The sequence below is a fragment of the Zeus faber genome (assembly GCF_960531495.2).
Source record: "Zeus faber genome assembly, chromosome: 21".
Lineage (NCBI taxonomy): Eukaryota > Metazoa > Chordata > Actinopteri > Zeiformes > Zeidae > Zeus > Zeus faber.
In genome coordinates, this window is record NC_137208.1 from 25,087,216 (window position 1) to 25,231,394 (window position 144,179).

Below are 144,179 nucleotides of genomic sequence, written 5' to 3' on the forward strand. Positions count from 1 at the left end.
GGCCCCTTGCACTGCTTGGAGGCGCCACGACATAATACTGACCTTCTACACCAGTACCAATGGGGATAACTCATGTACACTCACCAGTGGACATCCTACACACACACACCCACGCACGCACGCACGCACGCACACACACACGCATACCTGCTTTCCTCTCCTTTCCTCCCTCATTTACTGCCATAACCTTGACAGGAAGAGGCCATGTGACCAGTTGTAGTTGCAGTTTTCCTGGACCTAATTCAGTTTTTCAATACATGTTGTCGTCTCATGTTCATGTTTTTGTCTAAATGTTGTTTGTTTCTATGTTTATTTGTCCGTGGTGATTCACTCCCTCTTGGAGTAGTGATCAGTTGTTTATAGACCCAAACGTTATAAATCTTTCTCCAAAGAGGGGGGTTGGTGGTGGTTCTCCATAACCAAAACTGTGCTCTTGTCATTCTACAGGTCATCCACAGGACAGAGTTATTGCAGCAGTTCTTGATGATTTGAGAATTAATAAAGAGTTGCATTGCAGGTTGAGAACTTGAACTCCTCTTGCAGACTAACTCTGTCCTGGATGCAAATGGCATACAAATACTCTGTGTTTTATGCCCAGCATGCTGACAGCACAGGTTTAAAAAAAAAAAAAAAAAAAGGAAGGAAGCGGCACAGAAACACTTCAGATATGCTGCCATTTTAATCAATGTGGAAGGTCACACCAACCAGAAGCATCAGAAGTATGCTGCGAGGCTCCTAAACCCCTCGCGTTTTCTCATGCTGTGAGAGAAAAATGCATATGATCAACAATTTGAATGATGCTTTACCTGTTGAATGAGGACAAACGCCTTTTCCTGTTGACGGGGGTTTAAAACATTGCCTCTGGGTTTTTAAGGAGCACCCCCCCAGCGTTTATGTAAAGAGACTTCTTTCTCTATATTCTAATATTGAAGAACCAGATCACATTTCATCCTCATTCAACCTTGTATGAAGATAAAGATAACCCCAGGGGATCTTGAAAGATCATTGTAAGGGATATTAGTCTGCGTCTGCCACCAAACTTTGCAAGTACCTGTGAATTCACTGTTTGAACACCCAGGGAGACAATTGAGGGGCACAGTCTTGTAAATGACTTCTGACCAATGGCCCACAACCTCTCTTTGGTATAAAGCCCTCTTCATCAGGAATAGCCTCAGGCTGGTCAGAACACTGCATTGGAACAGTACTGAATCTCTCTTAATTCTGCAGAATAAATATCTTGAATATTCTCAGTTTTGTTTTCTTGTAGCGGGCAGATTAACCTCGCCGACCATGCAGGAGAATTCCTTTGACAACTCCTCCGCTCTATTTTTGTGGCCGCAAAGCATTCACAAGATGTATTTAGTGAAAATTTTTAATTACCAAGCCTGGTATGCATCAACTACATATACTGTATAAAATCACTGACGGTTCGAATGTGGATAACTGAGTAAAATTAACAAACTAATTCATTTTCCCCCACAACAAATGAAACCTCACTTATGTAAAGAAAATATTATTATTCCAGCAGGAAAACAAATATCACGCCCAGGAGTAGATTGGTCTGGTATAGCATACCTGGCCACAACATGGAAGCAGGACGGACTCCTTGCTGCTTGGAGTCAACTAAGTGTCGGCAATAGCAATAATCAAGAATTAATCAAGCAATAGATTAATGTAGTAGAGAAATCTGTAAATGAATTGATTTAAGGTATTATTACGCTATTAATGTTTTATCCAATCTTCAAGAATAATATCCATTGCATGTTATTCTTAATTTAATAATCAAACCAAAAATAACTGGTGACAAAATATTATCAGAAAACATACTGTATATAGATTGTGGAAATCACCTGCATCCCCTTCTGGTTAATGGGACAAACCCACCGCTGTCGTCACTGGTTTCTCACTTGGACCCAAGGAGAAGAACCGGCACCGCATTCCCTCTGGTAATAGTTGCAATGTATTAAAAGATTATTACTCATTCCAGGTTGTACGCTTTGTATTTCAAGCCGCAGTGTGAAATATAAACAAATGTCAAACTCACAAACGAATCCAATTACGATAATAAACAGTAGGACTTCAGAGAAATTTGACAATTTGATGTTTAAAGTAGTGAGAATGTCGCTATGTCAATTCCTTCTGGGTCAGACCTGGAAGGAATTGATGAACTGTCAAATGATGCAACGCTTTAGTGTTGCTGATGTGTCACTGTAAGCATTCAGTGCCCTTACTGGACATGCTGCGTGAAGAGCCACTAACTTTTGGTAAGCTGGATCAGGGGGGAAAGCCTCTATTTCAATTGCCTGAATCACTGTCTGAGAGCTTACCACATTAGGGAGGATGAGGGAGTTTGGCTACATGGACACTCCCGTGTTCTCAGCTTTCCACCTCAAACACTCTTCACTCACTGACAGTGCATGCAGCTCACTCACCCTCCTGGCAGAACATGCAGGGAGGGATGCAGCTATATGCGAAAAGAGCTTAAGATCTGATTGCTCCAGTGGTTCATATGGGGTTATAACCAAGGACCTCAACATCCGAGGGAGGTCCCAAGATGGAGCCCTTAGACTCCTGTCAGGGCACAGTCGGTTAGCACCCTTCAGAAACTGAGACACCATAGGGTGTTTCCACACAGAAAGACCCCCACTGTCTCATGGAAGACAGAGATAGCAGCGGTGTAAACCCTCAGGGTGCTAGCTGTCCTCCCTAAATCCAGCAGGGACTGGAGGGAGTGAAGCACCGCAGTCACTGGAGCATTGACAGGATCCCACCACCCATCGTGGTACCATGATGAGAACAATTTCCATCTCTGTTTGTAATTGGCACGTGTGGAGGGTGCTCTGGCTTTACTTATGCTTTCCAGGACAGCCTCATTCGGTTCTTGAGAGAGGGACCTAGAAGGGGCCGGGTCCACAACTGCATAGCAGCTGACTTTGGATGCCAAATCTGCCTGAGAAAGGTCTGTCCTGAGCGGCAAGGGCCAGGGTTAGTCATGAACAAGGCGAAGCAGCGCCGGACACCAATGTCTCCTTGGCCACTGTGTGGCCCCTAACAAAACCTTGTAGCTCCATGGGCGATTCTGCACATGGGCAATCAATGCCAGTGGGGGAAAAGCGTATAGTAACTCCAGCCACTCTTGAGACAGAGCATCCAGGCCCAAAGGGCCGCTTGGATGCCTCAGGGAAAACGACATCTGGCAATGAGTTGTCTCCCTGGATGCAAAGAGATCCACCTGGGCTATACCAAAGCGAGTCCACAAGCTCGCCACCACCTCTGGTACAGTCTCCACTCACCCCGGAGAGGCCTGGACATGATGAGAAGGTCTGCCGCCCGGTTCAGAACCCCCAGTTCATATACAGCCTTGAGTGAGGCCAGACGTGCGAAGGCCCAAAACAGAAGCCTCTGTGCCACCTTGAGGCAAGGCAGAGCCTTTTGCCCCCTTGATGATTGACACAAAATAGAATAATTGTCCATCCTCACAAGGACATATCTGTCATGAATGAAATGGAAAAGAGCCCTGAAGGCCAGATACACTGATCCCAGCTCTGGCACATTGATGTCTTTGGTGTCCTATGGAGGGTCCCAGATACACCTCTCACCATTCTGCCCTCCCGGACTGCTCCCCAGCCTGTCCAGGAGGAATCTGTAGACACCAGTGTCCTCCTTGAGGGCAGATTTCCCAAGGGGACTCCCTTTGTGAGCATCTTGCAGTCCCACCATGGGCTCAGAGCTGGCTGACAACTGTGTTATCTGAAGCTTCACCCGTCTGTCCTTCTGTGGATGGAGGTTGAAAGCATTTAGCCACCTCTGTAGGGGCTAAGCAGTAAGAAGACCAAGCAGAATCACCACCACTGCTACCAATATCAACCCCGGTAGTCTCTGGACGTTAACCAGTTCCAGGCGTTAACCAGGGGAGAGCTGCATCAGACCGCCAGAATCCTTGGCAATTTCTGAGGTAGCTTGAGGTTGCTCTTCTTCAAGTTCACCTTGAAGCCAATAATGGACATGATACAAGACCTTCTCTGTGTCCTGCGCAAACTGTTTGCGAGATGGGGCGCAGACCAGCCAGTCTTCCAGGTATGGCAAGATTGTTATGCCTGCCCTCTGGAGGAGCGTCAGACCACCTACCACCTTGGTGAAAACCCTCAGAGAAAGGGAGAGACAACATGGAAGGACCTTGAACGTGTAAATCAGCCGACGAAAGGCGAACCACAGAAACTGCCAATGATGTAGAAATAGGCGTCATTGGGATTGAGAGTGGTGAAACACTCCCCTTCCTCTATCGACTTCAGGACGTGTGTGTGCAACATCTTGAAAGGCTTTTTTTTCTTCTACTGTGTTTCCCTTGCAGATCCTGAACCCTCCCCCATCCCCAGCCACTGTCCGCTCTCAGCATAATCTTTTTCAGGACCCCCTCTCGTGCATCAAGGCTGGTAGCCTTGCTGCTGATGCGGCCTTCCAGCAGCATTGCCAAAGCCTAGGGCCCCTAAGCTCTGGTGCCCGCCATGTGTCCAAGACTCCTGATGACCTCAAGCAGCATGGTATGAATGGTGCTGGCCCGGTGGTCTCTGCCTTGCCATCACAGGGCGGCTGAATGTGCGTTGCACACGCTCACGAGTACGCAGAGACTGTTCAGCTTTGTCCAGCACACTCTTACAGTCAGTGAAACATTCTCCCTGGCACCGCCGGGCATGCTGCTAAGGTCCCTCTTGATATTCTCTAAGGAGGGTTGTCTGCACCAGCCAAACCTGCCTGTGAGTCATAATGGCTGATAACATAGCCGAACCGACGTCACAGGTAAGTTGGGAGTGTGGAAACAGGGCAGCATCAATTAAGCTCCTGGTGTCCTGGTCAACCGTATAAGTGGTCCATCTGAGAGCTGCTAAATGCGCTCTACCCAAACAAGAAGGGCACTCAAAGCAACAAAACTATGATGCCTGGGGAGCCATACTCTGTTGCGAACAGTTGCTAATGGGGATTTACACCGATCAGCCACATTAAAAACCACTGAAATTTTAGGTGAATAACATTGCTCATCTTGTTTAAATGGCATCTGTCAAGGGGTGGGATATATTAGGCAGCAAGTGAAGAGTCAGTTCTTGAAGTTGATGTGTTGGAAGCAGGAAAAATGGATAAGCGTAAGGATCTGAGCGACTTTATACAGCGCAGCAGACAGAAACACATAACATACCTATTTTACTTTTAATATATTTCTTATTTAAATTCTGCTTGTGCTTTTAATAGTGCTCAGGAATCTAATAAAAAATAATTATGTCCCGTGCATGGTATTGTGTTATTTCCGGTGTCTCGACAGGGATTCTTCCTGGTGAACAATCTTGTGATGTGTGACCCCGTCACTGATCAGTCATGTAGTGTGCAAAACACAAGACTGCAAGATTCCTGATCACAAGACAGAACATTATGTAGTGTGAACAGTACAGTGATCTGACGACTTTCAAATACAAATAAATACTGCTCAGTATTTTGGCTATATTTTATACTAGGGGGAATAAATAAACAATCCCACCTACTGTGCACAGAGGTTAAGGGAGATACACTTATCTATCCCAGGGAAAAGAAAAACAAAGGAGGAAACAAGTTACTTGAAATCACCCCTCTTGTACGTGAACGTACAATACAGAAAAACCTTTGACTGCTATAATATTTTTCTTACAGTATTTAACTGTTTCCTTATTGTTCCAAAGGAAAGAGTAACATCAACTTAGGTTACTTACTCAAATTCCAACAGGCTATGGGAACAATCAACAACAGGTGTACCAATTAGCCTACCTGCAAATAAACAAAGTTACATGCAAGCAACACAGCTACGTCAGAGGTGCGCTGCTGTTATTTACGAAAAACACATTCAAGGAATCTCCTCGGATAACGTAAACATCTATTAACTAGCTTTGAATAATTATGTATTATTTGTTATTAATACAATCAAAGTGTGACGTTGCAGCTCATCTTAGACCGTTGGCCCAAAAATACTTAGACTGCATGTTAAAAAATACTTAAAAGTAAAAATAGCTAGAGTATATCAATAGCCCTGCAACATCTGAAATATTTTTCATGACATCTCCCCTAATGTATTATTCCAATAGTAAGCTAATTGACAAAACCAAAACAGCAAAGATGAAAGCTCACTCACTTATATTTTTTTTTAAAAGTCAGTATTTCATTTGTTACAACAGCTTATGGTGGTAGCTGAATGGGCTGTACATGTTCATTTTTTTCTTTTTTTACATCTGTTTTACATGTAAAGCAGTAAATGATTTATTTTATTAAAAAAAAGGTAGCATTAGTGGACAATACAATGAATTTGATTAACCAAATGTTGGTCATATTGAAATACATCCTTGCAAAGCACCGTGATCTCAAAATGGATGGATGGCAGTATTATTTTAAGAAAAAAATAAAATAAAATAAAATAAAAATAAGCTCCCCACAAACAAGAGTCAAAAGTGCCTTTTCATCCTCATGTCATAACCTCAGGAAATCCATCTTGAGTGAAATATTTTTTTCTTAAAAAAACAAAACAAACAACTTTCTTTGACCTTTGGGTAACACTTCCATCATATTCTATACAACATTAGCCCCCACCCACGTTGAAGAAAACGAGCACTCAAACCGAATGAACACTTTCCCCCCGTGAGGAATATACTAGAGTCAATGCAAAGAGCCAGAAAATGAAATGGAATGTTCATAATCGGGCTTTCTGAATTTATTGTCATTTCCATAACCCGCCTTTCTCATCTAACGTCATGCCTCGATATAAAATTCAAATTCAAACAGCGGTTTGAAACACAACACCTTTTCTGACGAGGAAAAAAAAAACAACAAAAAAAACCCCAGTATTTTCTCCATAAGCGTATACCTTCGCTCACACATTCCGACAGATTATCAACAGATTGCCCATCTGCCCCTTGCGTCAAATCCTTATTTCAGATGCGGGAGGAAGAGGCGTGGGTGGCATTATACTGTGAAAAAATTCTAAAAGAAAAAAATAAAAGAAAAATCTGTAAAACTACTGTGTAAAGTGCAGTTCGAGAATGAGAGCCTCTCCAAACAATGTTTTATGATGTGCGTGGAGGCCAAGAGGTCTTCCTGAAAAGATGGGATTGAATGATTGTTCAACTCGTTCATCACACTGACAGAAGAACACTGGCAACAGAGATAAGAAGACACAGAAGCAGCTGAGGGGGGGGACTATTTACAGGTACTGGTCCAAGATAACACACATTCTGACTTTGTGATTGGATTTCAGGAGGGATATATACAGTATATATCGCTCCTCAAACCACTTGAACTTATGGTTATCCCTTATAGTTGGGTGAGATCACTATTTTTTTTAAGTCGGTGACTGAGTTAAATGGTCAGCATCTCTTCTAAAATAAGAGTTTGCCCTTTAAACGCAGAGAGAAAAAAATATATACATCAATTGGATTGTCGGGAGATAAATGCTGGTGTATTTTGTCTCGACTAGAAGAAAAGGAAATTATAAAAGGCAAAAACAGCATATCGATTTCCACAATGCTCCTCGATAACGATTTTTAGAGAAGGAGACACGTAAAAAGTAAGAGTTTCTTCCTGTAAGCTGTCCTACCTCCAGGGTTAAAAAAACCCCAAAAAAAACAACAAAAAAGATTTGGCACAAAACTCCTAAAAAAAACAAAAGTACAGACCGATTTGTGGACAGCCAATTGTACAGATGATTCTTTAGATAAACAACAAAAATATATATATAGGCGTACCTGGATATCTTAGCATATAGTGTTAGCATTAGAGTATTTCACATGTGGTCTGTCTTGAGATTGTCGCCGTACTTTTGGAGTGATTATTTTGTAGAAAAATATATTGAGGCGTATTTAAAAAAAAAAAAAAAAAGGAAAAGAAAAAAACGACGGAATGAAAAGAAAGTACTGCAAGAATTCAATGGATAGATTTACAACGATTCTCTATATAGCTTATAAATACGTTATCTACACAATATGTGGTACAAAAATACTATAGCATTTAGTGGGCACTGGATTTCCTTAGAGTTTGAAAAAAAAAAAAATGTTAAAATACATTAAAAAAATAAACGACGACATGAAGGTATGTTGCTACTCAGGCACGAGAACTTTGTCCATTTGTCCCCAAAAAAAATCCAGTTTATCCAGGGGTATTTGTGTTACAATTGCAGTCAGGCATTGTAATGCAACTTAAAACAAAATCCAGACAAACACGGCGTACATTTAGTTGGCAGACAATTTGTCTGTCTGTGCGACAACTGAGCGCTGCAGGTGTGAGTGACGCTTGCGCCCGAATTTAGAGTCCCCTCGAAAAAATAATCCATCAATATGTGCCTTTAGTGTTATTATTGCTTCCGAAAAATAACTCCACTCTCGAATGTCGGGGTTAAAACAACAAGATCTTACAAAAGCGTTTTGGAAATGAAGTTGTTTGGGAAATTATTATTATTTTTTTTTAATTAACAAAACAAAAATGTAGCAGTACCACAAATGAACCATTGGGTTAACCATTGAAATCACCACTCCGGTGCTGACAAAATGGCTGCCCACTTTGCAGGGTGTATTGTAGTGTAGCGCAGTGCCTGTAAGCAGCCTCCAGGGGGAGGTCTTCTCTTTACCCCAGTCCATCGAGTGTTTTTGTTTTCATATTTGGCATCAGATTGGTTAGGTGTCATGGTCTGTTTTTCTTGTATCTTTCATCCATTTTTTCTTTTATGTCCTTCGGCCTTTATTATTTTTTTTAGGAAGGTAATTTTCTCCTCTCCTGCTTTTAAGGCAACGTATATTTGTGACAATTTCAATCAAACCTTAAAAAAAAATTAAAAAAGTACAAATTTCTTTAACAAACCTCTGGCATCGTCAGTAAACACTTTATAGAAAATATATAAATATGATTTTTTTTTCTTTTAAATGTACAAAGATTCCGTGTCCGCAAGCTCGTTTTTTTTTTTGTTTTTTTTGTAATATACATCCGCTTGACCCCCACCCGAGATCCTCTCCTGGTCATAAAATCAGTCTCTAGTTCCCTATTTAAAAAAAAAACCCTCATATGCACAAATTGGTATTTACAACAGAGTGGGAAGAGCTTCTGGAGAGTGGGAGGGGAGGATAGTGCACTCAGGAAGAGTCTGTGCAAGGGGAGGGGGGCGGGGGGTACAGGTGGTGGGAGTAGCTGCGCTCCGTGTAGGGCGACGGGGGGCAGCTCTCGCAGTTCTCCTCCGCGGACAGGTACTGGCTGCGTGGCGTAGGGGGGGGCGGGAACGGCTCAGAGTCGTAGTTGAGGTCACTGGCGTAGCCACGGGTGGTGGCCCCACCAGCCAAGGGCTTTGGGGGGGCGCGACGGGCCGGCGTGCAGTCGCTGTCGCACACGTCTGTGCTGCAGGGTGTGGTGGGAGGGGCGAAGTGCCGGTAGGTGTATGGCCTGTAGCTGCATGGAGGAGGGAAGAGGAGTTAAGGGGGTAAATGAAGAGCTGTCAACGTAAAACAACATTAAAAATCCCATTTGTGTCCTGACATGATCTCATTTATGGATTACAGTGGCCCAAAACAAAATGCCTACTTTTTTTTTTTCTCAGGTGAAACCATATCCGGCAAAAATTTGACCAGAAGAAACTTTCCAGTGTATCATCACATTAACGCCCCTTTGTTGTTGTTGATAAGTCAATCCCACGATGGAACTGTGAGATTGATGAATGTTATTTTGAACATTTTCTCGAAACAAATCAAGACATCTTGGAGCTGGAGGGCCTTCCATTGAGGTGAGGACCATATATATCGACCAAACATCCATATTTCTCGATCAATCAAATCAATCACATCCCAAACATTTTGTGACAAAAAAGGAAACGATTCATGTCAAATAAAGACAAGGGCTGAGGTTGACAAAGGACCTGAGGAAAAGCTCTACTCTCCCCAGACTCCACCGACGTGTTCTCAAATCAGCAAACTCTGTGCCATTAAAAACAAAAAAGAAGCAGTAAGCAAGAGTGTTAATAAAGACATGGCGTCTCTTTGAAACAAGGCCCCAGTGTATAGCGAGGGGATTGTGTTTAAGCGTTAGCATGTGCGTGAGGAATTTCTCACAGACGGCAGCATGCACGTTCCCAAAATCCAACGAGCGCTTCGCTGGTATTCTTTGGAAAATGTAACGGTATACCGCCGAACCCCAACGCTAACATTGAATGGACTTCAAAGATTCAATGAGCAAATTGACTTGAATACTCTGAGATAGAGACAGCCAGATGATAGAGAAATGGTGATGGACGAGAGAGATGGCAAGAATACTGTTTACCAGAACCTAACGGTCAAAAGAACCAGCGCATGTTACACACCTATAGGAGCGATGTGTGGATGGGCTGTTGGAGGAGTAGCCAAACTCCATGGTGTACTGAGAGCGGACAGTGGCTGGGGATGGGGGAGGGTTCAGGATCTGCAAGGGAAACACAGTAGAAATTAAAATTTATATTCTTAGAATTTATTTTTATTAATCCATCTGAGGAAATTGATTGTCTGCATTTGCCCATCCTGGTATCTTGCGTGTCTAGGAGAAGTGTGGGCTGCCACGGTGTGGCGCCCGGGGGCCCGACTCCAGGACTTGACCGATGCTTTGGAAGGATGTATGTCTTTTTGGGGTGGGTGAAAGCGGAGCACCCGGAGGAAACCCGCGTGAACATGGGGGGAACGTGTGTGCATTGCGTTTCACTTCTCTTCCAATCAAACACTGATATGTCTTCCAACACCACAACACTTAAGGAACCGGTTCACCATTATAATCTCCTTCCTTCCTGTTTTTCCAAGCACTGTGTGCTGTGAGAGTTTGCCATAAATAAATAAATTCTGGAAAAGGAGCATTTGTGTTGCAAGATCAAAATTGCAAGGCTGTACTATTTGGCCAATTCCAGACAGCATAGCAGCTGTGATCATCAGAACAAGCTAAAGTTTCACATGGAAAGTAAGAACTATGAGTAGGTCATAATAATAAGCACTGTTCTGCATGTTTTTGACAATTTTAGTGGTTAACAGGATAGCGGTGTGCTGTGGCAGAAAAAAGGTTGGGAAACAATGTGCAAGATGTTTAATACTGACCCCCCGACACAAGATGAGTTAATTACAATGTATACTTCAAGAAAATGGAAAAAAAAACATTTAAAATATACTCTCAAAAGATCTCAACAAGATATGGCCAAAATAACAGGAATACAGGAAGCGGGTAGGAAATAGGACGCAGGTGTCTCACCGGGGGAAAGTAGGCACCCTTGGCGCTGGAGGAGCTGCTGGATGATGCTCCCGTCACGTGGGCTCGGTCATACGGTGGCCCGCTGCTCCCACCCATGATGCTGAGGGAGCCAATCACAGACTTGCCCCTGGACATGCCTGTCAAGAAGTGGGAGAACGGACTCGGCTTCAAAGGCCAACCAAGCAGTTTGGGACAGAAGTAGCGGAAGGAAAAGCTAAATAGTTTTAAGTATAGCGATATAAATTTTGAACCATTTTTCCTCAGTCTAGTGTGAGAAAAAGTCGACAAAAATAAATTTCAATATCAAATAAGACTTTTGAATAATTGGAAGGTATTGTCATACATTCCTTATGTACTGTTATCTTATCTGATAAAATGCAGTTTTGCGAGGAAGATAAGATTACTTATACCAATTTTGTTTTGTTGCAAAACTGAATTTTATCAGATTTGTATTTTATTAGGACTAGCAATTGAAAAAAGTACTTTTTTTTTTTTTTAATGTAGTTCAAAAATTTCACATTTTATTTAATAAAATGGAATAATTGGAAGGTATTGACATACATTTATCTTATGTTTTTGATCTAATACCATTTTTTTTTTTCTTCGCGGAACTGGATTTTATCAGGTCTCTTGCACTTCCACAGATCATCTCTTATGGCTACATTCCCACGCAAGAGACCAGAAACAGGATGTTGCACTGCTGTACAGTGGCAAATGCAAAAAGTTCTATTTTATGCAGTTCAAAAATATCACATTTTATTTAATAAAATGTGACCACACACACACACACACACACACACACACACACACACACACACACACACACACACACACACACACACACACACACACACACACACACACACACACACACACACACACACACACACACCCTCTTTAATTGCCATTGACGTTACAGGAAGAGGCCATGTGTTGGAATTGTTGTTCCAATTTGTCTTTATTTCATATTTTTTGTTTCACTTGTCCCCCCCCCTTAGAAAAGCAATAACGAATTGTTGTTAGTTAGATGAAAACATGTCATGATGTACACAAATGTATTAAAAATGCATTCGGTGGTCAGGCAAAGGATGGAGTTGTTCTAAGTGGTTATTGATGATTATTAAAGATCGGCTTTGCAGGCTGGGAATGCGAACTCCCATTGCAGCTCGACTCTCTCTTGGATGCAATGGTAGGTTAAAAATAAACGATAACAACGAAAGAAAGAAGAAGAAAATTTGACGTAGATTGGTATTTCGTGTGAGGACTTCCTTACCGGGCAGGGAGCCAGACAGCGAGCTGGGGTGCGGTACGTATCCCAGGGGCACCGAGGAGGGCCCTTGGACCACAAAGTCATTGGTGACCGTCTCACCATCGTCCTTCATTTGCGGACAGAGCACACGCTGACACACAAAGTAGACGGCGCCCACCACAAACAGGGCCATCACCACACCCACAATGGAGCCAATGGTGTTGGAGGGCTGGGTCGAGGGCTCCTCTGTGGGATCTGTGCGGCGGAAAGAAATGAAAGGGGATTTAGTACAATGACAGCAAGAATGATGAGCTTGAAGACACCAGGTGTAGATTGTTTTTGGTCATTGCTTTGTTTATAGAAAAGTCCCTTGCGTCATGAAAAGATTAGGTTCAGTTGCCATGGTGACGGTTAACCGCGCGGTATTGGACCCAGTACCAGTAACTGTGCATCCCTATGAATAAATAAATGAATGAATGACTAATAAAGAGCTCACACAGCACCTCTAGCAGACTGAGATTAAGTGTTTTAAAAATAAAAAGGCAGGAACAAATGGGATTAGAAAATTAAATGTAATTTTTTTTGTGGATGTAGTAATATAATATTTTAAATGTACAAATTCTGAACAGATGGGTTTCATTATTGATGGGTATTGATCAGTGCAAAGTAGGGCTGGACGATATGGCCAAAAATGTTATCACGATATGTTTTTAATATTGATCGATGCCGACAATTATCACAATATTTATTATTATTATTAATAATAATAATAATAATAATAATAATAATAATAATAATGCTCAATTTATAGTTTTAAGTGCATTCTCATGGCTTTAGGTTAAACACTGTATAAATGAAATAATAAATATGTAAAATATATTAATATATGTTATATACATAAAAATATATAATATAATCATCATTGTCATCTGGAAACAGTCAGAAAAGTTCGAGAATCTGCGCTCTGTGATCATATGCAGAGACGTTAAGGATGAACCGTGGGTCGCTCTCCATCTGTGTCGGGTCAGATGTCACTAAAAATCGCGGATTCTTTCTTTAGGCGCTCTCCTTTTGCGAGGATGGAGGCCGCGCCAGGCTTGGGTTGGAAGGAGGGGAGTATGAGTTCAATTTGGTGTTTGAGGAAGACCCAACGCTCAGCTCGGGGGCCTCATTACCACTGCGCGCTGCCTAGTCAGAGAGTGCCGTGGCTAGGGAGAGAGCAGAGGAAGAAAATAAATCTCATGAATGTATCTTTATCGTGAAAGATTTCATCATGAACATGATCTAGATTGTTCGATCGCCCAGCCCTAGTGCAAAATATGATACCTTTTCTTAAAGAAGACCATTGATGAAACAAGGTATTTTTCATGCCAATATTTCTTCTCTTTCCATAATCCATTTCTTTCTAGAAAGGGTTTTAGTCACAATAAGTGCTGATCAAATGGCCGCTGCCGCTTTTAATAACCCAACCCTTCAACCATAAACAGAAGGTATCATGATCAGAATTTCACCACCTTTTTGACTGTTTCCTCACTTAACAGATAGTAGACGCAAAATATGGTAGACTACATCAACTGTTTGGCAGAATGTGAAAGCATAAAGTGTAACTGGATGGGTGGGGCAAAAACAGGCAGAAAAACAGCCTTTTTTTGATTGGAAAACATTTGAGTCTCATTTAGTTGAGGAGAGAATGGTTCATGGGTCAAATTTCAGAAAGGTGCAGTACTTTAATTCAGTGTAGCTGTGCTCGGGTTCATACGTTATTGGAGGCTTGTGAGATACCCCTACCCCCTGTACTTGTAACTGGCATGGCGGTTCAAGCCCTGGTGATAAACCACAGTGCCAGACTTACAGCAGCCGATCTCGTCAGAGTTGTCTGTGCAGTCCGTGTTGTGGTCGCACTTCTTGTGTTTTCCTATACACTGGCCGTTAGAGCAGCTGAACTGGTCCGGAGGGCAGCGATCTGGTTGAGAACAAAGGTGGGGGGGGTTTAATACCTTGTGAAGTCGCTCTTTGACCTGAATCCCTGTTCAATGTAGCATTCTATAAAACTTTGCTGGATGACATGGACATAACATATTATCAATATATTTTGTTATGTTTGATTATGTTTGGATTTTCAAAGACAAATCCAAGTCCAAGGCCCTGGTTGCGGCAGAAATTAAACCAATGGATCCATGCGAGCCTGCCACCCAAAACATTAACAAAACATCTACCTCCTGCATCACGACTCAATGCAAACACTGCGCTTATTGTGTGGGAATTTATATTCCAATGCTCATACTGTGCTTTAATTTCTATTCCAATAAACCAAAATAGCATCAAATATGATTTAGTCTTGCTTAACCAGCGGCCCTCCACTTCAAAGGCCATTACAGCCAAAGCTGTTTTGATATATATATATATATATATATATATATATATTAGATTATATATAGGATTAGAACCAGGAGAGTTCTGTTCCGGAGAGGCCAAGGTAGCCGGATAGACGGTTGGGAGGATAGTGTGAGAGACTGTGTCGAAGGCAGCTGAGAGGTCAATGAGGATGAGGATACTGATGTAGCCTGCGTCAGCAGCAATGAGGAGGTGATTAGTGATTGAAATGAGTGCGGTCTCTGTGCTGTGGTGAGTTCTGAATCCAGATTGAAGGTGTTCGTGAAGCTCATGGTTGGAAATGTGCTGTTGGAGTTGGGCGGCAATTGCTCGTTCCAGGATTTTGCTTAGGAATGGAAGGTTGAAGATCGGGCGGTCGTGGTTGGGGTTGTCAGATGTCACATGTTGTTTGAAGGCCTCAAGGTGGACAGTGAGGCAATATCTTCTGTAGAGCCTCTCCAGCTGACGGTTGCTGGCCTTCATGGTGCGGAGTTCAGAGGTGTAACAGGGGGCAGGGAGAGTGAAGGAGACAGTCCAGGTTTTGAGGGGGCAAGAGAACTGAGGCTGAGGGAGAGGGCAGAATTGTAATGGCCAACCAGGCCATCCACTGTGGTGTCAGGGGTTCTAGGGCCAGGTGGGTCGCGAGGGTGTTGATCAGGGCTGGTGTACTCAATGACTTGAGGTTCCTGAATGTGATGGTGCGTTTAACGCATTACCTGGGCGGGGGGACAGGAACAGTGAACCGGACAGCGTGGTGGTCAGAAACAGCTAGGTACAGGCACTGAAGTTGGGAGGGAGAGGTGCCAGTGGTGCACACCAGATCAAGCATGTGGCCTTTGGTGTGGGTGGGACATTGATCATGCTGTGTAATGTTAAAACAGTCCAACAGGGACAGGAAATCTGTGGCAAATGTACAGCTGGTACTTCACCAGCTGTACATTTGCCACAGATTTCCACGTGGATGTTGAAGTCACCGAGCAGAAGTGTAGATTGGGACATGGAACAGACAGAGGTAAGCAGTTCAGACATGAAGGTGGTAGAGGCTTTTGGGGGGCAATAGATGAGGACAACCTGGAGGTGTGCAGTGAGAGACAATGCAACACATTCGAAAGAGGTGGTGTTTGGCACAGTGTTTTTTGACCAGGATGTCTGCTCGGTGTATTACAGCCAGCCCACCACCATGACCTATGGAGCGGGGCTTCTGTATGTACACATATCTGGGGGAGGGTTGCTTGGTTGAATGTAATAAATTCCTGTTGAACTTGCCAAGATTGTAAACAGAGAAAGTAAATTATCCATTCCATGGTGATGTCGTAAATGAGTAGTGATTTAATGCTGAGAGATTGTGCTTTCTGTAGCATAAAGTTGTAGTTTTAACTATAGAAGACGAGGCAGGCGAGTTGGGAGGAACGAGCCTGTCAACACAGACCAGCGGCTGCAGAACTGAGTGCACATGGGATTTGTTATGATGACGTTGCCTACGCCGATTCGACATCATGGATGGAAAAGTGCGATCCGAGTAAACAGAGTTACAGCTCCCAGCCCTGTGGACATAGCGAGGGCGGCGCAGGAGTCCGATGGATTTAATGTCGGCGAGGCAGTTTGAAGTGGAGTGACAGGAGAGATTCATGGGTTCTAATGCAGAGTATTTTAGGAGCACCATCTCAACAACACGTGAGCACCTATATCGGCTAGCGGCACTAGCGGCACTAGCTAGCAGGGAGGGCTAGCAGCGAGATGACAGGGCTGGGATCTGACAAGACGGCAAGTCGTTGATCCAGTTTCAATGGAAAAACAAAAATAAATAGCCTCAGGTAGCAGTGGGCGAAAACTGAAGTAGCGATAGCCAAAAGTTCGGGGAGACGAGAAACAAACGAAAACAGACACGCAAACACGCAGGTGAGAAGCTGCAACAAAACATGCCAGTGTCCTCTCAACGCAACATCACTAATCTGACTTTTTCCAGGGCTACAAAACGTACATTACCTTCAAACGTTGAAGCCTTAAAATCAGGGAAAACAAGGCTGCATTTCTAGACCGCATTCGGTCTTAAAATGCAGCCTACAAGGATGCAGCCCCTAAAATGGGACACAGCTTGTATGTCCATGTCTGTGCCCTCGTTGTTTTTCTTGAAGCCAGGTGACAGCAGGGCCACTTGCCGCCTGCGCATTTTGGGAGATCTACATACAGATGGATTGAAGCCCCCGCCCCCAAATATTTTCTCATTGGACCTCCATGAATCACGTCGCCGGCCAATTTTGGTTTCAAAACGGCAAATTTCGCCGAAAGGTGACAAGTTCGCATGCCTGCCTAACCTCGGATTTGTTGTTCAATGTGAACATGAACAGCTCTCCGCAATTGGGCGCACATTGGGCGCACGGAGAACCATGTCCGGGTCTACGCGGATGATTCACACATAAAAATATATTTATGATTCACCGTATTTACAATTTCCTCATTGAAATGTTATCCCTGTGCAATTTTGTAAGCTTTCAGTTTTATCCTGTTATTGTAATGCACACTGACTGAGGAAAAGAAGTGCCACCTGGTGACATTATAAATTAGGGTGCAATAATAATATATGAAGTCTCTTCTTGTTCAATTTTTCAGCTTTGTGAAAATGCACTTCCTAAGACAGGAGGATATCTTGACTATGGTACAAAACGGGGGGGGGGGAAGCAGATGAGATCTCCCCTTGCTCGCTCACCATCACACTTGCTCTCGTCCGAGCGGTCCTGGCAGTTGACCTCGCCGTTACAGCGCAGGCTCAGGTCCACACACTGGCGGCTGTCACACTGGAACTCTGTCTCTGAGCACACGGGGCAGTCCTCCTCGTCGCTGCGGTCGTCGCACTCGGGGAAGCCGTCGCAGCGCCACGCCTGAGGGATGCAGTCGACCTCGCCTGACGCGCACGAGAACTGCTCTGGGGAGCATGTTGGTGGCTCTGGAGGGGAATGTGTGTGCGAGTGTGTGTGTTAGACTTATTTAAGAGCAGGTTTGCCTGAGCGGATAAAAAATATGGATTACAATTCCAAAAGCAGAAAGTTTTCTCAGACTTTTAACTCAATGTAAACAACATAAATGGAGCCTTTAAGTTCAGGCAACAGCAGAAAGCAGATGACTACACAAGACAATAAGGTTCTGTCAATGGTCCACTTTCCTTGACAAAAAAGTACAAAAAGGAAAGGAAGAAAAATAAATGCAACCAGTGGTCGATACCTATCAAAATAGAGTAGAAGCTCATTTGTCCCAACCAAACACAAACACACCTCTTCCTCGCAAACATGGTCTACAGTTACAGTAAGTATTATCAGATGTTCTGTTTGTATGTCTGTTTCTGATAAAGTTGAATGTATTGAATTTCTGTTTATGGATGGACTAAGTTTATAACATAAGGTATTCATATGCCCGTTACGGGAACAGTTTTCATGCCTCGTCTTTCAGATTGGGGGGGGATGTCTGGCCCACCTCCACAGGAGAGCTCATCTTGCAGCAGCACCAAGTGGACGGGGCAGGAGCAGCGGGTGGTCCCGTCCCCCTTCACAATGCATATGTGGGAGCAGCCGCCATTGTCCCACGTGCACGGATGTTTACCTAGAGGAAAATTTAAAAGTTTACATTCTTCTTTTTTTTTTTCCAATGCTTTCTGGGATATGGTTGCCAGCACAGAGCGCAGTGTATATTTTGCACTATTTGAGCATACTGTGGTTTTCGGGCATACATACACTAATTGGGCTTTCTAAATAGTATGCTCGTATGCCATTTTTGAAGCAGCATCAAAGTCAAGAAGTGGCGGGAGACAAACTTACTGTACTGCCTCATGTCCAGCTCATGAACGGCGTGGATGTCGCTGAGGTAAGCAATGCGCGCCTGGATCTTGGTGCGGCCCTCACGTGTGGTCTTGTCGATGCGCTCGATCATCTGCTGCTGCCGGTCAATCCAGTAGAGGTGCTTCCCAAAGACTGTCAGGCCCACTGGCTGCAGGATGTTGGAGTCCTCGATCACGATGCGGTTGGCTCCTGAGCGATGGAGGTGAGGGGGTCCGGTTTGAGGTGAGGGTTGGTGGGAGATGGACAAAAAAAAAAAAAAAAGGGTTGCTGGGAGGGGTTTAAGGGCAAAATTAAAAGTCTCAGGAAAACCGAAGGAATCTAAAATTTGCGGAGAACTGAAGGGTGCAGTAGCGGGAGGTTGTGGTAGGAAAAGTGTTGGGACGGTGGAACGGGACACATCGGGGCCCGTGTGAATAATGCTACATTGGGACCGCTGTCACAGAATGTAAGGGTTGTCGTCGGGGTTTTTACTGTGTAATGTGTTAAATGATGGCTAGCAGTATTATCGACTCACAAGCAATTAATACTATTGTCTTCGGCAACCTAATCTATATTACTATAATGCTTTTAACTACTTGATGTACAAATTGAAGTCGCGACAATGATGGTGATTTGCTGTGCGTCATATTTATGTGAAATGTGGGTGGATTAAATTCCTGACATGCCCAACAACATTACGTGGCTTGTGTGTGATTTCTTTTACATTGCTTCCCTCCAAAACGATGTTGTAATTGTTACCAAATTAAACTCCTGGAGGAGAGCGCCTGCATCTGTCACGAGGGAAACAGAGAGGGTGGGGAACTGTCAACGGCTGTGGAGGCCCCCCAGTTAGGTCTAATTTTAGCCAACCTTGTGTTCTTACTCGCTAACACATCAAAGACCAGAGGAAGAAAGGAGGGGAGGGGGTTAGTACCTACCCAACCCCACCAAAAAAACAGAGAGGACCTACACAAAGAGGAATGCCCCCCCCCCAGAGAATTCCAATAATTCTCTGGTGCCTTTCTGCCTGCTTGGGGCACCAAAGAATTGTTGGAATGTGCTGAGCACAAGGCGCAGGGCCAAGCTTGACCTCCGGAGGCACAATGCTCACCCGTATTCCTAAAGACGAGCCCCTCCTCTACCATAGTTCACACATTTGCTCCCTGCCTAAAGTGTCAACCCCTCCCCCACCAACCAAGAGGTTGAGTGAATACAACACTTGACTGAATGTCATGAGAGTCATGATATCTTAACTGCAGACGTGCCAACCTTGGGAAAATATTTTGAGTACCACAATAGTGTAACAGGGATTCTCTGTTGCGTTTGACTTACTGCAACTAAATGACTCCATAAGTTATTCACACTGCACTGTGGTCTGGTAACCAGGCTAATCACATCGTATGTGATCTACTACGGCTAACTATATATACCAATTTAGCTCATTATGATATACCCCTTGAAATGGATCGTCTAGTAAAGTTACCTAACATGTTTACCGATTATAGATGCACCGACTGCAATTGCAACCAATGCCACGGTGAGGAATTTTTCAGACCGATTCAAGATTCAAGATTTTTATTTGTCACATACATACTTTCATACATATATGCAGTGAAATGTAATGCAACGCACCCGGTGATAACACACAATATGTCCTAGGAAAGAAAATTCTTTCTAATAGACCGACTGACTCCTAAAACGTAATACACTAAGTTGAATACTTATAGAATAAAAAAAAATATATATAGAATAAAATAAAACACAATAAAATACAGTAATGTTGCCTGTCAGGATGCTCTCCACTGCTCCAGAGTAGAAGGACTTGAGGATCCTCACCGAGACCCGGAATTTCCTCAGCTGCCTGAGGTGGTAAAACCGCTGCTTCGCCTTTCTCACCAGAGTGTCTGTGTGTACAGTCCATGTTAAGTCCTTTGTGATGTGGACTCCCAGATATTTGAAGCTGCTCACCCTATCGACAGAAGTCCCATTAATCAACAAGGGCGCGTGCATCCTCGATTGTGATCCTCGCCTTTAAGTCCACAATCAGCTCCTTGGTTTTGCTGAAGTTCAGGTGGAGGCTGTTGTCCTGGCACCAGAGTGACAGGTCAGCCATCTCCTCGCGGTAGGCCTTCTCATCGCAGTCGGTGATCAGGCCCACGACCACGGTGTCCTCAGCAAACTTGATGATGGTGTTGGAGCTGGACCTGGCCACACAGTCGTGTGTACAGGGAGTACAGTAGGGGGCTGAGGACGCAGCCCTGGGGGGATCCTGTGTTCAGGGTGAGGGAGCTTGACATGTGCTTCCCCACCCTGACCACCTGGGGGCGGGCTGTGAGGAAGTCCAGGATCCAGGCGCACAGCGGAGCATTCAGTCCGAGCTCCATCAGCTTGACAGCCAGTCTGGTGGGGACTATGGTGTTGAAAGCTGAACTATAATCGATGAACAGCATTCTCACATAGGCCCCCTTCTGGCCATCCAGATGCGTGAGCGTGGTGTGCAGTACCTGGGAGGCCGCGTCATCCGTGGTCTGTTTTGCCGGTACGCGAACTGCAACGGGTCCAAGGTGTGGTGGAGGGAGGCGCAGATGTAATCCTTAATCAGCCTCTCGAAACACTTCATGACCACCGAGGTGAGGGCCAACGGACGGTAGTCATTCAGGCAGGCAGGAGAGGTGATCTTCGGGACAGGAACGACGTAGACCTCTTGAAGCAGGACGGTACCACTGATTCAGCCAGGGAGATATTGAATATTGTAGTGAACACCGGAGCTAGCTGGTTAGCACAGGTCTTCAGTACTCGTCCAGATATGCCATCTGGGCCCGCAGCTTTCCTGGTGTTCACCCGCATCAAAGCCCTCCTGACCTCGTGCACGGACACTGAGAGTGCGCGCTCATCCCCAGCGATGTAACTCCAATTAGCCGGCGAGCTAGCAGTGTTGCTGCCAGACTCGAACCGTGCATAAAAGGTGTTCAGTTGGTTGGCTAGGGAGGCGTCCACACTCGTGGCTGGGGAGGAGCTGCTCTTGTAATTCGTAATCGTCCGCAGCCCCTGTCACAAGCGTCTTGTGTCCCCCCGCTCCATCTGTAGCTCCACAGTCTCCCTGTACGTCCGTTTAGCGTCCCTCACCGCCCTCCGCAGATTGTACGACGCCGCTTTGTAATTGTCCATATTTCCAGATACAAGACCGTCGTAAGCGGCCGTGCGAGCATTCAGAGCGCAGCGGATGGATTTATCAACCCATGGTTTCTGGTTTGGGAATATCCAAACGTTCACCGTGGGAACGATATTATCCGCTAGCGTAGTTACAAAACTTACTACAACCTCCGTAAACTCGCTGACGTTACTTGAACTTGATTGGAACATGTCCCAGTCTACGTCAGTCAGAGCGTCCTGAAGCGCAGCCTCCGATTGGTCCGTCCGTGGCTTCACTTCCCTAGTCACCACCAGATCCCGCGCGATCAGAGGCCTGTAAACAGGAACCAGCGAGATCGTGGCGTGATCTGATTTCCCAAAAGCAGGGAGCGAGACGGTCTTGTATCTGTTCTTGTACGGTGTGTAACAATGGTCCAGAGTTCTATCTCCCCTGGTGGCACACGTGATGTGTTGGTGGAAATTAGGCAGAACTTTTTTAAGGTTGGCCCTGTTAAAGTCCACAGTCACCACCACAGCTGCGTCGGGATGTCTGTTCTGAAATCCGCACAACACATCGTACAGAACCGACAGAGCTGTGTCGGTGTCGGCTTGAGGTGGGATACAAACGGCTGTAATAATGACCGTGCTGAATTCCCGGGGGAGATAAAATGGACGGCATAGGATGGTCAGCTGTTCCAGGTTCGGCGAGCAGGAGTGGGAGAGGAATTTGGTGTTGTTGGCGTTACACCAGCAGTTGTTTACCATTAGGCAGACGCATCCACCTTTGGATTTCCCCGACTCTCCCGTTCTGTCGCCGCGGAACACGGAGAAGGCCTCGGCTGGATGTATGGCTTCATCCGGCACATCAGCCATGTAAAGTTGTTCGTTTAGGGAAATTTTTATATCCATGAGTGCATCGCGGTCGTATGAGGTAACTGTCGATGTTTTTTTGGCGTACATTATGATAAAAAAGGGAAAAAAATACTAAAAAGTGAAAGAGTAACCGGAGCGCCGGCACAGGCGACCGCTAGGGGCGGCGCCACTATCGCCAAGGAATACTGTGAATACTGTGCTGTGCGTGCACAAAGCAGACACTTTAACTTTTGTGGCATGCGACTCAATATTTATAATATACTTAGTATTTTACAAATTCGTTTTTTTTATTATATCAACGTTGGTGTATCAGCGCCAACGTTCATCAAATAAGAAAAAAAATCAATGAACTAAATAGTTTGTTTTCCCTTTTTTGAATAGAAATAAAACCCGACGGTGAGGGCTGTGCGTAAGTAATGTAATCAGTGCATGCCGAACACCGTTTAACACCGGTAACACAGATAACCACGGCAACCCTTCTTGGCAGCTTCCGATTTTTATTCAATTGTTCAGTGCATCCGGAAAGTATTCAAACCCCTTCACTTTCCCCACATTTTGTTATGTTATAGCCTTATTCCAAAATGGATTAAATTCATCTTTCCCCTCATCAATCTACACACAATACGTGGGGTATTGTGTGACAAAGCGAAAAAGTTTTTTTTAATTTTTGCAAATGTATTTAAAGTAAAAAACTGAAATATCGCATGTACATATGTATTCACACCCTTCGGTATGACACTCAAAATTGAGCTAGGTGCATCCTGTTTCCACTCATCATCCTTGGATGTTTCTACAACTTGATTTGAGTCCACCTGTAGTAAATTCAATTTGATTGGACATGATTAGGAAAGGCACACACCTCTCTGTAAGGTCCCACTGTTGACAGCGCATGTCAGAGCAGAAACCAAGCCATGAAGTCAAAGGAATTGTCTGTAGACCTCCAAGACAGGATTGTATCGAGGCACAGATCTGGGGAAGGGTACAAAAAAATTCTGCAGGATTGAAGGTCCCGAGGAGCACAGTGGTCTCCATCATTCGTAAATGGAAGAAGTTTGGAACCACCAGCACTCTTCCTAGAGCTGGCTGCCCAGCCAAACTGAGCAATCGGGGGAGAAGGGCCTTGGGCAGGGAGGTGACCAAGAACCCGATGGTCACTCTGAGAGAGCTCCAGTGTTGTGGAGATGGGAGAACCTTCCAGAAGGACAACCATCTCTGAAGCACTCCACCCATCAAGCCTTTATGGTAGCGTGGCCAGAAGGAAGCCTCTACTCAGTAAAAGGCACGACAGCCCACTTGGAGTTTGCCAGAAGGCACCTAAAGGACTCTCAGACCATGAAAAACAAGATTCTCTGGTCCGATGAAAGCAAGACTGAACTCTTAGGCCTGAATGCCAAGCGCCACTTCTGGAGGAAACCAGGCACCTGTCATCACCTGGCTAATACCATCCCTACGGTGAAGCACGGTGGTGGCAGCATCATGCTGTGGGGATGTTTTTTAGCAGCAGGAACTGGGAAACTAGTCAGGATCAGGGAAAAATGAACGGAGCAAAGTACAGAGAGATCCAGGGATGAGAGATGAAAACCTGCTTCAGAGCGATCAGGACCTTAGACTAGGGCGAAAGCTTACCTTCCAACAGGACAACGACCCTAAGCGCACAGCCAAGACAACAAAGAGTGGCTTCGGGACAAGTCTGTGAATGTCCTTAAGTGGCCCAGCCAGAGCCCAGACATGAACCCTATTGAACATCTCTGGAAAGACCTGAAAATAGCTGTGCAGTGACGCTCCCCATCTAACCTGACAGAGCTTGAGGATCTACAGAGAAGAATGGGAGAAATGCCCCAAATACAGGTGTGCCAAGCTTGTAGCTTGTCACTGAGATTCCAATGAAATACAACATGGAACGGTCACTGAGTTCCAATAACAGAATATGGGACTGTCACCAAGTTTCAGTATAATGCAACCTGTAACTCTCATTGAGTTTTCGTAGGACACAACCTATAACTAACGTTGAAATGTCCAGTTCAACATCAAGCTCTTTCACTTTTAAGTGCAAATATACCATACCATTTATATGGTACGTGCCAATCCAAAATAAACAGCAAAAATTGCGGAAGAAAATGTATAATAATAAATGCCAGACTCTTCTCACTCTGGTTTGCTGGAAATCCCCCTTCTCTCACCGTGCATTAAACCAACTGAATCAAATCAAACAACTTGTTTTACTGAGTGACTTCAAGAACCAAGTCTCTAAAAAGAGTAGAGCAGGCAATAGATGCAGCAGTCAGGGGGAGGTGAGATCAAGGGAGCATGCTGTGATCGCGAGAAAACCGAAGTGAGTAGAGATCCAACATGGCGGCGCCATGCTACACTGACTAACACAGAGGCAGTTCCAACTCAGACAGATAAAGCGAATTGCAAATTACATTTATATATATAAATTGAATAAAGGGAACACTGCGCGAAACCAAAGTGGAGAACTTCGAGGATATTGCGTGAAAAGGAAGAAGACCGACTCAGCAACGGACACAGACGATCTCATCCCGGGTGCTGTAGAGGTTAGTGTCTTGGATGAGATTAACGAGAAGCTGGACATGCTTGGTCCACTTCTCCGAGACATTACCGAAATCAAAGCCAGCCTTGATTTCCTGCACCGCACAGTCGGTGAGATGCTAAAAGACAACGCGGATCTAAAATCCTCCGTGAAGCGTCTCACAGCGGAGATGGAAGTTGTAAAAAAAAAAAAAAAAAATTATGACAGAGACTATCAGGGATATACAATCCAGAAGTATGCGGGACAACCTAATCTTTTCTGGGATCCCAGAGAACAACACAGAATCCCCAGAAAATAATGGTGAAAGACTTTCTCTGCACCGCCCTGAAGCAGATCACCTTCCACCAGGTTCACCGACTGAGACACCGCGTGGGGAACCATCCCCGCTCCATCATTGCCAAGTTTGAACACTTCAAGCACAAGAGCTGGATAAAAGCAAAGGACGGGAGCTGAAAGGAACCACACTGGGTATGAATGATCAATTCCCCCGTGAGATCAACAACCGACAGAAGGTGCTGTACCCCATCCTGAAGGAGAACCGGCAGAAGGGTAAACGTGTATCGATGGTTGTTGATAAACTATTTATAGACGGTCTGTTATTCCGAGACAACTCCTAAACACCCTATCTATGTGAGGATTTAAAATCGCTCACTCATCATCTCACCCTCCTAATCCCCCCTCCCTACTTCTCTCATCATCTCACTTCCCTAATCCCTCTCTACCCACTTCTATCACTCTCACTGTACTCTGTCTCTCACTATATGTATGTGGAATCCTGCAATGTCTGTCTATCTTTGTCTACTTGTCATTTGTTTGTGGAGTTACGTATCCCTACATACTTCCTGCAATACTAGGACAGTAAAAAGGAATGTAAAGGAGGAAATCCCAGACTTATCTATGGGAAACCATGGGAACGGTAGTATAGCTATTGCCTTGGATGCACTGTGCCATCACCCCCTAAATAACTTCAATGACACCCATTAAGTTTGTTAGTTGGAATGTGAGAGGCTTGGGCTCACCTGCTTAACGTAGCAAAATCCTAAGTCACCGCACCAGGATGAACCCCAGCTTCTGTCTACTGCATGAAACCCACCTCACTGCATCTGAGCACCTCAAACTCAAAGTTAAATGGGCTAATCAGAAGCTTTCTGCGTCATACAACTCAAAAAGAGGTGTTTCTATATTGATCAACAAAAGTATCCCATATCAAAATAAAACCACAATATCAGACCCAGAAGGGCATTACATAATGATTAATGGAATATTAGGAAACATCAAATTAACCACAGCCAATATTTATGGCCCAAATGAGGATGACCCAAATTTCTTTCATAATATATTTTCAAATCTCTCAGAATTCTCTGAATCAATTATCATATTGGAAGGAGACTTCAACACAGTACTGGACCCAAGTTTAGACCGTTCTCTAGCCAGAAATATTTACAAATCCTGGCGTTAGTTTGACACTATAAAATAATATGAGTGATCTTACTCTTAGGGATGGTTGCCGATCAAATAACCCACATTCTAGAGAATACACATTATTCACCACCCCACCAAAGTTTCTCTAGAATCTACCTTTTCTTGACAAGTAACTCGGCAATGTCCGTGGGGGGTCGGGTCCGTGGGGAGGGGATCTGCATGGTTGCTCCCCGGCCTGCTAAGCCCCTGCATCGATCTGGTTGCGATTCACCTCTCTCCCCCAGTGCCAAAACTCATACTCAGCACATACACCACACAATAGGCCAAGGGCTTGCGGGATAGGTGGGGTGCAAGCTATGTGGGTGGGGATGCGGCGGACAGCTGCCATCTTGCCTGTCACGCTCCTGCCCCAGCGTGCTTCTTGTCCGTCCGAAATTTTAATCCCACTCATATAAGCTTATAACACATACACTCACACACAAATCCTACTCCGAACAACACTTCACCAGACCAGGGTCTGTGGGGCAGGAGGGGTGCGAGTGATTCAAGTTCGACTTTGCTACTTGCCACACCGCAAATCCCTCAATTTTAACTGCAATAGCCAACAGCACACATTGAGCACTGGGGTTTTCCCGGGTGGCCGGTTGCTGGCGGGTTGGTGTGAGGGCATGGTTGGCGGGGGGCGGCTGGCGGGCCCCCCTGCCGGCTGGGCTGGAGTGGCTGGTGGCTTAAGGTGTGTTGCGACCTGGCGGGGCTGCGGAGAGCGTTGCCGTGTGCCTTCGGGGGCACCTGGGGGGGCTGCTTGCTGTTGTGGGAGTGGGTTGGGGTGTGGGGGACGGCTGTCAGCCTTTTGCTCATGCTGCGCGGCTTCTCTGCGGCGGGCGCCGCCGGGTATATCTGGCTAACATCCAGGTGGCAAGCACTGAGCACACTCTGCTACGTGAATGGGAACTCGGCGCTCACGCCGGATGGTGCGTCTGGTCGGCTGCAGAGGGGCGGGCCTCGCCCTTACGCGGGCATGGGAGTCCCGCCAGCTCACCCGCAGGTCGGGCAGGGTGTCGGTCTGTCGCCATGGGGCCGAGATCCGGGCCCGCAGTGCATGCCTGGCGCCCGCGGCCCGGGTTCTGTGCCTGTGGCTGCGTCTTGTGCCTGCACCTGGGGGTTGGTTGTATGTGTGCGCCCCTGGGGTACGGGGTCTCCGCGTGCTCCCTGGGACTGGGTAATGCTCCTCAGGGCTGGACGTGGCCGCAGGACAGGGTGCTCAGGGCTTCCCTGCAGCTGTAGGGTGTCTACAAGGCTGCAGAGTTCGGGGGGCTTTTTCGGGGCCCTTACCGCTGCTTGGAGGCACCATGACATAATACCGACCTTCTACACCAGTACCAAAGGGGATAAGTCATGTACACTCACCGTGGTGGTGGACATCTCACACGCGCGTGCTCGCGGTCTAATCACACACGCACACACCACACCACCTGCTTTAAGTGCACCCCAGCACTCTCCTTTGTTGCATTCCTTTCCTCTCTTATTTACTGCCATAACTATGACAGGAGGAGGCCACGTGACCAGTTGTAGTTCCAGTTTTCCTGGACCTAATTAACTGTTTTTCAATCCATGTTTTTGGTTTTTCGTCCGATGTTTATGTTTTTGTCTAAATGTTGTTTGGTTCAAATTTTATTTGTCGCACCCGTGGTGGTTCTCCTCGTCTTGGAGTAATCAGTTGCTTATAGACATGATAAATAGTTCTCCAAAGAGGTTATTGCAGCAGCTCTTGATGATTTAAGAATTAATAAAGAGTTGCATTGCAGATTGAGAACTTGAACTTCACTTGCAGATTAACTCTGTCCTAGATGCAATGGCATACAAATACTCTTTGTTGTATGCCCAGCATGCTGACAGGTTTATAAAAAGAAGAAGAAACATTTTTTTTTTCTTTCTTTCGCTCATTTTTGAGCGTTACTTACGTAACATTACGTAGGTATCGGGGTTAAGTATCGGAGCATTTTTACGAGTTCATGAGCACTGTATCTGGCCGTAAATTTGACTGCCACAGAATTGGATACATCTGACACTAATATGCTGGTCACAGGTCATGGCCGATCAAGCTGAAAACCTGCCGATGTGGGTCACCGGTGCATCTCACATTTGATATGTTAACATTAGTATCCCATTTTTGTGCTTGATAATTACTCCCCCACTTCCCAGCATATAACCTCGGAATTCACTGGGTCAAGATTTAGCCCCGGCCAAAAGAAACGGATGAGAAAAATGATGAACAGTTTAAGGGTCTAACTCCACAATTCAGTACATTGCTCTAGGTCTTTGTACACGTTTTCCGCAATTACTTTCTAATATATATAATGTGTTTAGATAACTGAATTCACTTTACAAGTACTCTAAGTGCAAATCCAATGGGGGAAATGTTTAAGCCTTTAAATTAAATCTAAATTCAATTAAATTCTCTGTTACATTATTCTCTTCTCTCACATTATATTCTTACACATCTAATTTATAAAATTTATTGAATAACAGCAAAATCACATTTTACTTATAACTACTTTATAACTTCTTGTAATTGTTACAGTACATCCAAAGTGTAATGTTGGCTACAATAGGTTGCAAGTGGAAGCAGCACAACCTCCTGTTTCTCGTCTTTGCAGAAGTGCAAAAAAGTCCATAAAATCCTCAAAACCCTGATAAGATGCAGTTTGTGACCATTTCCTCAGTATAACAAATAAAGACTGTTTGATTAGAATGTGTGCTTCCCTTTGAGCACTGGATTGAAAAATAGCTAACCCATCCTTTAACAAAATATCATTCGGATCACCACCATCACAGATTTTATAGACCTAACCTTGGTTCCCACAAAAACACACCTAAAAACTAAATTAAAAATTTCATGGACTCACCAGAGAGATCGCTGCTCTCAATGCGCCGCAGGTCCGAGTCCACCCAGAAGAGCTTGTCCACCTCATTGTCGATGGCCAAGGCGACAGGCTTGCCCAGGCCGCTAAAGAACAGCACCTCGCGTTCAGTACCGTCCAGCGCTGCTCGCTCGATCTTGGGGGAGCGCTCCAGTAGGTTGGTGAAGTACATGTATCTGTATAGGTTGGGGTGAGCAAAAAGTCAGTGTTTCCCTATCACCTTGATAATTGGAAAAACTGCATCAGTGTAAATATGAGAACTGTTGAATGGAAGGTCAGGGAAGCTATCATATATGCAAATGATTTTCAGCTATATATGGAGAACTCCCTGAGGCCAGAAGCCTTCCATGGATAATCTTGATATTTTTTCTGCTTGTTTTTATTCACCCTGGGGCACCAAAAGAACCAGAACATCTGCAGACTTTGTTTCAGGGAACCACAGAACAACCTAGAGATTACTGCGAGACCAGACCGCAAAGAAAAACCCTGCAATTTTGGTTCTAAATGAGCTCCTTGGCACCGTTTTCGCCAAGATGGGTTTTGGGAAATTCATGAGATCGAATGAATAAACGAGCAAATATAAATAAAACTATATAATCACAAAAGCCTGCTCCTGACATTTGCTACATTGTTTGAACGTGGGACAAAACATTGATGGCTGTGTGAGTGGATCGACTGAACAGGCAGAAAAAAAAACCTGAGAGATAATGAGCAGTACATCAAACCGAGAAAACTATTTTCTTTTTGTTTAAAAGGGAATGTGGTAGCAAAAGATAAAAAAAAAAAGAAATAAAAAAAGCGTTCCATTTTTGAAATCCCTGCAGATGTGGCATGGCCTCATTCGGTCTGTAGCAAATTGGACATTTGTCAGGTTAAAAATGCAGCCATGACTGTCAAAACATACAGACAATGCTTTTTAAAAGGACAGAGGCGCCATTTTTCTTTAAATTTTGCGCCACTGGACTGCATTTAAACACGGCAAGCAACTGCAAGCGGAACGGTTTCTCAATATTAAAACGTTCAGCAAGGTTGTGCTATGAACATTTTTGAATGATGGGAACCGACATTTTAATAAGGCCTGGGATCAAAAATAGCGAACCAACCCTTTAACTTTGTTGTAGTGACTTGCTTGCATGTGTCAACCTTTCTTTTGTCACAGGGGTTGGGGTGTCAGGACAGAAAGGGCAGTCAGATAGATTTCTATTTCCAACTACCGTAACTGACACCTGAGCAAAAATGACAACATCCCTGTACTGCCCCAATTGCCACTGACCCTTTCTCTGGGTTGACCACGATGGCACGGGGCTTGTCGTGCTCTCCCCGCAGCACCACGCCCACGCGGCTGCCATCAGTGCGGGTGACGTTAATGACATTTGTGACCTCGCTGGTCCAGTAGATGAAGCGGCTGTAAATGTCGATGCTCAGGTCGTAGGGTTGCAGGCCCAGATTGGGCCCTCCCAATGTGCTGGACACTATGGTCATGCTCTGCCACCAGGAAGAAAATAAAAACAATGAAAAGAATAGATGGATATACAATAGAAAGGCAGACACATATATATATATATACATATATATATATACATATATACATATATATACATATACATATATATATATATATATATATATATATATATATATATATATATATATATATACATACATATATATACATACACGCACACACACACATATACATAAATACATACAGTGGGGCAAAAAAGTATTTAGTCAGCCACCAATTGTGCAAGTTCTCCCACTTATAAAGATGAGAGAGGCCTGTTATTTTCATCATAGGTATACCTCAACTATGAGAGACAAAATGGGAGAAAAAAAAAATCCAGAAAATCACATTGTCTGATTTTTAAAGAATTTATTTTCAAATTATGGTGGAAAATAAGTATTTGGTCAATAACAAAAATTCCTCTCAATACTTTGTTATATACCCTTTGTTTGCAATGACAGAGGTCAAACGTTTTCTGTAAGTCTTCACAAGGTTTTCACACACTGTTGCTGGTATTTTGGCCCATTCCTCCATGCAGATCTCCTCTAGAGCATTGATGTTTTGGGGCTGTTGCTGGGCAACACGGACTTTCAACTCCCTCCAAAGATTTTCTATGGGGTTGAGATCTGGAGACTGGCTAGGCCACTCCAGGACCTTGAAATGCTTCTTACCTTTGTTGCCGGGCGGTGTGTTTGGGATCATTGTCATGCTGAAAGACCCAGCCACGTTTCATCTTCAATGCCCTTGCTGATGGAAGGAGGTTTTCACTCAAAATCTCACGATACATGGCCCCATTCATTCTTTCCTTTACACGGATCAGTCGTCCTGGTCCCTTTGCAGAAAAACAGCCCCAAAGCATGATGTTTCCACCCCCATGCTTCACAGTAGGTATGGTGTTCTTTGGATGCAACTCAGCTTTCTTTCTCCTCCAAACACAACAAGTTGAGTTTTTACCAAAAAGTTCTATTTTGGTTTCATCTGACCATATGACATTCTCCCAATCCTCTTCTGGATCATCCAAATGCTCTCTAGCAAACTTCAGACGGGCCTGGACATGTACTGGCTTAAGCAGGGGGACACGTCTGGCACTGCAGGATTTGAGTCCCTGGCGGCGTAGTGTGTTACTGATGGTAGCCTTTGTTACTTTGGTCCCAGCTCTCTGCAGGTCATTCACTAGGTCCCCCTGTGGTTCTGGGATGTTTGCTCACCGTTCTTGTGATCAATTTTGACCCCACGAGGTGAGATCTTGCGTGGAGCCCCAGATCGAGGGAGATTATCAGTGGTCTTGTATGTCTTCCATTTTCTAATAATTGCTCCCACAGTTGATTTCTTCACAACAAGCTGCTTACCTATTGCGGATGCAGTCTTCCCAGCCCGGTGCAGGTCTACAATTTTGTTTCTGGTGTCCTTTGACAGCTCTTTGGTCTTGGCCATAGTGGAGTTTTGAGTGTGACTGTTTGAGGTTGTGGACAGGTGTCTTTTATACTGATAACGAGTTCAAACAGGTGCCATTAATACAGGTAACGAGTGGAGGACAGAGGAGCCTCTTAAAGAAAAAGTTACAGGTCTGTGAAAGCCAGAAATCTTGCTTGTTTGTAGGTGACCAAATATTTATTTTACCGAGGAATATACCAATTAATTCATTAAAAATCCTACAATGTGATTTCCTGGATTCTTTCCCCATTCTGTCTCTCATAGTCGAAGTGTACCTATGATGAAAATTACAGGCCTCTCTCATCTTTTTAAGTGGGAGAACTTGCACAATTGGTGGCTGACTAAATACTTTTTTGCCCCACTGTCTACACACACACACACGCACACACACACACACACAAACACACTTGCAATGTATATTGGTGCATTATAATAAGTAAAAATATTACAGATACGTAAAGATACGTAAGATAAGCAAAAATCTACACAATAAAATGAAGGCACTGAATACAAGCAGGAAATTCTAACTCGACAAAACATCAACAAAAGGTGTATTTACAGGTTTTACATATATACAAATAAATAAGTGCATATACAGGGGTGCACATAACAAAATCAGAAATGCTGTGCGTTTGCTCTGGTTGTTTGTAGAGAGAGTGTGCTCCGCTCGTGATGAATGGTTTCTTTTTTGAGACTAACTTCTTGACGAGCCACTAAATAAAAACAGTCGTTCGATTTGATTCAGTTGGTTTAATGCATGGCAAGCGAAGGAGGACTTTCTAGAGTCAGAGGAATCGTCGCTCTGAGTTGTGAACGGCATTTTCACAGGAAGTATTTAATGTTGACAAAATGATTTATTTTTTGGAGGAATAAAGTTTGAAGTAAAAAAAACAAAACAAAACAAAAACGATTTGCTTGCTGCAAACAAATCGATTATCAGCCTTGAATCACTAAGTTCCGCGTGGCTGCAGACCAAATTCTAATGTACTAGCATTTACTGCAAGCCAAATTAACAGATTTTCATGTCACTGATTTTATTGTGATCTGATGGTTGAGCCTCATAAGTAATACGATATATGTTGGGACTTTCAGTCAACATGCATGCATGAAAGCAAATATTTCTATTAAACCACAATTGCTTATTTCCTAATTATTTGAATTGTCTTTAATTTATGGCAGTAACCACTATGGATGACATTCAACTAATATCTCTTTATAATGCAGTTATGATGTAACCCCGGTGAGAAGAAACATTTTAATTTTGGGAGTGTCCATGTTAAGTTTGGGACAGAAAATAGTTTTTCGGGGCGGTTCCGGAACTGAAGGTTAGCCTGGAGCCCTGGTCTCTGTAATACTTTCACTGACTACTAACATATTGGGGACAAAATGTCTAAAAAGCAACAGGCATTCAATTATTACTTTGGCATTCTGCCACCTGCAAAGAAACGCCAAACTGAGCCGGAGCGTAAGTATCCAATAATGTGTACCCCTATGTGCAAGCTACCCCAGTAATACACAATAAACCAAAAAAATACGTAGGAATGAGTCATGGGGCAGGCGTGTTGTCACCTGGTTGCCGTCTTCCTGTGCACGGCGGATGACATTCTGCTTGGAGTCGATCCAGTAGAGTTGCTTGTCCAGCGGGTCGTAGTCGATGGCTCGCACGTTCCTCAGGCTGTGGATGGGCAGGATGATGTCGGGGCTCTGCTGCTCGTCGATCACCATGCGGTTGATGGCGGTCTTTTGACTGAACAGCAAGAAGGAAGTGGGGGCTGAGGAGAAGACAAGATAGGGGGGTCAGTGGGGTTGTTTAAAAAAAAAAAAAAATTGAACACACACACACACACACACACACACACACCCCCCCCCCAGATGAGCTCTTGTCTGTTACTCTTGCATACTCCCATCCCTCACCCAAGGTTCGGGGCCTGGGGAGCCTAACGGGTGGGTTTTTCAAATTGTAAACTGGGCCTTTAAAAAAAGTTCTCTTTAAGATTATTTTGTTTAAAAAAAAAAAAAAAAAAAAAATTTTTATATATATATATATATATATATATATATATATATATATATATATATATATATATATATGGTCCTTTTTTTTTTTTTTTTTTTTTAACTGGCAACAAAATAATTTGACCGAAAAGGTGAGCTTTCAAATTCAATTCTGGGACTTGGAGTGTAATCCACCCAACACAGATGCACATTTGGATTAATTAAGGTTAATTCAGTGTTTAGATATACTGTATGTATAAGGCATGTCTTTCCCAAAAATACTTAATCGTTATCTGATACTACTGAAAAAGAAGATACCATACTACTTAATCATTTCTGGTTCTTATCAGTCTGTGATAATTGATTCAGGCTCCTTTGGGTTTTTGCAGTTAACTCATTTTTCTATTCAAATGAAGGGGAAAAAAAAATAAAAAAATAAAAAAAATCACAAATTGCTGGGTGGACCTGATAAGGCAACGCATGTATTAGGGTGGTTAAGATTTTGACAGTACAGAACACAGGCCATCTAATTAATAATTCAAGTAGCATTGGAAGAATTCTTCCAATGCTACTTGAATTTGTATAGAAACACACAAGGCATGAATCCCTTTGGGGGGCTATTACGAAAATAAAAAAGATCTTCATGTCAAACACATATTACAGACAGACAGGGAGGGAGCTAAGCTTTGGACTTGGGTTTCAGGTACCGGGCCAGTGCCATGTTGGCGATGGAGGAAACCACCGCAAACGCTGTTAAAAAGAATGTACCCCACTCACTCATTTTCATACCCCCGGAGAACAATAGCTTTCGATCACCCAGCTTTGAGAAAGGAGAGGGAGAAAGAATTTATAAAAAAAACACACCTGCTGAAGACAGCGAATCGAGTCTGTCTCGTCGTGTAATGACCCGTGCTGGTACACAAACGTATAAACGCTCCACAAACTGTCGCCTGGGCTCAAAATATCGGAGATATCGGCATCTGTGCTCACCGCTGCAGGTCTTGTTGTCGTAGTTGAGGGAGAAGTGAGCAGGGCAGCCGCAGACAAAACTGCTGATGGGTACCGCCAGGCACAGGTGGGAGCAGTGGCCATTGGTGGAGGCGCAGGCATTCCAGCCGCCCTGCCGCGACGAGTGGAACACTAGGATGTCCATGACGTAGTCCAGGTGGCCCTGGATGACTGTGCGGTTCTGCCCACTGGTCTTGTTGGCACGCTCTATGCTGCGCTGGCTCCAGTCTGTCCAGTAGATGTAGTCCTGGTACTGGGTCAGGCCGAACGGGTGGGGCAGGTCGTCTGCGATGACCTCGCGTTCCTGGCCTGGGTGTGTGCACACAGACACATATACACAGACAAACAAACAATCAAACATAATGAAAACGTAGCAGAGGAGAGTGTGGAAGAAGAGATGCACATATTTGTCAGATGAGGTCTATTTTCTGTGTTGCAACATACGATGCCAAGCTGAAGCCCTTTCCCTCCCAGAACTCTGCAAGAGTGTTGTGGTCCTGGACTAATAGCAAGACTTGTTTTTCCTCTTAAAGAATTCTTTGTAAAGAATATTCAGGGGGGCTTTGGCTTGCTTCCACTGGCTGTCAGAGAACAGTTTCTGAGACGGGACTTCCAAGAGCTTTTCATGCAAACCAGTTTTTTGGTTCAGCGGGTCTTTAGGTCTTTTATATTCCCCCCCCCCCATCTCCTGGCGCCCCTCCTAGCTCCCTAAATATAGGCGCAGAATAGGCCTGGCAGACTAATTGGGAACATATTCCACCTCTGTCATTTGATATCTGCATCCAGCTCGTATACATGGGAAAGGGAGGAAGGTCGGTGGATGGGGGTTTGGGGGTTGGAAAAACAAGACGGCGCGTCTCACTGTTTTCAGCCGGTATGAAAAGTACGGAAAGAGATGGGCTTGCAGCCCGAGTCGCAAACACAATGCCAACACAATGGTAAAAGTAAAAATAAATGTATGTACATTGAGGAAAGGAACAAACTTGTACATTGTGCTTTATATACATTGCAGCTTTATGGCACTGCAAAAAAAAGGAAAGATATAATAAAAAAAAAAAAGGTGATAATAACCAAGCATGTTAGATGATTCGATCAGCGTGGTGTCCAGGTCTGTCCAGTAGAGGCGACGCTCTGCATAGTCGATGGTGAGCCCGTTGGCACGGCCCACGTCGGGCACCAAGGTAATGCGGCCAGTGCCATCCATGGCGGCTCGGTCGATTTTGGGCTTGCCCCCCCACTCGGTCCAGTACATGAAACTGCGGGGCAAAATATGGTGTGGGCAACAGTTGTAGGAAAAAAAACTGTAGGAAAACTGAAGCACATTGGCACATTGAGATAAGTGTCTTACTTGTCCAAAACCGCAGAGCACACACGAGCTCGACAAGCTAGAAGTACAGTGTGCTACAATGCAAGGGCCTTGAGAGTATTGGGCTATGAGGAGATGGGTAATTTGCCCCCTTGTTGAAAGCTACTCATTTGAAACAGAAAATGTCACCTTGCCGCCAAAAAGAATGCTGGAGTTCTGCATGATCCAGCTCTCAACAATTTAGTCTCTTCAGCTGTCCAGCTATCTAATTGTACATGTGGTTAGTTTCACAGGGTCTGTCTCCTGTTTTAATAATTATCTAATCTGGTGCAAGACGAACTTATAACTGCTACTGGGTCTTAATATAAAATAATAACCCATTGTGCATTAAAAGGGGTGTTTTAAAACAATAACTGCCTGAAAATCACTGGTTGTTGTTATAACAGTTTTCTTTCTTTCTTTCTTTTTTTTTTTAAGCATCTGCCTGTATTTGCAATATAACTTTAAAAAAAGTCCAGAGTCACTTTGCTTAGAGTCAATATACACCAATCAACGACAACATTAAAACGACCACTAATATGGATGGCATGGACTCCACAGGACCTCTGAAGGTGTCCTGTGGTATCCGGCACCAAGACGTAAGCAGCAGCTCATTTAAATCCTGTAGGTTGTGAGGTGGGGTCTCCATGGATCGGGCTGGCTGTTCCAGCACATCCCAGAGTTGCTCGATCAGATCTGACCCTAACCGCATGATGTAGAAGAAAACGTGATTCATCACACCAAGCCACCTTCTTCCATTGCTCCATGGTCCAGTTCTGACACTCCTGTGCCCATTTGTAGGTGCTTTCGGCAGTGGACAGGTCCCCCCACTCTGACCGGTCTGCAGCTACGCAGCGCCATACACAGCAAGCTGCGATGCACTCTGATCTGACACCTTCCTATCATAGCCAGCATTAACTTTTTCCAGCAATTTGTGCTACAGTAGCTCTTCTGTTGGATCGGACTAAAAAGGCTATATCTCTCTCCTCATGCACATAAATGAGCCCATGGGCGCCTACGACCCTGTCACCGATTCACCGGTTGTCCTTCCTTGGACAACTTTTAGTAGGGAATAACCACTGCATACCCGGAACACCCCACAAGACCTGCCATTTTGGAGATGCTCTGACCCAGTTATCTGGCCATCACAATGGTCTCCAATGAAATCGCCAGTGGTCTTGCGCAGTGTTTTCCAACCTTTTTTCTTAGACAGCACACTTTTTACAACTAAATAATCCCACAGCACACCTCTATTCTTTAACCACTAAAAATGTCAGAAACGTAGAGAACTATGCTTATTTTTATGGCCTACTAATAGTGATGCAAGACTTGCAAACTATTTGTTTGCTCAAACTGAAACTGATTACTGAGGATTAATTTCAAGTTCATGGGAAAAACAGGACAATGCATTTGATGTGACTGCATTCCACCAAAATACATAATTGTGGCAGAATTAAAGTCTTGTGAGAATTCAAATCACAACTCTGAGCCCAACCGACTAGTCTGACTCTTGTCCATCCTTGAGGAAGACCCCCATCAATCAACAATCAATCTAACAACTCTTTTTACTGAATGACTTGTGAAGAACCCAATCTCAACAAAGTGGAGAACATTTCATTAGTACGAACAATCCTCACTGTCAGAGTGAAACTTGTTCAACCAGCTGGTGCTGGTTTTCTGTCTGGAACTGAAGAATTAGATGAAGAAGTGCAGCTTTGCAATTTTGATCTTGCGACACAAAAGCAAATTTCCATTCTTTATTTTTAGAGTGGAATTAGAAACTTTACAGCACACCTGGCAAGCTCTCATGGCACACTAGCATGCTACGGCATAGCGGTTGAAAAACACTGGTCGAGGTAAGTGCTTAAATTGTCATTCCTCCAAATATTACACTTGCATTGAACGTCTTTCAGCTTTCCCTTGTCTTCCTAGCATTTCTAGTAACAGATTTAAATAGCCTGTCAGATGTCGCTCATCTCAGTCGCAACGCTCACCTCGAGCACAATAAATTATGGATACATTTCCCTACAACTGTCAGGGTCACTACCCAGCTTTGGCAGGATCCAAATTGACTCCTCCTCCACCGGATCCCAAATCCTTGCTACAATTCCCCAATCTGAGAGTGACCAAATGCAAATGTAACATTTAACCTTTCATATGAGTTTAACTTTGCAATGGCAACCGGTCCTGTGTACAAAAAGGCTTCTCATCTGTCCCGAGGGTGAACTTTCGGCCGACTCACCCTTCAGCTGGGTCCAGCGCCAGGGCGCGCGGGCTGTCCAGGTCCTTCCACACCAGCACCTGCCTGTGCTGGCCGTCCAGTTTAGACACCTCTATGCGGTTGGTGCCTGTGTCCGCCCAGTAGAGGTTCTTTCCAAGCCAGTCTACAGCCATGCCCTCGGGGTAGTCTAGGCCAAACTCCACCACGTGCTCCAAGGCACTGCCATTCATGAAGGCCCGACTGATGGTCTGCAGGCGGGAGGTGTGAGAGAGCGGTCAGCAAAAATGAACAGAGCAAAAAACATACCATCACAAATAGGCGGCCATCAATTCCCAAAGTATGTGAAATTAAATCACTGATTTTTGGTTTATTGTATTTGATGTATTCTGTTTACAGAATGTTCTTTTGTTGACAATATCTTTTTTTTTTTTTACGATGCAAAATGCCGACTTTATACTAACACAAAGTTATGTGAAAGCTGTGTTTCAAAAAGTATACCAGCACCGAAAGTATATGCCTCCTCTGGGGAGAAAGAATTTTAAAAAATAGCAGGATGAAGGGGGGTGGAAAACAAAACAGGGGGCTAGCACCACTCATACATCAATTATTTCCAATCCGACGCCTCGTGGGAGCTTCTTATAGAGTCACGTTGTGGGCCCTGAGCCAAAAGATGAGAGGATCTGGGACTATGAACACACAAGCACCCCAACACCCCCCCACCTTGAGTGTTATGTCTGTCCAGTAGATGCGGTTGTCGGTGATGTCAAAGTCCAGTGCCGAGGCCTCCTTGACGCCAGTGAGTGGGATGGCCACGTTGTTGTTGTTGGTCTCCAGCGAGATGCGGCGGATGTCGGTGTGGCGCGAGAAGAGCAGGAAGGCCTCTGGGACGATGCACGTGCTCATATCGGCAATGAGCTCCAGGCCGATGGGGCAGGCGCATTGCACCCCCTGAGGCTTGTTCAGGCACAGGTGGCTGCAGCCGCCATTGTCCTCCACACAGGGGTTTGTGCCTGGGAGGACAGGGAGAAGGTGAAACACCGCACGACATCGTCTTTTGGAATTCATGTAACAGAGTTTTGACTTTGCTACGCTCGACTTACCGAAGACCTTGTGCACGTAGGTGGCCTTGAGGCCCATGAGGTCGGGCAGCTGGTCAATGATGACCTCGCGCTCGGCTGTCCGCTTGTGCACACGCTCGATGCTGCGACGCTGCCAGTCGGTCCAGTAGATGTAGTCGCCCAGCAGTGTGAAACCAAAGATGTGGGGCAGCTTGTCCTCCACCAGGACCCGGCGGCCTGTCCCATCCATGTTCATTATCTGATTGACACAGAGATAGAGATGAGACCAGGAGGAGGAAGTGACAGGAGCCCAACATCTGACTTGTAGATCAAATAAAAATTAAGATTCAGCAACTACAGTGTCTATTTCCTACATCTGACAGATTCAGAATTATCATTAAGTGTACTGCTTGGCGGGAGTAAGAGAAAGTTCTATAGACAGGGTGCTGTGTTTTTACTGTTTGAAAACATGGACCATCCAGCTCACAGTCTTTCTAATCAGCTCCAGGCAGGGATGCCGTAGCAGTCCGCAACGGTTCGGAAGAAAATAATTCAGTCTCTTATCACAAAGGAAAAGTAAACACCGATAACGTGGGCAGTTTGGGGGTCTAGTGAGAATGTACCATACTGCAGACATACTCAATATCCTGTAACACAAATGTGTGCTCTGTTAATCACAACAAATTCATTAATTCGAGAACTGCAGTGTGTGCTGTAAAAAGTGGTCAGAGTAACATTAAAGCCACAGAGGTTGCCGTTCTAACAAACCGGTTTTCAATAATATTTTATGGAATCTGAAAAATGCATCTGTAAATTATGCATTTTTTTCAGGACAGGGGTAATCTTTGTTAATGACCTCAACAAAAAAATAAATATGAATGAATATGATTCTGAAAAAAAAAGTGGTAACATTGTCTTACATCAATTTTAATATTTTCATTTTTCATCATGATCTGTAGTACTGTGTGAATCATGCCCTTGCTTTTGATATTTTTACAGAGCAAGGGACCAATTATAAGTGGCTCAATATAGATTTTCGAAAGTGCAGTCTTAACCTATAGGAAATTATAGGAACAGCCAATACCTCGATTTTTGGGCCAGGTTTTCGATTATGTTAAGGCACCTGAGGGTTGTACTCACAGCAGCCTCAGCTGCGTTTCATCATTTTCGAAGGCATGGCCAAACACGGAGCCCAGCTATGAAGCTAAACCACAAATCCAGTGTACACACTGTTCTTGGGATATTGGGGCCTAGCCTTAAAGAGCCATGTCTTGTACTGACAATGAGCCAATGGGCTGCTCTCAGAGTGAGGAGGGGGGGAATGACTATCGTGAAAGGTCAACTTTTGGATTTAGCATGCTATAAAGAGCAGTTAAAACAATGTTCCTTTCTTGGTGTTTGAAATTGAATTCAACCCTCAGAGCAGGGCCCTTTCCCTTACCGTTTGCTAGTGTGGACGGGGGGGGGGGTTCCTGTCAGTCAAACGGGCAATGCAAGCCAGCGATGATTGAGCTTCCACATTGTGCTCGGCTGCCACAGAGGCAAGAGGCGCGGGCAGAGAGCCCTGGCAGCACATCTCAGCGCCGCTAATTAGAAGCAACAGCCGGAGCAAACAAACAGCGGCGCATATGGCTGCCACATTCCCTCTCCTTCCGCATTGTAGCAACTTTGACATCTTACTTCTACAAAGCCGGGATGGCTATCTGTTTGCCAAGAGTGGACTTGTGTCTCAGGGGCAACTAGCACAGCTGCCTGCCAACTTTGGCCCCTGCGAATGATTGAGTCTTCGCTTTGTAGGGGTCACCCAAAAGCGTTTTCTCTCCCTTCTTTTTGGGACGGATACCTAGTGCCACAGCAAGACATTTGGTTCCAAACTTAAAGGTGCAGTGTGTAGAATTTAGTGGTATCTAGTGGTGAGGTTGCAGATCGCAACCAACTGAACACACCTCCCCAGGTGGTGCAACATAGCGGTCTTCGAGGAAGAGACTAGTCATGAAACTGGCAAAAAATGCAAAAAGGCCCTCTCTAGTGCCAGTGCTTGCTTTATCCGTGCTGGCCAACATGGCGGCCTATGTGAAGCAAACCCATTCCCTATGGAGATATACGGCTCATTCTAAGGTAACGCCAACCCAACGAGTCTTATTTTTATGGGATAATACACTGATTAAAACATACTTTTGAAAAATATTCCATTTCTGCCAAGTCTGTTCCATAAATTCTAGACACTGTACCCTTAACATCTAGTTACAGTGATCAACAATGGACTACCTTGGTCTTCAATATACAATGTGGAACAAAAGAAGATACATCACCTCCATAGCCAATATAAATTAAACCAATAAAACACTGATAGATTGAGACTTTTGATGTAATTTGACATGACATTTGACAAATATCTGAGGAGTTAATTCCAGTAAACCCAAATTCTAAAGATACACACCCATGAGATCCCCACGACAGATGCCAAATCATATTGTAACGCATGGCAATGAACCTTTGGACCTCTCTGCATTGAAAACCAACATCATCTCATTGTCATCATATCATACTGTAGGAATTGGTTAAGCGAAAATGACAAAAGAAGTCAGCTATGATAGAAATCTAGAGCTGGCAAAGGATGTCAGCGAGATGGCAGCTGACTTGCGATTGACATTGAGTGCTTTTGCTCATTGACACACTGGAGCAATAGTATGTGCACTGAAAAACTCCTGGTGGACTTGCAGCTATTTTTCTACACACAGTTTATAAATATAAAATTAAAGTTTCCATCCTTCCCGAGATGGCCTCAGCCAAAAGGTCTCTGCTGGTTTGGCAGTTGCGGCCACAGTGCGGTGAGGATTTCGAAATTCTGGGGCTATTCTAAACAGAGGAGACCGCAGCTGGAGTGGAGGCCGCAATCGGAACCAGATGTGGGATCCCACTGCAACCCCCCACCCCAACAAACAAACAAAAACAATAAAACAGCTCCAGAGAGCCCTCGGCACCCGCGCCTCTGCAACCCCTTAACTCAACCCCACTTTACACCAACTGGTGGCGGATGGGAACTGTGCCCACTTGGGGGAGGGAGGAATACCAGCAGAACGCAGGAAGTGGGGGAAACACTGCGACTGTTTGACGATGTCAAACTGCAACACTCGCTGGAGATTGGAAAACAAAAACATGTAAGGCAGTGAAAGTGAGAGGCCAGTGAAGGGGTGCAGAGAGCTCTCATGTCGTACTAATTGTAAAAAACATGTACCCGCCCACCCCCAGTCCCCATGCGTGGAGTACATCTGTACTGAATCCTACCCGCGTGGCAGGGCCCTAATTTTGTTGCTGGCTGACACGGTCAACCTCCTTAAACAGCAAAGATAAACGATCATGTTTCTGAGCGGCGGGTGGCCTTGATGTGTGACTGAGCAGATGATCTGGGGGCCTTGCAAGTCTGATTTAAAAAAAAAATGCCCCATCCCAACACACGAAAAAAATAAATAAATAACTGGCATGCCCCAGGACCAATGGCAGAACATACAAGAAAAAACTATGCTATGTCACAATAGGTTTCTTCTATTCCCTATATTTTCTGACACTTCACTGTGTCACTTCAGTCCATCTCGACAACTTTAACTTTGGTATGAATGTGCCAGTGACGGCAACGTGCCCAGTAGGAACCCTGCTACCCGAACTTAAACACCCACTCCCATCCACACAATCGCTGAAGCCACAATATTGAAGAAAACAAAAAAGAGAAGATGCAAGCAAATAATCAAAATACACCAACCTCGATCTTATCTGTCTTGGCATCTCCCCAGTAGATTTTGCGTTCTTGGTAGTCAAGCGCCAAGCCGTTGGGCCAGCCCAAGGAGGTGTTGACCATAACCACCCGCTCTGTGCCGTCCAGGTCAGCTCGCTCGATCTTCGGTACCTCTCCCCAGTCAGTCCAGTACATGTACCTGACAAAAACAATGAGTGGAAGGTAAGAGAGAAAGTAAACACAAATTACAAATTTCTGCACTGTGTAACTAGGGCTGGCCGATGATTCCAATATTGTTATTAATACTCTTGGAAATTCAGGCAAATAAAATGCTAGCTGTGGTGCTCTGTGCTCACCCTGCCACGGGGTCCAGCACGATGGCCCGTGGCTCATCCAGGTCCTCTGAGATGAGGATCTTGCGCATGGTGCCGTTGAGTCGTGTCACCTCTATGCGGTCGGTGCCTGTGTCGGTCCAGTAGAGGTTGCGAGCAATCCAGTCCACAGCGATGCCGTCCGGGTGGTTAACCTGGGAGGTGACCACCAGTTGGGCCTCGCTGCCATCCAGAAGCGAACGGCGGATGGCCTTCACCTCATCATCCGTCCAGTAGACGTGGCCGTCCACCGGGTCGTAGTCAATGGCAATTGCATGCCGGATGTCGTCCGCCTGCAAGACGATGTCCGTGAAGTCAGGCGTGTCCAGAGAGATGCGCCTAAGGTCAGTCCGCCGTGCCAGGAGGAGGACCTGGGTTGCTCCTGGGGGTGGAGGGGTAGGTTTCATGAAAAATAAAAAATACATTTATAAAAAAATATATATTTTTATTTCACATGAAAAATACATTTTTCGCGTGAAACCCCAATTTCATTATTCAGATTAAGTTCTCAAGAAAGCTGGAGAAACATGGAATGTTGACATTTCAACCCATCGGTGAGTGAGTGGCAACCATTCAAACCAATGTGTCAAAACTGGTGTTTAATTCTGCAAGCAGGTGATTCCTATTGATAATAATGAAAAATAATTGTATTGTAATATAATTACAAATATGACAACAAACTAGAACTTTACTGTGTGATTATTCTCATCTTTCAAACTGAAGTCCCTCCAATATTTCAGACTAGGCATAGGGATATATTTTTGTATGTTCTTGTGACAAGAATCCATCGTAATATGTCATCTTAATGCTAAACATTCCAGAAAGGCAATAACTGCTAATATCCATTCATAGTAAAGGATTTAACAGGTGGTTAATGCTGGCTACCCATGAGAGTAACAGCCAAAATAGAAGTCCAAATACCACCCCTAAGTCGTACGAATCAAAGCCACCAGTGTGCCAGGTCAAACCCAATGTTTGGGGAGGCGTTTGCTGAGTAACGGCACACAAAAGGTTTCTGACAAATTAGCGATTCTTGTGGCACTGTAAAAAATCCGACCTCACATTGTGGTGTGAAGTAGGCGGGGAAGGGGCGTAAGAGTGTCAGGTCACATTGGGGGGGTCCCAAAGGGGAAGAGAAAGAGAGGGGTGTAGTTGGGCCCCAACAAAAGCCAGTTTAGCCTGTCGTGTCAACGCGTTGGGCTGGCCATGACCGCAACTATAACCAGAAGGGTGACCTCTGACTGGAAGAGATTGGAGATGGGGGTGGTCAGTCAGTGGAAACATTAGAATTGGAAACAAGAAGGGAAAAAAAGCACTGACCATTGTGAAAGAGTTAAAACCAAGCACTGAAAGGGGGCTTTGTCTACAGGGGGAGCATGTGATCCCTTCAGCAACAAAAGCCCCCCACCTTTCCATCAATTGCTCCCTCTCTCCAGCTATCATCCCTCACTCTGTTGACTGGGGTAACTGGACCAAAAAATGTAAATAAAAGAGGGGCACCAGAACAGGGGGGCTTGAGTAGAGTTGCCATGACAACAACAGGTCAGCCCACGCCACCATCAGCTGTTCTGAACGCAACAGAACAGCTTGTGTGTGTGTCTGTCTGTTTGTTGGGAGGGGTTATAAAGGTAGATGGCTGCCTAACGCCTACTTGCCTGCACTCTACATTCAACACCCCCGAGCCTTGAGCTTGAGTAAGATAATGTAAGGGTCAACAGTGTACTGATTGTACCAGCAATATTGTACTAAAAATGCTTGGGTCTATCTGGTGGGCTTTGGCATAATTCCTTTAGTCAAAATGTTTTGGTATCTGGGGGAGTAGAAAGGCAGTCTTGCCTTATGCTGTTGTGCAAGATGCTCAACTCCTAACTGCGCATGGCGCAATTCATGATGTGGCTTGCATTAGAATTGGCATTAAGAGTGAACATTGGTGGTGATGAGGAGTGAACATGGAGGTGTTTGGTCTGGCTGCATTGGTTTGAGCCTCACCGTCTCGGCAGGTCTTGCGGTCTTCCAGCAGCTGGACGCCAGTAGGGCAGGTGCACTGATAATAGGGCTTCACAGGTGACAGCAGGCACAGATGGGAGCAGCCTCCGTTCTTCAGCGAGCAAGGACTGGTCACAGCTTGAGGACGGAAAAACAAAATGTTAAAAAACAAACAAACGAACAAACAAACAAATAAATAAATTTTCTTTTAATTGAAAACATGGGGGAGTCTGGGGGTTTGGAGGAGTTGAGAAAATAATTTTCTCTGTGTGTATGAGATGTAGTCCTTACCTGTGGGTTGCCTCTTGGGGCTGAACACGTGGATGTCCATGGGCGAGAAGATGTCTGAGTGCACCTTGCGGCGCTCCTCTCCTGTTTGCTTCCTGCACGAGTGGATAGAGCGAGTGTTCCAATCTGTCCAGAAGAGGGTGTCGTCGTACAGCGTCAGGGCAAATGGGTGGGGGAGGTCTCCCTTAACCACCACCTCCCTAGAACCACATCAACAACAACCACATCAAAACCAAAAAAGGTTAAGAGTTTATGCCGGAGTTTCGGCTCAGATAGTATGCCGACCAACCGTGACGACTGAGCACAGAAACGCTCATACCTCGAAGTCCCGTCCAGGTTGGAGCGGTGGATGAAGTTGTACTTGGCATCGGCCCAGTAGAGCTTCTGTTGGCTATAGTCCAGTGTCAGTCCGTTTGGCCAATAGATCTCTTTATCAATTATCATTGCTCGATTTGTCCCGTCCATGCCGGCCCGCTCGATCTTCGGGACCTCGCCCCAATCCGTCCAGTACATGTACCTGGGGGGGAGATGCAGGCTGGTGAGATGATACGTTACTGTGATGGTTTGTGCCAGGCTAAAATAGATCGAGCGTGAACTGGGTGATCTCTGGGAAATCTTCAGCAGCAGAGGGAGTTCAAAAAACACAACTTTTTTGCCAGGGGAAACAAGGATCAACACAAGTCATAGATTTAAAGTGGCACACACTTTGCATTGTACGTCTGACATACAATACGATGATGGCAGGAAGCCAGGAAATGGGCCAGGAGGAAGCAGGCCTGGCCCTGCTGGTTGTGGAGGGGCTTCTTTCTGATTGTGAAAAAACCCAGTCCTTTTCTAAAGTTAGGGGCTGAGCTAGGGGGGGTGTGAATCCATGCTCATGGTGTGGACAGGAAACCACAAAGGCAACATGCATACTGGCAGCACTGACAAAATGTATCATATTTTTTAAGCTTTAATGTGTTCTATATGTGGAATTCTGGTCAATATTCACGTTACATGTATAAAAATGGAATACTATTATAGCATCGACCGAATTGCGGTAGTATTGTGTAAAATATGGTATTCTATTTAATACCAGATTTCAATACCCAAGTAGTTTATCGCTTGGGAAGGGTCAAGGGACCGCTGTGCAGCTAGTGGTTGTTTTTGTCTTTCCCTAATTGCTTTCACAGCTGGACCACACACACACACACACACACACACACACACACACACACACACACACACACACACACACACACACACACACACACACACACACACACACACACACACACACACACACACACACACACACACACACACACACGGCGGGGGGGGTGTAGGTATGTGGTGGTGGTGGGTTTGTCGCTGCATGAAAAAAGGTTGAATTCTTTGTTTAAGTAGTGAGAAGTAGTGTTTCACAAAAAGAACATGATCATGTTTTACGAAAGAGAATGCGGTATTTAAAAAATAAGAAAGACAATATGAGTAGTCATTGTGTTGTTTCATCCACCACCAAAACACCAGACAGCATGTGAAATTTTGCTAGACGAAGCCATTATCACTCAAAGATGCATTTTCTGGTCAAATAACAAAAAATATGAAATGATAAATACTGTATGTAATTTAAGTGAACTTTGGTTGGACATGCCTTTTGCCACATTCATTTGCATATAGTGGGTCTTTAGTATTAGATATGCTAGGGGAACCGTGCACACACTAGGCCTGGGCGATCCCACAAAATTCCAATCACTGGGGTGCATCGATCGTCGATACACGATTTTAGTCGGGGGCGAGCACATGAGCACGGTGGGGTTTGCACATGCATAGAACGAAATGTCACATGGCAAAAGGGCAGGATTTCTTACTTACATGTAAAGTATTTAGACAAAAACATCCAGTTTTTACTGAATTAAGTCCCAAAGCAACCGAAAGCACCGGGGAGATGCATGCCCCGACTGTCCTGACTGACGCACAGGTTCTTTTGAAACAGTATGGAACAGAATAGTCCCTTAACTCATTTGTTTTTAAAATTGTTGTTTCATTCAAGAAGGAAACAAACGAAAAGACATACGTGTAAAATAAAAATACAGGCATGCGAGCCAGCGTGCATCGTTGTCTTGAGGAGAAACAAAACACTCTACAACTCCGCTCCAGTTCTGAGTTAAGTTTATGTTTTGTATTTTCCATATAAGTAAGAAACTAAGGAAACAAAATACATTTAAATATTTCTCTATGAGATTATATCACATATTGCTATATTATCATTACAAGATTTTGCATTTTGAGTGGCAGGTACCTGCAGGGGGGCGCTTTTTTTTTTTAGAGTGTCAATAGGTATCGAGGTAACTATTGTCTGGGCAGGATATACACTACTCACAAAAAGTTAGGGATATTCAGCTTTTGGGTGAAATTTCAGGATGAACTTAATTTGACCTTCTCTAAACTTTTGAATGCATATGTCCAACTGTTCAATGTTTCAGTACCTTTGGTACAACTTGCTGTACTCGAACAAGGAGCTGAACGGCAAAATTCACAACAGGTGTTTGATCCATGAATCGATCAATACATTTCCTGGTTCAATTAGAATTGGTATTTAAACAGTCCTCTTCATCATGCTGTTCACATTTTGACATCATGATTCCAAGACGACACCTAACAACTGATCAACAGTACCTCACCATTGCGAGGCTTCAAACAGGATGTTCTCAGAGGGAAGTGGCCACTGAGTTAAGAGTATCAAAGAGTGTCATCAGCAGGTTGCAACAGAGATACAGAGAGACTGGAAGAGTCACAGAAAGGCATAGAAGTGGACGTCCTTTGGCCACATCCCACGCTGATGAGTGCTTCATCGTGAACAGTGCCCTGTGGACCCGCATGATGAATGCCACTCAACTCCAGGCACATTTAAGGGGGGTGAGAGGCACCCAAGTGTCACGTCAGACCATTCAAAACCGTTTACATCAGTGTGGTCTGCGTGCTAGAAGACCTGCAAGGGTACCTGACCACACCACCAGGCACAGGCATCATCGTCTTGCATGGGCCAGGGAGCATTTACGCTGGACGAGGGACCAGTGGGCCTCAGTGCTGTTCTCTGATGAAAGTCGATTCACGTTGAGCAGAAATGATGGCCGCCAACGATGTTGGAGACGCCAAGGAGAGCGCTATGCATCAGCCACTGTTGTCACCAGACGAGCCTTTGGTGGTGGTGGTGTTACAGTGTGGGCAGGTGTGTCTAGTCAATACAGAACTGCCCTTCCCTTTGTGAATGGTACAGTGACAAGCCCATACTACCTGAATAACGTCAATTAATCTAGTCATTGTGCCCCTGCATGAACAACACGGGCCTAATTTCATCTTCATGGACGACAATGCTCCAGCTCATCGAGGTCGCATCATTAGGGAACGGCTGCTGGAGACTGGGGTACCTCAAATGGAGTGGCCCGCACTTTCTCCAGAGCTGAACCCCATAGAAAACCTATGGGATCAGCTGAGTCGCCGTTTAGAGGCTCGTTACTCTGTATCCCAGAACCTCAATGAAGCCTCACTTCAAGAAGAGTAGGGTGCCATGCCTCAGCAGACAATAAGTCGACTTGTGAACAGCATGAGACGTCATTGTCAAGCCGTAATTGATGCTCAAGGGCACATGACAAGTTATTGAGACATTGACATTTTTTGTTGTGGTAAACCCACCGCTGTTGTTGGCTTTTGTTTCAATAAATTGCTTGAGATGAGGAAATCACCATTGCATGCTTCTACTTAAATGCCCTACTTTCATGATATAATATCACTGTAGCGTGAACTTTGTACATTTTCCATAAATTTCACTCGAAAGCCAAATATCCCTAACTTTTTGTGAATAGTGTATTCATGAGGAACTCCCCATGAAACTCGCACCTCGGCGCAGCTGCGATCTGCGCTCAGAAGTGTCACGATAGTGGAATTTCAAACCTCGATACAATACCTTAAAAAATATCGATATTTGATACCATTTTTGATACCAAGGGGAAAACTGATAACATTGAGGGCATACAATTTTAGATTTTTATTAAAAGACAAATATAAACAGGCTATAACTTGACAACGAGGTATGACTTTCCTTTTCTTGGCTCGTAGCAGAGAACTGCAGAATGACTGTAGTAAACATTAACAATAATTAAAACATTTTTACATCAATGAAAACAATATTCTTGAGGTCGTGGACTTGTTCAAAAGCCTCTGAGATTGTCACACATTCAACAGATGAGTAAAAAGAAAACCAAATGTAAGTAATTACTATTCTTATATATGCAGACCTGCTCTACAGAGGTGAGTGAGTGAAAGATTTTCGCACCGCCCCGAAAAACAATTTTAACCGTCCCGAAGTGAAAGTAAACCGTCCAACAATCAAAATGTTGTTCTAAATGTTATCCTTTTACTTTGTTATTGTCATCTATAGTGGTTATTTGCATAAAAAACACACACAATTCAAATGATTAGGAAATAAATTGTCGTATTTCTATTTAAATATTTGCTTTGATTAAAAAAAAAATAATAATTGAAATTTGAACACACCATAACGTTAAAATATACCCTCGCCCAATTCAAATTTTTTACTGAATAGAGCTTGAACACATCATAATGTAACTCAATGCAACCTCGAACAGCAAGAGAAAAGACGCTCAGTTGTAGTCAGCCCCTGTATTAGAAAAAAATACACATTTTCTATCCTCACCGGGACGCAGTTAGTCAGGGAGCCCTGGACAACACACTTAACAACAGTGTACTGGGCCAGCTTGTTTAATGCTTCAGTGATGTTGAAAAGGGAGCCATCACCAACCTCTCGAAATTCTTGATATAGGTCGGCGTGTCGGTCTTTCAGGTGCTTTGCAAAGTTGGTTGTGCTAGCACCTTCAGCTAGCACTGCTCTGTAGCATCGCTTGCATATGTGACCGACCGCATACTTCAGGGTCATTTGGTTGCTTTTGACTTTTTTTTCCCCTGCATCATTTGAAAGTGGAGAATCAGGACTTCCAAACAAGGTGTCACTTGTGCTAATCAAGCCATGATATTTAAGCGATGACTTGTTAATGACAAGGGTGTGGCAAACTGTGATTCTGAGATAATCACCTCCCAATGTTTCCCCACGCTTGGCTTCATTCAGCCAGCTCCCAGAATGCAAATGAGGTTGCCGGACAAACAAAGCCCCATGGCTACTTAACATAGTGCTGAATGGGCCAATCATGAACAGCGTTGAACAGCGTCAACAACACAACTATTTTTGTTTTTAAAAAAGCTTTTATTTAACAGTAAGAATATACATGTTTTATAAAAGTGGAATTATTTTGGCGTTTAAAAGTACGGACAACACAACAAAACGGACTTCATCAGGTCATCAAGTTCTTCCGTTCTAACAACAACGGGCATATCGCTGGTCTTCTCCGGTGGTTCTTGAACATATTCCGTTTCATCGTCACATTCAGGTTGAAATCCGCTGTTTGAAATGTTCTCCAAGTCTGGGATAATATCAGATTCAGCGACGCTGCCGGAGAACTGATTATCATCGCGGAAAATGAAGTCCAGTACGTGCTGCTAACGCTTAAACTGACATGGATCTATCGCACTGGTCAGATTAAGGTCCGCGATATGATTTAGATCTTCTTCCACCCGCTTCTCCTCATCCATAACAACACAGGGACATGAAAGTTTTCACAGACAAGTGAAACCGGATCCTTGTCTTGTTTACTGAAGTGAAGTCAGTAATTCTTACTCGATGATACACATTGGTACACGCTCCCTCCACAACGATGTCTCCGCATGTGTGTAAAAGTAGGACGATTTAAAGGTTGAATTCTATCAAAATTCTATGTAATCTAATGGGAAATTTTAACTCCATGGTTTATCATTTTCCTACTATTTATAAATCAAACTCCGTTTTGAAAATACGTAAATAAAAAAAACACAAAGGAACACAAATCTGGAAAAATCGAATTTTCCCTCAAGAAAAGGTTTTTTCAACTTATTTGGCTGCTCCTGGCGATTTTAGAAATGCACAAGATGGCGGGTTTTGCTGCGGTGGGTCACATATGGGCTTGCTTGTGTCTTTCGCCTTTCCTTCTTCATTGGCCTAAAATGCAAAGTACTTCCAAACAGCACTCCTGCTATTTTCCTTGTCAACCAAGACCAATCGCAGAGGCTCTGCACTTGCCATCTTTAATTAGCAAACAGTGTACCACAAACCGGAGCGAATGAGACGAGTGACGAGAAGAAGACAGCACTGTGAGTGAGTGAGAGGAGGCGGGGCTAATGTGGGCACTTGCTGACGGAGAGAAGAGAGAACGGGAAAGTACAGCTGGTATCAATACTGTGGATAATGAGTATTGAAACGGTTTCAAATATTCAGAATCGATATGTATTAAAAAACTGTCTATATTTTTAACAGGCCTCGCGCACAGTGGCTACGCTGTGCTGCTCTGTTTGCCCAGAGCGGCAAAATGCGTAGAACAAGGGCTGGGGGTCCATGTGCCTTTCTTTGAGCACCTGTGGGGGAAAGAATGCAACAACAAAAAACAATACATGGTGTCCGCATGACAGTGGCTGCAGAGAGACAAGCAGAAAGTAGCCATGTGGAAAACATTTTCCAGTATTGTTTTCAACATATTCAATGCTGTTCGTCAAAGCAAATATTCACAAAATACTAGGTGTGTCATGATTCGATTTTCGATTTAAACATATGTATTTCTTTTCAGCACTGACAAGCTATGCCATTGTTAGGCCTCTTTCACACATAGTTCCCAGTAAACAACAGATCATCTTTCCGATACGGCTAATGAGTTTCACTTTTCACAAATGCAGCTTCATTCAGGAAAATGTCCATCTTGCACCTTTTCACAAATGCTATGATAATGCCAGATAATGCCAGTGACGGGTGGAGAAGTAGGGCAGGCAGCTCATTCACTTATGTGCACAACAAGGATGTATGTGGAAGTGGGAAGCAAATTAAAATAAATATGCATTTGAAATAAATCCTGATATAAATAAACAAGCCAATAAATATATAAATAAATGTAAATATAAATATATAAATGACTAAATATGGGCCCGTGCCTCAGCCCCCACAAACTTGCCGGCTGAGGCACGTTTGTTTCATTCCAATTTGTTGGATCTCTTTCATTGTGCCGCAGGATTTCGTGAGACCCTCGGCATCTTTTGTGAAGTTGCTATTTTCAAGCACGCAAAGGGAGAAAACAAAACTCCTGCAGCGCACACCACGGGTCCGCGCCGGTGGTGCAGGTGCAGAGTCACCGCCACAGACACTCGCACACACGCTCCCTCTCCCATTTGGAAAACTGTACCATTTTTTTTTTTATTTTAACGTTTTAAATAGCCTATTTTGGAAAACAGTGAAGTTTTAAAAATGTTTTGAATAGGCCATTACAAAATAAATAAATAAATTAAAAAAAAAGGTTTTCACCACTGTTGACACGGAGAACATGGAGACAATGGGTCGTTTGGTCGACACATTTTAAGATCCCTAGTTCGTTCATGTGTTTAAACAGCATAAATAGACGGTGAAAAAAAAGACCGTAATAAGATTTTTTCCAGAGGACAGCACCATTAAAGGAAAGTGAGGGGAAGAGCAAGAAATTAAATTTAAGAACTAGGCTGTCCTTGCACTGCGTTAGCAGGTGAGACAAGAGGGACCAAAAGCCAGGGTCAAAACCACAGAGCTGAAGGACCCAACGTCGCTGAAAGCACGAGAGTCACGGAGAAAGAAGGTCCTCTGGTGGAGGCTAAGCCCCCACATGAGCACGAAGACCCAGTCCTCACCACCTCACACAGAACAGAGCCAAACGCAGAGACCAAGAAACCAGCCAAAAGGAGCAAGCTCAATTGGCCGAAGTCAAACGAAGCAGAGGCATGGCGCACATTGGATACAGACCTGATCAAGACCCTAGAGGGATCGTTGCATGGAGGGGCTGAGTCTAAGCTTAACCTGATTGGGGACATCGTATACCAGACCTGCAAAGACAGGTTTGGCGAAATTGTCCCCAAACAGAAGACCGCCCTGAGAGAGAAGGGAAGGAGGGAAAAGGAAATCCTCCAGCTGGTGCAAAGGCTCCGGCAACCCCACAAGAACTGGAGGAAGGCAACCCACGCAGAGAAAGAGGGTCTGAAAGCAAGCAGGCAAGTCGTGAAGAAGGCAAGGTCCTCTTCAGAACCATGCCCCAATGGAGTCCCCTACAAGCTCTACAAGAACTGCCCCAAGGTACTAGAGCTGCTATGGTACCTAATGAGAACTGCCTGGAAAAAGCAACTAATTCCATCGGAGTGGCAAAGAGCGGTAGCAGTCTTCATTCCCAAGGAAACAAACTCAAGAGATATTGGCCAATTCCGAAACATCGCCCTGCTGAATGTAGAAGGAAAGATCTTCTCAGTACTAGCCCGAAGGATGACCAACTACCTGCTAGAAAACGGCTATATCGACACCAACTGCCAGAAGGCAGGAGTCCCAGGTTTCCCAGGATGTGTAGAGCACTCCACGATGATCTGGGACCAGATCCCGAAGGCCAAGCGGGAGAAGATCGACCTGCATGTCATCTGGCTCGACCTTGCTAACGCGTATGGATCAGTCCCACATCAGCTGATCAACTACGCCATGGAATTCTTCCACATGCCCACTTGCATCAAGAACTTGGTAGCACAGTACTTCAGCGATCTGCAGATGTGCTTTTCCCTCCAGGATTTCACCATCAAAGTAGGAATCGCAATGGGGTGTGCCATTTCTCCAATACTGTTTATAGCAGCCTTTGAGATAATCCTCATCGGAGCAAGACAAATGGTTGGAGGGACCAAACTACCAACTGGTCAGAGGCTACCCTCACTGAGGAGCTACGTGGATGACGTCACCAGCCTCCTTCAGACAGCAGCATGCACATCGAGACTGCTGAGAAGGATGGATGAGTTGATGTCGTGGGCAAGAATGAAGATCAAGCCCTCCAAATCTCGTAGCCTGTCACTCAGAAGAGGAGTCAGAAATGACAGCACCATCTTTGTCGTTGGAGGAGAAAAAATCCCACTCCTATCTGAGCAACCCATTAAAAGCCTGGGGAGGCAGTACACTGCAGAGCTGTCTGATAAACAGATGGGGAAAGCAGTCATGAGACAGCTCTCTGACGGCCTCACAAGGATCGACCAAAGCCAACTTCCTGGGAGGTATAAGGTCTAGTGCTACCAGTTCATACTCTACAGCAGGGTAATGTGGCCCCTGAGAATGAGTGAGATCCCCTCATCGACTGCAAGTAAGATGGATGGAAAAGCCAATTCATTCATCCGAAAGTGGTTGGGGCTGCCACGGTGCCTATCTGAAACCGGTCTCTTCGGGAAGGACACACTTCAGCTGCCACTGCAGTCCATAAGTTTGGGCTACAAGCAGGAGAAGACCAGACTGGTTCTCGAGCTAAGGGAGTCCACAGACCAGTCGGAAAGGAACGCAAATGCCAAGGTTCCAACGGCAGTAAGTGGAATGCCCAAACCGAGGTTGACCAAGCTGTCGGTCGGCTGCAACACCGGGAAATAGTGGGCAGAGTCCAGACAGGAAGAGCAGGGCTAGGATGGGGAGAGGCGCCACGCTTCTGGTCCAAGGTCAACCGTAAGGAGAGGAAGGAGATGGTGGTGGCAGAGGTGACGAGGATGGAGGAGGATCGCTACAAGATCAAGGCTGTGTCACAGGGCCGACAAGGAAGCTGGACAACCTGGGAGGGAGTTGTTAACCGGAACATCAGTTGGTCAGACCTGTGGAAGATCCCACAGGCAAGACTCCGCTTCCTCATTCGCTCAACCTATGACATGCTTCTCTGTCCTAGGAACCTTCACCAGTGGTTTGGGAAAGAAGAATGCTGCTCACTCTGCAATGCCCCCAACGCAAGCCTCCTATCCTATCCTATCCTATCAGGCTGCAAGATCGCGCTTTCACAGGGGCGCTACAGATGGCGCCATGACCAGGTCCTGAGAAAGCTAGCCGAAGTGCTGGCGGTGTATCGACAGGGTAACAAAGAACCACCATCAGCAGAGGACCACACCAGCTTTGTCTCAGAAGGAGGGGTAAGGAGAAACACCAGGCCAACAGAAAAACCAAGGCCCTTCTCCCCCGACCAGGAGTGGAACATGAGGGTTGACCTCGACAGGCAGCTCCGGTTCCCCACAGAGATCACAACCACATCTCTCCGACCAGACATAGTTGTGCGGTCAACCAAGGCAAGATCTGTGCACCTCATCGAGCTCACAGTACCACTGGAGGAGGGGATTGAGGCGGCCTCTGAACGGAAGAAGGCCAAGTATCAGAGCTGGCTGTTGAGTGCCGGGAGGCTGGCTGGAAGGCTACCATCTATCCAGTGGAGGTCGGATGCCGAGGGTTTTTGAGGTTGTCAACCACACGCCTCTTAAGGGATGCAGGAATGACCGGAGGGAGGCTAAAGAGGGCAACAAAGGACCTGTCAGAGGAGGCTGAGAAAGGGAGCTTTTGGCACTGGCTGAGGAGGAAGGATAGGTGTTGGGGAAAGAACACCTAACCCCAGACAACAGCCGCAGGGGAGAACAACTATCAGCTGCAGGGGGTGACAGGGAAACGTCCATGTCATTGCTCTGCCACCAGCAGTTCCAGAATTAAAGGAGCGAAACGTTGGTGAATGGTGGTTTCTGGCTGATGACCCTGCAGCTGACCCATGGGCACCGGAGGAGGTGTGACAGGCAGCAATGCCCAGCAGGTGATAACATCTTCCTGTGCATTTACTGTCTATCTCTAAGCACTCTGCACCAAACAAAAGTTATTTCGTTTTTAGAAATTTGAATGTGGAAAAAAACATATTGTACCTTTAATTCACATTTTTACAATTTCCACTGGAGTAGATTTTGATGGAGGGACATACGCCAAGTAAATATTTGCCAAAGATCTTGTTAGAGACAGGTGAACCCCTCCACAAAGATTCTGGGCCAAGAACAAAGAAAAGAAAACAAAAAAAAAACAACTTGGAATGAGTAGCAAAATGCCATGCGGTTTAAGAGATGGCATCACTCCCCCCACAAGGCCTGCATTGTATTTGCTACCTGAAGCATTAATCAGTCAAGTTGAACCAGGTCCAGCACAGCTTTCCCCAGTGGATTTGGACAATGGTTTCTCTTCTACGTCTCCCAGGCTAATGCCACACAGACAGTGTGCACTAACCATGCGTATTCTTCTTCAGAAGTTACACACAAACGCTCTAATTCCTGAACACCAGCTGGCTTCACATCCTGTCACCACAAGACGGACCCCAGCAGATAAGAGGATGAGGACAAGCACCAGCGACCGGCGTGGGCAGTCGACTTGTAGCAATTGATTTGTCGCAGGCTCCGGACCCGAGCGCTACCAACTTCCTGTCAAGCTGCATGCTAGCAGCCCCAACTTGTCCTGCGGGGGAAGACCGAGCAGGGGGAACCATGCGCCAACCCTCACACACAAACCGAAAGGACTTTGTCAGTCTATCACAAATTATTTTTTATGATATTACATTAAACAAAGGGGGCAACCCGGACCACCATTCTCCATCTTCCATCACCAGCCTCCCTATTCTCCTAGTGTGTGAATTTATGCAAAGGCAGGTGTGAAACTGCTCTTGTGCAGGTAAGGTTAGGTTGTAGGTGGTGACCTTGCAGACTGGGATCAAACCAGTTGTTACACATACAAGCTAATAAGGAAAGAAGAAAGACGGGGGTCCCCGTCACCGAGAAATCGAGAACCTAGGCATGCAGATAGACTGGTATTGGGAAACGTTCTCCAGTAGGGCTGAACGACTTGGGAAAATAATGTAATTGCGATTTGTTAGACCAATATTGCGATTTTGTTTGAGATATTTTCAAGTGCCTTATCTTCTGTATTATTGACTAAACACGGGCAATAAATCATTCTATGACCAACACAAAAATGGATAGTCAACATATAAACTGCTCTTTCCTGTACGCGAGGCCTACGTCTTATAAGGTAAACCTTTATTAGTTTTTTACATTACATTTAGCAGACACTTTTATCCAAAGCGACTTACAATTATTCCAACACCGACGGACGCAGCCATCAGGAGAAATTAGGGGTTAAGTGTCTTGCTCAAGGACACTACAGCATGCTAGCAGGAGGAGCCTGGGATCAAACCAGCAACCTTTAGATTACTAGACAATATATATATAACAAAAACCCACCAACAAAAGAAACTAGAGTACTAAGTGTATTGCACATATCTTGACACATTGCACATGGGATGGCACTTTTTCTTTTTAAATATGATATAAAAATTGCACTTGGATTTTTTCCACAGTTGTGTGTGTGTGTGTGTGTGTGTGTGTGTGTGTGTGTGTGTGTGTGTGTGTGGGGGGGGGGGTCTACTGGCACTGTTGGTTATACATTCTGACAGCTGCAGGAAGGAAGGACCTGCAAAAGCGCTCCTTCCCTTGCCATCAGTGTCTCATGCATGGGGTGGGATTCGTTCTCCATCATAGAGGGCAGCTTAGCCATCATCCTCCTTTCTCCCACCACCTGCACTGGGTCCAGGGGGCCCCCCAGGACAAAGCCGGCCTTCTTAATGGGGATGGTAGCTCAGGCAGTAGAGCTGGTGGTCTAGTGATCTAAAGGTTGCTGGTTCGATCCCAGGCTCCTCCTGCTAGCATGCTGTAGTGTCCTTGAGCAAGACACTTAACCCCTAATTGCTCCTGATGGCCGTCACTGTATGAACAATTGTGAGTCGCTTTGGATAAAAGCGTCTGCTAAATGTAAATTAATCAGTTTATCAAGTCTCTTCCTGTCAGCTGTGGTGAGGCTGTTGCCCCAGCAGACCACTCCATAAAAGATGGCTGATGCCACCACGGTGTTGAAGGAGGTCCTCAGGAGAGCCCCCTGCACTCCAAAGGACCTCTTCTGACAGATAGTCTGCTCTGACCCTTCTTATAAAGTGCATGTATGTGATTAGTCCAGTCTAGATTATTGTTCAGGTTAATACCCAGGTACTTGTGACTTAAGATGAATTGATGCATGAATTTATATGAATAACATATCTTTATTTAACTATTGAATTGCAAAAAGAAAAACCTTCAATCACAGCAGAATATTGACTCATTGATTTAACCTCAAGCCTCTTGTTCAAATCTGAAAATGAACAATCAAAAAATATGCAGTGTTTCAGCAGAAAAAAATAAATAAATAAAAAACAGACTCATTATTGTGGAAGTGGCTCTGTTCGGACTCTACAGGTGTTCCGAGCTCTGCCCGCAGCACACACCGCACACAGTGCACCGTGTCCTGGGATGGAGCACCGGGGACGGAGCACCGGGTCTCAATGGAGGGCAGCACGGTTTCATTCCATTAGGAGACGTAAAAAAAAAATAATAATACACTGTTGTGGCGCGCTAATCGCAGGCATCCCATCGCTGCCGGGTGCATTGTCGGTGCCGTCGGGGAGGGAGACAGGTGCATACAATGCGCCCCTGACACTCCCTCTCTGCGCTATACGGCAGCCTATCTCGCCTAGCCGGCCCTGGACAGCTCTATTGATTAGATTGTGTAATAAAATAATAATATATATTTTAATCGCAGGCTTTGCGATTTTAAAACTGCTTTCTGTTACATTGCGATGTCAGTTAGAATTCCATTAATCGTTCAGTCCTATTCTCCAGTTCCAAGAAATGTTTGTCTTTATTTTGACTTGCTCCCTATTTCGACACTGAGGCTCCCGGTCTCAAATAGTTCTGAATTAAAATTAAGCTGAGGTGCACCATATTGGAGAAGATTGACCGACGTGCAGCTTTAGCAGCAAATATCCTGCACCTGGGCTCCAGACTGGGACCATTTAGTCGTATTTTGCGATAGTTTTTGGAGACAGTGCTACTAAATCTTATAACTAGGAGCAAGCACAAGCGGGACTTTCAAATATGCCAACCTTTTTTTTTTTTAATCATCATCGTATATCAGGGGAAAAAATTGGAGGGAGCGAGCGACAATTGGTTTGTGAGTGAGTGAGAGAGAGAGTGAGTGAGCGCGCTGAGGCTCTCGCAGTGTCCACAATATCAACATTGACCGCCACATATTGATTTTCTACTTTTTATTTGATCTAAAATGTAGGTAAAATCTGATTTCATTGTAGAGTTGCCTGGTACCACTATGGCACCTGTTCCTATACAATCAATATCTACCGGACCGAATCACAACGTAGATTTCGGTGCCTCATTTCGGTGTCATGCCCGAGCAGCCGATTGAAATATCCACCCCTCCGGTGCCCCCAAACTGCCACACGTGCCTTCACTAAACATGATAGTTTGGAGCACGCCGCTTGAAGTCCTCTGTATGACGCACCGCTGCTTTCCTTTCCTGTACAACTTGAGCCAAACAGAAGCGGCGCTCATCAATGTCACATTATGGTCGCTTTGCCAATCAGATAAAAGAGGCGGGTCATAAAAGTTTTGACTACTGAAAACGTCCGGTTCATACAAATTGTTAGTTATTTGTTAACACGTAACATGTGAAAGCAAATGAAAAGTAATTAAGGACAAATGGCTTTAGTTCATAAAAAAAAAATCTCTAAAACAGCCCTGATCAATGATTTTTTTCGAAATTACTCAATGATTTTTTCTGTTAAAGCACTACTTCACTTTGTCACATTTTCCTTTGAAATAAAACAGAGCATTGCTATTTGTGTTATTTGCCTATTTATTACCAACGCATTTGACAGTAATCCAGTTAAATGTTGATTACAGTGGCGCTCCTAAATTTTGTGCTGGTGCTTCGAAAATTTTCAGGAGGGAGCACCAGTACTACTAGTGGAAAAAGTTAGTCTTGAACCCTGTGAACCTGGGAGCCATTTCACTTTTACACCAACATTGTGGTGATTGCACTCCAGTGTGTAAGATGCTATACCACCCTAGTCTGGAATACTAATTGCTTGGGGAAAATAATGAAAAAAAGGATTTTACAGAAGACAGCTGGCGATGCAACAATGGGCCTTTGTGAATTGCATACAAGCAATGCATCCAAACTAACAACGAAGGAGAGGGAAAAATAAAAATAATCAACACAAAATGTATGCAAGCAATTTGCGATTGTGCCTAAATGAAAGTGCCCGCTTCAAATAGCCATCATGCTAATCAGATGGATGTGTTCAGATGTCCTCAGAGCTGTGTCCGCGTATTTTACACACACACACACACACACACACACACACACACACACACACACACACACACACACACACACACACACACACACACACACACACACACACACACACACACACACACACACACACACACACACACACACACACGCTACTTCGTACAATGTTGTAATTACAACTGTTCACCTATGGCCCCTGATTCACTGGCTGACGCTAAGCTAGGCGTCATGGCCTGCTACTGGGCTTTTAGCATGTCTTGAGGCGCATGCTGTGTGTGATCAGAGTAGCAGCCCCCCATACCTTGGTACATTGTGATGACACTGGTGGGGCAAGAAAACTCAATAGACTTTTACAAGGAGTTTGGGTCTAAACACGAATCTTGGAGAAGGAGAACGTTGACAATACGTAAATTTGTAAATAACTTGTGATGTTTTCTGTGGATCAAACCCAAAGTGTCCCCATGAATAGATACACAAGAGACTTAAAAGTAGAGAAAGAGGGGGGGATCCCCCTCCAATTTCAATAAAGCTAATGAATACATTACATCCCTTTTATCTGAGTCCTAGCAGATTTATATTATAATCTATGCCTCTCTTTGGTGCCTGGAGTGAAAGAAAGGGGGGCAGCCCAAAGAACATGGGTGAAAACGTTAAAGTTGTCAGCCATCAGGGTCTCTACCATAAGTCATGTTATATTATACAGTTACATCACATTTTAACACAAATCTAAAATATGTATAGAGAGCTCAGAAATGAATAAGAATTAACTATGATTATATTATCATATACTGTTGAACATTTGAAAAGACAACTAACATCTCAACATAAACAGAGAAGGTTCAAGAAATTTCCACGCTGACTTAAGTTTATAAAAAATTATGGATTTTCTGAGGGGACTGGTGTGAGGGTGAGTGCTTCCCATACATTGATTTATTTGTGCTGCCCACCACAATATCAACATTGACCGCCACATAATGATTTAATTATTTTTTACTATTTAAAATGTACTATTTTTTTTTACTATTTAATATCTAAAATCATAATTCAATGTGAGCTGCGTGCAGTGGGAAGGCAGCTCTCAGCCCCTCCCTGCAGCACTCCCTCTCACACATAAACACAACGGACCCATCTGTGAATATTAGGGCTGAACGATTAATCACATTCAAACCGACATCGCAATTTAAGAATGAGATAATAAAAAAAATAATAAAAAAAAAGGGTTATGTTACACATTCTAACCAATAGGACTGTCATGGGTCAGCTCTACCTGTAGGCGAGATAGGTGGCTGCCTAGCATGCCATCCAAAAGGTGGGAGCGGAGAGGAAGCGATTAGGGCGCAATTTGTACACTTGTCTCCCTCCCCTACGGTACCTAAGATGCGCGCGCCAGTGATAGGGAATCTGCGATCGGCGAGTGTGATTTTATTTTACAAAACCTTACGGAACCAAACGAGTGTGTATTGAACGAAACCGTGCGCACTTTCTCCGTGACTCTTACCACACCCCCCACCGTAGCGATTGCTTTAACCACACCTACACCCTGCCCCCAAGTGAAACCCGGTGCTCCGGCCCGGACCATGGAGCGCTGTGAGGGGCGTGTGCTACTGGCAGAGCCCGAAACACCTGTACAGTCTGGACAGAGCCTCTTCCAGAACACTGCGCCTGTATTTTTTATTTTTTTTTTTACTTTATTTTAATTTAATGAGCTTTAAAGATGTCTCCGATCATACCTGGATGTATGCGTGCAACATTTTCATAAAAAAATTATAAATATCTGCAGAAACACTGCATATATTTTTAATGTTAACTTTCAGATTTAAAGAGTTACAAGGCTTGAAGTTAAATCAATCAATTCAAAATCAATTCTACAATGATTTAAGTTATGTTATTCATATCAATTCATGCATCAATTCCTCTCATTTCATCATAACGGGTAGGCCTGGCCTACAGGAAAGAGCAGTTTATATGTTGATAGTATCCAATATTGTGTTGGTCATACCATAGAATGATTTATTGCTTGTGTTTAGTGAATAATACAGAAGATGAAAAAACTGCATACTTTAGTATGCAGTTTTTTCACGCAATATTGGTTTTGAAAAAAAAATTAAAAAGGCAATTTGATTATTTTACCAAATTGTTCAGCCCAAGTCAAAAGCCCCTCCTCTCTGTGCACACTCTGATTGATTTAAACCCGATACCACTCCCTATGGCATTGGTTCATATACGATCAGTATATGAACTGTGTAACTTTTTATTTATTAATTGTTTTAATTGTGTAGCTGTTTACTTAGCAAAATAAATAACTGGGCCGGGCCAGCTTGGCTCTTCCTTATAGTCAACATAGCCAGCCGCCATCCTGAGGCGGCTGGCTCCTAGCTCAGGAGGTAGAGCTGGTCATCTAGTAATCTGAAGGTTGCTGGTTCGATCCCAGGCTCCTCCTGCTAGCATGCTGTAGTGTCCTTGAGCAAGACACTTAACCCCTAATTGCTCCTGATGGCTGCGTCCGTCGGTGTTTGAATAATTGTAAGTCGCTTTGGATAAAAGCGTCTGCTAAATGTAATGTAATGTAATGATCCCTAAAAGTAGATGATCCCTTAAAAAAAAAATAAAAACGTAAAAGGTCATTCCAATCGGATCTCTGGATGAATTTGAAGACCTCTAATGAGATTGACGTGCAGTTGCTTGATTATATTTCTTCTTTTTACAATGTCAATAGGAAAATCTATCGTTTTTGTAGATCTATAGTTTTTTCTATCCGTATAATTGATTATTTGCAAGCACCCACCGATTATTTGACCATGAAAAATATACATTTTGCACATCCCATATACAGTGGGGCAAAAAAGTATTTAGTCAGCCACCAATTGTGCAAGTTCTCCCACTTAAAAAGATGAGAGAGGCCTGTAATTTTCATCATAGGTACACTTAGACTATGAGAGACAGAATGGGGGAAAGAATCCAGGAAATCACATTGTAGGATTTTTAATGAATTAATTGGTAAATTCCTCAGTAAAATAAGTATTTGGTCACCTACAAACAAGCAAGATTTCTGGCTTTCACAGACCTGTAACTTTTTCTTTAAGAGGCTCCTCTGTCCTCCACTCGTTACCTGTATTAATGGCACCTGTTTGAACTTGTTATCAGTATAAAAGACACCTGTCCACAACCTCAAACAGTCACACTCCAAACTCCACTATGGCCAAGACCAAAGAGCTGTCAAAGGACACCAGAAACAAAATTGTAGACCTGCACCAGGCTGGGAAGACTGCATCCGCAATAGGTAAGCAGCTTGTTGTGAACAAATCAACTGTGGGAGCAATTATTAGAAAATGGAAGACATACAAGACCACTGATAATCTCCCTCAATCTGGGGCTCCACGCAAGATCTCACCCCGTGGGGTCAAAATGATCACAAGAAGGGTGAGCAAACATCCCAGAGCCACACGGGGGGACCTAGTGAATGACTTGCAGAGAGCTGGGACCAAAGTAACAAAAGCTACCATCAGTAACACACTACGCCGCCAGGGACTCAAATCCTGCAGTGCCAGACGTGTCCCCCTGCTAAGCCAGTACATGTCCAGGCCCGTCTGAAGTTTGCTAGAGAGCATTTGGATGATCCAGAAGAGGATTGGGAGAATGTCATATGGTCAGATGAAACCAAAATAGAACTTTTTGGTAAAAACTCAACTGGTTGTGTTTGGAGGAGAAAGAAAGCTGAGTTGCATCCAAAGAACACCATACCTACTGTGAAGCATGGGGGTGGAAACATCATGCTTTGGGGCTGTTTTTCTGCAAAGGGACCAGGACGACTGATCAGTGTAAAGGAAAGAATGAATGGGGCCATGTATCGTGAGATTTTGAGTGAAAACCTCCTCCCATCAGCAAGGGCATTGAAGATGAAACGTGGCTGGGTCTTTCAGCATGACAATGATCCCAAACACACCGCCCGGCAACAAAGGTAAGAAGCATTTCAAGGTCCTGGAGTGGCCTAGCCAGTCTCCAGATCTCAACCCCATAGAAAATCTTTGGAGGGAGTTGAAAGTCTGTGTTGCCCAGCGACAGCCCCAAAACATCACTGCTCTAGAGGAGATCTGCATGGAGGAATGGGCCAAAATACCAGCAACAGTGTGTGAAAACCTTGTGAAGACTTACAGAAAACATTTGTCCTCTGTCATTGCAAACAAACGGTATATAACAAAGTATTGAAATTAACTTTTGTTATTGCAAATCCAAATATCCAAATACTTATTTTCCACCACAATTTACAAATAAATTCTTTAAAAATCAGACTGTGATTTTCTGGATTTTTTTTTTCCTCATTTTGTCTCTCATAGTTGAGGTATACCTATGATGAAAATAACAGGACTCTCATCTTTTTAAGTGGGAGAACTTGCACAATTGGTGGCTGACTAAAGTTTTTTGCAACACTGTACAGTATCAGACAATACTTTGGACACAACTACTCATTCAAGGGTTTTTCTTTATTTTTACTATTTTCTACATTGTAGAATAACAGTATAGACATCAGAACTATGAAATAACACATGGAATTTTGTAGTAACCAAAAAAAGTGTTAAAAAAATATATTTGCTCTCCATAGTCCTGACATTATCTTAAGCAGCTCCCAAGCATCACAAATTTTCTTAAGGAAAGCAAAACACGAAATTAGGTAAGGTACACATACTTTGCCTATTTTCTTATTATGCTCAGTCCAGACTACATGACTTTAGCCTGATTTTCCACTCGCTGACAGGTTTTTGGAGATCGCCGAGCAAAGGAAAAATCATACCGACTGCTCACTGATGGCTCACAGACTCCGGTGAGCTATCAAGCAGGTTTAATATCTGGTCGTGTCCAGCTGGACTCGGGAGTGATGCAACAGGCTACAGCCAATGAGAGTAGATACAAAGTGATGGGGAGGGGAGGAGTCAAGAAGGAGAGACGGAAGTTCACGGATCAGCAGCCAGAAACACTCAACATACCTATTTTGCCTTTGTTCTCTAGGTTTTTAATATAGTTATATAAATTCAGCTTATAATCCTGCCCCACGCATGGTAATTTCTCCGTGTCACTTCTCGTGTGTGCAAACCACAAGACTGCAAGATTCCTAATCACAGGACAAAGTTGTGAAGTGTGAACTGTACAGCGATCTGATGACTTTGAAAGTCGTGTTGTAGGCATTAGGTGTGGCCTTTTGTATTGTGTCAAATAAAAAGCAGGGCTCAAGACTAACGGCATCCTGTAGGCCTGTCACGATAACTACTAAATCGACTTATCGTACAATATTTGAACATGACCTTGATCATATTTCTCACCATGATAATTGTCCATTGTGTTTACATGCATGTTTGTTCACATAAGAATGTCACCAACGTTTTAGCCAACATGACGCACGAATAAACAGCAGGGTTTTCCCTACCATTATAAGACGGGTGCAGCGCCCAAGCGGTTTTCCATCAGCACCAGGAGCGACGCTGCTACTCCAAATATCAATGTGACAAAACCTAAACAGTACCTCACTGACAGAAGAATCCTCTGAAATCACAATCTCCTCCTTATCTTTTGGGAGTTTTCACAGTGATCGCGATCATAGCACCTGGCTGCCTGCAATGTCCTTTTTTGCCTTGACATTAGTCAAGGCAGCAATAATAATAATTAGTAATCATTTTCAGTTTGTGAGTCCAAGATCAACTCGCTCATCCACTCTTTTGCCAGAGTGCCTACAGACAGCAGGGTTTTCCCTACTAGGGATGCAACTGTAGAGGGCATGTTATTGAACCGTTGGGTACGCCGACTACGGTTCAATGTGCACACGTGAACCGCGGTATTTTAGGAAACATTGGACGCGTTGGTTCAGTGTACGTGCTGCATCCTATTGAATCCACTGTTGCAGCACAGCTGGCCACGTCAGTGTTGCGGGATCCGCTCAGCATTTCTCTATTTTTGCACAAGAGGCCTATTTACTATTTTTTTTCAACTGCGCATGGCTACACAGCCTTTTCAATTGAAACACAAGATAAAATTACAGAGAAATGTTTTTATAAAGAGTGCAATCAATCAAAGAGTCCAGTCTAAAATAAGGCCGTGTCCCTTTTCATTACGGACAACTCTTCAGACACTCGCTTCCACTTGCACTAGTGCTTGGTCATTCACCAACTATTCGATTCTTCTGACCGGCTCTTTTGTATGAATGAATATGAATGAAGAGATCCGAGTCTGACTGGGTGATATGCCCTACTTTATTTTTAGGTTAAGGTTTACAATTTTGTTGTGTTTGTTTTAATTGCCTTCTCCTGCCACTGGCAACCGTTCCCCCCTCTATGTAAAAGGTAGCCTATGCTTCTCCCCCACCAGGAGATGCCCTGGCTGAAAAGGAGCACACCTACTGTCACGTCTGGTTCACAAAGTGAAGGCACACACGCACTGGTCCGACTGAGGTTTTATTTCAATAAGTTATTTTACTATTATTTATTTGTGTGTGTGTGTGTGTGTGTGTATAATCTTAAATATTAAGATACTAAAACCACATCATTACCATGGCCCCAAATCTGTGATACATACCGAACCGTGAGCCCACTGAAGTGTTACATCCCTATTCCCTACAATTATAAGACTTGGGCACAATGCCTAAGCGTTTTATTTTTCCACAACACTGGGGAGCGACGCCGCTACTCCAAGTATCATCTTGACAAAACAATTGCGATCTCCTCCTTGTCTTTTGAAGTTTTAACAGTGACCACAATCATAGTGCATGTCTGAGTTTAATCTATGCTAGAATCCACAGTGGACTCTCTGCCCCTGTTCCTTCTACTGATGCTGCAGTTGAATTCACAATCAAAACGACTTGTTTTCTGTTGCTCGTAACACAAATCTGTATTTTATATCCATAACTACTTTACTGATATTTTAACTTATGGAAAAATATATTGGCTTTGAACAAAAGTACCAGCAAATTGATTACATTACATTACATTTCATTTAGCAGACGCTTTTATCCAAAGCGACTTACAATTGTTCGATCACCGACGGACGCAGCCATCAGGAGCAATTAGGGGTTAAGTGTCTTGCTCAAGGACACTACAGCATGCTAGCAGGAGCAGCCTGAGATCGAACCAGTAACCTTTAGATCACTAGACCACCAGCTCTACCGCCTGAGCTACCATCCCCAGTAATTGATGTAATGTAGCCGAAATGTTGTACGTTTCAAAGTTAATAAAAACACGTTATGGAAGGAATTGTGTGTCACAAACGCATATAATGCAATAAATACAAATGGGAATAGATCAATAAATACTACTATCTACAAATCTGTTTTAAGGTTTAGGTTAAAATCAGAGATAAATGTATTTCTAAATCCACAAATAAATAATCCATTACTTGCGTCGTCTAAACCATTTTACAAATGAATGTAAATGAGCAAAAGTAACAGAAGAAAAACTGCTGAGACACGTTTTGTTGTGATTTCTGGTCGCACTGCTTCTGTCCTCTCATCTGCTCTGTGTCAGATTTTCACTGTGGGCGGGGCTCAGGCACCCACCCCCGCACCCACCCCCACACCCACACCCACGTTACTTGAGCCCGAGAATCCATTTTATTTTTGGTTGTGTGTTTTTATTTTTTTGGGGGATATTTTAATTATTTTTTTTCACATAATGTCTGAATAGTCTTAAGAATTAAAAGTGTGTTGTTATTTAAAAGGTTGTGCTTCTATTTTAATGCTATTATATCAATATATTAGTGGCAAAAAATTGTCTTAAAATGACTATCGTTTATTGCAATTATTTCTGGGAGAATATATTGACCAACAAAAGTTGTTATAGTAAGAGGCCTAGCGTCCGGGGGTTGATAAAATATGTAAGTGGGACAAACAGGAATGCTCCCTGGGACGTATTCAAGACAAAGGGGATTATTTGTAAGAGGTAAATACATTTCACCTGGTAAAAGACAAACTGAGCTCACTGCACATCTCTCAGTCACAACAGCTTTTTTAGAGATGGGAGGTCAACTTGTGTTGAAAGTTTTGGCTTTTGTTCTTGCCGAGTCAAAAAATCATGAGTAAAAATAACTCAATTTGATTGAGGACTTCCTGAATCACTCAAAAGACTCGGGTCGCTCTGAGTTGTGAATGGAATTCTCAGAAGAATCATTTAAATCTGTGGTTCGAAGATTCACTCGCTGCCAGCCATTTATAAGATTTGTTTGCTACGAACGAATCATTTGCGAGTCTTGCATCACTGCCACAGAGAGAGAAGGGGAGGAGCGTAACAAGATGAAATGCATGTGTAAAGGACTCACCATTTCATATCCCCCCCCCCCAAAAAAAAAGAATCCCACCACACAAAAATCAATTCCACAGGAAACATGCAGTACATGAACTCCATTCCCCAATTAAGCTCAATAGTCTGGTTAAGGTAATAATGCAATTGAGGTGTTTACATGTGTTTAGAATAATGTGATTACTAAACGAAACAAGTTTATATGCCGAGCGTCATAAGCAGGTAATTGGCGGGTAGAGGTTTCACCAACTAATTAACTAGTCGACCACTGTAACTGCTAGTCGGCGCTGTTGGCAGCAGTTGACTAGTTATCAACCAGACTAACAATAAGTATGTGTAGGCGCTGGATTGTATAGTCTTCAATTGGTAATGCTCGGAGCGAGGAGGTGCATGCTCATGATGACATGGTGAAGGAGACATTGTTGTATTGAGAAATAAATGGAGGCCGATTCCAGACGTCACCAGCCTGCGCCTCCTCGCTTCAGGCATTACCAACCGAAGACCGTTCAATCCAGCACCTACACAAAGAAATAAATAAAATAAAAATCGGACAATGGATGTGTGAACGCGCAAGGTAAAGACTGCCAGTGCGCCTGATCAACGTTATTGTACTGAGTTTAACAGCTGTCTATACTGTTTTCATTTCCAGTGTTTGCCCAGACAGACATTTGGAGTGCTGCTTGTTTTATTGCTTTTTAGTCGTGAAACCCTTATTGACGGGAAGTACTTGCTCTGTCGTCCGGGAAAAAACCTCCATCTACAATCCTCTCGGACAGCTTCTTGAATAGGTCCCCATTTCTGTTCTTGTGCCTATCCAAATGTTTCACTATATTAAGCTCCGTCATCAAACTAAAACTAAAAACAGTCTCACATTTTCTGATCAAAACTACGTGTTTACCGGCGGGTGCCATGGTGTCAGTTGTTAATCTGTCGAAACGACCTTTTCAGGGACAAATATATGTGGTGTGAATCGTTGGGATTTGAGCGTGAATATGCCCATCATATCTTGGTTAAGGTGTTTACATGCCATAATAAATCAAATGATTGAGAAATCTTAAATTGCGTTGTACTTGCACCAATTTGGAGCTTAACTCGATTACGATAATCGAGGTATGACAGTTGCAATAGTGAGTATTGCTTTAAATATGATCGGCTTATTCAAGTGCATGTAAACGCACTGATGGACAAGCCTAATACCCCACTTTGCACTTGTATGGTAAGTTGATTATTGAAACTTAATTGAAATCAAAAGCACTTCACCACACACTTTTTTTTTTTTTTTTTTTTTTAAACACAAAAAAAGCTCAATGTGAGCTGAAATCATAAGCACTGCAAGCTGATTAAAAAGGCTTAAAAAAACGATAAATCTACTGGCAATGTTCCATATTGACGTCATATGGGAAAGGGAGCCACTCTGGTTGTTCCATAAATGTACCCACTCTCGAAGAAGAATTTCCGGTACAGCTGTGAATCGAAGTATGTGGGAATGTAAGCAGTAACATTGCTGTAAAGAACGGCTGGAGCTGAATCCAAATAAAGCATAAATAGTGGGTCACACACACACACACACACACACACACACACACACACACACACACACACACACACACACACACACACACACACACACACACACACACACACACACACACACACACACACACACACACACTTTTTTTTCTGAAAAATAGTGAGTCTCATCCGAAACGTGGCGCTCAGCTGCAAAGACAAGAAACTGAAACACATCCAGTGTCAACTGAGAACGGTCTTTATATTCTTAAATGTTATTATTTTTCTTCTTAAAAGTGCCAGAACCTAGATGTGTCTTTTACGGTTGGGGTGCAGAATGGGAACATCGGGCAGAAACACTTCGCTTGCCTGGAGGGAGTGGGCAGACAGAGAGAGAGTGTAGGACAGGTTAAAAATGATCACACTGATTTAATAACATTGGGTTAGGATTACTGGGTCTGGCTCTGTCCCCTCTAAATCAGCTGGGGGAATTGAGACTGTCCAGGAGGGGCAGGGAGACGGGGAGCGGGGCCCTGGTCTATAAATGAAACAGACTCCGTTGCCTAGTCTTACTTGATATTTGACATATGGCCCAACCCTCGTCCCTCGGTCTGCTCAAAACGTCCACGACTTTTTGGGTTGACGATGATTTTTATATTATATATTTAAATGTATATAATAGGGTTGCAATGGTAATCAGTGTTACATGGTGTTCTGGCGTACAGCAATTTGATTACTTGCCCAACGCCCCCACCATTGTTTTGCTTTTTTTTGTTATAGAAATGAAACCAAAATAAAAATATTTAGTTACTTTTCGCGTATTAGCACCGACGTTTATCAAATTAATAATTCTAACTTCATTACTTAATCTAGCGTCATCAATAGTTAGTCTGATGCTATGAAAGTGAAAGTGTCTGCTTGTGCGCACACCACAGTCTGCATATCACAGGAGGAGAGGCGAGAAGGCTATATGGACCTGAGATCAGGTATAAATCGGGACCTATCTCCCCCCACCCGAAAGTAGCACCTGTGCATAACGGGGACACTCCGCCCCTCCAACCATATATAGTATCTTCTTATTTGTCCAGCTTTTTGTGCACCCTCCACACTCATGTTACCCACTTCAGTCACCTAGTTTCCACTTCCCGATCCGAAAAACGATCCGATCCGTGCCTCAAAACTGTGATAAGATCCGAATCGTGAGTTTTGTGATCCGTTGAAACCCTATAGTGTATTCTGCCTTGAGAGCCTGCGGTAAATAATTGGGAATGCATTACACCCTGTGTGCACGCCATCTGAACATGTGACCTGAAGAGCCACACCCATGTGGAATAATTTCTCTTTATAAATCTGTGCAAATTTTTGCATGGCAGATAACCTAATGAAGACAAAACTGTGGAAACGTTAAATAAAGAACCATATGGAGCTACATTGAGTGTGCGGCATATATTTTCTCTTATTTGAATCTTGCTGCCAGTATCAGCACCTCATACAGACTGCAATGTGTGTTTACCTACTCTTAAATAACATGCACAAGAAAGAAACATCTGTTAAAAAATGAATTATTCTATTAATTTATGCTTTCAACACTTCCAAGTCCAGCTGTTAATAGAGCTCTTATTGTGACATCAAAGTGGAAAAAGCCACTACTATGGCCCAAGACTATTTTGACTAAATTAATCAGCAATTTAAACATGTTCACCGTCTCTGAACCTCACAGTTTTGGATCAAAACAAGCCAAAGACACCGCCGCACGTTGTGTCATGGATGCATTTCTAAAAACCACCAATGGATCACAATCGAGGACGCACGCGCCCTTGTCGACTTCTGTCGATAGGGTGAGCAGCTTCAGATATCTGGGAGTCCACATCACAGAGGACTTAACATGGACTGTACACACGAACACTCATGTGAGAAAGGCGAGGCAGCGTCTCTACCACCTCAGGCAGCTGAGGAAATTCCGGGTCTCGGTGAGGATCCTCGAGTCCTTCTACTCTGGAGCAGTGGAGAGCATCCTGACAGGCAACATCACTGCCTGGTTTGGGAGCTGTACTGCTCAGGACAGGCGGGCCCTGCAGAGGGTGGTGCGTTCAGCTGAACGTACCACTGGAACTACCCTCCCCCCCTTGCAGGAGCTATACACCAGGAGGTGTAGTAGCAGAGCTGCAGGATCATGAAGGATCCTCACCACCCCAACAACGGACTGTTTCAGCTGCTGCGGTCAGGCAAGCGCCTCCGCAGTCACACAGCGAGAACAGAGAGACTGAGACAGAGTTTTTTCCCGCAAGCCATTAGAACTGTCAATGATGACCTCACCAGGGGTCCTAACCGAGCCATACACTAGGCTCCACTACCAACTGTACTGTATATAGCATACTGTACCGCATACTGTGTCACTGTTCAGGGTTGTTCGTGATGCCGTATTGCTGCGCCGTACTGTTGTAAACTGTGCTGTATTATCCCAAACACTACCTCACTCTATTCACATTCACATGCCACTTTAATTGCACATATCTGTACATACATAGGCATATTCCCTCTATCTATTCCATTTTATTTCAATTGTATTTTATTCTATATATTTGTATCTTATTCTATAAGTATTCAACTTACTGTATTACGTTTTAGGAGTCAGTTAGTCGGTCTATTAGAAAGGAATTCTTTACTTTAATTTCTTTTATTCCTAGGACATATTGTGTGCTATCACCGGGTGCGTTGCATTACATTTCACTGTATATATGTATGAAAGTATGTATATGTATATGACAAATAAAAAATCTTGAATCTTGAAACACAATACAGGCACAAACATTGATGGTCTCACGCCAGAGACCAGCAGACAAAACAGAAGAAGAAACTGGGCAGACAATAAGAGCTAAATTTTCTCAGACCATCGCCACATGCTCCTGTCGGATCTTTTAACAATATCATCAAGACAGACCCTTCAGCAACAACCACGAGAGATAATATTGTTTGCTAGAGCACATTCCCACAAGCGAATGAATGAGGTAACTAGAGAGGCATGTTGCCACTGTTAGCTGCGAAGAGAGGCTAACAGCGGCACCGGTGTGTTTACACCCGTTTCGCTAGCTCCCCCCTCGATTTCTCTGAGGCTGATACCCCTCAGTCCCAGCAGCTGAGGAATGTTTTCTATCTGCTCAAGATAAAGAGCCTTAGCCACTCCCATTCTCAAGGACCGAAAAGACTCAAACTCAACACTGACGCCCTTGTCTAGTTTGCAAGGGGAATTCTGTGAACACTAGCCTGGGTCAAAAAAACAAACAAAAAAAAAAAATATTTCCTTTTTGAGCCTGGCAAACTTACAAAGTAATCCTCTCTCAGACATTGCCGCAAATATAGGTGAGATATGAAGACTCCCTAAACCCTTCTTCCCCTCCTTCTCAGGTGTTCGAAGCAGACACTCACCCTCTACCAGGATCCAGGGCTATCGCCCTCGGCTGATCGAGCTCTTGCCAGAACAGAACTTTTCGTAAGGATCCGTCCAGCTCGGCCACCTCAATTCGATTGGTCTCTGAGTCGGTCCAGTATAGTTTCCCGCCCAGCCAGTCGCAGGCCAGGCCGTCAGGGGAAGCCAGTCCCGATACTACCACCATTTGGCCGCCACTGGTCCCCGAGTGGTTGAAAACAGTCCGCTTGATGGCCTCCTCGCTCACGTCGCTCCAGTAGACAAGCCCTTGGGAGTACACATAATCCACGGCGGCGGCATCCTCCAGCCCACCGACCACAACTGTGGCATTGGCGCCTGTGTGCGCCGCGTCCACAAGCCGTAGGTCGCGGCGGTTTGCGTACAGCAAGAGCGGCACTCCTGTGGAGGAGGAGGAAAAGTATATTGATTGAACGGAACCGATCAAGCCATGAACACAAAAATGGTAATAAAAACGTGCAAGTTGTCGGCAGATTGTTTAGGATTCCTGCTAAAGACGGCATTATTCCCCGTTGCAGAGTGAAAGCTGGAAATAACTTCATTAAGCATGGGCTTAGTAGACATGATGCCTCAATGAAGCGTGCAGGAGGTGAGAAGTGGGACTTGCTACCTCCGGTGGGTCTTGGCACTGTGCCTAACCTCAATTTAACACATCTACCACCACATGATCACTATCAAGGTTAACCCCCCCAATAACCAACACTGCTTCAGGCTACATATGCCGCCCCCCCCCCCCCCACTGCAAGGGCTCTCTCTCTCTCTCTCTCTCTCTCTCTCTCTCTCTCTCTCTCTCTCTCTCTCTCTCTCTCTCTCTCTCTCTCTCATCTCTCTCTCTCTCTCTCTTCTCTCTCTCTCTCTCTCTCTCTCTCTCTCTCTCTCTGAGGCATGAAAGACTATAGTTTATAGTGAGAGCTTCATACTTTTCCCCAAATCAAAGTCCCATGGCTATGTCAGAACTCATATTGCGAGGATTTATGCTGCATCTTTTGATAATTTATTTTCTGCCATGGCCTAATTGTACAATTTACCACAGATAATGTGACATTAACATCTTCACCGTCCAATTTTACTAAAGTTTACTTAAAAATAAACAAGACACTTTGGTGAGGTACTTGAAAAGCAACAGTGTGCTTCTGTTAAGAGATCTTTTAACAATATCGTCATGTAATGAATACTACCCTGAGTCAATGGTGCTTTGCACTGCTGTTACACTTGTAACAAGTACCCTGACCTGGGAGGAAACATTAAATTACAAAGTTGGGGAAAAAACCAGAACACTGCAGCCCTTCGTTTCCAGAACCTTTTTCTAAAACCAGTATAAGGAAAAGTGTGTATTTAAAATAATCGACAGGGTGATACAATAACTATTCTGTTTCAAGACCAATTCAATATTTGAACAATCCATGTATTACTCATAAACATAGCAGAGATGTTTTGTGAGCATTAAACCGCATTGACTTATATTCAGTGACAAGTTATAGCAAGATAATTTCAATTGCTTCAATGCCATTGCTGTGACTAAGCAAATAAAGAATTGCATGGTTCTTTCTTGGTGCACAATCAAGTTCTGTAACACCTATGCAAAATACATCATACACAAAACTTTGCAGGTAGTACTTTCTCACATTTGGCAGAAAGTAACCAAAGAGACTGCAAGCAGCAATTTGGTTTTAATGTGTCAAACCCTAGAAAACAACACCACCACCACCGTCCACGCCATAGCCAATGGGCCTATGCAGAGAGAAGCCTAAACTTTGTAAATAGATCCCTTGATTAGAAGGACACATATCACAACATCCACGTCAAACCAGGATCAGGTTGACCAACAGACGCATTGGCCGGGAAGTGTGCAACCAAAGCCCGGAGGAAACGACAATACTGCCCACCACAGGCTTTGTTCAATTAGAACTAAACCCCAACGTTACTCAACACGGATCGCCAGTTAATGTCATTTGATCCGAATCAGAATCTATTGTTTATTTGGTACGGGTACATTTACAAGTACATATACCAGGAATTTGTCTTGGTACGGACTGGTGCATAGTTATACAGACAAGTGACATAAAAGGGGTCAGTCTGAAAGGCAAAAAATACAAATACGAAAAGATACAGAACTTACGAAATGCACATGCAAGTGATTAATTTAAATGAAAACGTTATAGCAGAGGCCAAGTGGCAGTATGGTTTCAAGTATTGGGCTGTGGGTATATATATATAAAAACACATAACATATGTTGTAGGGAAGATTAAATGCATTAGCATTAGTATAAGTAGAGTATTAGTATAAACGCTAGCATTCGTCGGCAAGCTAGCATTAGCCAACTGGTTAGCATTAGCCAACTGGCTAGCATTAGCTTGCTGCTAATTAAAACAAAAAACAGTGGGCCCTGGACATGTGGTTGGGCTTGGTGAACGCAAGACGAGTTTGTCACTTCTAGACGCAGAACTGCAGCGTCCAGAGACGCTACGAAAACTTTCCACCGAGCTTGGTTTAACGCAGCAGATAAAGGCCGGCGAGCACTCACCTCGTATCAGCAAACAAAAACTACACAACAACACACTCCGCAGCACGGCGCCCATCTTTCTCCCCCTCCTGCTTTTTTTTTTTTTAATTCCTCAACGCAACACTCCCATGGTTGCCTTCCTTCGCTCTCGCCTAAGGGTTTACTTCCCCCTTTAGGATAGAAATAAAAAGAAGTGTTCTATGAGTAAAACAGCGCTGTGTTAGACGCCTCTCTCTTCCATCCTGACTCCGCTCGCTTCACGTAATCTGAGCTCTAGTTTGCGTTGCGCGGCGGCGCTGCAGTTCCAGTCCCTGCACGTTGTCGTGCAGGAGAAAGACGTCTCCTTCCGCCAAACCCCTTCGCCCCCACGTTAGTGGTGAAAGGTTCAGCTCGTTTTTCAGATTCGGTTCTTGACGAGTGACTCAGTAAAAAAAAAAAAAAAAAAAAAAAAAAAAAGAGTCGTTCGATTTTCCGATTTGGTGTAATGAGCGAGGGATGACTTCAATGGCAAATCCCATTGAAGTCATCACTGGATCAGAAAAACGGATCCAACTGAGGGAATTTCCTTTCGGTCGTAGTATATGTGTCTGGATTTCACTTCATAAAATACGTCTGAGAAAACGCAAGAACTTGGTGTTCTTCAGAACAATAATACAATACTGGTGGTGAATATGATGACACCCAATGGTAGCATTAATAATATTAACTTATTTTCAAGACTGGATACAATAAAAAGTGTGATGTACCAACAGTACACTGTCAGATCAAAAAATTTTAACGAGAGCCTTGATCTGATGCGAAAATTCCACGTTGCATAATGTTGGCACATTAATCATGTGGTTTCTGACTCTCCATAGAAATACATGGACTTTCAGTGAGTTGTTGTCATTTGTCAGATTTAGTTTAAAGTTGACTCTAAAGGTACAGTGTGTAGAATTTATGGAACGGACTTGGCAGAAATTGAATATAATATTTAGAAGTATGTTTTAATCAGTGTATAATCCCACGGAAATAAGAATTGTTGTGTTACCTGGTATTAGTATTACCAGGTATGGTATTAGGTATTGGTATTACCCTAGAAGGAACTACATACTGTATCACTGTTCAGGGTTGTTCGTGATGCCGTATTGCTGCGCCGTACTGTTGTATACTGTGCTGTATTATCCCAAACACTACCTCAATTCACATGCCACTTTAATTCACATGCCACTTTAAATGCACATATCTGTATATACATAGGCATATTCCTTCTATCCATTCCATTTATTTCAATTTATTTTTATTGTATTTTATTCTATATATTTGTATCTTATTCTATAAGTATTCCACTTACTGTATTACGTTTTAGGAGTCAGTTAGTCGGTCTATTAGAAAGGAATTTTCTACTTTTTATTTTATTTTATTTTTGTACTTTTTTCCTAGGACTTATTGTGCGCTATCACCGGGTGCGTTGCATTACATTTCACTGCATATATGTATGGAAGTATGTATATGTATGTGACAAATAAAAATCTTGAATCTTAAATCTTGAATAAACTACATAGGGGGTGGGTACGCGTCCACGGCGGCTGCCATGTTGCACCGCCATGTTGCTACAGTAGCCCAGAATGGACAAACCTAACACTGGCTCTAGAGACTGCCTTGTGTGTTTTTGGCAAGTTCCTCATAGAGGCACCACCATCGGGAGAGGTATTCAGTTGGCTGTGATTTGCAACCTTATCGCTCGATGCCACTAAATGTTACCCACCTCACATTTAATAATCTCGGATTATTGATTTTGGCAGAGGGTGGGAAGTGTGGATCTCAAAAATGGTTGATCCTTATTCTCTGAAAATTGTTATTTTGCCCACGAAATGCAATGCGGATCACAAAAATGATTAACTACTCTCAAATGCATTTAGTGCAGTACAGTAAATCAGTCACATTCGATAGGAATTACACTAAACACCTTGACCTCGCCACATTTAGTTCTCAGTAAATATTCACGAGTTGACGATTCCCTCTCTCTCACCCACTCAGAGTATCCACATTCAGACTCAGTGAATGTAGTGCGGCCTGCAGATTCCGAGTGGGAGCGAAACGAACGACTCTTTCGGTGGAGCGACTCCTGTTGAGCCATTTAAAAGATTTGTTCACTACGAACGAATCGTTCGCGAGATTTGCGCCATTGTTTGTGCGAACGCAGGTCCGAGTTCATTTTGCCACACCAACACTCCACTGCACGGTTACCTGCTAAAAACGAACAGACTACTATTTACTAACTATTCCTACAAATTAAACGCATCTCACAAACAAATGCCGCATTAATTCATTTATTTAACCGCATAAGCTATTGCTTTGGTGTTCAAATCCACGAATTCCACAGGGACTAGTTTCTCGCAGTTATGGAGTTGCTTTTGACCATCCAACCATACACCTCCGTAAATCGCAAGGAATTATTATTAGTCTGGGTTATTTCAGTACCTTGAGAGATAGTGAAGGGTTTTCAGAATCACTGAACAGGGTATTCAGTGTTCCTGGTGACCAGAGGCATTTCAGTGTTGCGTGAATCAACTAGTTTGTTCATTCTCTTGTCCCTTGTCACTGTAATCAGACATGAACATTTAAATTGAGACGACGACAGCATCATTAATTAAAAAAAAAAAAAAAAAATCACCTTTTATTTCTTACAAGAAACAAAACATCAAAGTCCAAAGTTATGTCAAATCAACACTTCACAAAACAAGACCAAACTCATACAGTACACAGTGATATATTATCATTCTTCTTGTTATTATTATTATTATTAATTATATAAACTACAATAATAATAATAATACATTTTACAAATTAAAGCAACGTTAAGTGAAATCAACTTAAATTATGTGCAATTTTCAGGCTCTATTCTATTTGGCTCCATGCTTTCTTTTCGCGGCTGCTTGCCAAACCCCCTCACCAGTTTAATCTGCAACGGAGCTTCTGCCCCCTAGTGCTCAAGCCAAATACACCGACATACATGAAAAACCTAGTTAGGAAAATAGTGTGGCTCGTGTACTCTTAGCTATAAAACACACACACACACACACACACACACACACACACACACACACACACACACACACACACACACACACACACACACACACACACACACACACACACACACACACACACACACACACACACACACACACACACACACACTCACTTTGTGTGTGCATCAGTTTTTCCAAGGAATTGCATCCATTATTAAAACCTCATCCACGTTATGAAACAAGTGGTGTGCCAACAATATACAAAACCAACACAGTGGAAATACTGCCCCCAACAGAGTTAGTGCTCAAGAAAGAGTCACAAACTCATGTGGCTATGGTACAATGCGTGTAGTAAGTAAAAAAAAAAAAATAAAATAAAATAAATGTAAAGAAAATTGAAAAACATGCATGTATTCACCTTTAACACAAGGGGTTAAATCCCACTGTGAATGCCTTTGAAGAGTTTGGCCTACTGTATTAAGTGGTTGTGCAGTTACATTATCCCTCATGCCTCCGGATTTTGGCTAGAATTCAGAGGCTTTCCTGAGATATATTTTTAGGAGGGGAGGGGCATAAAAAATATTGCTGTTCATTCTCTGCATTTCATAGCCATGTACTGTATATTCAAATGTTTACATAGTGTGACACGTGATCATTCCATGTGAGTGAAAGTGGACCTCTATTATCTTGAGAAAACACCAAAAAAAACAAATATGATGAAATTGGACCGAACGGTTTCAAACAAGCCTCCGTGATCCATCGTCCGCCTTCTCACACTTCGTAGTGCAGGTCGTTGAGCTCTAGTCTTGTGTAGTGCCGCCTGTCGAAGGACTCCATCGCCTTGCGTCCCCCAACAGCCAATGCCATGGTGAGGGCGGCCAGCCCCACCACCATCACAACCACCAGGCCGCTCTTGAGCGCCCCGTGTGCAGTGGTGGCGGTGGCAGCGGCCGCTGCCTTGCCTTGGCCCTGAAGCGTGTGATTTGGCTGTGTTTCCCCTTTGGCTACAAGGAACACACCAGCGGACGTAGCTGTTCTTGTGGTGTCTGGCTCAGTGGCTGCTGTGGTTGTGGTCTGAGTAGTGGTGGTGGTGGTAGTGGTGGAAGTAGTAGCAGTAGTAGTGGTGGTGGTGGTGGTAGTGGCAGGGGTCACGGGAGTGGGTTTTTTTTTCATGGCCTCGGGTTTCGGTTTCTGAGTAGTTCTGTCCCCATCCCCTCTGACAGGCATTTTACTCTGGACTGACCCGGGGGCTGTGGTGGCGTGCACAGGTTGTGGTTTGACCCTCTTCTGCGTTTTCGCTTGCTTTCTGGTAGTCTTGTTGCTTGGCTTTCTTGCGGCCGGTATGTTGGCCGCAGAGCCTGTGGCGGAGTGTGCCATGGCGGCTCGGGGCACCTCACTCTGAAACCTCTGGGTATTCAGCCCTGTGGTGGTAGGAGCCCCTGTTGTGGTAGCAGGCTGTGTTAGTGAAGGCAACGTGGTTATGACGATTATCGGTGGAGGTGGTGGTGTTGTGGTGGTTGCGGTGGAGGTCGCGGGCTGCATGCTGGTCGTGGCCATGGTCGTGGCTGTCGTCCTGACTGTGGTTGGTGGTGCGGTTGTAGTCGCTGGTGTCGTTGTAGTGGTTGTAGTAGTAGTTGTGGTGCTGGTGGTGCTGGTGATAGGCAGCGTGACCGCGGTGGTCAGTTGTGCTGCTGTGGTTGCTTCCGTAGCGGTTGTAGCCGTGGTTGGTTGTGCGGTGGATGAAGCTTGTGTTGCAGCTGCGGTATGGGTTGTTTGCACAGTGGTAGTAGCTGGGGGTCTCACTGTCGTGGGAAGAATCAGACCTACACAACAGAAAACATGGTCGGTAATCTTATAGGTAGGTTGGCTATTTTTCAACTCAGGCCTTATTAAAATGTTGGTTCCCATCATTTATGACAATGTTCAAAGGATTTTCTTAATAATTAAAAGTTCATTGATATTTGAAAGGGTGTACTTGCATTATTATGCTATTATATTATCATTATATCAGTGGTCATAATGGTCTTAAAATGACAATCATTTATCGCAATTACTTCTGGGGAAATATATCGTCCAACAAAGGTAGTTATGGTGATAGCCCGAAAAGAGCTGGTTTAAAGATGTGCAAAAGCAGCAATAAAATCCTGAAAAACATGAATAAAATGCAGTTTTGGATCAACTTTTTATCTCAGTATAACCTTAAAAAGACCCCATTTACGAAAATGAGATTTAATGTTTTTATTTGTTTGTTTTTTAAAGGCTTAAACCTTCACCCCATTGGACTGCATGTAAGCACAGAAGTTGCAGCAGATTCTATGAATAGTTGTAAATTATGGGTTGAAAAGGGGGGAACCTAGAGAAATAGAGCAGAGTATTAAAAATTGATACTTTTCTGTTATTGAATTTTAGTACTTTCAATTCAATACTAACAATAAGAAAAATCTGTTATATTCAATGCCAAATTTTTATACTTAGGTAGTTCATGTCTTCAGCATCACAGAGCAGCAAATGATCGCCAAAAATAAGGCAATTTTTTTTATATATTCTTAACCAAACCAGAAATTCAATTTACAAAAAATAAAATAAAATACAAAAAACATTCCGGCCCTAAGTAAAGACAAAAACAAAAGGCCTAAATGGAACAAAACAAGAGTGAAGCTTTATTTACCTTTGAATATGTCGTATGTGTTAATACCGTCGTCAGCCATCATTAAAGGGCAGTCCTGCTCCATCTCGCAGTGGAACAGCAAGCAGTTATCGGTAGTCCCAGGTTTCTGGGATTTGAACACAGCCATGTTGCACTTGGCACCTTCAGGGTGAACAGGGATCAGAGGTGGAGATCAGACATTAGACACGGTGCCTAAGGACTATGTCCCCATGCCGGGTCCAACGGCTGCAAACATTGCACGGATACCGTGAGAGACCCAGGCCACCTCCCACCCTGAGTCTGGAGAGTCAAGACTCTCCAGGCCACGGCACCCGGTCAAAGCCGATAAGGTGCTTAAGACAGAGGTTGCGTGGATTCTAATTTGGCTGAGCGTTAAAGTTTACTACCTTAAAGATAAGTTTGTGATTCTTCCCCACCTGGGCCCTATTAAAATGTTGGCTCCCATCATTTATCCCATCTGTGCATAAATGCTGTCAAATGGAGCAAACGTTAATTATCCTCGCCGAAAACGGGAAACTCACAACAAAGTCATGCGTTTTTTTGTGTATTCTTTGAACACATTTTTGAATAACAGTAGTATCACATTTAGAAATTTTGCAATGTTTTGCAATTGCTGCCGCTCATCCAAAGCGGAGGAATGCCTTAATTTTGCCCATCTGAGAAGCTGCACAGCGAGAAGAGCAACTGTAGCAGATTGCTAAAGCCTGATTTACACCTTAAATGACAAAGACGAAATTTCAAAATTCAAAAGTTCAAAATTTTCTACTCATGCGACGAGTTTCGGCCCAATAGTACGACCGGCAGTGACGTTGGTCAAGTTTTCTATTGGAACTTTATTGGAACTGTACCAATATATCTAAATCTATGTAATCACATAAACATATATGCACACACATAATTAAGAACACAACCTCATTTATTCTAAGTCACATATCTTTATTTTCCCATGGTTTTACAAACCGTACAAATGGGAGTATAGTCTATATGCCGTTGTCTTTTCGGCCTCCCCCCGCCAATGCAGCTGCAAGAGCAAGAACAACAGCTCACTGTCATTGGTGTCTCAAGAGTTTACCTTATCTTGAACACATATAAATCTGTGACACCAAACTGACTTCTTCTTCTTCTTCTGACCATGTATTCTCTGGTTCCCTGAAAATAAACGGTTAGACTCAGAGAGCTGCTCAAGAGCACACCTCTGACCCTACCCTTGTACAAGTAAAAACCAGCGTCTGTCTGCCTCTTTATTTAAAACCACCGACTGACAAACTGCAAATTAAAGCGACCCTTTAAGTTCTGTAACATAATCTGGCATCATGGAACAGGATCGAGCTGCGTCCAGGGGGACCATCGACGACGGAGCTGGCATAGACTAAAACCCTCGTTTGGAGGACCATCCTTCGGTGGGACTCTGGGGCGCCGCCTCGATCTAAGTTTCTGATAGCAGGGTAAGACAGATGTTGTGTGAAGTTTTTGAAATAAATCTTCTAATTCTAAATAAAATTTAAAAAAAATATTCAGGATTTATTTTATGATCCAATTACCAACGGATTTTCCTAAAATGAAGACATTGGTTGTTTTATTCTCAAATTTTAGGTTTAGGTTTTTTAGGTTTAACATAGTCGTCACTTTATTTCCAGGTTTCGAAGAAACCTGGAAATAAAGTGACGACTATGTTTACTTCTATTAAGACCGTAAAGTACGTGAAATGAAATGTGGTTTCCACAGCTCTATTGAGACCTTAAAGTACGTGAAATAGAATTTGATCTATCTATTGAGACATTTGAGATAAGTACATGAAATAGCTAAAAAGGGAGAATAAGGAAACACCAATTGACACAAAGGAAATCCTAAGGTTAAAAGGCAATCATGAAATAAATTAATAAAGAAATAAAGAAAAATAAAATAAAATAATTTAAAGTAGCCTTGGAAGCTACAGGAAATGTGAGATCGCCCTCACGGGTCTAATAACACCATGGGTACCAGTAATAGCAAAACGCTACAGAAGGATCAACAAGCAAGGGAATCAAAGGAATGTTACAAATGCATGAAGGGAAAAGATGACAGAACAGTGATAAGTTTGGTAGAATGGGAAAGCTTAGGTTTTCCCATAGGGTGAAGTTGTAGTCTCAATCAGCTACTGCAGCTGAAAGTTAGATTACAAGATAAAGAAATGAAAAGAGGAAGTAAAAGGCTGATTGGTGGGCTTTTGGAGAGTGGATAGAGGAAGCTAATAACAGAGAAAAGAAAAAGAATAAGAAGCATGGAGAGGAAAAGGGGCAGAGAGACAGAGATCAGGGAAAGAGACAGGGCCAGGAAAATGGACAAAGAAAGCAGAAAGCATCAGCACCACCACTGTATACTGCTAATCAATGTACTTCATTGTATCCTATGTTACCGGACAAAATACTGCATCTGGACCTGGACTCCCATCCTCTCAAATGGCTTCAACCTCCAAATCCACCCAACCTTGTCCTTACGACGTACCTAACATCATCAACGGAGAGATACCAGTGGTCAACCTCGAGAGTGACGACGATGCCCCGCAATAAGCCGCCGCACATGCAGCTACCTCCACCTCCACCCAACCCACCTAAAAATGGCAAGAAAAGAACCACAATGACCTTGAAAAAAAAAAAAAAAAAGAAGAACCCAGACGGAACATCACCACCTGGCTTCTTTCCACCTAATAATGGGTCTTAATGACTTAGAGGGTTGGCATAAGTACATAGGATCTTCACGCTATTTCATGGTGGACACCAATAGCACATGCAGGGCCATTTAGTGGCTGTGGTGTCGAGAATTGCGGTGTTCGGTTGTGCTGTGTATTGGAATGTGTGTGTTGAGTGTTGTGTGATTCATTGTTGTATTAGTGTGTAAACAAAATCAGTGAGAGGTTTGTTGTATGGTCTAAACCATGGACCAGCGTCTGACCCATGGCTCGGCCAGACAACAGGACCCATAGGAACTAAGGTGCGCAGAGCCATTTTGAAAATCTGTATTAGTGTTGACTGTCTGGGACATGGTGAGACTTTGGTAGTTGTAGAATGTGAGTTTCCTCCTCATGTGCACTGTATTTTGTGTTGCAGCATTATTGCTGAAATAAATGTTGTTTGATTGTTGTTTGAGTGCTGTTGGGATAAAGTCAACGGAAATATTATTGTGTTGTGAGGGAAATAGAACAACAGGAAACGTGGATGAGAAATGGACTGTCAAAGTCACAAACAGAGATAGAAGGAAGTGAGCAGCTAGAGGGTTGTAGCATACTGAGAGAACTTTCTGGAAGAGATTCCAACTGCATGTGCTTTGCTGATGACGTGTGAATGTGCGTGTGTGACTAAACCCCACCCAGGATCCACAGTTTAGCCACCACACAGCTAGATTATAACACTTAGTTCCACCCACTCCAAGCTACACACATTTAGCATAGACAATAGCGTTTATTATTGACTGATACCCATATATAACCACGACTGAACCCAAATGACCCCAACGGAACCAACGGAACCAACTGAACCACCAGAACTGTCTCCCCCGCTAACCAACATCCCTGCCAACCTGTGGACAAAACAACACCAACGCCATCAGCGCTGCATCCACCGAGGAAGCCAACGGCACTGCCAAAAGCCAAGTGCTCACACCCAGTGATTACACCCAGCAGAAACCATGAGCCAAAGCAAAGCACATGACACCCATTTAACCCATTAAACGACTCTGTGGAGTCAGGAGTACCCTAGCATTCATACTAATCACAACAATATAAATAGTACTCCCGATACTGTGGCATTATGCTCAACCGCAAAAAGATAATGGGGTCTTCAAACCTACGACCCCGCAACCAATGGAGTACACATGGCCACATCCCCATATGTCTGGGACTGCATGATACACTGCACTCATGTCAACAGAAAAATAACAATCTGTAAACGCTCCAGGTGTCTACATAGATGCCTTCGGAGTTCCAATGGGGGGGTCCCCTCACAAATTGAAGGCACTAAACCAATTTCAGGTGGATTTGCATCTATACTTTGTGCCCGGTGAACAATTGACAAAAATGTTGATTGGGTGAACTACATGCCAATTACACGTTTCAGTTGTTAGAGGCCTTCGGTGAGCAGCTAGATGCAACTTCCCGAGTGGCCTGGCAAAATCGTTTGGCCCTAGACATGACCCTAGCCGAACAGCAAGGTGTATGTGCTATGTTTGGTGTGAAATGTTGTATGTGCTCCCTAACAACACGGCCCCAGATGGAAAAATCACCGTTGCATTGGCCAATCTTCAAAACCTCAGAAAAGAGTTAAAAGGACAATGCCCCCCATGGGCAGTGTGGAATACTCCCTGGCTGGACAAAATGTTCGGCAAATGGGGAGTCCTGCTATCAAAGGCGAGTGTTATAATGCTCGTTATTTGTTTCTTTCGATGTTCGGATTTTGTGTGGTTTTGGGATGTGTTTTTCATTTAGTTACGCATTTCTGCATTTAGTTATTAGTTACTCAGTTTTATTCTGCGTTTCTTTGAAGCCTCTTTTATTCTCTAACTTATGTGGAGATGTTCGATCTCCAAGGAGGGGAGTGATGGTGAGTCTCAGAGTGGTTGAACAAAGAACTCCTTCACAGAGCTTGTTAGGAGCTTTGAACATCTGGACTCTGCAAAGATAAAGATAAGGTCTTATCATAAGGGGCCCCTCTCGCTATGTACATGTACCTGCCCTTCAGAATATATGACCAGCTTGCTCCGATTATCCGTGCTATGAATTTGAAGGCTGTGCAGCAAATGGCATTTTTGGAAATGGAGATCTGGCTGTGGGCTGCAGTCGATGGTCCCTCCACGAGACAAGTCCACTATTAGCATGGAGCTCCTCAGAGTTAGATAGAGAGGTGGTGAAGGAATCAACATTCCACCAGGTGACCCTTGGACCCCACGCCCCTCCAGTGCGATCCCCCTCTAATCTGGCCACTCCCCACCTTGTTATATGGTCAAACACAGGAAGTCCTTTTGAAGGAGGAAAGATCCTTCCGCCCTCCATCAAAAGGACTTCCTAGGTTTCCCACTGGGTTTTACCCAACGTCAAGGGCTAAGTTTTTTCGGATAACCATATACAACCTGTTATTTTTAGGCATACCGTTTATTTCTTGTGTAATGATCATTTAATTTATTGCATTTGTTCCCGCTTTATTCTTAGTATACATTTACATGTACCTATTGTTGATGGTTTGGTTTGAGGTTTCTTTCTGTCTTGCTTTTGTTTTGCTTTTTAGTTTTGGTTTCATGTTTTGAGGTTGGTTGTTGGTTTGTTTTCTGTTGTGATGTGCTTTACGTATATATTTTATTCCCTGTATGTATGTTAAATTTTCAGCATTCTATTTTGATGTTTTACATTTCATGTTTGAGTATTTACATTTTCTATAGTTTTTTTTATTATCCTTATGTTTATATGATTCAAAGGGTGGAATGTAACAATCTAAATCTATGTAATCACATAAACATATATGCACACACATAATGAAGAACACAACCTCATATATTCTCAGTCACATATCTTTATTTTCCCATGGTTTTCCAAACAGTACAAATGGGAGTATAGTCTGTATGGCATCATCTTTTCGGCCTCCCCCTGCCGATGCAGCTGCAAGAGCAAGAACGACAGCTCAGTCCTTGGTGTGTCAAGAGTTTACCTTATCTTGAACACGTATAAATTTGTGACGCCAAACTGACAATATACTGTATTCTCTGGTTCCCTGAAAATAAACTGTTCAACTAAGAGAGCTGCTCGGGAGCACATCTCTGACCCGACCCTTGTACAAGTAAAAACCAGCCTGTCACCAGCCTGTCTGCCTCTTTATTTAAAACCACCGACTGACAAACTGCAGATTATAGCGACGATTTAATTTCTGTAACAGAACAATTAATGCTAATGTCAGATGTCACCGTATTCACTATCAATAAATCGATTTTGACATAAGTGAATTGAGGGTTTATTTTTGTTCGCACCTTGTAAACACTATATAAAGATAGTTTGTAACTCCTGTTCATGAAACATGGTAAATTTCCAGTTGAGCACACTACTCACTGTTGTACTGGAGAAAAACAAGTTCTCCTGTTTTTCCTGACGTATTTTGTGATGTGAAACTCAGGCACAGTTCATCCGACGGCCACCGTGGGATCCCACTGTTGGAAATTATTCCACGTTCAATGGGAAGCCAGCTTAAGTTTCTCAGGCATGGGATGAGAAATGGCAAAAGCTTTCCTGCAATTCTCAAACGTCTCAATGCGGCTCACCTGGCTTCACTTCCTCCGAGCAGCAGGCCAGGATGCAGTCTTTCTCCGACTGGACGGCGCGAGAATCTATGGCGGCTCCGGGCCTGGTCAAGGCTACCCTCACATTGACGGCAGCCTGTCTGTGCTGCCTGGAGAAACAGGTCTTGGGCTCCGCGCCCGCCACCAGGCTGGTCGCCGCCAGCATCGCCAAAGCGACAATGGCCAACACAGGTGCCCTCATGGTCCAACCGCTGCGCCGTTTAAAAGAGTGAGTCTGTGGTGTCTTCGAGCGGAGAAAGAGGGAAACTTCTAGGGAAATATTCTGTGGGTGGAGGAAGTGGGTGTCAAGATTTGAAGAGTGGGCGTGTGCAATGTTGGGCAGTAACGCATTACAGTAATAATATTACTTTTCCCAGTAACGAGTCCTGTCACGATTTAATAATAAAATTTCAGTAATAATATTACGGTTACCCTGGGCTGTAACCGACTCAGAATTTTGTTAGTCTAAACAGATTTGGCTGTTCAATGCAAATATTCACCTATTCACCGTCAGGGGGTGGAAGTGGGCCGGGTGGGGCCAGCTCAGCTCTTCCTATAGGCGTGATAGCACCTGTCCCACTCACCGACTGTACAGACGATGCGTGCGCCAGCTATGTGCCCGCAAACGCATGCCAAAACAGTGTATTTTTATTTTACGTCTCCTCACTAAACAAATGTGTATGGAACAGTTTGGAACGAAACCATGCGTAATGGGGACACTCTCTGTGACTCTCTCCCCTTCTCCATGCATTATGCGCAGAAAAGTAGTCCCCATGAATTTTGTAAGCTTGTATCTGTTTTATCCTGTTATTGTAATGCACACTGACTGAATTTATTTTAAAAAAAGACTGTTTGACTTGAAGAATCTCAGTCAACTGATGAGTTTCCGACTGGTGATTCGACACGTCAAATTTCAGGGGACAGCCCTACAGTTAGCCTCCAAAAAATAACATGTCCCACTACATTTTCAGTTCATATCCGAGATCGGAGAAATCAGATTTTGTTATGATTTGGTCTCATTGGGCATATCTTCTGTACGTCATGACCAATACATTGTGTGATCTGATGGTTAACACTGCCATCAGCAAATATAGATGTCTGTTACAAAGTGTAAGGAGGGATTTCTTTCAACTTTGATGACAAAATGATGACATGATTACAGAAGTGAGCTACCTAGCTAGTGTGTGTGTGTATGCTGCACACAACGGTGAGATCTCTACTCCTACATACTATGTGTATTCAGAGACAAAAATCTATTTAACGCCACACAAATTTATGCTAGCCATTAGTCTATCAGATATGCATTTTCATGCATACAAGGGCTCCGCTATTTTTACGTGCTCCCCAAAGCCTCATGGTGAACTTCCAGAATAGTCACAAAATCGTCTGCCCTTTCAGCCTGTTATACTTCCTTTCCTAAAATCGCAGAATAGCTTCTCTTTCAGTGGAACTTGGTGTCTCTGATTTGATACTTGACAGGGTTAAGTCCTAGTTTTTTTTTCCCCTCCCTGTGTTCCGCGGCATACAATCCGTCTGATCCATCTCGTCAAAGCAGGCTGTCAACTGAAAGATCAGTGCCGCTGTGTAAAATTAGAAATCTAAATGCAGAAGATATCACACAACCCTGTCAACTAATTACACAGGTAGGTGGGGTGGAGGGGTTGGGGATAAGAAGTATGCCAGTTCAATTAAAACTCACTTCTTTTTTTAGAACTTGATTTAAATTTAGAATGTGATCGGGTTTGAAGATGGCCTGAATTGTGATGACCCAAACAGTAAAAAAACATGAATCTTGATTTCAGAAAGGCTTCAAAATATTTTTACAAACTATCAACTGCCTGAAAGAGTAGAAATACTAGCTGTCTGGGATAAATAAAAGGTTTCCAGAGAAAAGTGTTATCACTTTACTCACTCTAACGACAAATAAAAAAAACATATGTCAGCTCATTTTTTCAGTCAAATTGAAACGTCTATGGGAAACTATATTTCACAAAGGTACTTACTAACAACTTGTGCGTGTATGCGGGCCCCATCAGATGTCCATCGCCCCCTGTGGGTCTACAGTCAAGAACTTTGGCCCTGGCTCCTGCATGGGATATAACAATCAGCTTTTATTACAATCTGTATCTGACCCAATATCGGCACTTATATAATATATATCAGATAAGCTTTTTGTTTACTTTACACAAGCCGAGAGATTGGTTACAATGGGTCAGCAATTCTCAAACTTTTTTTTATCCCATATCCCTCAATTTCGTATGTATTAGGCCACAGACCCCATTCCATATGATTTGGTTTCTGGGACCCCAATCTTTGAAGATTTTCTTTTGTCACATATGGTTTTGTCCAAACCTGTATACTATATCAGTGTTGTTGTTTTTTTATTATGATGAACCTAACATACCGGTAGATATTGCCGAATATGAAATCCTTACCATAGAGCCAAAAATAGTACTGTTTATAATTAGCAATACAAATACAGGAAAAAACAACCGAGAAAAGAGAATATATTCACAAAAGTTGGCGGTATTATGAACAGCGTGAGGTCAAATGAAACTAGATTATTGTCATTGTACTACAGTACTCTCATGGTGCAATTACTGACAGTGATGTTTAACCATTACCCGTTTAGCTCGTAAAACGCGAGAATATAACAGGAGCATTGGCATTGTTTGCCATTTCATCGCCCTTGTGCATTGATTTGGGTATTGCAGAAGGCCGATCTGAGAGGCGGCCAAAATGCAAATTCCATGCAAGCCTTTAAAGAGGCCGTGGGCTTTTAATTGTAAGGATGAGGAAAAACCGGCAATCTGCCCTTGAAAAATGCCTTACGTCGATGCGTCAGATGCGATAGGTCCGGTGGAGGTAAACTCCGAAGCACAAAGCCGAAATACACCACACAGGTGCCACAAAACCTTCAAAGCAGTTATGTCATTGGCGATCAAACGGCGTTCAGAGGACATGCTGTATACACACACACACACACACACACACACACACACACACACACACACACACACACACACACACACACACACACACACACACACTTACCCACTTGCAGACTCCGATGACATCCTGGAGAGACAGATACTGCACTCAAACAATTCCTCTAAAAATAATAATAAAAGGCGCTTCCTTAATAACAACAATGATAATAATGATGATGGCGCGATTTCAGCAGCTGCGATTATAAGAATGGGAAATTAAACGCGGCCGTGTGCGTAGCATGGTCCAACAAATATTATAATAAAAACGAATAATCAAGACCCGCTGATCTGGCTCAGAAGGACCGTTACATGATGGCTGGGGCTGAGGTTCGGCGACGCAGGAGATCCGTTCCCTCTCGTCTGACCCATTTTTTGGCTTTTGTCCTCCGCGCGATTACGGAGAGGAGGGGGTGCGCGCTGTCATTCGCAACACCCCCCGCCCCCCAAATAACGACTCCCATACGGTAACATGAAATGAGGATTTTTGCCACGGAAGACAGAAATGGGAAAATCCTGGTAATATTATGATTTGAGGGTACATTTTTTAATTCATGAATGGTACTTCGTTGTAAAAAAAACAATGTGAAAATGCCCTGAAACTGTACGCCTTTGTCTTTTCTTCCGTTTTTTGTTTTAAATCTCATTTGCAGTTTTTGATGCGTTGCCATTTATGAGCAGGATGATGCTGATTTTACTCCATTTTTCCATTTTATCCTATCTATCTTATATGCGGTCTGTGTATGTGTGTGTATATACACACAAATTCTTCAATTCTATTTTATGTTGGCTTCACCTATGTTATCTATTTTAGATTAGCTTTAGTTTCTCTCCTTCACATTTTTTGTATTTTAGATGTAAACGTATGATTGTCGTGTTAACAAAGACCATTGAATTGAAGAGAAGCGTCTCCTCAGGCTCCACCTCACGAGAGAGAAGTCATGCGCGATAACGAATTGCTCCGTCGTCCATGTTTGTTTTAGCGGAAGTCAATAATTGACAAACAGCCAATGAGCAGCGAGGGGAGGGCCTGCGATGGACTCGTCAAACAGAATTGGTGATGTGCTGTGACGTAGAAATTAAATTGAGCAAAAACGTAATCAATAAATGTAGCCTTACTCACACTGCGACCATTTTTGTAAGAAATTAATGCAATTATATGAATCAAATTTTAATTGCGCAATTTATGAGGACTCAACAATTTAAGGTGAATAAGGAATGAAGTTTGACCGTTGCTGTGGACTCCGGTCGCCATTTTTTGAGAATCACTTCCATTCCATTACATAGAGAAAATGCTGAAATATACGAAATCTACACAAATGGAGAAAGCATTGGAGAAAATTAAGGGTCAAGGTTTCACACAAGATGGCTGCAAGATTTTCTGTTGCAGTTTTTCACCGAACAAGACTTCCAAGCCATCTTCTAACTACAAAATGCAGACCGACATTGAGAGTCAATACGAGTGATCCCCCAAACAGTAACTCCAGTAATGTAACACCAGCTTTACAACACCTGTACATGTTATGCAGACCTGCCAACCTAGGGAAAATATTTTGAGTACCACAATAGTGTAACAGGGAATCTCCGTGGCATGAGTTACTGCAGCTGACTCCATCAGTTATTTAACACCGTAGTTGTCTCTTAACTAGGCTAATCAACAACATTTATAGTATATCTGTATGGTACTTCAAATACATTGCAATCATTACAAAAAAAATTAACAAAATAAATGGCCAACTCTTCTCACTTTCGTTCACTTGAAGTCCTCCTTAAACTAGGTGAATCAATCGAACGACTCGTTTTACTGAGTTACTTGTCAAGAACCAAGTCTCAAAAAAGAGTCAAACCATTCATCAGAAGCAGAGTTACGCTGTGACAGCTATAGATATGCAGTCTGCACAATGTTGGGATATCGTCAGGCGATAGATAAATAACTGATGTAATCTATTTTGTTTACTTTGAAGTATCTCCAAACAGCTGACATTTTCTTTCTTTTGCTCGTTTTTTTGAGCGTCAACTACACAAACTACATCACATTGGTATCATGTTTGAGTATTGGAGCATTTTTACCAGTACAGTACATAAGCACAGCATCGGTGTGTAAATTTGACCGGCAGAATCTGAAAATATATGACACTGATTGGCTGGTGATAACCGACCAATTCCGGTCATGGCCGGTCGATCGGTGCATCTCCCGTTTTTTATGTTAACATTACGGTCACATTTTTGTGCTTTATTACAACTCTCCGTCTTCCCATTTTAACCTCACAACGCAGCATTATGCTTCAGTGGATAATAGTCGAAAGTACTGCCAGTGAGCTGCGTATCAACAGATGAGTTGAGTGAGAGGGAGGGGAGGGGATGCAGTACCACAAGTCGTAGCATGTGGTCCAATCCGAGGGATGTAGTTTAAATACCCAATAAATGTATGGTGTTTTGTATTGATTGCCGTCATTAAATTACAATTTTATATAAAACATTTTTTGGCGTACTTTCAGCTGGCATTTCATACCTGCTTATTTTGACTAAGAATTGTGTAGTAAGTACACAAAATGCATGCAGGTTAGCAGGTCTGTGTTATGTAGAGGCTACAAGAACAACAGTTAAAATGCTTTTTAGCCCTTTGTGCTCATGAGCAAACGACTGAACCCCAAATAATTCAATTAGTCAGTCTGACATTTAATATGAACCAAGAAGAGAAAGAAACCAAGCAATTTGGGTTTTCAACCTAAATCAGATCTGTTTCTGCAAATGTCTTATATTGATCAACAATACAACAACTTTTTGTTAGGTGTCAATTTCTGAAAAATACATAGACGTATCATAGAGGCATTAAAATCAAACCAAATTAGTCTATGGAGGGCGATCTGCCAACTGTTGAGCCTGGATCAAGTTCATCCCTTTCACATTTGGGTGAAGGGGGTAGCTCCAACTCCCACTCTTCTGCTTGGTGTTGAAGGTGGGACAATGTCCTGAATGTCCAGGGGATCAAACAGCAGATAACTGTTACCCTCCCACTCCTTTTTCAGTTTTTTACTGAATGTCTTCCATTTCAACATCCCCCTGGGACCTGGTGACGCACTTTTTTTTCTTGGCCGATGCGGGAGCTGGGGACGGTTTCTTTGGCGCCGTTTGTGGTTCAACTATTGGGGTAAAAAAATAAAAATAAAGAAGAAGCAAATCCTCCAATATTTATTTTACTGGGAAAAGAAGGAAAAAAAATGCACACATACACCCATACATTATACTGTATACATTATACTTACACACTCACATCCTTTGACATTGTATAGAAATGAAGACTTCAAACTTATTTGTTTGAGTTTCATCCTTACCAGTCACGCTGGCCTTTTCCTTCTGCATGTGATGAAGCTGCTTGAGAAGCTTGCGTTTCTTTTTCCCAGACAGAGTGATGTTTGCTCTTTTGCTGGAGCTGAAGAAAAAATGTACAGTAGATGGACCTTATAGTAGGAGAAATGATTAACCAGCCGTGTACTGTTATATTATTATTATAAATTATCCTGAACAAGCAGCTTATCCGCACAGTGGAATGCAAAATGCATAAACATGACACCACTCTTCAAATTTTGAGTAAGATTTTTTTTTGTAAAATAAAACCTGTAACTCCTCTATTGACAACTTTAACTGCTTGGAAACGGTTCCTGTAGACAGCTACAAGTCAAAATTATTTACTTTGGGCCCTGACAAAGGCAACGCTGATGTCCCACTGGAGGAGCCGCCGTAGCAGGATCGGCCCCGCCCTTCTGTGCTCCCTTCACCAGGTGAAAACCCCACTGGCTCATCCATCGTAACCCAGATGGGTTACCTCGTGGATGAGTACGAGGAGGCGGATTCACCCAGAGCATCAATCATCTCCTTGGCGCCAGAGGTTGACGACTGTTCCATGATGGTGGAGGGCATTTTAACAGAAGTGTTAAAATGTTTTGGAAATAAATAGTGTGTAAATAGAGACAAAGGCAGGTTATTAAATATGCCAGTTGCCGATGCTGCATTGGCTCATGTGTTTGACTAATCACTGTACACTTACGTCACTGAAGGTTCCTCTTGCGCTGGGAAGTCCCTGCCTTGAAGTGGGAGCTAAAAAAAAGTCCCTCAAAACGGCATTCTAAGAACTACGATTGTTCCTAGTTCCTAGGTTCTTAGAACTTTGAAAACGTTCCTCCGGTGAAAAAACGACTTCTACGCCCACAGATGAGAACCGCAGACACTCTATGCAGACAGAATCTATGCTGCTAGCAAGGCCCCACACTCTCCCGTCGGCGTGAGATCACAACCGTGTGATTGAATATCAACGCTCACTAGATGAGGCCCATCCATTTTGGGCAGGAAGCAAGAAAGGCACATCGCCTATCTGTAGGGGTGAGGGCAGAAAAAAAAGTTACAAGGATTTTATGGGAAGCATCCCCTGCTTGGAGGCGTCCTCCCTCTCCCTATACTACCCCAATTGGCGTCTCAGGTGCTCACTACTACTATGGCTAGACAGAACACTGAGACGGGATTACGTGCTGCAGTTTGCGATGCCCCACCTCCTTTTCAAGGGATCAGTCAGTGATGCCAAATCCCATGGCAGCGGCTGCCTTATCAGGGGCCACAGCAGCACTAATAAGGAAGGGGGGAAATATCACTCGTTTCACCAGCAAACAGCCAGATCGGCATCTATTCCCACTAATTCTTGGTTCCCAAAAAGATAGGGGGAATTAGACCAATTCTCGATTAACAAGCTCTCAATAAACTGATTGTATAGAGACCGTTTTGCATGCTGACTACACAGGATCTGCCGCGTTACAACATACCAGGGGACTAGATCACTACAGCTGATCTCAAGAATGTGTTTTTTCCATATACCTATCTTACCTATCTATACCTATCTTTGGCTTTATGGGAATAACCTATGAGTACCAGCAGATACCGTTCGGTTATTCCCTAGCCCCACGCATCTTTTCAAAGTGTGTGGATAGAACAATATTCTACCTCTCCTTCAAAGTGGTTTCAGTACTCTATCGAGACGATTTTATTGTGCTGTCTCACTCCTCAGTTGGCAAGAGCGCACACACACACACACACACACACACACACACACACACACACACACACACACACACACACACACACACACACACACACACACACACACACACACACACACACACACACACACACACACACACACACACACACACACACACACTGCTGCCCTCTACGGGTTCTGACGGCAGTGACCATTATGCGTCTGTTGGGGCGGATGTCAGCGGCACATAGAGTAGTGCTGCTGGATTTGCTTCACATGCACCGAGCTGAACCATTTGAGAGACCCCCAGGTTTTGTCCCTCAACGCACCCCTGGGAAGGACGCCCAGTCATGTGACTATCTTCATAGATGCGTCTGACGGGATGGGGGGGGTTGCCAAATCCTCCACCCGAACACATCAATGTGTTGGAACTCAACAAAGTCCTTCTGGTGCTGTCCGCCTCCTTTTTAAGTAACTGCGACATTGTAGTCAGGATAGGCAACTAATCAGCAGCAGCAGCAGCTTACCGACAGGACAGACTGAAGTCGGTGAACCTGCATTGCTCAGTGGCCAGATTGCGGCACTGGGCGCATGTCACTCCGCAGCCTGAAAGCACTGTACTTTCCCGGAATACAGAATGTAGGGGCCAATGTGATGTCCATCGGGGGCCATCAGAGAGTGAATTATGCCCGAACCCAGACATATTTAGACAGATCATGCACCGTTTCGGAGAAGTGCTGGTGGACCTTTTTGCAACCAGGGAGAACACTCAGTTCCCGTTCTGGTTTTCATCACCACCAGGACAAACTGCCACTGGGAGTGAATGCTTTCGCCAACAGTCACTGGACCCGCAAGCTGCTACACGCCTTACCTCCAATCCACCTCCTAGACCGCCTGCTAACTAGAGTGAGGCGAGCGTGCCTTGTTCTAGTAGCCCAGGAGCACATGTCCGTTGCTTGGTTTCCGGAGCTGGTCCAGTGACTGGCGGGCGAACCATACCCAAGGCACAGGAAATGATAAAACAGTGCCCAATTCTCGGTCAGCAACTCATGGCCTGGTACCTGAGAGGTACCAGGCCAGAGTTGTCGAGGCTACCACAACTGGGCTTGTCATCTGCGGTGATTAATACAATACAGAGTGCCAGGGCAACCTCCACCAACACTCACTGGGAAGTGGAGGTGTCTTTCGAACACTGTTGAAGTACAGAATGTCATTCCCACCTCATGCCTGGTGGAGTACATGCTTTCTCATCTCCATTGGTTACTGGACACCTTCCCCTGTTAAGGTGTATGCATTGGCTATTTCTGCCTATCATGAGGGTTTTGGTGAGAAACTGGGGTTTAGCCATCCTTTGATTAAAAGCTACCTACAGGGAGCAAGAGATATCCAACCCCCGTCATGCTCGTTCACCCTGAAAAGGGATCTGGTATGGGTACTGCGCTGTCTCACAGGTGAGCGCTTTGAACCGATTCACACTCCTTTTAAAACAGCTGTCTGCTTGCCCTGACATCTGATAAACTGGGGGGTGGCCGCCCTGTTCGTGCACACAAGCTGCCTTTTTACGAATGGCGATATGAGTAAAGCTAATCCGGATTTTATACCAAAGAACAGGAGCTCCTTTCGTTCTAGGGACATCACGCTTGACTTTTTCTACCCTCTACCGCACACTAATGAGGAAGATAAATGTCTCATTGCTTATGCTCCCGTCATGCTCTGGATACAAGTGTATGGTGCACAGCGACAATGACGAGCCAACTCATCTGTTTGTTTCCCACAGCGGAGCTACTATGGAAAGACCCTTGCCGTAACAGCAGCTTTCTCATTGGTTATGTGACGGCATTACACAAGCCTACACGGAAACGGGTCAAGTTTTGCCACCTGGCATCAAGGCTCACTCTACACACGGAGTAGGGGCATCCACTGCCCTGTTTGGAGATGTGTCCGTGGAAGATTATTTGCATGGCAGCATTATGGGTTTTGTCATGGACACAGCGCCCCTTGTTTAGCCCCTACATGGACTGCATTACACGGATAAGTCTGTGTAACCTGCTTATCCAATATGCAAATGAGGATGACAGTCCCAGCGCATGATTGGTTTAATCGCCGTTACGGATATATTGCACCACTCACCTCAACACTCCCTGTTGAGGTGAGTCACAATGCTATTTTTAACAAGTGGGATACCACGTATGAATACATCGCCATTTCCACTGCTCTGTTATACCTTGGAAGTTATTTTGCCCATCGGTTGGCTGGTTGTACCAGCAGAGCTATTGCCTTGTCTCATGACAGCAGAGTGTAGACTCAACTGGCTTCGCCCTCCACCAATAAGGACGAAGCTAGAGGACAGCGCTTATGTGAAATAGAACAAGTTAGCTTGCTCAAATTTAAGTTCTATGATCGTAGACAAAGCCCTCTAGCTTTTCATGCCCCGCGGTCTTCCTAGGGTAGCTGAAGATCCCCGGGCAGCAGAACGGTGTGCGCACGGCCCTTGGTCGGGGATTGGTACATTCAAAAATTCACAGAAATGCACGCAGTCGCACCAGGGAAGCCAATAAGGACGAAGCTAGAGGGGCTCTGCCTATCATAAAACTTGAGTTAGAGCAAGCTAACGATTGATACCAATACTGCTCATTTAATAACTGATATTCTGTAAAATATAAATCCTGATTTAAAACAGGACTATGTTAGTAGTAGTTACAATTTTAGATTTTCTTTGAAATGTACTTCAGTCAAAAAAAGTACATCAAAATTTGACTTTCCATCATTGTCACAATGCCGCTCTTACTGATGAAAAGAATCCAAGTGATTGCAACCATATATTTGCCATACTTTATCCATCTAAATATCAAAGGAGTTTGTAAAGTTGTTGAGATACCAAGATGATTTTAAGTTCATAAGCTTCATATTTCTGCCACTAGATTTGGCTAGTCCATGGACGTTTACACTGTATTAGAGCTGCACGATATTGGAAAAAACTGAGATTGCAATACTTTATTTTCACACACACACACACACACACACACACACACACACACACACACACACACACACACACACACACACACACACACACACACACACACACACACACACACCCTTGAATAGCTGTTTGGAAAGAATTACTCATTCTTTAATGATTGGGGTGATTATGTAGGGGAGTGTATCTGCATAGAAAATAAAAATCTTTATTCTCTGCACATTTATGTTAATATCAGTAAACTATAAACTGTGACAGGAAGGTTTATTTTTCCCTTCTTTATTAAAATAAATATTAGTCTTTCTTATAAGGAATGATTAACAACAGCAAGTACAAACAAACAATTTGAATAAATGATGGAAAAATATTTGTAAAAAATATGAGAATTATATACAGTATATAAGAATTTAGTAAATTCAAGCCAAACATTCGAGCATTTGCTGCGTGCAGTCAGCCATGGTTCAGGTCAGGATGTAAACAAAGTGTGTGCGCACCCCGATACCGTTTCTCTCGCTTATGTGGCAAATCAGTGGCAGAAGCTTTACCGCAATATTTTAAACCACAGTGCTTTACGTTACCTGTACGTGGGAACGATGTAAAGAAACACGGGGGAACCTGCTGCTCCAGGAAATTACTCATTGGATGGATTACTATCCAATGAGTAATGTCCTACTGCGTCGCACCAACATAAGGTGAGCGAGACAGGAGTGTGACTGAAATATGCAAAAATTAGGAACCGATAAGCAGAATCCAAATGCACTTGTCTTCTTGACGGTTCTTGGAAATTTGGAAAAGAACCCTTAAATCAGAATAAATTATAATATCAGACACTTCTCTTGTAGATTAGTCATGGAAAATGAGAACCGTGCGAGTTTTCCTTTTGTATTAAGCAGCAAAAAAGTTGTAGCATGACGTGTTTGAGTTCATTTGCCTTACTTGAAATTGGATGTCCTGCGATGTAGGATATATACGATATATAGGATATTAACCATATATTGTGCAGCACAGTTTTTTATGTTAGCATCCAGCTAAGCGGACTCATGTGTTTTTAGCAATTCATTTGTGCCCTACTTTGTAATAAGTCCCTAAGTTGTTGTAAATGCATCTTTCATGACTGTTGGCTTATTTCTATTTTTATATAGGGTATACAATTCTCGTGGATTTATTTCTCTGTTAGTTTTACAGTGTTGTCCTGTGGATGAATACAGTATTTTTAATACCTCGGAGGACTGTTAGCCATCTGCTAAACTAGACAGCCACGTTTCGGGAGAGCATAGTGTCTTTGCAACAACTTGGTTCCACTTTATTTTTTTAAATTTCATTTTAATTTCTCGGACGCAACCATGTGGTGCATCTTTGTAACTTGTTTCCACGTGATTTCTTCTTTATTCTATTGCTATTTTATACATCGTTTCGCTGCGTCCCTAGTGGAAACCACTGGTTTAAACCCTTTCTTTATCTGATCTTTCATACAAACATCTGGATTTATTCTTCTCACAAGTAACTACTCACCACAACTGAGTCCTTCAACAAAGGCCAAAATTAATATTGTGCTACTATATGATATTTGTAATGTTAAAGACTTGTCAAAAATATTATTTATTGCGACTTTAAGTGACTGCTTGTGCCGCCAGTGCTCACCTTCTCTTCTTTAAGTGGTGGACAGTGATGAGACCTTCATCAACCACCGCCCCGACAATTTGATTCTTCTTCCTCTTCTGCTTACCGAGAACCCTGCGTCGCTTGAAAAGCTTCCTTCCCAGCTCCTACACAGCAGACAGAATAAATACTTATAAACCACCATCTGCGGCAAAAGGCAACTATCCTCATCAGACGGAATTAATATTTTTATTCAGGATTATACACATTGCATCATGTATCCCTGTTACATATTCATATTACCTTAAAGTTTTGGTTGCAAATGGATGCACTGGAGATACTATTCCACCGAAGAACGTTCGAAAGATATGTTCCAACATTTTGATACTCTGGGCATCAATACGATTGGCTTGGTATTTGGCACAGTGGGGGGAAAAAAAAGAGCTAATTGCAAATCACTTGACAAAAATAAGGACGATCCGAATGTATGATGAATGTTTTGAATGTAGTGTGGATGTCACAAATATCCACTTGGATTCACATGGGCCTCATTCATTTCGTTTTTAATTAACATGAACCATGCCCGATTACTCAATATTGGGAAATTCCCTATGCATGCTCAGAGATACAGAAGTGTAAAAGACGACGGTCATGAAACGCACAGAAAAAGTGAACTGGGAGTTACAAAAAGATAAACATTTTACTACTATATTCTACTACTGAAATAGAAATGATTGCTTCATTTCAAGTTAAAGCTAGAAAATGCCTCCTTTTTCCAAAAGGTATCCTCTGAAGTGATTGATGCAGACCGATAGCCGGTGGGTTCCGAGATTCGGGCTGTAATAACAGTCAGTGGATTCTGTGTCCCCTGAGGTTCGCACTTTTGCTGAATTTCTTCTTCTTTTTAAGGGCATGGATATAAAAGTTGATTTTTTTTTATTTATAAAAGTGATAGAAGGCTGGGTGATGCATGGATATGCACATGGGTGCTCTTCATTCTAAGGGTAATTTCACATTTGATTGATATTTGATTAATATTTAGATATATTGTATATGGATGGCAGGTTTAAGCCTGGTCTCCTAGTTCCCTCTGAAAAGTTTGTGGGAGCGAGTCATCATAAGCCTCAGCCCAGTCGTCTGCGCGAATGCGCCGTGTAGATCGCGCACATTTTTGTACTTTTTTTCGTTTTACTCCACCATCTCCGTCCAAAACTCATCGGAAGTGATCACCTATAACTGTGATGCACTCGTGGATATAAAAAAAATTCCCTGAAAGAACTTTGGGATATTTTATCCACTGACCTAGAGTGGCCGACGGAGATTCTACGCGCCAACATTATCAACAAAGGCAATAGCATCAATGGAGCCGCTGTTTCACGGAAGCGCCGCTGGAGGAAGCACCGCAGTAAGCGATGGGGCATTCAGACCTGAATAAGAATGCGACCTTATCATTCTCTTGTTCTCTGTAAAAAAAAAAAAAAAAAAAAAAAAGAAGAGCAGCCCCCCCCCAGCCATGAGTGTCGACGCCTCCCTTGCCAACAAATTGAACTTATTTTATGCACGGTTTGAGGCTGGTAACAACACTGCTAGCTCGCCGGCTAATTTGAGTTACACCGCTGGGGATGAGCATGCACTCTTCGTGTCTGAGCATGACATTAGGAGGGCTCTGATGCGTGTGAACACCAGGAAAGCTGCGGGCCCAGATGGCATATCTGAAGGCCTGGGTTAACCAGCTAGCCCCTGTGCTAACAAGGATAATCAACACCTCCCTGGCCAAGTCGGTGGTCCCGTCCTGCTTCAAGAGGTCCACAATCGTCCCTGTGCCGAAGAATGCCTCTCCGGCCTGCTTGAATGACTACCGTCCGGTGGCCCTCACTTCAGTGGTCATGAAGTGCTTCAAGAGGCTGAGGCTAAGGATTACTTCTGTGCCTGGCTGCCCCGCATCATTGACCCGCTGCAGTTTGTATACCAGCCGAACAGATCCATGGACGACGGGGTCTCCCAGGTACTGTACAACATGCTCACACACCTGGATGGCCGGAAGAGGGGCTATGTGAGATTGCTGTTCATTGACTACAGTTGAGCTTTCAACACCATAGTCCCCCCACCAGACTGGCTATCAAGCTGCTGGTGCTACGACTGAACATTCCACTGTGTGCCTGGATCTTGGACTTACTCACAGCCAAGCTCCAGGTGGTTAGGGTAGGGAGGCACATGTCCAGCACCCTCACTTAGTTTGCAGGAGTTTGCATGTTCTCCCCGTGCTCACATGGGGTTTCCTCCACCTCACGTCAGTATGGACCCCCACCAAAAACATGCACCCATCATTGTCTGACCAGCAATGGACATTTATCACCGGGTCCCCGGGCGCGTCCACGTATGCTGCCCACTGCTCCTGGCTGTGCCCCCGGAGGAAGGACAAGCCAGGATGGGTCAAAAGCAGAGAATCCATTTCACCGGCCACCATCAAAGCATGTGCATGTGTGTGTGTGTGCAAGCATGTGGTGTGTTGCGTGATAAATAAAGACTTTCTTCTTTCTTTCTTCTCTGAACACAGGATCCCCCCAGGGCTGTGTCCTCAGCCCCCTACTGTACTCCCTGTGCACACATTACTATGTGTCCAGGTCCAGCTCCAACACCATCATCAAGTTTGCTGATGTTTGTCACTCTGGTGTCAGGAAAACAGCCTCCTGTTGAACGTCACCAAAACGAAGGAGCTGATTGTGGACTTGAGGAGAGGATTATAACCAAGGATGCACACACGGTTGATGAGGGTAAGCAGGTTTACGTACCTGGGTGTCCACATCATGGAGGACTTAACATGGACTATACATATGGAGACCCTGGTGAGAAAGGCAATGCAGCATCTATACTACCCCAGGCAGCTGAAGAAATTCAGAGTCTCAGCAAAGATCCTTAAGTCCTTCTACTCTGGAGCAGTGGAGAGCATCCTGACAGGCAACATCACTGCCTGATTTGGGAACTGTACTGCGTAGGACAGGCAGGGCCTCTAGAGGGTGTTGCGTTAGGCTAAACGTAAGAGTGGAACTACCCTCACCCCCTTGCAGGACTTATACACCAGGAGGTGCAGTAGCAGAGCCCACAGGACCATGAAGGATCGTCACCAACCCAACAATGGACTGTTCCAGTTGCTGCGGTTGGGCAAGCAACTCCGCAGTCACGCAGTGAGAACAGAGAGGCAGAGACAAAGTTTCTTCCAGCAAGCCATAAGGACTGTCAATGCTGAACTCACCAAGGGCCCTCACTGAGACACTCACATAGGCCCGACTGCCATACTGTACTGTATGTTGCATACTGTACTGCATACTGTACTGGTTACTGCATACTGTGCTGTATTGCTGTTCTGTTCAGTGTTACTGTAATGGCTGTGTCATACTGTTGTATACTGTACATCTACACACACACTACCTCACTTTATTCACATGCCACGTTACTGCACATATCTTTATATACATCATAGTATATTCTTTTGAATTGTATTCTATTTATACTTTGTATATTACCTTTTTTTTTTACTCTAATTTTCTTGTATTTAATAATTGAATAACGTTTTAGGAAATCAGTTAGTTAATAAGTTAGCTATTGTGTCAGTCAGTACTTATTGTGCATAATTTCCGGGTGCGTTGCAATGTAATTTCACTACATATACGCATGCTTGTATGTATATGTATGCGCCAAATAAAGATCTTAAAAAAATAGTGTTGTATGATTATTAATAGTAATAATAATTATTAATATATATATATATATATACGCTGAATTGTGCTTAAAACAACTGTAGCGCGACGCACTGTTCGTTATGAGGCCCTGCTTGAGCAGAAGTTTATACGATGTTCTGTGAGCCTGCTTCCTGCCCAGTTGGGTGCTATCGATCGGTCGAAGAAAGTGAAGTCATTAATATTAATTTGACTTCGAATCGGATAATAACTAATCAACTTACGGTTTTGGGTCTGTTGATCTTTCCACCTGGAGTACTACCCATGCTTGCCACGTCTAGCTTCTCGCGTGTGAACGTGCGTTAACGGGGACACTTCCGGGTCTTATTCTGATTCGTTGCAACAAACGATGGGGGCGTTTCTCGATGTTGAGCGTAATGCAGTTTTCCGTTAAAACTCGGAAATTTCTCCTTCTGTCTCCGTAGCCCTGGCCCTGTTTGGGAAAACATGGACGCCCACATCAAATTTGTGTTTGTTTGGCAAATTTGTGAATCCCACAAGCATCTGCTTAGGAGCTAAAATTATGGAGTAGTTTGCATCTAGGTTAAACGTATTTACAAACAAAGGGCCAGGTCAGGTTTGGTGGCCTCAGGCCCCGAAATTTTAATGGATTCCGGTCCTTCGCAATTTTCCAAGTACGAGGTCGTATTTTTCCCGAGTTCCGTGTTCGAGGAAATGCAGCACAAGCCTCTCTTAGTTATACGTTGGTGTATTTCTTATATATAGTTATTGACACTGTGTAGTGCATCACGCTTTTGTATTGTAATGCCCTTTCCCTGATGTATGTTGATTGTTTATTAAAATACATAGATACAAATTAAAGCAAAAAATAATAATTATGTCGTCACCCTGTGGTGGTTGTTTATATCTAGAGACAAACAGAATAAGTACGCAATGATTAAAACAAATTCACCACCCTGCAGTTTTTAGTGAGAAAACCAAGGGTTTGACCAGCAGAGACAGTGTTGCACGTTTAAACCGACTGGAAACGTAGACTGTAATATCAGCCACATTCAGAGAAATGTACAAAACCAAGCACATGATTTTATTTTTTTTTTTACATAATTGAAAAAACTCAAAACGGTGGTTGGAATTTGACATGACATCGGTTGACATTTGTTGTTATTGTCGTTGTGGCCCAGTTTTGACCACGTGATGGCGGTGTTGCCCAATACATCAACGGCGCTGCAGCTTCTGTAACTTTACTTTATAACTAACCATTACAATTGCCTGAACTATTGAATATATTTTTAAAAGTGAAGGACAGCCTACCTAACTTATGGATGATGACATCAAGCTACATAGTTCACCAAAGTAGCACTAAAACTGCATACATATACACGTTACAAGTAGTTCAGCTTCATGTTATAAGTTTGTAGGCTTTTACATTGTGAGTGTAGAAGAGAAGAAGAAGAATCTTTAATTGTCACACACACACACACACACACACACACACACACACACACACACACACACACACACACACACACACACACACACACACACACACACGCACACGTCTGATCCCCAGCCGTGCCTTTCTGTCCCCTGGTCTCCTTGGGTGTCTTGCCTCCCTTTCCCTCTTGTATCTAGTATGTCCATGTCTATACCTGACACTGAAGCATGGGCGTGGCTCCTGGTTCCAGGTCTGGCCTGCACAGCTGCTCCTCGTCACATTCATCACCACTCTCCAGAAGAACCCCGGCTCCTCATCCAGACCTCGTCTGGTCATACCATCACCTTGTGTGGTATTCTCCAGACTGCTCGCTGTTGAAGTCTTATGGCCTAGCCTGTGTGGCTCCTGGTTGGGGTACATATGGGAGCGACCCCGCAAAAATAATTACGTACCTCATGCTCCGTCCCCAACTCTCGAGAGGTACTCCCAGCACTCAAACTGTTTCCAGCTCTCCTCGTACCCTTGCAGCTCCACAGGAGGAGCCGATGCAAGTAGATAGAGGACCCCCCCCTCCCTTTACACCTGCCGAATGGCAATGAAGTATAAAGGCAGGGGAATGTCTTTATTGTGGACAGTCAGGTAATTTCCTGGCTTCCTGGCCAAAAGACAATGCTCACCCGTAGCTGTTGGGACACTGGTCAGCGAAACTACCGAACCTTAGACCCCACCCCCTAGGTTGCAGGTCCAAGCCAGCCTGTGCCACAATCTTCTAGTCTTTCCATTGTTCACTTTGGTGGACTCCGGCGCTGAACAGAGTTTTCTAGACTCTCGTTTAGTCTCCCAGTCTGGCATCTCTGTGGAGCCCCTTGATTGTCCCATGAACGTTGGTGCTCTGGATGGTACCATTCTGGCACAGGACACACATCAGACCGAACCCCTGCTGCTCAAATTGTCTGGGAACCACAGAGAATACATTTCTTTTTGTCACTGGCTAGGACTGCACAACCCTCACATTGATTGGTTTGCCAACAAAATCATTGGGTGGAGTTCCATGTGCCTTTCAAATTGTCTGTGTTCTGCTCTTCCTCCTGTTGAGCCCACCACTGTCTCTATCGCTCCTGTTACTCTGGACCCGTCTGTTGTACCTCATGAATATCACGTTTTAGGGGAGGTGTTCACTTAGGAGTGGGTGCTCTCTCCATCGCCCATACGACTGTACGATTTATCTGGTGCCTCCCTGCCCTCCAGCCGCCTCTACAACCTGTCCCGTCCTGAGCGTGAAACCATGACGAGATACATCACTGAATCAATCTCTACAGGTATCATCAGACCATCTTCTTCCCCCGTGGGAGCAGGATTCTTCTTTGTTTCTTAGGAGGACGGGTCCCTACCCCATATTGATTATCATGGACACAATAACATCACAGTTAAAAACAAGTATCCTCTGCCTTTGAACCCCTGCATGGCGCTACAGTCTTCAGCAAGCTGGACTTGCGAAATGGCTACCACCTGGATCGCATCCGGAAGGGGGACAAGTGGAAGATGGCATTCAACATCCCACTAGGCCACTATGAGTCTTTAGTGATGCCTTTCGGCCTCCAACACCCTGCCGTCTTCTAGGCCCTTGTCAATGACGTGCTGAGGGACTTCCTGAACAGTCTTTGTCTACTTAGACAACATTCTGATCTTCTCCTGTGACCAGTAAGAACACAAGCTCCATGTCCGCTGGGTGCTCCAAAGGCTCCTGGAAAATAGACTTTTTGTCAAAGGGGAGAAGTGCAAGTTCCATGTGACTTTCTTGGGCTACATCGAGTGGGGGCAGGTCAGGACGGATCGGAGAAGATCCACGCGGTTGCTGAATGACCGGTTCGCTCCACCCTCAAGAAGCTGCATCAGTTCCTGGGCTTTGCCCTAACTTCAGAAGGTGTTTTATTACGGACTACAGCCTAGTTGCAGCCCCTCTCACCAGACTCGCCTCCCTCGCGGCTTCCTTCGCTTGGTCCCCTGCCGCTGAAGAAGCCTTCTGCCGGCTCATTGAATGCTTCATTTCAGCTCCCGTCAAGCCTGTTGGGCCCTGTTTGTTTTGGATGATTACATTTTTCCATTACATATCGCCTGGGGTCCAAGAACGTCAAACCTGACACCCACTCCCACCAGTTTGACTTCGGAGAGGCTCCACCCAGTCCCGACACCATCCTGCCCTCCACTTGTGTTCTGGGGACCCCCTCTTGGGAGATCAAGTCGGGCCTGCGGGATGCTCAGAGGGCGCAACCCGAACCTAGAGGTGGGCCTCCCAACTACCTGTTTATCCCGGACACCGTTCGTTCCCAGGTTCACAGGAACGGCCCCTCTCTCTTCTAAGAAGAAGCTTCTGGTGGCCCTCTATGGCTAGAGACACCTGGGAGTTCGTCATGGCGTTCACCATCTGCGCTCGGAGTAAGGCCTTGCACTGCCCCCCAGCGGGCTTACTCCATCCCTTGCCCACTCCCAGCTGCCCCTGGTCACACGTCGCCCTGGACGTGCCCTCCTCTTAGGGCAACACAGTCGCCTTGACGGTGGTCGACCACTTCTCTAAGGCGGCTCACTTTGTCACCTTTCCCAAACTTCCCTCCACCCGGGAGAGTGCTGACCTCATGGTTTGCCATGTCTTGGCCCCCAGTTCATTTCCCAGGTCTGGAAGGTGTTCTGTCTGGCCTTGGGAACTACGTTCAGCCTCTCATCTGGCTTCCACCCACAAACCAATGGCCAGTCGAACGCACCAACCAGGACCTTGAGGCGGCTCTCCGCTGTGTTGTCTCCTCAAAGCCCTCCTCTTGGAGTCGGCTCCTCATCCAGACCTCGTCTGATCGTACTGTCACCTAGTGTAGTATTCTCAAGACTGCTCTCCGTTGAATTCCTATGTATTAATTGCTCCTTGCCTTGTCTGACCCTGACCGCCCCTCATCTCCAGAAAACCTCCTTCGTGCCTGCCTGCCTACGCTTCACCACTAGCTTGTCCACACTCCAGGTCCTGTGCCTTCAGCCTGGCCGGCCAGGCCCCGAACGCCCCACCTATCTTTTATTCCATTTCCACATCATTTTATTCCCCCCTTTGGAAATAAACCTTCTATACTTTCCCAGTGGTTGTGTGCTGCATCTGGGTCCTATCCGCCTCATTCATGACATCATATACTTATTTGGTTAGGGTTAGGTTATTTCCACTTATCTTACACCGATCAGCCATAACATTAAAACCGCCTTCACAGTTGAAGTGAATAAAATTGCTCATCTCATTCTAATGGCACCTGTCAAGTGGGGGATATATTAGACAACAAGTGAAAAGTCAGTTCTTGAAGTCGATATGTTAGAAGCAGAAAAAATTTGTAAGCATAAGGACCTCAGTGACTTTGACAAGGGCCAAATTGTAATGGCTAGATGACTGGGTCAGAGCATCTCCAAAATGGCAGGTTTTGCAGGATGTTCGCGGTATGCAGTGGTCCAACAAAGGACAACTGACACCATGGTCATGGGCGCCCATGGGCTCCTTGATGTGTGTACGGAGTGGAGTCTTCCCTGTCTGATACAATCTCACAGAATAGCGACTGTAGCACAAATTGCTGAAAAAGTCAATGCTGGCTTTGATGTGGTGTCAGAACACACAGTGCATCACACCTTTGTAGCCGCAGACTGGTCAGAGTGCCAATGCTGACCCCTGTCGACAATGGAAGAAGGTTGCTTGGTTACATTTTCTTTTACATCATGTGGATGGCTGGGGTTAGGGTCTGATCGAGCATCTGTGGGATGTGCTGGAACAACAAGCCCAATTAATAGGGCCCCAACTTGCAACTTACAGGACTTAAAGGATCTGTTGCTAATGTTTTGGTGCCAGATACCACAGGACACCTTCAGAGGTCTTGTTGAGTCTATGCCTCAATAGGTCAGAGTTGTTTTGGCGGCCTGAGGGGGACCTACACAATGTTATTCAGGTGGTTTTAATGTTGTAGCTGATAGGTGTACAGTATATATTTATGTATTTGTTTTCCATTTTCTCTGGCAATATAACCCTATGTCTCCCATGTCAATAAATCCTATTGAATAGAGAGCGCGAGAGAGAGAGAGAGAGAGAGAGAGAGAGAGAGAGAGAGAGAGAGAGAGAGACAGACAGAGAGACAGACAGAGATGATCTCACTGTGGGAAAGATATTTCTTTTTCTGAATGAGTCTGAATTATTAACCTGTATACCATAGGTGATATGAAAATTACCTCGCAGTGAAGTCACTTTCTCGAAGGATTGCCAATTATATTACTAATACAAACCATAACATTACACAGGACTTTCATTCATTCTTGTGGCGGTTGTGCACCACAAGAGGGGAGACTGTTTATCAAACTCACATAGACAGGCCGCTACTTAACGAGACAGATCCAAGGGTTTTGATCACCGAGGGACAATATTTCCCATTGTTTCCGAGTGAGCATTAAAGCACACGTTTTACTAGAGAGGATTTGTAGGTTACAAAATCAATTTGAAACAAAGAAGCTCAGTGTACCTTACACATTTTCACTGGCGGGATTGTTTGGAACACTTAAATTCTTACCCTTTTTTTGGTCTATGGTTCACAGAGATTTTTGTGCTCCCCGGCGGGATTCATTGTAGGGCTGATTGCCGTGTGCACAGAGGTTGTAAAATATAATTGGCTTGAATAGCCTCAATCTATTAATACACACTCCAGCAGATGAAATACTGTCACACAAAAACAGAGGTGGGGGGTTGGTTGCTGTAACATACACAGCTGTAATATACGTGTGATTGTTTTTAGTCCTACCATAGGAAGGCAGATACATTGTATTATAGGGCTAAGCACAATAATTATCACTCCCTAGGCGGAATGAGGAGAGATTTGATCACATCTTAAATCATCACTAAGTGACCTGCATTATGTCAAAACATCTATTCATCCATTTTCTGCGCCCACTTTTCCTGGTCAGGGTCAGGATGCTATTGCTGAATTTGAGGATAAGGTAGGGAGTCCATCAAAGGGTCACGCTCCATTCACTCAAACACCATGTACATCTAAGGGTAAATGGTGCTTTTCCAATCCAGAAGGTGAAACAAATAGTCTTTGATACATCATTTTGACATTCAATAAAATTACCAAAAACAACAGCAACACAGCAGTAGCAGTAGTAGATTCTACTCATGTGTGCATCAGAGCACCATCCAGCCATTCAGTTTATGAATAGAAAAATCCACTTTTATATCGATCCACTTTTAATTACTCCAGCCAAAATGCGAACCCCAGGGAACACATGTCCCATTGCCCCAGTGGCACGGTGGCGCAGTGCATTGCACTGCCTCACACGCTCCGGTGGGTTATCTCCCAAATAGGAGCCTTTCTGTGTGGAGTTTGCATGTTCTCCCCGTGCTCACATGGGGTTTCCTCCACCTCACGTCAGTAAGGACCCCCACCAAAAACATGCACCCATCATCATCTGACCAGTGATGGACACTTGTCCCCAGGCATGTCTACGTATGCTGCCCACTGCTCCTGGCTGTACCCCCAGAGAAAGGACAAGCCAGGATGGGTTAAAAGCAGAGCGTGTGCATGTGCATGTGTGTTGCGTGACAAATAAAGACTGTTTCTTTCTCATTTCTATTAGTGCTTTAGATGAGATGCTATGTAAAATGGGGTTCAATCGCTTCTATTTCAGAATTAGTCAAATGTTGTTGAAGCGCAAATCTTGCTGTCATGTCTAGCAAGGAGGTACATTACCACACAAAACTCAAAACACACCTTTTCAAAATTACTTTTAATGTATGAAGTTCTTTATTTTTTGGACAGTTTTCTCTATGCATTATTTTATTTCATGTGATATTAATGTAAAGTGGGAATTGGTAAAAGTGCTTCACCAAGAAAATATATTATTATTATGGGTTCAGCCCGCAGGAGTTTTTAAAATTTTTATTCACTGCGTTTTCGGGCTAAAAGTATCTGAAACACGATAACTGCAGCATGCACAGCCATAGTTGAGGTCTCGTTAGAACCAAGACATTTCAAATGTGTTTTTGTTAAAGTTTAATCAACATCGATCTACATTTGCAGCAGAAATTTGTAAAAAATGGTCATAATTTCATTAGTTTCATGAGTGGGACGCTTTGTTACATCATCATCCAAAGTTATATATAAGTTAGTTATATAAGTTATAATAGACTATATTAGATAGTTATATAAGTCCAAGCTTCTTCTTTCAAAACATTCCCTTCCAGCCACTTGTGAGGATGACAACGAAACAGACAGCTTGAGCTGCGGTTAAAGGAAACTCGGAAAACTGTTCCTCATGCTGCGTTTTACAAAACCCCAGAAACTATAATCGTTCAAAGAAGATGTTTTCACACTGCAGGAAGTTCTAAGAACCATTGGAGGAACTGACCTTTTCTTTTGTGTCCACACTGCATCATCCAGGAACGATCGTAATTCTAAAAATACCGTTCTTCAGGGATATTTAAACTTAACGCCAGAAGAGCAACATGCAGTGAAGTAAGTGCACGTTGACTGGTACGGACATACATCTGGCCAGGGAGAGAATGGAGGATGCACTGGTGCTCCTGCTGTACGCATGCGCATCACAGGATTGTTTCGATTGGCGATTGGTGAAAATAGAAAACATCAATCAAACAGCCCTGATATCAAATGGGTATCATGATAAACAGACACCGACACACGCCCAATTTGTAACCACTACAGAGCGATGAATCGTACACCATGCACCTCGCATGATGCGAATGGATGTTCGTAGCCACAACCTGCAAATGCATAACGAGTTTGATGATGTCACAAAGCATCTTATCCAACAAGTTCATCTCACTCCACCACTTGGCCAGAAGTTTTAGAACCATAGTGTATCAGCGATGCACGAACGTTCTGCTACTTCTGGTTAAATGTTATCAGTTTTTCCTGCTCCGAATGAGAATTGATATCGATGAAACCTGAACCACGAGATGTCTGTGATGTCCCGGTTCTAACAAAACCTCAGCCGTGTCGGTAGCTGGAGCAGTTGTCGTGTTCCAGACACTTTTAGTCTGAAGAATGCCAAGGAGAATAATAATAATAATACAATTCGGAACAATAACAACAGGGATCATAAAAGTGTTCAAGAAACATTGCTCTGTTGCACATTTTCTGTGTTGGCTTTGTTAACACAACAAATCTTTTTTTGGTATATTAGATGTTCTTAGACCTTCACCAGCCACACAGACTCACCTCCATTTTGAACATGGACCATTAGCTGAAAAAGCACTTATAGCTGTAAACTTTCTTGCCAATCGAGTATTTAGCAATCCTTCACATTACTGGGAGTCTTAGCATTAATATTGCTGAATGTAGCTCAAAGTGAAATAAATAACTTTTTAAGAACACCCTTGATGCCCTCCACTCAGAAAGAAATTTCAATTTCTTTTATATACATTTTTTACATTCCTCCCTTTTTTTTTTCTTTTTGCAGTTTTCAGCTATTGGCGGTTATGGGAGATGCCTTCGAGAACCCACTGACTCAGCACTTTTCCCAACCAAAAGACTTTTCGAGGTTCCGTATTTTAAAACATGTTTCAAATTCTTTACCAGAAGAAGACACTAGGGATAAAGAGGACCAAACAGAGACCAAATAGTGTGGAACAGAGGTGGTATGGAATAGCAAATACTGAACCCAGACGTATCGCAATTACAAAGTCTTCAAAGTGCAATTGTATTAACGCAAGCAGGCGTCTGGGGTCGGTGTGGAATAGCAGTGCGTAATCTCTCACTTTATCAAAGCTTCCGTTGTGATACCAGTACAAAGGTCTCCACCGAATGTAGTCTATATGAAACCGATCAAGCTAGCTCTCATGCCTGACAGGAAGTTATGTGATCTGATGGTTGCTTCTAATGGGATGTAAGTCTTGTGAGATATTGAATGCTTGTGAGAGAAACGTGTTGGCCGGGGTAGTTGAAGGTTTAATAGCGACTTATATAAACAAATGCTCACATCTTGGGTTTTGGTTTAAACAGAATAGTAGTCATAGTAAAATATTATCAGTTCAGCCAGGACTGCTTTGGTCAAAGTTTATTACATGGAAAGCACAACAATTAATTACGTTTGTCGCTATGGCAGCTTAGGGGCTATTTTGTACAACCAGTTCCTGAAACAGAAAAGGCAGGGGAATGGAGTTTTATTGTAGCTTAGCCTGTGTACATGACTCCCTGGCGCAATACAACGTGCTGCACCAATGACATTAGAGCTTTGACACTGTTATAGTTGCGTGCAGATAAAACAGCACTTAAAGAAGTTTAGCTATCAGCGATAGAACATAACACAAGATGAGACTATTAAACACTGGGGGGAAATTCCAGAAACAAAACTGTCATAAACAGGATTCAAAGCCGTGAATCCAAAGTAAACTGCCAATTGAATGCAGCAATTTATGCCACCTGGCCAACATGTCCCGTAAAAGCATAATGAGAAAATCCTGAGGTTGAGATTTTAATAGACAGCTAACAGTGTTTCCGTGGGTGTAGTTTTGGCAGACCAATTAGCCGGGACACTGGCATTGACAGCGTGACCTGTCAAAATGTAGGATAACATTCTTTATAAAATTCAAGATGAGGTTAAAACGCAAGAAAGGGCCAAAGATAATACCAGCCCGTAGGGAGGTTACCATACACATAGTCCCAACAGAATCTCTTCAGGTTGAAAAACATGTTTGTATCAACCGACTTGACCTGAATATTGCCTTTGAAGAAGTCGATGTCCCAGCATAGCTGGTGCCTTTTTTTTTTTTGCTGTTGTCTTTAAGAAACAGCACTCACTTTAGGAAGACTTGGTAGATGTGTCATATTTACACAATGTCTGTCATAGTTTCTGGGACTTACTTCCACACAAGCCCATCACCGCCTTAAAACAAAAACCCTTATATAATGAAATTGTTTCAAGAAAAAGCAATGTAATGGAAAATTTATCATCTCCTTTAAAGTGGGTCCAAGTTCATCAGTTCTCAGGCCTTTGGAAGAGCCCCAATGCAGCATTGCACCGTTTGGCCTAGGATAGCTGTACAGTCAAAGCTGCTGAGCTTTCATCTAAAATCTCCTTTTGATGAAAAAGGCTGTCAGCTTTCCTAGAAACCAGAATGAAGTGGCAAATTGGACATACAGAGAGCACATTAGTCTCAGGGAGGGTGCTTACCAGAGAAAAAAAAGAGAGAGGGGACTTTGAACAACCTGCCCATCGGTATCTGTTAAAATGCAAGCATCTAATAAGTGGCATTGGCAGCTTTTGCGAGAAAGAGGGGAAAAAAAGTAATTCCTTATCCAATGGCGCCAAGATGGAAATCAGGATGTAGTGAGACGAGAAAAGCTGGGTTGATGGGAGGTCAAGCAAGAGTAGTACAGTGCTTTTAAGAAACAGATTTAAAGATGCATCTGTAGAGAGTTCAGTTCAACATGGACTATGACTAAATATCCCATCCTGAAAGTCTTGATAAACTGAGACACTGAGACAAAGACTGAGACGTTATAACTGGGGGAGGGGGGGTGAATTTTGTGTTTGACCTTTCCAGTGTTTCACAGCAGTGGAAGTAAATGGCCACTGTAATCTGTTGATTTAAAAGTAAAATAGAAGCAGAAATGTTCAGGTCTGACAACAACCAGGCTATAAGCTCAACAGTGAGTTTCTGGAATTGAAAATGCCATTCATATTCTGAATCAAGGATTTTGATTATTAGCCATAATGTCATAACCATCCAAGGTTGACTTACCACAAGCTATGAGATTGTGAACCATGGTATATGCTCCTGTAAATGCCACAAGACTGTATGATATCAACCTTGTTTTACAAAAAACATGTCTTATTTGCGATGCAATGAAGAAGGTACTACACTACCCACAATCCTAAAGTTTAGCGACATCTCTGATTGATGGAGCTTGCTGTTACCATGGAAATGTTTACCGCACCTGCGAACGTCACTGACAGCTTGTGAGTTACTGCCACTACTGAACTCTACGATCGTTTACTTTACGTTTACCACAGAGCAACCATGATTTCTGTTTCCGACATGATGCGTTTTTTTTAGAAATGAGGAAGAGAAGGGCTGAAAATCACAATACAAACACTATATACACAATATAAAATATGAACAATATGAAACACTATACACTATACAATATATACACACACACAACACAAAGTACAATATATTACAACACTATTATTTATAATGTAAACACTATAATAATGACAAAGGTTAAGTTCAAGAAGAAACGTGCTTAAATATCGTTAGGTTGGAAAGGTATCATTCACAATGGTTTATGGGATCAGTAGTTCCTTCACTCTTGTAGCTTTGCATTTTTTTTCCATTTTCCGATTTATTTTTGCTCAGAATCAAATGTTTTGTGGTGACGATTTATCTCGTAGTGGTAGCCTGGCTTGGTTCCAGGCTTAAAACTCTTTATATAAGGATTTTCTGAAATGTCAATGGAGTGAATAAATGAGGAATTCACTTTCGGAAACCGAGCCATTAAAAAAGTGGGTGGTCACTGTTGAGCTCTATGGCTAAAATATATTGCCGTTCGGGGGGCGGAAAATAAATATTTGAACAGACAGAAACATTCTTTTTATAAATGCTCCCTTTATTGTAGCCCATTTCGTTAAATGAAATATGTTTTGCTTGAGGGTGCGCTTCTTTAAAATTTGTTGCTCGTGGACCCCCCCAGCTGTATGCAGTATCCTCCAAACAGGGAAAGAACTTCATGAAAATGCAACTCCACCGGTGAACATGTGTTGAATGAACCGGGAAAGAATTTGAACTCTCTTTTATTCCCGAATTAAGGCTGCAGTCACAGCAGGAATTGGCAGAGGGAGATTGCTACATGTATTCTTGTGATAAAGGTGGTATCAGTGCTAAAGCTATATAACTGTTTCTGTAAGGTAGCTTGCCAATTAAAAACTGAAAAAAACAAAGAAAACACCCACCATCAACTCATCCCTAATAACCTATCCAAAAACCATTCAGTGTCTCTTTTGTGTCACAATTTTTATTCCGTTTTACAATATGATAATTGGATGCTAGCTTAAATTATGGATTCCTCTGTGATAGCTATTCTCAACATGGCTGTAGCCACTTCACTATTGGTTGACATCACCAAGTTTTTGTCAAAGTCCACCTCCACAGTGATGTTTTTTGTTTTGAAACTAAGAGGTTGTGCTGAGGTTTGGCACCACAGCGTAAGGCTACGTGGCATAGCACATTCAATTGCAGTAAAACAGTGGGGAAAGTGCATATTTTTGTTTGTTTCTTTTGAAATGGCTTTCTTCTGTAGAATTTCACTATAAGTATACTTACGAAGATCTTAGTTGTCTTTATGGACTTTGGCCAACTTTCCATAATTTTTCAACTACTTTCGCCTTCACTACAGGGGCCTTTGAGGTCACTGGCATCTGTTGCTCACTGATCAAGCAACCCCTTGTGACAGAACATGAAAAGTTAAATTGCTGTTCTGAGATGTTTACACGGCCCTATAAGAGCTGTTACATGTGTTCGCGGCCATGACGGTTTATTTATAATATGTGAATGACTCAGCGCATTCTCGGTCCAAAACATGCTGTTTGACAAATCAGATCGCATTATAAGTGAAATCAAAAGAAAAGCCTCGAGTCTCTCATAACATCTGTGCCGGACCAAAGCGTTTTTGTTTTAACATGGCTGTCATCAACAATCAAAAACACACAATTCTTAGATTAAAATTAATTACGCCGTACACAGCGAAGGGGAGAAATCATTGGGGTGGTAGCCACAGCAAAGAAACTCCAATCAAACAAGGCAGACCCTCTTGGGGGAGGACATTTAATGACAAATCAAAACGGTACAAATTGGGACGGCACATAAGTAAACACAAGGTGATGGAGGTACGGTTGCCATAGGCGCACAGTCTCTGGTAAAAAGTCAATACATACAAAAATAATTTGGGCACATCGATTTGAAAACAGACTTCATACTGTATATGAAAATGGTTTTCATTGTGTACAACTCCATATTAAATAGGAATGTTGAATTACAATTACACAAAATTGATCAATTTTTTTTATTGGTCTTTAAATAGCCCTAGAAACATGTTTTATTCAGACTCTCACATTTACAAATCTTTTGTTAATATTTGTAATGTTATTTTCCCCCAGTATTTGCCACCCTCTCTGACAAGCTCAACTGAATGACAAGGAAATTCCAGGCAGAAAATTGCATTCCACGTGTAAATATTTCAGACAGCTTTTCGGGGACCGCAATGTATCTAAAGCTGGCTGCCACAAAAAAATAAACAAAAAAATAATCACTGTCAAGTTTCAGTCGTTCGTTTTGGTCATGGAATAATAGAAAAATCGCCAGAGGTTTATTTATCACTATAGCACAGAAGACAAATGCAGAACGTTTCCTTTTGTGCTATAACAAAGAGGAGGATTCCAAATGCCCACACTGATGTGAACAGACTAACTGAATCACATCAGTGGCAGCTGATTTGATTTGCGTTCGGTGCCACAGCAATTTCTCGCATTTGGCACTGTATGTCACAACACAGATCATCCCGTTCCAGGATATGAGAGACCACCAATTTGTTGGGGCTGTCAGATGCTGAGAAGAGGCAGGGTCCACTGGCTCCCCAGGCATGTGTGTTTTTTTTCCATCTGGCCACCAACACCCAACTGACCTCGTCTTGGACTCAAGTGGGTGCAGGCAAGTAACAGGGGGAGCAGGTTAAAAAATATTGCTTTTCTGTCACTTGCATGCCCAAAAGGCACCATGCATATGACAGCGAGATCAAACAATAGCATCTAACGAATGCAAAACACATGGAAATAATTTTTCGTATATTAGTAGGGAAAGGATGATATAAGTCGACGGTTTCAGCTCCAGAACAAAGCTAAAGTAACGAGATGAAGGCCAAATGAAAAACAAAACAACAGCAAAAAAAAGTATATTGTGAACACAGAATGTAGAAACAAGGAGAGTAACACAGGCTTCAGCAATGCTGATACAAACGTTAAAATCAAATGTTCACATTCTGACACACTTGCACACACACATAAACACATTCCTTCACTGTCCTGCCTTTTGTCTTTGGAGTGGTCCACAGACCAGAATCATTACTGGGGAAATCAAGGAAGTCCATGGTCCACCTCCCTCTGCCAGGCTCCAACATGTGCTTTGCCTTTACGGTACCAATTGTTTTTGCACAATTCCCAGACAGTTGGAAAGGCAGGGCCTTTGTCCCCGTGCCCGCAGAATAAAAGTGTTCCAGAACTCATCCCGTGACCAGGACATTGATCTGATCTCATCTGAGATTCGTAGAGTTAATAATCCAACGAATGCCATATTCTGCTCTCTTGTGCTCCATTTTGTTTACTTCCTGTGCAGCTGACTTGCAGTGTCTATCTTGCTAATGACAGAGACAGACAAGGATGAGGATTGAGGAAAGTTATAAAGACATATCAATTAAATAACAATATATTATGTATATTCACTGTACCGCAGGAGGGGGCTCATCCTTATGTTCCATCAGCCCTATTTTCCCCAAGACCCATGATCCATCAATACATTTTTTATCCAAATTTGGGTCCAATGTTTCCTTAGACCTGTGTTCCCTCAAACCAATGTTCCCTTAGCTGTGTTTCCATTATTGCATTCTACAAGTGAGGTTGACCAGCACATCGGAACTAAATTTGTGTGGAGGGAACACAGCAGTAACGTGCCATGAGCTCTTAGTTTGGATAGGCAGTGGCTAATCAGAGAGGTTTTAAGGCTTGCAGAAACTTAATGGCACACTACACACGTCTAAGAAATACGTGCTTCAAGTTAAATTTAAATAATTGATAACTAGGTTGCATTGCAATGGGAGAAAGAACAACGTATCCTCTAGGCTACATTATAAACCTATATATTATCGATTGAACATATGCAGCATCATTTCCTAACTATTTGAAATTCATACAGTTATATGTATAGCTATAGACTACAGCCTGCAAAGAATCCAAATCTGTACAAGGTTCATCTATAAGGCTAGAAGGCAAAATATTGGTGAATGTGAGTACATTTCATTATATCAAGGATTTAAAGATGCCAAATGTTAGCAAACATATGTATAAAAATTAGGCATTATGACATTGAAAAAAGTTGTTCAAAACTAATAATAGTGCACTAAATAAATCGATTGAAAATGCCTCTAGGTTAAAAGAAAATAAAAATTTGATTTAAATAAATAAAATCGATTTAATCTTTTTCTATTAAATCTTTTTCCATATAATTTTATGTCAAAGCCAGGGAGCCATTGAGTAGGGGTTAAAAACTTGCCTGCGGCCCTTTAGCTGCGAGTTGCTTATCCCTGGGCAAATTCTGTTCCATCTGAAGTTTTTCAAACAAAGTTCCTCTTCAAATCCTCCTCAATTCTATACCACACACACTTTAGAAGCACCTACTTTGTGTGTGTTCTGTAAAATGTCAAAATTTAATTCAGCCAATTTAAAAAATATGTACATGTACAGCATTGGTACTCTTATAAACTCTGTTAAAAGGGCAAACAATTGTTGCCTTCATGAAGTGAAACCGTGTTCTCGGTGAACTTGCTAAGAATGATGACGGGAAAGTAACCTTATATTTAAGTTCCTAATTAAGGATGAAGCAGTCGGGTTTTAATTAGGCTGCCGACAAAGAGGGTGCAGCCTCCCACCATTGACAGTTGTATGGAACGGAAGCGTCTACTTTGGTGGGCTTGGCTCTGTGTTACAGAAACTCTTTTGTCATGCACCTCTCAGCGGTTGCCTTTTGTGCTTCAAAGGCCCTGCCGTTGTTTTTGGAGAAAGTGGAAGTGTCCAAATTTATTGGAGCCTAAAGGTCTTTGCATTGTTAGGGGTTAATCAATGTCCTCTTTTACAAACCCCTTCAGAAGGAGAGGGTTCTTGGTATAAAGATGGAAAGCTAAATGTCCGCTAAAAATGTAAACAGACAGTAGGTGCAGCTGGTTAATCCCATTAACATGCGTGAAACTGTGTGTTTGTTCAGGAAATTGGGACTAATTATTCAATTTGTCCATTCTGAAAATGATGTTTGGATAAGTAATTTGTGGAGGACATTTTCCATGAAGAGAAGACAGGATCACTTTATGACTCTGGTCTTGCAGAATAAACCACAACAAACCACAATATTTAAATCTAAACATTCATTCAAGTTCATGTAATCATTGTAGGTCTACAAAATGTGCAATATTATTACTCAAAGCACATTATTATTATTATTATTATGTTCATTATTTGGGGTAACATTAAAATAATAGGATGAGCATATTCATATAGTGTGCCTACTGTAGTCTACTGTATACTGCCAGTCACTACTACCAGTAGCTTCTGTGGTATCTATGTGAACTAATTTTATTTTTTTAAGATATCCGTTGACTTCAATTTCTTTTGGAAATAATAGGATCTCAGAAATGCAAAAGACATGAAAAGTATTGATGGGTTTTTTGTACATTAGGAGGGTAAGGATCATATAAGTCTATAAAACCTATTTCTGAATAATATATTGAGTTAGCTGATATGGCTTATGTGAGCATATCAAAAAACAATGAACAATGAATGAGATTTTGGCCATCGATACCCCTCAAAGAGGGAATGCCAATGGGGTCAAACAGCCCAGACAATACAGGCCTGATCAGCTTTAATAGATTGATAGTCTTCGTCATGGCCAGGAACGGTCCATGGTTTAGAGAGGTTCAGGGTGAGACCTGTAGCCCAATGCCAGACTGAGCTGGCCTTGGTTTGTTGTCAGTGGAGCCCTTTGAACAGTGCATATACAGTCCAAGTAGTATAAAATACATCTACTGTTGTTAAAAGAAAAAACTCTCCAATTAAGTTTTTTCTTTTCCAAGATTTGCCTCATTGAGAAACAAGTGCAAACAGTGCAGACAACTTGGAGATAAACTTTAACTACATACGCAACCTGACGGAAAAAGGTTAGGGTTCTACCCCCTATGGAGAGCATGAAAGGATGGACACTCCGCTTCTGGTGTGCCGTGGAAAGGATGCACTGACAATGGCGCTACACACAACTCAGTTTTCTGTTTTTTATTGTTTTTATTGTTAGAATTTTTGTACATACTGCACTGTTGCTCATAGAGTAAATCGACAAGCACTTTTGGATATTCACTCGAACATGCTGCGATCCCTTTGTCCTGCCGCCGCAGATCAACTCGCCGGCAAAACTGGATACTGCAATTTGCCTTTACTGAACATTTTACTGGCAAATATTCAATCCCTGGACAGTAAAATAGACAAACTACACACACTGATTAACTACCAGCGAGACATTACCCAGCGTTTACGAGACCTGGCTGGATCCTACAGTGCCTGACGTAGTGGTACTTTCAACACACTGCTCACCAGACCTGGAGCTATTAACTGTAAAAGTCTGTCACTTCTACCTCTCACGGGAATTCAGCTCCACCATTATCACAGCAGTCTACATACCCCCACAAAAGGTGCACATAGGAGGACCTATACATGGTATTAATGGACTAGGACTAATTCTCACCCTTAGACAGCTTTTTTTTTTTTTTTTAACATGTGCTGTCACATGAGTAACACAAGAGTATTTGTATCCTCGCTCAACCTTGAGTGGAGATAGGGTAGCTTGAGAGAGCATTGTGTGTTTGTTTGATGGCATGATGTCGGGGATGGTAGCTCAGGCGGTAGAGCTGGTGGTCTAGTGATCTAAAGATTGCTGGTTCGATCCCAGGCTCCTCCTGCTAGCATGCTGTAGTGTCCTTGAGCAAGACACTTAACCCCTAATTGCTCCTGATGGCTGCGTCCGTCGGTGATTGAACAATTGTAAGTCGCTTTGGATAAAAGCGTCTGCTAAATGACTAAATGTAAATGTAATGTAATGTCAGATTGTACCTGCGACCTGATGGAGGATGGTAGCTCAGGCGGTAGAGCTGGTGGTCTAGTGATCTAAAGGTTGCTGGTTCGATCCCAGGCTCCTCCTGCTAGCATGCTGTAGTGTCCTTGAGCAAGACACTTAACCCCTAATTGCTCCTGATGGCTGTGTCCGTCGGTGTTTGAATAAATGTAATTGGATAAAAGCGTCTGCCTAATGTAATGTACACAACCTCTCATCGGTATAAAGTCTTCTTCATCAGGAGCAGACTGGTCAGAACACTGCTTTGGAGCAGTACTGAATCTTTCTCTTTATTCTGCAGAATAAATATCCTTAATATTCTCAGTTTTCTTCTCTTGTAGCAGGCAGGTTAACCTCACCGAGCATGCCGGAGAATTTCTTCTACAATCTGGCGTAGTCGACAGGATTCTCTACTTGGCTCTGTTGGACCTCTTCATGCCCAGGTTGTGTGCACAAGGGCAGTCATAAGTCATAAGACATCCAAGAAGGAGTTGTCTGGAAATGACTGGCAGATCCAGCAGAGACAACATGAGATCCCCAACAAATTAAGGTGAGGACTTACTGAGATATTATACTGATGAGGAAAAGCTTTGAGTAAGCTTAGATACTGTACAGATCAGAGAAGATCGAAGGAAAGCTATTGTGAAGGAAATTGCTCTGAGTAGGCTTAAAGATTGTACAGATCTAGAGGGTCGTTGAAGAAGTTTTGTTAAATCCCCCCCTCAGATAGACGTATAGCCATTTGCGTGCTGCGCCCATTAGGAACGGGTAGTGGATAATCGGTCTGGAGGACCATTGGAAGTGACCAATATTGTATCGATCGAGAGAATCATGGTTTTTGTTTGTTTATCTTTATTTATTATTATTTTTTTTATGTTATTTAATAATAATTAGACATTATTGAATACATAACTATTATAGATTATTCTTGATGCCTCCTAGCAAAAGCGTTGAGGGTAGGTGAGAAACGTCTGGTGTTACAATGAACACACGATACAATGAAATTAATTAAAACTAAAGTAAAATTGACAATTAAAAAAAAACCGTGTTGGACGTGCGGTGTATGGGACAGGTTTGTAAATAAAGACAACACTCTCATGTGATTTTGAAAAAAAATATATATATATCAAAAAAATAAAAAATAGATCAAATACTATAATAATTTAGTTAGTTAGTTAGTTAGTTCCGCCCGGAACATTGGGCATCGAGCCCCCTCCATTTGCTCCTTACCAGAATGGCTTCTTCTCGTCGTTTCTGTAACATGCTTTTTTTTTATGGGGCGAGGTTGTTAACCCCACGCCCAACCCCCAACCTGGAGGACCGGACCGGACCGGACCGGGTGCTGACTTACCCGTGTCACAAAGGCATTCCTGGCAGTGCTGACTTACCTGTGTCACAAAGGCATTATTATTATTATTATTATTACTGTTATCATTATTATATACTAACAATAATAATAATAAGTTTGAGCTGTAATCCGTCTATAGAGAAGGAGGCCGCGGTGGACTGCAGCTGGCGGCTGTCGGCAAGCTCGTAGACGTGGTGGTGGTGGAGGAAATGTAGTTAAATATAATAATAATAATTATTATTTTTATTTATTGTTTTGTTTATTATTATTATTTAATATTATTATTATATAGACTTTTATTATGGAGGTACTGGTAGTCTAGGGGGGAGGACGGAGTTCGACGGCCCATTGTGTGGTTGGCTGACTGTTCTTCCCATCTTTTGTTAATTTTTGCCAGGTACTCCAATAGTGTTTTTGTTTGAGTTTGCTTTTTTCTCTGTCTTTGGTATTTACTTTATTTGCAGTAATACACTTTCACGTGAATCTTGTGTGATCCAATTGGTGTCTGGGTTGCGTGACCTCCTGGCCGACGGATAACTCTGGAACACATGTGAATGAGATGAGTTCAGAGCGATTTTATACCTGGCTGATAAAAAAAAAAAAATCTCAATGAAACAAGCAAATACATAAATATGGAATCAGCGTGGTATGAATGTTGTACATAACATGTTAAACTAGCACACGTGAGTCCTTGTTGAAACAGTAGTGCTATAATCTAAATATCTGATAGGATTGCTGGAAAGGATATTGCAAGTTTTTTAAATAATTTGTGAATAACTAAAAGAGACAAATCTGTATGTGTTGTGATAACCATTTTTTTTCTCTCTTTCCCGGATCAAATCACACGCTGAAATGGGAGCGTTCTGTTCGAAAACCACTCCGAGAACGGAATGGACTAGTCCGGCGAAATGTGTGGTCAACAAACATGGGAGTGACACGGTACAACAATTACAGCTATGGGAGAAACTGGGTTTTCCAACTAACGGCAGTTTTAATTTAAACCAACTATGACAATTGAGGGAGAAACTGAAATATTATGAGAAGGGAAAGAAGAATAGAAATGGAAAAGTAGATTGGAAAGTGTATGATGCATGGGTAAAAGAAGCACAAAATTGGGAGACAGAACAGAAACAAGGCGATACCACTCTTCAGATGGCAAATGTTCTGGGGCCACACAGAATTGATCAGCACTTGGATCACCCACCACCCTATTTACAACCACAGGCCCAAATTCCAATACCAGCCAACACATCCCGGAGGATGACCCCCGAAATCCCGCACTCTTTTGAAGGAGAAGGAATATCTGTATCCCTTAGTGATTGAGCTACAGTCTTGCTCCTCTGAGGCCTGTACGACCGGTTCATCTAATCTACCTTCCCCCAGGACTCCCAACAAGAATATGGAGTGAAGGACAGAGGACACTCCTCACCTGTTGCCCACTGCACCAGAAGCCAATTCAAACCGATATTCCAGTGCCAAATAGTTTCTTTTTACCTGATGGAAAAGACAGAGCTTGTTCCCCCCATGGTGGAATGTGTTAATCTCCAGGCGGGTGATAATCCAGTCTTAGTCTATTGTCCATGGAAGATACAACAAATGGCCCTGGTGATCAGATATCTTCCTGTGGTTGCTGGAAATGGAGAAGGAGGATTGAGAGAAGGCAATGGCCCCGGCCCCACAATAGACGCTCCTCCTCCAGATGCCTCAGTTGATCTCGATTTAGATGATACATTCATCCTCCCTGTTTTCTCTCAGCTTCCGTCCCCAACCGACAAATGACCGACCATTGTCCTCCAGATAAATGGTGAGCCAACACCATTCCTCGTTGACTTAGATGTAATGGACAATGAAGATGAAGCTAACACTATGACACTCCGTCACAGTTTCATACTCTCCAACTGTTGCCCCGTTCAACTTTGTGGCCGGGAACTAACATGTTTGTTAGGCAGTATCATCGAGTGTACAGAGAGTGGTCTTAAAATTTTGCGTGTTAGGAAGGATGCAGAATGTTCTATGGTCCAACATGGCCTCGGAACACCAGCTTATGCTTATGTCCGGGATTTACAGCAAGACAATCCACATTCTATTAGTGGTGAAGGAAAAGATTAGGAATTTGAGAAGAGATGGTTTAGGGAAAGTCATGCATGTCAATTGTTAACAGGGAAAGGAATTCTCTGCTCACCACAATATTGTGCGTTAACGGTCCAATTGACCCCAACACAGGATGCTTGCTTTGATGTTTATGATTCCCTTCCGCATGTGTTGTTGGCAAAATTATCAAATTGGTCATGGCAATCAATTGGCCCTTGGGTTGCCAAATGTGCAAGCATAACAGATTGGCATCCTGATGGGAGTCAATTTAACGCAAAAGGTATTCTTTGATGGTTTCCTTATCAATCTACCTTTACAGGTCTATGATCAATCCATCTTATTCCTGTTTTTACGACAAAAGAAAACGCAACAGGGATTTTTGCTAACTTTAACGCTGAGGAACACCCCGCATTAGAGGTACTCTGGGCCAAAACCAAATATGATGTTGGACTAATGGAGGGGGCAACTCCCCTCGTGGTCACACAAAAATCCTCCTATCGACCGCATAAACTGCAGTATCTGTTGCAACCAGACTCCGTGTTAGGTATAACCCCAGTGTTTGAATCACTCTTAGAAGCAAGCAGTGTTGTACCGTGTCCTTTATCTCCATGCAATACACCGATACTGCCTGTTAAGAAGGTGGTTGGAGTCTCGTGGCGTTTTGTTCAGGATTTGCGCACTGTAAATGACGCTGTCCACTGCAGAGCGCCCGTTGTTCCTGATCCCACTATGAATTTATCTCAAGTCCCGGGTACATCAAAATGTTTCACTGTTATTGACCTTGTAAATGCTTTCTTTAGCATCCTAGTAGACAAAGACAATTTTGGTTCGCTTTCACTTTTCAAGGGAAACGTTACACATGGACTCGTATGCCACAAGGTTATGCGGAGTCTCCAGCAATGTTCTCCCTGCGTTAGGTGAAAATTTAGCTGGTTTTGAATGGAGCCAATGCAGCCGACAAAGCCGCCGTACCCAATATTGATCATGTCTAATGATGGTTGTCTCCTCCACAGATGAAAACACAGGATTCCTCACTTACTTTGTTTTTCCTTTCCTCAAAGGCATCCTGCACTGAATTATTGTAGTGGCAGAGCCACTTGGTATGTTTGTACTGAGCTGTATCTCTCCCACTAGCTTTTAATTATTTTACTTATTTGACACATGGTAAGTATTCAGCGGTAGTACGTCAAGTTCCATTCCTCCTTGCTCTGTTGCGTTTGCTGGCAGCATCGGGAGATGTGGAGTATCTGTGAACACTTTGCGGAAGGCCCATGGGTGCCTGGTGTGGTGAGGGGCCTCAAGCCCTCTAACGGGCCACGATTATTTTAGTAACCTCACCTAACCTTGTTTATGTAAAAAAGCTTGCATTTAAGAACTTCTACTCCAGTTCAATTACCACATTTTGCCTCCGACACCGCCCCCACCCCTTCAAAGCCACCCAAACACTGACAGAAAAAAATTAAGTTTCGAAAAGGTTTTTGTGGCAGTTTCGCTACCACATGCCACCCAAGTGGCATTTTCAGGGACCTCCGGTACAGAGACACCGACGACGGGGGGTTGATAACACCAGTTTGTTGTAGAGATGAAGCGAGGTGGAATTTGCCAGGAGCAGATGGAACATGTCCTGACAGGGCTCCTATCCTGAGTGTGTGTGTGAATGAGGTTTCTAAACCTGCCACTCGTTAGCCCAACCAACACGCGTCAGGTGTGGCTGCTCAAGCCATCCCATCCACCACACACCCCCAAAACCAAACTGAGGCGCCGAAGCCTACTCCGCACCTGTTGCACCTTTGAATTTCTGTGTATTCTCAATTGGAGTTATGAGGTATTGTGACATTATGTCCTAAAGTGTAAGTGCAGAACAACATGTACAGTTTGTACGCAAGTGGCTACATGCAGGAACAACGTGTCGATAACTGGTCACAAAAGGACATATGGATCACAAAGAACTGTTTCCAACCAGAGGTGCTCCAGCAAGTCGATGATGCAACAACAGTCTCCATCCTATAAAAGTCTCAGGTCTCCGGACAGAGTTGAGCATTTCCTCAGTGGCATCATGTTACATTTACATTTACATTTAGCAGACGCTTTTATCCAAAGCGACTTACAATTATTCAAACAGCGACGGACGCAGCCATCAGGAGCAATTAGGGGTTAAGTGTCTTGCTCAAGGACACTACAGCATGCTAGCAGGAGGAGCCTGGGATCGAACCAGCAACCTTTAGATCACTAGACCACCAGCTCTACCGCCTGAGCTACCATCCCCCCTGTTGTGTTGTTGCTTTCTAACTGCTCCTCTTGTACAACCTTGGATCCTCTTGTACAAGATTAAATACTTTATTAACCTAAAGTATTGGTCTCAGATTTCCTCTGTAACGATTAGTCTGTCCTCAAACAAAGTTTAGAGCTGTTTAGCTTTAACACCACCAAGCAGAGAACAAAAATGAAAAGAAACACTTAAAATAGACCCCGACCCAGGGTTACTATACCTAAAAAAAAAAATAAAACACCGGACTCTGAAACAGGGTTCCCATCCCTTAAAAAAACAGATGTCCAAAAAAATTTAACTGGTCCCCTTCCAGAGGACCTGGGTTCCTCTGGGCTGCATGGTCAACTGGCCTCCTTCCACCAGGGCGACAACAGACAGCCCCCTCCTCCCTTCTGGAGCGTGGGGCCTGGTGGGCTGCTGGATGGTCCCAGTGATGTCTGCTGGGCGGAGAAGCTAGCAGCCAGCGGATTCCTGTGGTGGTTGCTGGGCTACTTCTCCCCCAGTCCTCCGCTGGACCCCTTGGATGCTGCTCCTGCCAGTCGGGAGAGGGTTGGTGCTGGGAACCAAGGGCGTCTTCGGGCAGCCCTTCTGTGTCCCTTCCCTGTGCCGAAGCCCCACATTGGGCGCCACCGTAGCAGTTCTATCTGCCACACAAGTGGCACAGATGATGATCGGTTGTAACACCAGTTTATTGTAGTGATGAGGCCAGGTGGATAGGAGCAGCCAGGAGCAGATGGAACATGTCATGACAGGGCTCCTATCCTAAGCACATGTGTGGATGGGGTTTTTAAACCTGCCACTCGTTAGCCCAACCAACTAGTGTCAGGTGTGGCTGCTCAAGCCATCCCATCCACCACAGATTTCCTCCTTATCACTGAACGATATGAATCACTATCTCTGTCCTCCTCACATATGCTCACAGCAGACTGATAACCTCGGTCATACATACTGTACATATATAAAACAGGAGAGGGAAGAGAGAGAAGCAGAGGTGTTCCCCAGTGGGTTAGTATCCAGACATTAGCCAGTGGTAGGGGGATAAGAGTAGGTGAGAGGTAAACTAACATGAAGGCTATGGTTGATCAAATGCAAGACTATAAAAGTGAGGTTCAAGTCTGGATTCAAACATTTCTACAGAAGCAGCATGTCTGACTTCCGCAAATGGGGCATTCCAGAGTACTGGGTCAGTTGCGAGAATGGGAAACAAAACAGCCGTTTTGTCAGATCGGGGGAGTTCGACTATTATCCACCGTTGTGGCGCCAGGGATGAGAGATGAGTCATGACTGGGATGAGCAACTCCTGAGTCCAGGTAGGTAGAGAGCGAGCAGTGATTGGTGATATGGAGGAGCAGTTTGATGGACTACCTTGTAGGAGAGGAAGTGTCTTAAATTTGAGGAGAAGCCAGTGATATGATCAAAGGAGGGGAAGGTGCATTCTGGATGTACTATAGCGGTCTGATGGAACTGGGCGGGTAGTCTGGCCAGAGGAGAGTTTCAGTAGTACTATCCTGTATTAACATACTTGGTAGGTAGGATACAAATGCAAGCAGGATCTTTATTGTAATCCAAGCAAAGGCACAAAAGTCAGGAGGAAAAATAAGGTTTGGCAACGTGGAAGTCAAAAAAGAACACGGACAGGACTGTGAGGAAAAAGGTGAGAGAAAGTGTGATAAGTAGCTAGGTGATGTATAGAGCGAGAGGGCGTGAGTGTGACAGTACATCTATCTATCTATCTATCTATCTATCTATCTATCTATCTATCTATCTATCTATCTATCTATCTATCTATCTATCATTCCATCCATCCATCCATCCATCCATCCATCCATCTATCTATCAACCTATCTACCCATTTCTTTCACTTTCCATGGGTCCATAGAGGGTCATGTTATTTAGTCTCATAGTATATTTGTTTACATGTAAAACTTGTGTGACAAAGCAATGTTCAGCTTTTACACCCTTTGTGACATCTGTGCTGGTGGAGTTCACCAGCGAGACTATACAACCAGCAAGCCCCCAGATATCGCTCTCTTTCTTCCCCTCTCTATCTCTCTCTCTCCTGTCTCTCCCTCTTTCTCTCTCTCTCCCCTCTCTCTTTCACTCTCTCCCCCATCTCTCCCCCACTCTCGCTCTCCCTCACTGGCTCTGTTCCAGAACAGAGCCCTGGTGCATGCACTTAAAACGTTGTACCAGCACTTAATAAATATTCATCTTCCAATCACTGTTTTTGTCTCCTTAGTCCAGCCGTCCAGTCCACATTAAAATGAGCCATCACTATCTATCTCTATATGTAATAACATTATTATCAGACTTATATAATTATCAGATGATACTATATATTATAATAATATTAGAATTTTGGGCACATTCATTCCACGTGTATAATGGGGGCACATATATCGTGACGAAAACAGGCCATTCATTCTACCACAGACCAAGCAGGCCATCTTCAGTAATTCCGTAAAACACATCATAGGAAGGTCGGAGGACCCCAGGTAACTCCAACTGTGGATACTTTATGTGTCGAAGCAGATGAAGTATTGTTTTTTTTCCCTTTTCGACACAAAAAAAATTCAATTCAGGAAGGCCCTCAGTCAGGCTATGCGAGTAACAGTGGAAATAATTACGCGGGAGTCTAAATTTGCTCATGCATGTAGCCTGCACACATGCTGGGGTGGAAAGCACAATCCAACTTCTACCCCCCCATTTCAAGTTTACACCCTTACACAAAAGTGCATTTGAATGTCACAAGAGTGACAGGAGCCTCACACGCACACACACACACGCACACACACACACACACACGCACACGCACACGCACACGCACACGCACACGCACACGCACACGCACACGCACACGCACAAACACAAACACACACACACACACACACACACACACTCAGACTCACTTACACTAATATTTCTTTGTTCTAAGACTTAAATGTACTCTTTAGTCTGACACGCAAATTTGATTTGTGCTTGGACACACAATGGGGGGGGGGGGGGTTAAGCTTGGTTCTTTATTGGTTTAAGGAAACCCTTATTAAGGAAATGGAACACAATAAAATACATGTGAAATACAAACAGTGTATTAGTGTGACGAGGCACGGGGATGCAGAGATAGTGGGGCGCGGGCACAAATTTGCGTACGTATGTACTGTATGATGCCTGTTGTATTCACCAATGCAGCAGGCCTCTAGGATGTGGCCCACCAAATGTTGTATGTGCTGCCCTCTACTGGCATCACAGAACTGAAATTTCAGAGGTGGGTAGTAATTAGTTAGATGTAATCAGATAAATATACTTGAGTCATGTTTTGAAGATATTCAACTTTTTTTGTGTGAGCGTATTTTTTTTTCTTTTCTTTTTTTAACCTGTGCTGTCAGCATGCTGGGCATACAACACAGAGTATTTGTATGTTATTACATCTAGGACAGAGTTAGTCTGCAAGTGGAGTTCAACTTCTCAACCTGTACAATGCAACTCTTTATTTATTCCTAAATCATCAATAACTGCTGCAATAACTCTGTCCTGTGGATGACCTGTAGGATGACAAGAGCACTGTTTTTTGTTATACAGAGCTGCCACCAATTCCCCTCTTTGGAGAACCATTTTACCTATAAACAACTAATCACTACTCCAAGAGGAGAGATTCACCACGGGTAAGAGAATTAAATATAGAACCAAACAACATGTACACGGAAAACATAAACATCGGACGACAACATGTATTTAGAAACAGAGTTAATAAAGTCCAGGAAAACTGGAACAGCAATTGGGCACATGGCCTTTTCCTGTCATAGTTATGTCAGTAAATGAGAGAGGAAGAAACAGAAGAAAGAAGAAACAGTCTTTATTAGTCACGCAACACACCACACTACAACACATGCTTGCACACGCTTTTGATGGTGGCCGGTGAAATGGATTCTCTGCTTTTGACCCATCCTGGCTTGTCCTTCCTCCGGGGGCACAGCCAGGAGCAGTGGGCAGCATACATGGACGCGCCCGGGGACCAGGTGATAATTGTCCATCGCTGGTCAGACGATGATGGGTGCATGTTTTTTTGAGGGGGGTCCTTACTGACGTGAGGTGGAGGAAACCCCATGTGAGTACGGGGAGAACATGCAAACTCCACACAGAAAGGCTCCTATTTGGGAGATAACCCGCCGGAACACGGTGCCAACAGCGCCCCAGGCGGGAATCGAACCCAAACGGTAAGGAATGCAACCAGGAGGATGCTGGGGTGCGTTCAAAGCAGGTGTTGGTTGTGTGTGCGTGATGGGACTGCCTGTATGTGTGTATGTGAGGTGTCCATGGGGGAGTGTAGGACTAATCCCAATTGGTTCTGGTGTATAAGGTCGGTATTATGTTGTGGCCTTGGAAAGTGTCTTGCTCAAGGACACTACAGCATGCTAGCAGGAGGAGCCTGGGATCGAACCAGCAACCTTTAGATTACTAGACGACCAGCTCTACCTCCTGAGCTACCGTCCCCTACCGTGTTACGGTGCAGCAAATGGTTGTCCCAGGCTGGGCACAGCATCCTGCAGGCTGGAAGTCTCAAATCCCTGAAATGCCTTGGCCAAGGACCTTACCCTGGAGACAATCAAAACAAGGAAAGTATACTTTCAGCACGGCGCTCCACACGCTGGCAACAGCAACCTGAGCTGGGGCAGATTAGCACCGGCGTTCCCGAGGTCAGGCTGGATGAGACAAAACCCCCCTCCTCCACCTCAGCCGTTAAGAGGACATAAGGGTGCCATTGATACGATTGGAAAAGCTAAAAAAAAAATCACGGTTTTCTTTGCAGGTTGGGGGGACTTCCACAAGCTACGATATGTTTCATCTAGGAGGTTTACAAGGCTAGAGTCGGTGGACTGATGTTCTATTATTAAAATCTGACCTGAAATCATCTTTCTCATTCCTTGGATGTCAGTTCTATTTTAATTTCCATAACAAAATAAATAAACAAAGGAAAACCGAGAATGAAATAAAACGAAAATCTCCATACACGAGATTTCTGTTGCATGAAATGAGACATGAAACATGAAATTCTTGTTGGTCGTCAATTTAGAACAGCAAACTACGGTTAAGGTGTTGTTTAAACCAGTATGTAACAAAGATCTTGTTCTTTAAGTTTCATCCAAATCAATCCATATATGGAGCAGATATTAATAAAAACCAAACAACTTAGACCCAAATTTTCAGCTGCTCTTTACTGACACATCACCACTCGTAAACAAAATGAACAAGATCAGATTTCCAGTAAGAAACTTATGATGTCATCATACTATATCAAGTACAAGTTCAAGTTCCTATAAATGTACATATTTTGATTGAGAATGTCCAGTTGTCACTCGGTAGTGGTTCGACGTTACCAACTATGACTTTACGATGTGTATTTCTATAGCTTATTACCTGGAAGACATCAGTATATCTGTTTGATTGATATTTAAAATCCATGGTCCACATTACTTTGCTGGATTAATAAATAATACAATAAAAGTAGTCCACTAATACTGGTCACCGCGTCCAATCGAAACCACTGAAATGTGCGAGTGAATGATACGTTCAAGATCCAGCGAGGGGTCAGAAAAATAGAATCCGTTTAATGGTAATTACTTACAGAAATACCATAACATTTTTTCGTATTTCATGGAAATGTAACTTACTGAAAACGTAATTGAAGGAAAAAAGTCAACAAATAGACACAGCACCAAGCGACCACCCGTCACTGAGAGTGCAGCTCTATTTCCACAGACAACCAGTCAGTTATAACAATGAGAAGTTCTGGTTTACAGGTAAACATGAACGGTCGTTTTAAAGACATGAGGGTTTGCGTTGTGTAGACTGCATAGTGGTTGCTCCGCAAGATGAGCAACAGACCGGGGTAGCCCATGCGGCGTTCAACGTAACCTCAGAAAATCGTGCTCAGTTCAGAGAATCCGGGAAACTGTATAACGCACCCAACATGATTAACCTGGACACTGTGTATTGCTGCCTGCAGCAATTGTTCATTTGTTTACACTCCGATTTTTATTATTTTTAATATTGGCATTTTTTGGGCTAAAAGTATCTGAAAAACAGCAACCGCAGTACGCACAGACACCGGTGAGGTCTCAACATTATGATGATGAGGATCCAAAGTTATATTAATCCAAGCTTCGGTAGTCAGTAGTCATTTGCATCCAGTGACTTGCGCCCTGTGGGCTATATAGTGTTCACAGACAACCTGTGTAGACAGACAACCTGAGATGATGCTGTGTTTAATGGAAAACTATAATCAGTCACAGAAGGTGTTTTCGCACCGCAAATCTTTGGAGGAACCCTTTATTATGTGTCCGCATTGCAAGATCCAGGAACAATCATAATTATTAAACTGTTTTTGAGGGTAATTTTAACTAAACGACACAAGAGGAACATTCAGTGATGTAAGTGCATGGTGATCGGTCCAGACTTTAGACCACAATGATTGGTTGAACACATGACCATGAGAAATGCTCATGTGAAAAAACACATGAATTCCAAAACATGAAATCTACCTGGAGAAAAAAACAGTATCCCTCTGCTCCGACAGCCCAGAGGATACAACGGACTTGGGGCGAGTCTTGATCACGACAAGTTTTCCTCAGTGACCCGACCCGACCAAGTCCCGACGCCCTGGGTGGCAACCGGCTCACAGCAAGGGGAGAACACACTGGATCACCGTTACAGCACCGTACAGACCTCGTAGAACAGTGTGGATAACCTGGGCTGAGATGTCACACAGTATATCAGCCTCTGAGAGTAGAGTTGTATTACCACAAGCATCACGGTGCACCCCTCCAGATCCGATCCAGAGGTCAGAGCCGTGCCAGCAGGCATTTGTTAAATTAAAGGCAGCTCTCTGTGGGGAGCCTGTACTGCAAACCCCTAACTTTGCTCTTCCTTTCTGTCTGCAGACGGAAGCGTTGGACAGGGGACTTGGAGCTGTTCTGTCCCAGGAGGTCGAGGGTGCGGACCGGCCGGTGCTGTACCTCAGCCACAAGCTGGTAGAGCGGGAGATGAGGTATAGCACCGTAGAAAAGGAATGTTTAGCTATAAAGTGGACAGTTAGCCCCCTCCGCTATTACCTCCTGGGTAGAGCCTTCACCCTCTGTTTGGACCATGTCCCACTACAATGGCTCCACCGCGTGGTGTCTGGCTCTACAACCCTTCAACTTCCGGATGATTCACAGGCCGGGTACCCAGATGGTTGTAGCGGACTTCCTCTCCCGCGCCGGGGGGGGTCGTCTGTGGGCCAGACAGCACCCGGCCTAAGTGCGTCGGTGGCGGTATGAGGTGGACCAATGGGGCGGGGCCAAGCCGCCGCTGCAGACAGGCGGTGCAGTCCCCATCCCGGGGCCGCTCAGTTGCTGAGGATCAGCCTAATCAGCAGAGAGACTCAGCTGATTCGTGTTATCCAAAAACAGGAAGTTATAAGTATCTCTGTGTGAGAGATTGGTGTGCCAGCGAGTCAGCCTGACAGGCAAAGATCGGACACGGACAGCGGGAGATCACGGAAGCGGGAATCCACGAATCCACCGGGACTATTTATATATATTGGCCTGCGAGCCCTGAGTTTCCTTTTCAGTCCACGAGCCACCTTGATTTAAAAAGGACTTCAATAAACAAGCCACCCTGACACGCTTTTTTGCCCCCGCCTGCCTCCTCTTCCTCATTTCCTGGCCCTGAGCCAGATCACACCTTCACAGTGAGTGAGTGAATATTGAATTCCAAACTGAAAATAATTAACTCTTGTTCATTGGAAGTGCTCCCTCGCTGAGCATGCATTAAAGCAGCTGAATCAAATTAACCAATAGTTGGTAAATGTAATGATTCTGAATATCACATCTCACATCTACTGTAAGAACAGAAATCACTTTCAGAGTGAAACTTGTTCTGATGAACACAGAGCTGCTATTCTGTCTGTAACTGATTAATTAAATGCAATTTTGGTCTTGCAACACAAAACCTAATTTCCATAAATTTTATTTTAATTGGAATTCGCTAAATATTCACAGCACACCCAATGGGCTCCCATGGCATCCTAGTGTGTCATGGCACAGTGGTTGAAAAACACTCGTCTAGATCCTGGAGAGACAGCCTAAGTGCCACAACTGAGAAATATTGAGTAATATGCAGTCCCCATTATACCATTATTAACTGGTGAACATGAACTGAAGAGAAGCAACACAGAAGAAGAACATCTTTAGATAAATAGGAGAGTTTTTCAGGCATCAGATGACTCACGCTCTGACCCTATTCTTCAACAAGTCATTTCAAGCCAGACCAGTGCTTTCCTGTTTGGACCATGGTTAGTAGGTCAGAAAAGAATGCTCTAAATAGGGAAGCTCTTGTCATTAGGACCACCTGCTTGCCAGAGTGTCAGAAAGTTTATTTCCTATGGAGAGGGTGGGGGAGGGTTGACACGCAACCTGGCAGCAATATGACACCATGGTATGGTTAACGTGGCCAATTCCCTGACCACAAAAAGGAGGACACTTTGCAGGATTCAAAAATCTGAAAACTACCTTCAAATTATGCTTTGGTGATGAATCCATGCTCTGCATTGACCAAAATCTTTTATTTTGCCATTTATGCAGCAATAGATCTCATTACAATACATCACAACCCTTTCGCACACTGCACGGTTATGGACTTGTATTTGTTAGATCGCAATTCTTAAAGGAAATGTGTACATCATAGTGTATTAAATAAGGTTCTGCCTCAAGGCTGAGCTGGTGGACGGAGTGTTTCAAAATCAAACTGCCTCATTTCACCGGCCACCATCCAAAGCATGTGCATGTGTGTGTGTGTGTGTGTGCGTGTGTTGTAGTGTGGTGTGCTGTGTGACGATTAAAGATTGTTCTTGTTCTTCTTCTTCTTCAATTCATGGCACGTCACTTAAATTAATGCTGAGATTGAATTTTGACTCATTCAATGCTGATTTGTCAAAGAGCTTGCTGGCCACAAGTATAAATTATAAAGAATAATGATTTTGGGCACAGGAGGAATGGCGTTCCTTTCAGTCTCCTGGTCGGCTGACGAGCCCCTGCGCCCATCCGCTCTTCAAGACAGACAAACATTAAGAAAGCCCCCTGCCCTGAGTTAGAGCATGATTCCGCCAACTCAAGGCAGCTTGGCAGCCTCAGGAAAGGGAGCCACGCTGCCGTCTGCAGCTGCAGTTTGACCAAGCAGTGGGGCGTGGTCCGAACAGAGGGTGAAAACACGTCGCAGGAGGGAATAGTGAAGGGAACCGATGGCCCACTTGATCGCCAGACACTCCACTGTGCTGTGCCATGACTGCTGCTCTGAGAGTTTGCGGCTGAGGTATAGCACCGGCCACTCGATCCCCTCCACCTCCTGGGACAAGACCTCGCCCAGCCCTCTGTCCAATGCATCGGTCTTCAGACAGAAAGGGAGAGAGAATTTAGGGTTAAACAGCACTGGCTTCCAACAGCGAGATGACTTTACCCTCGCACACCTGCTGGCACTTGTCTGACCACTCGACCGGATCTAGAGTACCCTTTTGAGTTAAGTTAGACATTATGCTGGTTAGCTCCGAAAAGTTGGGTACAAACCTCCTTCAGTAGCCGGCCAGCCCCAAGAACTGCTTCACCTCTTTCTTGGTCTTGGGTCTTGGCGTGTTCACGCACGCAGCGGTTTTATCAAACTTGGGTCGGACGAGGCCTTCACCCAAGTGGTACCCCAGATACCTCCCTCCGTCCTACGGCATACTTCTTTGGATTGGCGGTAAGCCCCGCCCGCCTCTAGCACTGCGCCCACATGCCGCATATGCCACTCCCAGGTTTCACTGTGAATGATTATGTGGTCTAGGTAGGCCGCGGAGTATGCCCCAGGCAAACGCAGGACGCAGTCCATGAGTTTCTGAAAGGTAGCTGGGGCACCGAAGAACTCGAACGGAAGTGTGTGAAAGTGGTACAACCCAAACGCAGTGGAAAATGTCGATTTTTCCCTGGACTCCTGAGACAATCTGCCAGTAGCCCTTGGTTAAAATTCAGTGTTGTGAAAAAATGAGCCGTACCAACCGGTCGAGAAGTTTATCGACCAGGGGCATCGGGTAGGTGTCGAACTTTGACACTGTGTTCACCGTGGTCGTTTATATTCGGGCAGGCGATACGGCCGAGACCGCACCTTCACCCCCGGGGTTGTCTCCACATGGTGTAGCATGAAGGATGTGAGGTCTGGCAGGGAAGAGAAAACATCAGAGAAGTGATGCTGAAGTGCTGCCATGTCAGCCCTCTGGGATGGAGAGAGATGGTGACTTAACAGGGCCGTGGTATGATCTTCCGCCTTTTGAACTTCCGACCCCAACTCATCTTAGTCAATGACCTGCGTGACATTCCTGAACCTGGAGCACATTCTCCCGTGATAATGGTCGAATCAGCACGTGTAACTTTGCTCTCAAGTCCGTAAAATACTGTATTTCGTTTTTACTGGTAATAGGACCTTCCTCCCAATTTTCTTTAATTAGGTCTAGCAGGCCCTGGGGTCTCCTGCCAAAGAGGAGTTAAAAGAGAGAAAATCCTGTGGATACCTGGGGAACCTCCCACACCGGAAACAACAGGGGGTCCAACCACTTGTCCCAATGATAGCTATTGGCTCGGTTATCGGGTTGCATAGTCCACGAGGAACAACACAAAACGATACCTGCGGGCACTACAGTCTAACGGCCCGATGAGGTCCAACCCTCCAGCTACGCTCTTTGCGTAGCTGGAGGGTTGACTATCTGGCACTCAGTACAAACCCTGGCCAATCCGTGCCCCAAATCAGGGAGTGCGACAGGCGGGAACTAACAGCAGCCTGTACCCTATGCTTTTCCCACTTGTAGCAAATTTTGAGCCGGACCATCGGATACGTGTGAATATCCCCATGCACACAACAAATTTCTACCCATGACACTTCCACCAAAGCCCCGGGTCGAACCAGGTGTTGCTGGATCATCATCTGAAAACAGCCGAGTCCAGCAAGGCATAATGTCTACTCCCTTGTAGCCTTACCAGTACTTGGTTGACCCCTTTCTGAGCGGGGCTTCTGAGACATGCTCCAGGGACTGCTGGTGCCCCACCTCCCGTTTCTCTTTAGCTGCACCATCTGCTCCGTCACCTGGTGATTGACAGCAGCTCAATCAAAGTTTCTACCATGTTAGGGGCAGACTGCGCAGCATACCTTTTTGCTCCAGTGGGTAGTGCCTGAATGCAGCAGACCAGAATCACCCTCTCCACGATAGATGGGCCATTCTCCTCTGCCAACCACATTCTAGTCTGAGTTCTGAGAGTTGGGGCCAGGCAGATTGGGTGGAATCAAACTGCCAAGAATGGAAACGTTGTGCCCAAGTGGGAAGGCTGAACCCATATCGGGGTAAGATGGCGGCCTTCAGTTGCCTGTAATTTTCAGCCTCTGTAGCTGGTAGGTCCTGGCAGGCCCACTGTGCTTCCCCCGTCAAAAATGGGTCGAGGACACCTCCCATCTGATCCAGAGGCCACTGCTTCCTCTCAGCCGTTTGCTCAAAGACTTCCAAAATTGCCTCCACATCATCTTCAGCCGACATTTTGATGAATACCTCCCTGGGCACCCTGGGAGGTGAGGCTGAGGCGCAGAGGTAAGCGTTTTCACGTATAATCAACTACCAAAGTCCATTTATTTAAATCATGAGTGGGAAAAGGGAGAAGGAGCAAAAACAATTGTGGCCGGGTTCTTCCCCCCGGGCATCTGCAGCATCCCGTCTCCTCCTTCAGTATCTCGACTCAGGAGATGACCAGAAACAGCTCCTGTTTCAGGTCATCTCCTGACTCCTGGCTCACTTGGTGTAGCCAAGAAAGGTTAACCAATTGGCACTTAGGACACGTGGCATACCACTTGCGTATATCAACTCTTAAGCCCAGCCAATAGAAGGGGGCCAATATCTGTAGTGTTTTATCGTGTCCGAGGTGACCGGCCATCTGGTTATGGTGAGCCGCCTGGTAGAGCATTTCCCGGCGGCTCTTCGGGACGAACAACTGGATAATTTCTTCACCTTCCTACATTATGTCCCTTAAGACCGAAAAGTACGGGTGGATGCGTGCCATTGATTTTAACTATACGCTAAAAGGCCACACGCAGGGTATTGTCTTGCGACCGCTCCAGCAGAAAATCATCCATGGGGAAGGCCAATGGGACCAGGGAAGATCCCACTTCGGCTTCCCCTGCTCCCAGACCTAACCGTCACCGCATGCCTAGCAACACTCACATCTCCCTACTGACCTTGAGTGCATTCCCCAGCCTCTTTCATTAATGCGTCAAACCCTGACCAATCAGTGCCCAATATCAGGGAGTGCAACAGGGGGGAACTAATCACAGCCCTCACTATATGCTTTTTCCCCTTGTGATGAATTAGGAGCCGGACCATCGAATATGTGTGGATATACCCATGCACACCGACAAATTTCCACCCATGATGAAGTCCCGGGTCACCACATCCCCAACATCACCAAGAAGCTTTCACCCCTTTTGTGTCACAGCATTTCAGTTTCCCTGTCTATGTCTCATTGGTGACCTTTCCTCAGTTGACCCAACACCCAGACACCACCAACCTATTTTGATCGCCTTAACAATCGCCAAGAAAATAATAGAGACAATCTCACCACATCCCAGAGGCTACACTTATTAATAGAGAACATCTCAATGAAAAGACTATTGGCAATGTCCTAAAACAAGGTTGATTAATTTAATGACTACTTCATTGGACAGTGCTTGCGGTCATGGGCATGGGTAGGGGTGTGGGAGGCGGCTGTTGGCCTTGCTCCAGCTGCGTGATGGGTGCCTGCATGTGGGGGTGGATCGTATGTGTGCACTTCTGTAACCTTAAAAAAGTTCTGCCTAATTTCCAACAACACATCACGTGTGCCACCAGGGGAGATAGAACCGTGGACCATTGCTACACACCGTACAAGAACGGATACAAGACCATCTCGCTCCCTGCTTTCGGGAAATCTGACCACGCCACGATCTCGCTGGTTCCCGTTTACAGGCCTCTGATCGTGCGAGAACTGGTGGTGACGAGGGAAGTGATGCGGTGGACGTTAATCAGAGGCTCAGCGAGTTTACGGAGGTGGCAGTGAGTTTTGTGACTACGCTAGCAGTTAATATCATTCCCACCGTGAAAGTTCGGATATTTCCAAACCAGGAACCGTGGGTTGGTAAATCCATCCGCTGCGCTCTGAACGCTCGCACGGCCGCTTACGACGGTCTTGTATCTGGAAATATGGACAATTACAAAGCGACGTTGTACAATCTGCGGAGGGCGATGAGGGACACCAAACTGGCGTACAGAGAGACCGTGGAGCTACAGATGAAGCGGGGGGACACAAGACGCTTGTGGGAGGGGCTGCGGACGATCATGAACCACAAGAGCAGCTCCTCCCCAGCTACAAGTGTGGACGCCTCCCTTGCCAACGAACTGAACTCCTTTTTATGCGCGTTTGAGTCTAATTGGAGTTACACCGCTGGGGGTGAGCGCGCACTCTCAGTGTCCGGGCACAAGGTCAGGAGGGCTCGGATGCGGGTGAGCACCAGGAAAGCTGTGGGCCCAGACGGCATATCTGGGCGAGTACTGAAGACCTGTGCTAAACAGCTAGCCCCGGTGTTCACCACAATATTCAACATCTCCCTGGCTGAATCAGTGGTCCTGTCCTGCTTCAAGAGGTCCACCGTCGTTCCTGTCCCGAAGATCGCCTCTCCAGCCTGCCTGAATGACTACCGTCCGGTGGCCCTGCCTCGACTACCTCGGTGGTCATGAAGTGTTTCGAGAGGTTAATTAAGGATTACATCTGCGCCTCCCTCCCCTGCACCTTGGACCCGTTGCAGTTCGAGTACCGGCAGAACAGATCCACGGAAGACGCGGTTTCCCAGGTACTGCACACCACGCTCATGCATCTGGATGGCCAGAAGGGGGCCTATGTGAGAATGCTGTTCATCGATTACAGTTCAGCCTTCAACACCATAGTCCCCACCAGACTGGCTGTCAAGCTGAAGGAGCTCGGACTGAATACTCCGCTGTGGGCCTGGATCCTGGACTTCCTCACAGCCCGCCCCCAGGTGGTCAGGGTGGGGAAGCACATGTCAAGCGTCCTCACCCTGAATACAGTATCCCCCCAGGGTTGCGTCCTCAGCCCCCTGCTGTACTCCCGGTACACACATGACTGTGTGGCCAGGTCCAGCTCCAACCCTATCATCAAGTTTGCTGACGACACCGTTGTCGTGGGCCTGATCACCGACTGCGATAAAAAGGCCTACCGCGAGGAGGTGGCTGACCTGTCACTCTGGTGCCAGGACAACAGCCTCCACCTGAACGTCAGCAAAACTAAGGAGCTGATTGTGGACTTTAGGCGAGGATC

General features: G+C 44.0%; 2 protein-coding genes across 7 annotated transcripts; both read right to left on the minus strand.

Moving 5' to 3' along the window:
* Window positions 1-6,138: 6,138 nt before the first annotated feature.
* lrp6 (low density lipoprotein receptor-related protein 6) lies at window positions 6,139-77,487 on the minus strand. Of its 6 annotated transcripts, none has more exons than XM_080022748.1 (23): window positions 77,430-77,487; window positions 74,886-75,285; window positions 46,843-47,040; window positions 46,527-46,723; window positions 46,239-46,373; window positions 44,235-44,631; window positions 43,906-44,077; window positions 40,188-40,404; window positions 39,808-40,097; window positions 39,109-39,335; window positions 36,593-36,777; window positions 35,504-35,830; window positions 34,088-34,290; window positions 30,854-31,065; window positions 29,566-29,756; window positions 18,682-18,891; window positions 18,341-18,466; window positions 17,580-17,816; window positions 14,352-14,462; window positions 12,524-12,754; window positions 11,251-11,387; window positions 10,346-10,443; window positions 6,139-9,441 (listed from the first exon to the last, which is right to left on the minus strand). In XM_080022748.1, the coding sequence occupies exons 1-23, from the start codon at window positions 77,482-77,484 to the stop codon at window positions 9,132-9,134; spliced, it is 4,866 nt and encodes a 1,621-aa protein (XP_079878874.1). In that variant the 5' UTR covers window positions 77,485-77,487; the 3' UTR covers window positions 6,139-9,131. The 6 variants fall into 6 exon arrangements, with proteins under 6 accessions (XP_079878874.1, XP_079878870.1, XP_079878869.1 ...); XM_080022744.1 differs by having other exon boundaries at window positions 17,580-17,681; window positions 77,430-77,486; XM_080022743.1 differs by having other exon boundaries at window positions 6,139-9,435; window positions 77,430-77,486.
* Window positions 77,488-95,029: 17,542 nt separating this feature from the next.
* Window positions 95,030-106,028, minus strand: c4h11orf98 (chromosome 4 C11orf98 homolog). Its single transcript, XM_080022077.1, has 4 exons — window positions 105,941-106,028; window positions 102,022-102,146; window positions 95,707-95,804; window positions 95,030-95,514 (listed from the first exon to the last, which is right to left on the minus strand). The coding sequence occupies exons 1-4, from the start codon at window positions 105,980-105,982 to the stop codon at window positions 95,405-95,407; spliced, it is 375 nt and encodes a 124-aa protein (XP_079878203.1). The 5' UTR covers window positions 105,983-106,028; the 3' UTR covers window positions 95,030-95,404.
* Window positions 106,029-144,179: the final 38,151 nt, after the last annotated feature.

What these genes read in the sequence shown, in the direction of transcription:
- c4h11orf98 (XM_080022077.1), bottom strand. Translation starts at nt 105,982, where the DNA reads ATGGGTAGTACTCCAGGTGGAAAGATCAACAGACCCAAAACC. An exon ending in CACCACTTAAAGAAGAGAAG is followed by an intron (nt 95,805 to 102,021) that starts GTGAGCACTGGC and finishes TTTTTTCTTCAG; the next exon opens with CTCCAGCAAAAGAGCAAACA. An exon ending in GGAAAAGGCCAGCGTGACTG is followed by an intron (nt 95,515 to 95,706) that starts GTAAGGATGAAA and finishes TTACCCCAATAG; the next exon opens with TTGAACCACAAACGGCGCCA.
- lrp6 (XM_080022748.1), bottom strand. Translation starts at nt 77,484, where the DNA reads ATGGGCGCCGTGCTGCGGAGTGTGTTGTTGTGTAGTTTTTGTTTGCTG. An exon ending in CCCCAAGAGGCAACCCACAG is followed by an intron (nt 46,374 to 46,526) that starts GTAAGGACTACA and finishes TCCGTCCTCAAG; the next exon opens with CTGTGACCAGTCCTTGCTCG. An exon ending in GTGGTCAACCCAGAGAAAGG is followed by an intron (nt 29,757 to 30,853) that starts GTCAGTGGCAAT and finishes CAACCTATACAG; the next exon opens with ATACATGTACTTCACCAACC.